Source organism: Canis aureus, chromosome 6 (genome assembly GCF_053574225.1).
Source record: "Canis aureus isolate CA01 chromosome 6, VMU_Caureus_v.1.0, whole genome shotgun sequence".
NCBI lineage: Eukaryota > Metazoa > Chordata > Mammalia > Carnivora > Canidae > Canis > Canis aureus.
This window is the reverse complement of record NC_135616.1, coordinates 65,021,812-65,152,186: the sequence shown is the minus strand read 5'-3', so window position 1 is coordinate 65,152,186 and position 130,375 is coordinate 65,021,812. Positions and strand designations below refer to the sequence as shown.

At 46.4% G+C, this 130,375-nt stretch overlaps 5 protein-coding genes across 25 annotated transcripts; 2 read left to right on the top strand and 3 right to left on the bottom strand.

Moving 5' to 3' along the window:
- Positions 1–1,502: 1,502 nt before the first annotated feature.
- LOC144316568 (interleukin-1 receptor-like 2) lies at positions 1,503–5,005 on the top strand. The gene is given in 3 exon segments (XM_077902572.1): positions 1,503–1,511; positions 3,250–4,154; positions 4,156–5,005. Coding segments are annotated over 3 exon segments (1,179 nt in total). The 3' UTR covers positions 4,421–5,005.
- Positions 5,006–10,730: 5,725 nt separating this feature from the next.
- RNASEL (ribonuclease L) lies at positions 10,731–34,617 on the bottom strand. 6 transcript variants are annotated; one of them, XR_013382124.1, is made up of 8 exons: positions 34,466–34,617; positions 29,786–31,458; positions 21,661–21,746; positions 20,268–20,473; positions 19,073–19,205; positions 16,259–16,392; positions 15,953–16,110; positions 15,433–15,573 (listed from the first exon to the last, which is right to left on the bottom strand). XR_013382124.1 is itself a non-coding variant. In XM_077902043.1 (7 exons), the coding sequence occupies exons 2-7, from the start codon at positions 31,260–31,262 to the stop codon at positions 11,492–11,494; spliced, it is 2,040 nt and encodes a 679-aa protein (XP_077758169.1). In that variant the 5' UTR covers positions 31,263–31,458; positions 34,466–34,617; the 3' UTR covers positions 10,731–11,491. The 6 variants fall into 6 exon arrangements, 5 of the variants coding, with proteins under 5 accessions (XP_077758169.1, XP_077758165.1, XP_077758167.1 ...); XM_077902043.1 differs by lacking the exons at positions 15,433–15,573; positions 15,953–16,110 and adding an exon at positions 10,731–11,495; XM_077902039.1 differs by lacking the exon at positions 15,953–16,110 and having other exon boundaries at positions 12,934–15,573.
- Positions 34,618–42,186: 7,569 nt separating this feature from the next.
- RGS16 (regulator of G protein signaling 16) lies at positions 42,187–48,143 on the bottom strand. 2 transcript variants are annotated; one of them, XM_077902019.1, is made up of 5 exons: positions 47,974–48,143; positions 46,976–47,086; positions 45,941–46,002; positions 45,489–45,655; positions 42,187–44,116 (listed from the first exon to the last, which is right to left on the bottom strand). In XM_077902019.1, the coding sequence occupies exons 1-5, from the start codon at positions 48,015–48,017 to the stop codon at positions 43,895–43,897; spliced, it is 606 nt and encodes a 201-aa protein (XP_077758145.1). In that variant the 5' UTR covers positions 48,018–48,143; the 3' UTR covers positions 42,187–43,894. The 2 variants fall into 2 exon arrangements, with proteins under 2 accessions (XP_077758145.1, XP_077758144.1); XM_077902018.1 differs by having other exon boundaries at positions 45,941–46,005; positions 47,974–48,142.
- Positions 48,144–48,304: 161 nt separating this feature from the next.
- Positions 48,305–76,056, top strand: LOC144316276 (uncharacterized). 9 transcript variants are annotated; one of them, XM_077902013.1, is made up of 8 exons: positions 48,305–48,442; positions 55,615–55,817; positions 56,675–56,797; positions 59,982–60,154; positions 65,696–65,755; positions 67,299–67,395; positions 68,163–68,268; positions 74,199–76,056. In XM_077902013.1, the coding sequence occupies exons 4-7, from the start codon at positions 60,058–60,060 to the stop codon at positions 68,221–68,223; spliced, it is 315 nt and encodes a 104-aa protein (XP_077758139.1). In that variant the 5' UTR covers positions 48,305–48,442; positions 55,615–55,817; positions 56,675–56,797; positions 59,982–60,057; the 3' UTR covers positions 68,224–68,268; positions 74,199–76,056. The 9 variants fall into 9 exon arrangements, 6 of the variants coding, with proteins under 6 accessions (XP_077758139.1, XP_077758138.1, XP_077758137.1 ...); XM_077902012.1 differs by having other exon boundaries at positions 56,568–56,797; XM_077902015.1 differs by lacking the exon at positions 56,675–56,797 and adding an exon at positions 48,954–49,043 and having other exon boundaries at positions 48,319–48,442.
- Positions 76,057–86,144: 10,088 nt separating this feature from the next.
- Positions 86,145–126,578, bottom strand: RGS8 (regulator of G protein signaling 8). Of its 7 annotated transcripts, none has more exons than XM_077902008.1 (7): positions 126,539–126,578; positions 112,491–112,564; positions 110,396–110,524; positions 107,787–107,888; positions 106,871–106,935; positions 90,922–91,088; positions 86,145–89,287 (listed from the first exon to the last, which is right to left on the bottom strand). In XM_077902008.1, the coding sequence occupies exons 3-7, from the start codon at positions 110,419–110,421 to the stop codon at positions 89,105–89,107; spliced, it is 543 nt and encodes a 180-aa protein (XP_077758134.1). In that variant the 5' UTR covers positions 110,422–110,524; positions 112,491–112,564; positions 126,539–126,578; the 3' UTR covers positions 86,145–89,104. The 7 variants fall into 7 exon arrangements, with proteins under 7 accessions (XP_077758134.1, XP_077758132.1, XP_077758131.1 ...); XM_077902006.1 differs by lacking the exon at positions 126,539–126,578 and adding an exon at positions 113,696–113,759; XM_077902005.1 differs by lacking the exon at positions 126,539–126,578 and adding an exon at positions 112,905–113,107.
- Between the last annotated feature and the right edge of the window lie 3,797 nt (positions 126,579–130,375).

Here is a 130,375-nt window from a genome sequence, read left to right as displayed (position 1 = left end):
ATCAAGATACAATCTATTTTTCACATTGCTAGAAAAAACCAACCTAAAATTTGTATGGAAGCACAAAAGACCACAAACAGCCAAAGCAATCTTGGAAAGTAGAACAAAGCTAGAAGTATCACAACCCAGATTTCAAGACATACTACAAAGCTATAGTAATCAAAACAGTGTGGTACTTGCATAAAAATCAAAACATAGATCAATGGAGGGGGCCTGGGTGGCTCAGTCAGTTCTGGGTCTGACTTCAGCTTAGGTCATGATCTCAGGGTCCTGGGATGGAGCCCTGCATTGGGTTTCCCACTCAGCAGGGAGTCTGCTTGTCCCTCTGCCCCTACGCCACTTGTGCTTGCTCTCTCTCTCTTTCTCTCTCAAATAAATAAAAGTTAAAAAAAATAAATCAGTGTAATAGTACAGCCTGGAATAAATACACACTTACATGGCTAATTAATCAACGACAAAGGAGGCAAGACTATACAATTAGGAAAAAAAAAAGAGAGTCTCTTCAATAAATGCTGTTAGGAAAACTGAATAGTTACAAATTTTTTTCAAGTTTACATGACCTGGGAAAATATTTGATATTAAGGCTAATTTAATGTCGTTGACTTAATTAAAATAAACATATCTTTAGATTTATCAGTATTAAATATGAAACTTTTATTCTTGAGATTACTAGCCAAGTATGTTACCTCTTATAAGATTTGTCAACAACAACAACAACAAAATAATAGCTTGGGGGCGCCTGGGTGGCTCAGCGGTTTGGTGCCTGCCTTTGGCCCAGAGCATGATCCTGGAGTCCCAGGATCAGGTCCCGCATCGGGCTCCCTGCATGGAGCCTGCTTCTCCCTCTGCCTGTGTCTCTGCCTCTCTCTCTCCCTCTCTCTCTCTCTCTCTCTCTCTCTGTGTGTGTCTCTCATGAATAAATGAATAAAATCTTTAAAAAAAAAATAATAGCTTGGAATAATGGCTGACATTGTCTGATGTCTCATAAAATTTTCGTGGGTAATTGAAACATAATTATTGAGAGCAAATGATTTAGACATAACTAAAACAAGAGTTGATGGATACATTTTTTTCAACTATTATATTTTATGGAATATGTACTCAAAAACAGTTTCCCCAAATTTTTTTGGTAACCTGAAACAAAGTTTTGTTAAATAAAGTGCTGAGTTAAATTCATTAAATATCTAGAGTATTTCCACATAAGATAAACTACTAAACATTAATTACTAAACATGGGTTCATCTAATTTTAGCTTCTGTTACAAATAAATTTGGGTCTATTAGTAAACATGTTTTGTGCTTTTTGAAAGATTGTACTATGAAGAAGCATGTGTTTCTAGAAATTGTAAAATATATTTACATATTTATAAATCTAAAGAATACTGGTGTAACAGTTCTCAATTGTTTACTACTTAGTTTTACTGAGGTAAGGCTTCTCATGGTTAAAAATTCCAAATTATGTATGTAATTAAAGCTACTAAAATTAATAAGGGAGACATCTCCATGTACCAGGTAAGTAGGATGTGTTTTCAGTAACAGAAGGTATAAGAAATGAAGATGCATTTTTGGTTAAGGGTAAAGACTGTAACTTTGTCCTAGGGTGAGGTTTGCCACTAAAAATAAGTAAATAAATAAATAGATAGATAGCAAAATCAGAAAGTAAAAAAGAAAGTTGTAAAAAGTTTGTAGAAAATAAATCTTTAAAAAGAAAATTTAATATGTGATCAAACTGGTTTTCTTGTAAAGACAGCAACAACAGAATCTATAAAGATTGTAGTACATGTAGATATAATCCATTCTGTTTCTAGAAAAAAAAAATGACCCCTCACTGCCAGACTTTTACCAGCCTAATAAAACAGCAACAGTGTGCTCCTGAATTAGAGAAATTAAGGTGCATAAACAATGGCTATAAATTAAATGAACAGTCAGGACTATGCAAAGAGAGTCACTTGGTTCTTCCCAGCTCCCTAACAAATCCCACTGTTTGGTGTTTATACTCCTTCACCTGTTTAAGCTCACCTAAGATGTCTCAAATTATAAATATACATTAGTAGGAAAACTTCTATAAAATTGCAAAAACATTCTATAAACAATGTCTGACTGGTCAGATCCACTTAGGGCATATGTACTTTTTTTTATTTTTAAGATTTTATTTATGGGGGATCCCTGAGTGGCTCAGTGGTTGAGCACCTGCCTTTGGCCCAGGGCGTGATCCTGGAGTCCCGGGATCGAGTCCCACATCAGGCTCCCTGCACAGAGCCTGCTTCTCCCTCAGCCTGTGTCTCTGCCTCTCTCTCTCTCTCTCATAAATAAATACATAAAATCTTCAAAAATATTTTTATTTATGTATTTGAGAGAATGTGTGTGTGTGTGTGTGTGTGTGTGTGTGTGTGTACATGAAGCAGGCAGAGGAGTACAAGGAGAAGCAGACTCCTTGCTAAGCAGGAAGCCCAACATAGGACTTCATCCCAGGACTGCGGGATCATGACCTGAGCTGAAGTCAGACGCATAACCCACTGAGCCACCCAGGCACCCCAAGGGTATATAATCTCCAGAAACTGAGGCACCAACTTCACTGGGCAAATCATACAAGCCTTAACAAAAACCTTAGAAACTTCTTAGAATTGTCCCATGCTAGTAGAACCAGCTACTTAAATCTCTAATGTCTTATGTTCAAGCCCATCATCCACAGATTAAAGAAACCTTCCCAGGTTCCAATTCAGTGGATCCTGTTGGCCACTGAATTGGCCACCAGTTTAGAGCCTGGTGATTAGATATTTTATAAACTTCAACAGAGAAAAATAGCTCTTCAGCCCTATTGGAAGGGACCTTGCCAAGTACTCCTGACCACTGACACTGCTACAAAACTAGGAAGTATTAAGCCTTGGGTATCACATGCCAAATAAAGACTTCACTTGCCACTTGGTCCCATACAGACACTAGAGACCTCTAAATTAATGAGGAAGAGAAGTAGCTGATATTTAGGTAGACTGTTTCTACCCAAGACAGCCAATCAAAATGTCATACTTTAGCTAAACATTAAAGCCCTTCCCGGGGACTGCGGGGCGCCCCGGGCCAGCCCGGGAGACCTTGGGGAAGGGGCGGGGGGGGGGGGGGGGGGGGGGGGGGCGAATTCCCTCTCCGGGCGAAGGTGCGCAGCTCGGCCCACCTGCCGGGCCCGCGGCGCTCCCGCTCCCCCCCTCTTCTCCCTCCGGCCTCCGCCAGGTAGGCTGAAGCTGGCTTCTTGCAGGACTGTAAAGAGATTAAAGGACGGTTTATTCGCTGGGGAATAAAGCTTTCGGGGAGCAGTGTTTCAGCAGAAGATGGAGGGAACTATGCATGCCAAGCCCGACTGACACACACAGGGAAACACTACACTGTTTTAAACAGCATCACTGTGCGTATCACAGAAACAAATGGATATGCAGAAAGAATTCCTAAAATCATTTATCCGAAAAACAATTCAATTGAAGTACAACTTGGCTCCGCCCTTACTGTGGACTGCAACATCACAGACACAAGGGATAACGCAAATCTCCCATGCTGGAGAGTCAATAACACCTTAGTGGATGATTACTACAATGAATCCAAACGGATCAGAGAAGGATCTGAATCCCACATTCCTTTTCAGAAACATATTTTTTACACAGTGAACATAACCTTCTTGGAAGTGAAAATGGAGGATTATGGCCACCCTTTCATCTGTCATGCTGGAGTGTCAGCAGCATACTTTATCTTAAAACTCCCAGCTCCAGATGTTCGAGCCTACTTGATAGGAGGGCTTCTCGCCTTGGTAGGTGCAGCGGTGTCTGTCACGTACATCTACAACATTTTTAAGATTGACATTGTACTCTGGTATCGGAGTGCCTGCCATTCTCCTGGGACCAAAGAAGATGGCAAGCTGTATGATGCCTATGTCTTATACCCCAAGCCTCAAGGAGAAATCCAGAGCCATGATGTGGACACGCTGGTGTTGAAGATCCTGCCCGAGGTGCTGGAGAGGCAGTGTGGATATAAGCTATTCATATTTGGCAGGGATGAGTTTCCTGGACAAGCTGTGGCCAATGTCATCGATGAAAATATCAAGTTGTGCAGGAGACTGATCATCATCTTAGTTCCCGAATCCCTGAGCTTTGACTTGTTAAAGAACATGTCAAGAACAAATTGCAGTCTACAACGCACTCGTCCAGGATGGGATGAAAGTCATTCTGATTGAACTGGAGAAAGTCAAGGACTACACAGCCATGCCGGAGTCAATTCAGTACATCAAGCAGAAGCACGGGGCCATCCAGTGGAGTGGGGACATCACCCAACAGTCACAGTGTGCAAAGACCAAGTTCTGGAAAAAAGTGAGGTATCACATGCCACCCAAGAGGCTTCCACCATCTTCTTCTGCCCAGCTGCTGAAGCACACGTCCTGACACCTCATGGCTGGCTAGTGGGGGGCCGGTGTGGGGTTGGTTACCCATGATGGTGTTGGCAGCATGGAGTGGCTCACGGTTGGACAAGGATGCATTGCATTTGGGCCGACGACTTGAAGCTTGCCATTGTGTACTTGTTGCAACAGGGCCTCTGTCTGTTGCTCGTTTTAATCGGAGCTCCTTTAGGGGACGATGTCACCTTTCCAAGAGGCCCTCATTCACTTATGGGGTCTGAGGAACCCTCCCTGAACACAAAGTAGATATAGCATGTGAGCCCCTGGGGGATGGGACAGGGAGGATTATAGAGTGGCAGTTGAGATGTCAAGAAGTTTGGTGCACAGTGTGACACCCATGGGGCCAGATAGGGAAGCCAAGGGATGGCAGGAGGCAATGTGTGGTCCTAGGGAGGGTTGGCAGGGAGAACAGCACTTTTATCATGACCACAATCTTAGTACACTGATACTGGAAGTCACTTAGAGGTCATACAAGTGTGGCCCCACTGGGATTGCCCATTAACTACCTTCCCATTGGGCCCCCTTGAAAGACTTTATCTGTCAAATCAAAATAAGTAACATTTCACTTGTTTTTCCAGCTGGCCTATGAACGCCAGGATTCTGAGCAACATGTAAGAGACACAGTTAGCACCTGGACATGATGCAGTTCTAGGCCATGTGAAACAAATTAATCTTTCAGCATCCCCTCATCACAAGTCAATTTATGACTTAGCAAACAAGGCCCAAGGATTTTTGATGCTAAAAATTAGCTGTAAACTCATTATGACTTTCAAAGACTCTGACCTGAGGAGCTTAGATAAGAGTCCAAGTCTCTTGTTCTGTGGTTGATGATATCAAGCCCTAACAAGTGGCCTGCTGTGGTAAAAAAAAAAAAAAAGCCCTTCCCCTTCTTTTTGTTTCCTTTACTCTGGCACTGGCCTGAAAAGATAACACCCTCATCTTTAACTCCCAGGCCCATACAATGGGGGGGAGGGGGGGGGGCAACCTCTGGAATTTAATAAAACCTATTATTTCAAGTAGAAGAAAAGCAAAATAAGACATCTCTGGGGTTGACTCCCCTGAATTTACATTATTGAGTTAAAAAGGCCTAGCAGGAGACTTTCACAGGACTCATTCCTTTTGGCAAGTTCCTACCTCCCTGGTTAGGGATAAATGTAAATGAGGCTATAATCAAAGACTTTTCCTTAATTCTTGAAACTATTGCAGAAACTACAAATAAATAAAGCAACAACCGCTCAACAAAGATCTTTAGATTGGCCAAAGTTGTTCCTGGTAATAGGCCAGCTCTGGATTACCTTCCAACTGAGCAAGCAGGTGTCTGTGCTGTGGCCAGCACCACCTACTATGCCTGCGTGAACACTTCTGGGGAAGTGAAAACTCAGGGACATCAGATCACGAAACAAGCCACTTGGCTTCGAGGGGTGACTCCTTCCATGAGGGTTTTACTGGGACTTGTTTAATTTTGATTGGTTTGGGTACCATGACTCCAAAATGTGCTCCAAACATTGGGAGTTATCATGGTTACAAAAATCATAATAACCCTTCAAAAGCTTTAAATGGGTTTTTAGAGCCACTCACCACGAAGCAAATGATCAACCTTACACTGGAATGTCAAAAAAGGCACAAGGAAGATGGCCAAATTAAAGAAAGTAAACCTCAAGTCATACTTGTATGTATCAGAGTTTAAGAAAAAAAGTCATGCATACCATGCAAAGGAACAACAGAAACCTCAAGAACTGCAGAGCTGAGGCTGAGAGTGGCACTAATGCCTGAAATTTCTATCATATCTCTCAGTTAAGCTGGTTCTGATCAAATGGAGGGAATTATTAAAAAGAAAACCATAGGCTCTAAATGACATCACTTATGTTAAGGCACTAGATCAGTAAACCAAGATTTAGGACTGAACCTAATTGCAGTTTCAATCCCCCAGAAATGTCAACATGGGATTTCCTGGTCAACACCAGGAAACTTACTGATAAACCCCTTCTACTCCCCTCTAGGAAAGCAACCTTGCCTAAACAATACATTCCTTGCTAATAAATCTCTCTCTCTCTCTTTTAAATGCTTTCTCTCTGCCTTTAAAATCTTTTCTCGTCTTATGCGCAGTGGAGCTTCCCTCTGCTTGCTAGATGGGATGCTGCCCAATTCATAAATCATTTAATAAAGCCAATGAGAGCTTCAAATTTACCCAAAAAAGTTTGACAGTGGCAAGGCAATCCAGTTTCCTCCAGCCTTGCCTTCTGTGGGTTTGTGCACAGTTGTGTGGGTTAGAGCTTTGAATATGCAGATGATTTATACCCCCAACAGCCATCTCCTGTGATCAGGCTGCTTCAGACACCTTCCCTGTTAACAAGTCCCTACTCACCCTAAATGCCAATACAAGCATTCACAGAATGCGCTTCATCAACCAACTTTGGGCAGCCAAAGGATTGCAGGCTTCGGCATCTCTGGCTGGTCCTCAACCACCTGCATATCCTCCAGGGTGGAGGGTGCACAACCCCTGAAAACCTTTCTGAGGCTTTAGCTTTAAACTAGAAAGAGTCAGCCCCCCTCCCCCCCCGCCCCTTGGACTGGCTGCTTGATGGGGCCCCAGGCTTACCAAAAATCAAGATGCTCAGGTGTTTCAGAGAAGGATACCCTTTGAAAACTCTCAGATGTTTCAGTGAAGGACAGGGCACCTGGCCCCCTTTGGGCAAGGCTGTGCAGATGATTCCAGCTTTACTTTCAGGGGAAATAAGTGACTTTGTATACATTAGGGCTTAAAATTAGGTAGATGCCATGGACCCCCAAAGACCCATTCATGAGACATGAATCCTCCAATATTGCCCAGTGGCATGTCCCTGGCTTCCTTGACATGTGCATCCCTCGCATGAAGAGTATGCACCCTGTCACCCAGACTTGTTTGGCCAGGGTCCTCCTGGCCTATGGAGTTCAGGGCAATGTCAATCACTAGAATAGCCTCCAGTGTAAAGAGAGCCCAAACCCCAAAATCATCTTTTTTTTTTTTTTTTTTTTAAAGATTTTATTTCTTCATGAGAGACACAAAGAGGCAGAGACATAGGCAGAGGGAGAAGCAGGCTCACTGCAGGAAGCCCCAGGCAGGACTCCATCCCAGGACCCCAGGATCACGACCTGAGTCAAAAGCAGATGCTCAACCACCAAGCCACCCAGGTGTCCCCAAAAAATCATTCTTAAGTGGCAGCTTTAAACTGGTCATAGTCCAAGCGTGGGACTGACTGGCTTTCTGCTGGTTACCTAGACTTCAGCAGAAATTAAGGCCCCAGGTGTCCCTTACTGGACCTTACCCTGAGCAAGGTGGTCCAGATTCCTCTAGCTCTACCTTCAGAATGACTATGCAGTAACAGCTTGGAATTAGGTAGATGCCTTGTAAGCTTAAGCGTCCACTCCTGTGACCCAGCCACTCCTGACACTTTGCCATCTCCCAGGTTTCTGGCTTCCCTGACCTGGGAGGCCCTGCCACACACGTATGCAGCTCACAAACCAGCCTGAGGCAGACCTGGCCATCCGAGCCTGTGAAACTCTGGATAGGCCCCAATCACCTGTACAGCCTCTGGTATGGAGGCTTCCAAAAATCAATCTGAGCCAACAGCTGCCAATGGGTGATAGTTCCCATGGGAACTTGTAACCAATGGGATCCTGGGCCTCTCGAGGAACCAGGACTCTCAAGTGTCTCCAAATGGAGGATACCCCTTCCCTGCCTGCCTGGCTCCTCACTGTCAAGGTAGCTGAAACCCCCCCTAGCTCTGCCTTAAGGATGACTATTAACCAATGGGTAGGTAGCCCCTATGCATTAGACCAATGTCTTGTAACCCTAATAGCCCCCCTACTGTGACCCAGCCTCACCCAACACTGCCCTCTCCATATGCCTGGCTAGCCTGACCTGCACAGTCCACACACTGGCAGCCAGACCTGGGCTGCAGGAGCACTCTAGGCCTGTGTGCATGTTGGCCAGCACTCAACCACCTAAATGGCCTCAGGGTGGAGAGAGCCCACCACCCAAAATCCTTCTGAGGTAGCAGGTTGAAACTGGCAACAGTCAGTCCCCATTTGGACTCTAGGCCCGATGGAGTCCTGGGTTCTCCAGCAAGCAAGTCTCCCAGATGTCTGTTACTGAAGAATATACCAGATAGCCTCCCCAGCCCATAATGGCAAAGCAGTCCAGGTCCTCCCGCTCTGCCTTCAGCGGGGATATGCCCATTTGTGCAGGTTAAGGCTTAAGATTAGGCAGATGCCTGGTACTTCCAATAACCTGCCCTTCTCAGCCAGCCTCTCCTGGTACTTGCCGCCTTCCATGTCTCCAGCTTCTGTGAGCAACACATGTCACACCTGTGTAGGATGTGTCCCATTAGCCATCCTCAGGAAGTAGAGGCCCTCCAGGCCTGTGGAGCTAGGGCCCATCTCCTACCACCTGCAGATCATCAGGGAGGGAGGGAGCCCACACCCATCACTCTGAGGTGACAGCTAAAATGGGCAACAGTCAATGCCCATGTGGACTTACTGTGTGCTGGGCGCCCAGGATTCTGCAGCAATCAGGGCTCCCAAGAGTCTCTTATTTAGGATTCCCCGCCAGCCCACATGATCCAGCCCTGGCAAGGCAGTCCACATGACTCCAGCTTGGCCTTGGAATATGCAACACCTGGATAGGTTAAACTTGTAACCAGGCAGTTGTTTGTTTTTTTTTTTTTTAATTTTTTTATTTATTTATGATAGTCACAGAGAGAGAGAGAGAGAGAGGCAGAGACATAGGCAGAGGGAGAAGCAGGCTCCATGCACCGGAAGCCCGATGTGGGATTCGATCCCGGGTCTCCAGGATCGCGCCCTGGGCCAAAGGCAGGCGCCAAACCGCTGCGCCACCCAGGGATCCCCAGGCAGTTGCTTTGTAACCCCAAGAGCCTACTCCAGGGACCCAGCCTCTCCAGAGGCTTGCCCTCTTTAGCAACTTGGCTACCCTGACCTGCCCCGCCCACACATGCGCAGTAAACACCCAGAAGCCAGCCTCAGGCCAACCTGGAACTCCAGCCCAGAGGTAACCACCTCATAGCCTCAAGCAGAGAGGGACCCAACATTCTGAAAATTGCTCTGAGGTGGCAGCTGCAAATGGGTGACAGACCCAGTGTGGGCTTGCTGTCTGATGGGGCCCGGGGCTTTCTAGGAACCGGGACACTCTCAGGTACCTCCAAGAGTAGGATGCCTTTTCTTGCCTGGTTGGTTCCTCCATCACAAGGCAGTTGAGAAGCCTCCGGCTGTGCCATCAGAGTGAATATTCCACATTGTTAGATAGGCCTTGAGATTAGGCCCACGTTTTGGATCTCCAACAGCTCTGTGCTATGACTGAGCCTCTCCTGACACTTGCCCTGTTCAGGTCCCTAGCAAGGCTCACCTGTGCCTCCCACACATGTGCAGTACACATTTCATCAACTCCCCTCGGGCAGCTGGGACCCTCGAGGCCTTTGGAACTACAGCTCATCCCTAAACAGCTGCATCGCCTTAAGGGTAGAGGAAGCCCCCCTCCCTCCTGTCTCCACCAAACTGCTCAGAGTGGCCACTGAAATGGGCAACCATCAGGCCCCACGTGAACTGGCTACCTGATGGGGTCCCAGCTTCTGCTGCTATCAATTCTCCCAGGTGTCTCCTATTAGAGGATACCCCAGCTAGCCCACCGAATCAGGCAGTCAGGCGTCCTCCAGCTCTGCCTTCAGGGGACTATTTACATCAGGTATGTTAAGGCTTACAATTAGGCAGCTGTCCTGTACCCCCAAGAGGCCCCTCCTGTGACTGTGCCTCTCAGACATTGCCCTGATCCAGGTGTCTCACTGTTCCCTATCCGCATGGCTCATGCATATGCGGTCCTGTTGTCAGCTAGTTTGGGCTTACAGGGGGCACTCCAGGCCTGCGAAGCTCCAGACTGACCCCAAGCACTTGATTGACCTCAGAGTAGAGAGAGCCCTTCCCATGAAAATCTTTCTAAGGTGCCAACTTTTAACTGGTGAATTAGTATCCCCCCTCCCATTTGTTTGGACTGCCTACCTGTGGGGTCTCAGGCTTCTCCAGCCATCAGGGCTCTCTGGTGTCTCCTACTCACAGGTGCCCCAGCAACCCAACCCTGCCCACCTTGGCGAGGAAGTCCAGACCCCTCCAACTCTACGTTTCAGGGGAAATATGCACATTTGTATAGGTTAAGGCTTGGAATTAGGCAGATGCCAGGTATTTCCTGATATGATTTTCCTGATTTCCTTCATGATGCAGAAGTTGGTTGGTGTTTTTTTAATGTGAATAAATAGGTTTGATAATTTCAGATCGTGATTAGTGCTATAATGTCTTCAAAAATAATGACCGTTGTGAACAACAGTTTTGGAGAAGGAAGGCCCGTCAAAGGACAGCAACTGAGGCCTAGTGGATGAGAAGGAGCTACCATGCCAAGGTCCGCAGGATAAAACTCCTGGCAGAGGGGGATCACAAAAGCCACAGCCTTTGAGGAGGCAATGGTGTCAGCATTCTTGAGGAACAGAGATAAAGCCAGGTTGGGAGGAGGCAAGACAGGAGAGTGAAAGCAATGAGCACAGAGTTCAGGGCCCTGTATGTGATGGTGACAGTTTGGGCTTTATCCTTACTGCAATAAAAAGTAATTGGAGGATTTTAGATAGGGAAGCAACCTAATCTGGTTTTTTCTTTTTCTTTTTTTTTTTTTCTTTTTTCCAAGATCATTTTGTGGGAGAAGGATTATAAGGGGACAAGTATGGCAGCCCAATAGTCCATTGTGAGGCTTGTGCTTCAGTCTAAATGAAAAATCATGGTGGTTTGACCCAGGCAGTGGACCCAAAAAGTTGTGAGATTTGGGATTTATTCTGGGGGAAGAAACAACTAGACTTAATCGATTCGATATTTGGGGGGTGGGGTGGAAAAAATAATCAAACATGACTAATAATATGGGGGCAATGAGGTGAATAATGGTAACATCCATAGATGGAATCTGAATTTTCAAACATGGATATCATCTGCTGATTTATGATGATGTTAGTCATGGTATTTGAAGAGATCACCTAAGGAGAAAGGAAAAAAGTGAATTGTTTGAGGGTTAAGTCAGGGACACTCGATATTTAGAGGATGAGCAGCAAAGGAGCTGGCAAAGGACACTGTGGAAGAGCAACCAGTGGGGAGAAAAAGCAAGTGAGTGTGGTGCTAAGGATGGGTGACAAAGCAGAAGAGTAGCCAGCTGTTAGGCTGATGAAAACAGAGAAGCACCTTTGGATTTGGTGCTATGAAGGTCGTGGGTAACTCTGACCACCTAGGCTTCACTGGGAGAAACAGAGGAAAGCCCCAATAACTCCTACTCACAATGATCACCCAACCTGGCCAAATTCACCATCTTTGGCACTCCAGCAAGACCACACCCTATGCACTCATAGACCTGGGTTTGCATCCTAGATCTTCCACTTACCATTTAGGTGAACTTAGGCAACTTATCAATCCTTTCTGCACATTAGTTGCCTCTTCTATAAAATAGGAATAATTACATCTTATAGAATTGTCCTGAGTGTTTCTGGATGTCATGTATAAAAAGCATTAGATTCCTTTTTTAAAAAAAAAAAAAAAAAAAGATTTTATTTATTCATGAGAGAGACACAGAGAAAGAGAGAGAAAGAGAGAGAGAGAGGCACCGGCACAGGCAGAGGGAGAAGCAGGCTCTATGCAGGGACCCCAACATGGGACTCAATCCCCGGTCTCCAGGATCACACCCTGGGCCGAAGGTGGCGCTAAACTGCTGAGCCACCCAGGCTGCCTGTATAAAAGCATTAGGCACTGGGAACCAGTAGGTGTTGAAGAAGTGATGATTGCTACTTTTACAATTTTCTCTCCTATGTTGCTTATCCAATACATTCTAGGTGGGCAATCTCCCCTCTTCTCTATGTAACTGGCACTTCTGCTTGACAAGCCCAGGCACAGACTCACTTTGCCTAACATAATACCTAACACGAGCTACAAACTCGATCAAATGTTTGTGATAATGATGACTGTATGAGAAATATTTGCAGTGTCCACAGAAACCTTCAGAGAATCAAAGCAGAGGGTAAAATGATCAGTTCTTCTTTCCTCTCTACAAAGACACCCAGACTGCCTATTGTTCCAGAATTACTAGAGGGTGAAAATAGGCTTCTTTTCCCATTACTAAAGAGCAAGATGCCCTTTCTTAAAACTTACCCAGGAATTATTGAGATTTATTTATTTATTTATTTATTAAAAGATTTATTTATTCATGAAAGACAGAGAGAGAGAAAGAGAGAGACATAGGTAGAGGGAGGAGCAGGCTCCATGCAGGGAGCCTGATGTGGGACTCGATCCCAGGACTCCAGGATCATGCCCTGAGCCGAAAGCAGACACTCAACCGCTGAGCCACCCAGGCATCCCTGAGTATTTCCTATTGTAGTTATCAGTCCTCTTTATAGTGAAAATATCATTTACAGAAAATCAGACTTAATATAATGATTCCAAATTTTATTGAATATGCTTTACAAATGGGCATTTTGATTGACATATCCAGGTGATTACTACAAATCAGAAAACCAAAATTTAATTTTAAAATCTAAAGCAATATTCCTGCTCCTAAAACCTTATAGAACAGCCTTAAGTTTCTTTCTTCCAGTACTTTGTTTTTTGTTTTTGTTTTAAACAAAGAGAAAATGATCCATGCAATCATGGGTGAGAGTGGAAGATAACAGTGTCAATTTTGTTTAGTGTAACTTCCAACACTTCTTGACTTCAATTCATTTAGTGACACCTAGTTCAGACTACCATCTCTTTAGAAAGAACCTAAGATACTGCTTTTTTCCCCCAGATCTGCCCATTACAAAGTTCCACCTTGACCACCATAATGAGGATAAGTGGAAAATACATCAGACTTAATGCCAGAAAATATGTGCAAATCAAGACAGTGATACTGCCTAGCTATGTATTAGAGTAAATCAACATGTCTCTATCCTCATCTGTAAAATAAGGATAACAACACTTACCTTACATGATTGTTTTGAAAACTAAGAGAAAATATGTAGATGTAACTTATAGATTATAAAGCACCATTATAATGTATGGTAGTATTATTATTCATGTATGAAGATGGTTCATTCATTTTTCCGTGAATATTTATATGGCTGATATTTTGCTAGGCCGACATTTGCTATATAGATATATATCATTATATATATATGTAGATACAGATATGTATATATAAATAGATAGGCCCTTAAGATCTTACATTCCAGTGGAGAAGAAGCATGCTAAGTTGGAGAGAGGCATGCTCTGATGTGACTATGGTGCTAGGGAGCCAGAGAGAGAGCACTCGGACTGGCTCTCTCTGGAGCCAGTGGAGAGTGAGGGCATTTGGGGGGACTTCCTGGGGAGATGACACTGGAATTGTCTCACTACAAATTCAAAAGCAAGAAAACAAATCCAAGTTACTCCTCTGTGAGGGGGTCCACGTAATCCATGGTCGTGGGCCCCAAGTCAGCTCAGAAGTGTCCCAATCACTTAAGGCAGAGCTTCTCAGCCTTGGTACCACTGATATTTTAGGCTAGATAATTCTATGTTTGGGGGGGGCTATCCCATGCATCATAGAATGTTTGGCATCATCCCTGACCTCCATCTACCAGATGCCAATAATACCCCCTTATCTCCAGATTTGAAACCAAAAACATCCCCAGACCAAATGGCCCCTAACAGGCAAAACTGTCTCCAGCTGAGAACTACTGCCATAATGTCATGGAAAACCAGTATAGATTCTAGAAGGAATGGAATTCATACAATTAGTGCCTAGGCTCATTCTAGGTGCTCCACAAATACTGAATGAATGAATAAGTGGAGTCAATGAATGAATGAACTTCCCAGAGTCCTTTTGACATATTCCTTTCGGGATCCATCCAGAAGTCCCCTAGGCTAGTAACTAAGTTCTAGCTTAATAACAATAGCACGACATCCATTTATACAGTGCTCTGTGCAAGTTGTATGATCTTGAGCAAGTAGTTCAAACTCTCTGAGTCTCAAGTCTATCAATTCTAAATGAATATTTATCAGCAAATATTTATTGAACATCATCATGTGGCAGACATTTTGCTAGGTAGTGCCCAAGTCACTAGGTGCCCAAACCAGAGATAATAATAACACCACACACATTTATACAGTGCTCTGTAAAAGTTGTATGATCTTAAGCAAGTAAGTCAAATTCTCTGAGTCTCAGGTCTGTCAGTTCTTTCTCTCTCTCTCTCTCTCTCTCTTTTTAAAGAATTTATTTTTGGGATGCCTGGGTGGCTCAGTGGTTGAGCATCTGCCTTTGGCTCAGGGCATGATCCCATGGTCCCAGGATCGAGACCCACATCGGGCTCCCTACACAGAGCCTGCTTTTCCCTCTGTCTCTGCCTCTGTGTCTCTCATGAATAAATAAAATCTTTAAAAAAAAAATGAAGATTTTATTTTTAAGTAATCTCCACACCCAACATGGGGCTCAAACTCACAACCCCGAAACTAAAAGTCCTATGCTCCACCAGCTGAGCCAGCCAGGCACTTCAGGCACATGAGATCTGCCAGTTCTTAAATGGAGATAATAAATCCTAGCTTGCAAGGTCATTGGGAGAATTAAATAAGATAATCCATGTAAAACATACAAGAACTAGAGGCCTAGGCATCCTTTGGTGCACCTGACAAGAGGTGTCTTAGCAGGATGCCCCTTACCCCAGCTCCTGCCACTAAGTTCTACCTGTAAGAACTTAGTGGCAGGGGTAGTTTGGGCATATGCTTTTTTTTGCTATCAACATGTGGGGAATACTGGGTACTGTGTCAGGACCTGACACATCTGCTCTCTAACTCATCCTTGCAAGCAACCAGATTAGTTAATAGGCCCAGAGACTTGTGAATTGCTCAAGATCACACAGCTAAAAAGTCTCCCTGAAATCTAAAGCCTCAGCCACCACTCAGGGCTGACCTCCATTACATCAATCCTTGTTTGGATTGTGAATTTTGGGGAAATGCTTTCTGTATTCCGTGTTCTGTAGTTTCTTATAGACATAGATGACCAGATCAGGAAATTTCATCTGCAAATACCGGGAAGGTTCTCCAATTATCAACCTCATCCTGAAATGAAACACAAACATATTGGCATGGTTGCCCCCCAGATTATCTTCCCCTTTTATAGCATCTGGGCCCAGAGATCTCTTTGTTCCCTCAATTTCTAGAGCAGAGCAAGTAAGGACTTTGGAATCTGAGAGAACAAGATTCATCTCCTAACCACTCTTCAACTAATTGGCAGCTTAATGTTTGTGAACCCCAGTTTCATCATCCATAACATAGAAATGAAACAGTTCCACAATCTCTTATCTACAGTTCCAAAATCCAAAAGAACCCTCAAAACTGCAAGTTTTTTTTTTTTTGTTTGTTTTTGTGAGTTTACAGCTAACATTTTGGGCAGCTAAAGCTGATTTTACCAACACGGCTCTACTTTTTAGACACTTACAGCACTACCTTCACCTTATCCAGCTGTCCAGTCCCCTGCATTTCTTCCCACAAGGGAGTCACTACCCTCCTGTTCAAGAGGCCTTGGCACAAGTGAGAAAGAAAGATGAGAACCTGCCAGGCACGTCCATCACTCATTGTAAGATCCTTGTGTGGGTCCTTTTCCAAACAGAAGGAAGGAATTACTTTTCATTTCATCAAAATACATTTTCTTCTAACGAATAGCAGATAAAAATTTAAAATGGGATTTTTTTTTTTAATCATCCTCATTTCACCTCTTACTTACAGGAACAGAAATAATACTTACTTCTTATTTTTATCTTCATTAATATGTTCTCCCAAATTCCGGATGAACTTTAACAGATCACTCGGAGTATCCTCATAGAAATTCCTTTTTTTTTCATAAAACTTATTCATTACAGTCATAACATACTTGTCAATCTAAAAAACAAAGCATAATGCAAAACTGTGGTAGCAACACAAAATAAATCCTCACAAGATGCTAATACAAAGAGGCAAAATACAAATTTGAATACATCACCCAACTACCACTAATTAATAAAGCAAGTTAATAGAAAGAAGCAAATAGAAGTAAATACTATACACCAAAATGCTAACTGTAGTTGTGTCTGAATGTGGGATTATAAGTAACTTTACATCCAGTATCTATTTTCCAAGTGAACTGTTTTCATGAGAAATTCAAAATATTGAAACACAGTTTAGAAATTCTTTGGTTACTATACTAGGAAATTTGCTGCTCATACTACACAATATTTTTATCCTTGTGGCCAGGCACCTCAGGCCTGGACAGGGCCACCTGTCCAAGTTGGTAATTGATGGCATTTCCCCCTTGAAAGAGGATCATTCAGACTAACATCAGACCTGACAGCCATTGCCAAAGTGAGCGTGGTTGTTTTTGTTTGGATTGGTTTTGAATTTTATTTCCAAAGGTTTCATGTCTCTCCTTGCCTCCTTGCCTTGTCCCAGAGCCACTTCCCTCAAGTCAATGCCTTTCTCTTTGTGCTTGCACCTTTGCAGATGGCTGTCATATTTAGAAAGCATTTGGAGTAAGAGAACAACAAGCAACAACCATGAGGCCAGAGGTTCCCTCAGAAAGAGAACCAGTGACCAGACCATCCTAGTGAAGACCTGCTCAGACCGACTAAGCGTGCCACACGCAAAGCATTTGGCAAAAGGGCTGAGCAATGTCTATGTGGTGGGAGGGAGTAGCCTGTGAAGAGGAGGCAGGAGTCCACACTGGGAAACTTGGCTCCTCTGTGCTGCTGCCACTAAGCTGAATATATGACCATGGAAATGGGCAAGTCATGAAAATCAACAGAAAATCCAAGTCTCGGGGCACCTGGGTAGCTCAATGGTTGAGCGTCTGCCTTTGTCTCAGGTCGTGATCCTGGGGTCCTGGGATCAAGTCCCGCATCGGGCTCCCCGTGGGGAACCTGCTTCTCCCTCTGCCTTTGTCTCTGCCTCTCTCTGTGTCTCTCATGAATAAATAAATAAAATCTTATTAAGAAAATCCCAGTCTCGAATGGGACTAAAAAAGATAAGACGAAGTCAGTCAAAATTCAGTAGAAGTCAGTGAAGTTTAGGGGAAAGAACTGACAAACTGAGAAACAAAGAATGGGTTTTCCTTCACAGCTCCGCCAACCTCTGCCTCTCTAGTCCTGGCTATTTCAGGTCACACCCCTCAATCTCAACATGCTCGGCAATTAAATGAGCTGGTGGCCTTGGTGGCATCATAGCTTCATGCAGTGAGTGGCTTTAGTACACGGCTTCCACAGCCAGACTGCAGCCCAGCTGCAGATTCTGTTGCTGGCTCTGTACCGTTGGAAAAAAATGATTTGTCTACGCCTCCGTGTGTCCCTCTGTGAAATGGAGGTAATTAGTTCAGGGGTTGCTATAAGGATTAACTGTGGAAACTGCCATCAAGTCCGAGAACTCTAACTGCCCTATAGTCAGCACTACGGAACTGTCAGCTGTTATTGTCATCTGCTCTGGTTTCAGACTTCTCTGTTTCCGCAAGTTTAAGTTTTAGCCAAAGTTTTATAGACGTGTATTTAGCAGAGTCATGGCACAGCTACTCCGTGTCAGGAATTCAGTAGCGGACAAGACAACAGTCTCTGCCTTCATGGAATCTACAGGGTAGCAGGAAAGATGGACACCAAGGCAGCAAGTATGAGTGTGATGTATCATCTAGAAGCAAACGAGGGAAGGAAAGCAAAATGAGACCCAGAAACAAAGAGGTGTGGGAGAAGCAGTCCTAGATTGGGCATAGGATAGGGAAGCTGTTGGTCTCAGTTAAAGACCTGAGGATTATGGATTCTTCTGGAGTGCTCTGCACAGTCTCTGGGCTGCTCAGCATGCATCTCACACAGTCAATGTTTCTGTGGGGCTCTTGGCCCCCACAATGGGCCATGCCGTACTCCTCTTCACATGCCCACAGCCTGGCATGGGTCTAGCAGGTAACCAGTATTTGACAGATGTCTGCTAAGTAATAATGATGAAAGTTCTGGGGGGTGTCTGGGGGGCACAGTTGGTTAGGCATCCAACTCTTGGTTTCAGCTCATGACCTCAGACTTGTGAGACAGAGCCCTGCCTCAGGCTCCTCACTCAGCGCAGAGCCTGCTGAAGTTTCTCTTTCTGTCTCTGTCTCCCGCTCTCCTACCTTCTCTCTCTCTAAAAATAAATAAATAAATCTTTAAAAACAATGCAATTTCCTATAGCACTGACTACTAGATCGAGATGATGACCAATTTTTTCTGTTTTACTCTATTTAGTTCAAGTTAGATGGACAATTTCCTAAAGAGGAGGAATTTGGAAGATGTTTTCTTTTCTTCATGGGATGTTTTCTCAGGCAGAATGCAGGTGTACGTGTGGCTGTCCAGAGCTGGGCTAGACTCAGCCATCAGGGGCAGCCAATCCCTCCCCGGACCGAGAAGCCTCACCGTGAGCAGCTCCTTGGGTTAAACTCTCATGTAATCAGCTACTTTGGTCACAATAGTAATGGGATTATTGGCCAGGCCTCTCTTAGAACCAACGTGGAGGGAAAGAACCCTAAGAAAGGAAAACGCTCCTGGGCTGGGACGAGCATAGGAACTGTTCATACCTTAGAAGTCCACTGGGCAAAAGTTCTGGAACATTCCGAATTTTCAAGTTGCAGTAGTTGGACAATCCTGCTATTACGCAATCGCTGTTTAATGTCGGATTCATTTCCAACATCCCTAAGGGTCCTATAGCGGCTAAGGATGACAGAATTATCATGGTCATTCCATTCTGCCCTCTTCAGAGAGAAAAACAATGTTACATTTTGTTTTTTTTTTTATAAAAGTCATAAAACCGTATCTCTAAAAATTCTGTGTGAGGGAGGAGGCAGAGGCATCTTTCTCTCTCTCTGCTCTTCAGAAAACAAAACCAGAATCCAGAGAGGTTAAGTCACTGCCCCAAAGAGACACAGCCAGGAAATGTCACACTGAGAGGAGAGCCTGGGTCAGTTGGTTCTCAGCCTGACCCCTTCCCACACCACCTTTCCACTATGGTTAATTTTTCGTGTTAACTTATTTGGCCACAAGGGGTCCCGATTAAATATTATTCTAGGTGCATCTGTAAAGTGTTTCCAGATGAGATTAGCATTTGAATTGGTGAACTCAGTAAGGTAGATCACCTTCCCCAATGTGAATGATGGGCCTCATCCAATCCACCGAGGGCCTGTTTAGGGCAAAAGATGGACTTCAGCCCTTCTTGTCTGATTGCTTCACTAGGCCATCAATCTTCTCTTGCCCCCAGCTCTCAGGCCTTCAGACCCTAAATGGAATCCACATCATCAGTGTCCCTGGCTTTTAGGTCTTTGGATTTGGACTAAATTTCACTACAGACTTTCCTGGGTCTCCAGCTTGCAGAGGCAGATCATGAGAATTTTCAGCGTTAATATTGCATGAGCCATTTCCTTTAAAAAAAATTAAATATGTAGGGTTACCTGGGTGGCTCAGTTGGTTAAGCATCTGACTCTCGATTTTAGCTCTGGTCATGATCTCAGGGTCCTGAGACTGAGCCCCCATGTCAAGCTCTGTGCTCAATGCAGCATCTGCTTAAGATCCTCTCTCTCTCTCTCTCTCTGCCCCATCCTATGCACATGTACACAATCTCTCTCTTGCTCTCAATTGATAAATAAAATCTTTTAAATATATATATATGTGTATATATATATATGCTTATGTTTATCATTTGTATACATATATATCATGACTAATATACTCATTGCCTCCCTTCTGGAGGCCTGGAATATGCCATCAAGTTTTACTTACTTCTCCCAACTCCAAAAGAAGGGATGACCCAGCAGGCCACTTAGGTGCTCCAGCACATTGTCTCCAGGGTTAAACAGATGATAAATGAGGTCCCGAGTTTCCTCATCTGGAGAAAGCTGAATCATTTTTTCATGACTTTGTGTCTTCAGTGTCACAAAAGGGACCTCTCCCTTCTTCACCACATATAGAACCAGAAGTCCAAGGGCCTGCAGGAAAGCCACAAATCAAGCCAAAGGTATTTCTGAATTATTGCTCTGTATGGAGGATGCAGTGTAGGTTATAATCAAATGGAAAGTGGAAGAAATTTCAAGGGGTCCACGGGCTCGTTAGGGAGAGAAGACATAGGTTCTCCTTGGAGAATCCTTCAAGACAGTATATAGTTTATACATAAACCCATAGTTTAGGTCATTAAGGAACAAAAGATAATCCTGGGACAGAGTTGACAGGGCAGACTGCTTAGAGGAAGAGGAATTAGAGCTAGACCTTAAAGTATAGATAGAATGTCGATAAACAGAGGAGAGGAAAAATACTTTAAACAAAGGAAATGCCAGGACTCTAGCTGGAACTGGGACTTTGGGTCAGGACTATGTCAGGCAGCAGATAAAGGAGCTAGTCCAGGTCCAGGCCATGGCAGGGAAGAAAGGCCAAGAAGCAGGCCAGCATCTGAACTTCCCTACTGCAGGCAAGAAACCAGTCAAGGAAGGAGCTCAAATCTAGAGCCTTTTAGCAGCAAAGGCCGGATGTACATAGAGACCTCTTGCCCCAGGGGTTGAAAGATCTGCACCCTGGAGAACCCCCCAGGACAAAGCTGCCCTGGCAAGGTCAGAGTCAATCTGGAAGCTTTGGTCTGCAGGGGTCAGGCTCTGTTTCTGCTGTCTCCTCCCAGGAGAAACAAGCAATTTCTGGCTCTTAGCCTTTGTGGCCAAGATTGGTCTTTTTGGGGATCAATCCCATCCCTCCTATGTGTTCCAGAGGGCCTTAATATCTGTTCCTCCTGGAGTTTAGCACACAAGTCTGAAGGGAATGGAATGGAAAAAGAAATCCCATTTGCTTTATCTTCAGGCAGGAAATACCTCCTGCAGGAATTCTGGAGGTAATTTGGACATACCTCCTGGAGGTAATTTTAGAAGGGATGTGCCATGCTCAATTTACTACCTAGCTGAAGGAGGAAGAGAGAGACCCAAAGAGACACAGACAGAAGCCACAGCAACCCAGAGAAATGCCATTGTCTGCAAGGGAGTAAAGGCAGTGAGCACTGGGATAATTAATGCCTTGAAAGTTAGTTAGAACAGTTAAAATAAAAATAACACTTAATTGGCATAGGAAATAAGAGAATGAATAAAACAAATAAGGAAGCAGAAAGATGGAAAAGTAAACTAATGGTAGAAATTACCTCTAGATCTTTCCTGATTTCTTGTGTCTCTCCAGTCCACTTGATGCTTTTATCAAAATCTGCCAGGCAAACAGCATTCTTGGAATCTAAGGGATAGTTTGTAGAGATGCAGTGAAAAATCCTCTTTTCATATTGTAGTTACATAGGTACCACAATGCAATATTATCTCTGAAGAAGGCAGTAATAAAGCTTATATCTGCATGGCTGTTTACTCCTCAAGACAGTGACGTGCACTGTGTCATTGGACCTATTCAGTGTCTGCCAAGGGCAAGATTTAAATTTCGCCAACAAGTGGCTCCTGCTTCTGGCTTGAAGGAGTATAAAAAAGAAAACCGGGTAATTCCAGGCAGGATGATGGTCAGGCCAACTGTATGATTCTCAAACCCCTTTTGTTCTGAACTTAAATATCAAAGATGAGTGGAAGCCCACAGCCTAACAAAGATGAACCCATGAAATCATTCAACAGGGGTCTAGTGAGGAGAAAAAATGACCATGAAGGCAGAAAACACCACACAGATCCTATGGAATCCTAAGTCTCTGAGCAAGGAAATAGCTACAGAGTGAATACTTATACAGAGAAATGTAAAAATTAATTGCAATTTTAAAAATGCTAACCTAAAGTACAGAACACTCTGGAAGTGCAGAACAAGAGCCACAGGGCTGTGTGTGGGAAAGAAGTCCTCCTTAAGGCAGGACACTTGGAGAAGATTGGTAGAATTTGTACGGAGGAATGGAGCAGAGGAAGAGAGAATCCCAGACAGGAATTCCCAACAGGAACGGAGAAAACTCTACTCTGCCAGAAAGGAGGTCCCAGGGCCTGGAGATGAGGGAAGGGAAAGCCTGCAGTGAGGCTGAAGGGGCAGATGGGGAGCAGACCGTAAACCAGGAACTGTTCTCAGCTATTCCAACTAATAGATCCCCTTCCCTGTGGCCACCACTTTGAGTCCCCTGCTACTTAAATTTGCAAGTGCCTCATGGAACACTTCACACCTCTTCTAACACTTGATTTTTTTAACAAGCCCCAGTTGGTTCTTTTTCTTCTTCTTCTTCTTCTTTTTTTTTTTTTTTTTTGGTTTCAATAGACATTGTTCAAGTGCTATAAAAATGTTAAACTCTTACTCTTAGCTTCTGTACTTACAAAATCACAGACTATTAACAGTTGATGGGCAGAGTTAGGATACAATCAGCCCACTTCACCCAGGTGTCAATGAATCAGGAACCTCTTCATCCTCATTCCCACCAGAGTGATATCATCCAAGGTGATATTTTTTTTATTAAAAAGTTCACTAAATAAATAGATAACTAAACTTTCATTTAAAAAAATTTTAAAAACACATATTTAGGGTACTTAGACAATTAATTTTTTGCTTATTCTATGCTTCTTATAAGTCACTTACAAGTATTTTCTCAGGTTCTCTGTCCCCTTCCTTATGCATATCCTCTAGCAGTTCTTTCATATCGTGGCTGTTGGTAGAAACTCTTCCAGGAGCCTTACATGTTTAGAAAATGTATTTCAACAAATGGTGAATGCAAAAGAATGAAAATGGACCGCTTTCTTACACAAAAATAAACTCAAAATGGATTAAAGACCAAAATGTGAGACCTGAAACCATTAAACCTTTAGAAAAAAGCAGGCAGTAATTTCTTTGACATTGGCTGTAGGAGCATTTTTTTTTTTTAGATATGTCTCCTCAGGTAAGAAAACAAAAGCAAAATTAAACTATTGGGACTACACCAAAATAAAAAGCGTCTGCACAGCAAAGGTAACCATCAGCAAAACAACAAGACGCACTACTGAATGGGTGAAGATATTTGCAAATGACACATCTGATAACGGGTTCATATCGAAAATGTAAAAAGGGCATATGCAACTCAACACCAAAAAAGCCAAATAATTCAATTAGAAATGTGCAGAGATCCCGAATAGACATTTTTCCAAAGAAGACCTACAACTGGCCAACATGAAAAGATTCTCAGCATCAGTCATCATCAGGGAAATACAAATCAAAACCATGATGAGATATCACCTGTCAAAATGATTAGAATCAGAAAGACCTGAAATAACAAGTGTTGGCAAAAATGTGGAAAGAAAGGAACCCTCGTGCACTATGAGTGGGAATGTAAATTGGTGCAGCCACTGTGGAAAACAGTATAGAAGTTCCCCTAAAAATTAAAAATAGAAATAGAATTACTGGATCATATGGTAAACAAAAACACTAATTTAAAAAGTCATATGCATACTTTTGTTTACTGCAGCATTATTTACAATAACCAAGATATGGAAGCAGCCGAGGTAAAGAAGATATACATATACACACAATGGAATATTACTGGCCATCAAAAATGAACTCTTGCCATTTGTGACAATATTGATGGTCCTAGAGAGTATAATAATACTAAGTGAATATAATAATGCTAAGTGAAATAAGTCAGAGAAAGCCAAACACCAAATGATTTAACTCATGTGTGGAATTTAAGCAACAAAACAAATGAACAAATAAAGATAAAAGGGGACAATAGAAAAGCAGACTCTTAAAATACAGGAACAAATGGGCAGTTTCCAGGGGAGGTGGGTGGGACAATGGGTGAAATAATGGGGATTAAAGTACACTTTTGTGATGAGCACTAAGTAAGGTACAGAACTGTTGAATCATTATACTGTACACCTGAAACTAATATATGTTAATAACATTTTAATCAAAATTATGTATTTATTTTGAATCATGTGTGAACAGTAATAATTTGTTCCCTTAGTTCTGGATGCTATAACAAATTGCAATAGATGGGTGGCTTACACAACAGAAATTTATTTCTCACAGCTCTGAACATTGGAAATCTGAGCTCAGGCTGTCCACAGGATTGGGTTCATGGTGAGGGCCCTCATATTGGTTTATAGACAGCCATCTTCTTTGCTATATCCTCATACGGTAGAAAGATAGCCATCTAGCTCTCCTTATAAGGGCACAAATCCATCCAAAGCAATTTTGAGTAAGAACAAAGCTGGAGGCATCATACTTCCTGATTTTAAACTATTTTACAAAGACCTATTAATCAAAATAGTATAGTACTAGTATAAAACCAGACACATAGATGAATGAAACAGAATCAAGAGCCCAAAAATAAATCCACACATATGCAGTCAACCAATACTTGATAAAGAAGCCAAGAAGGCTCAACAGGGAAAAGATAATCTCTTCAAAAAATGAGGTTGGAAAAACTGGATAGTTACATGCAAAAGAATGAAAGTAGAAGACTATCTTATGCCACTCACAAAAACCAATTTGAAATGGATTAAAGACTTCAATGTAAAACCTGAAACCATAAAACCCCTAGAAGAAAATATAGGGAAAAAGCACCTTGATATTGGTCTTGGCAATATTTTAGATCTGACACTAAAAGCAGAAGCAACAAAAGCAAAATTGAACAAGTGGAACTACATCAAACTAAAAGCTTCTGCATAGCAAAAAAAAAAAAAAAAAAACATCAACAAAATGAAAAGGCACTGTATAGAATGGAAAAAATATTTACAAATCATGTATCTGATATGGAATAAATATATATATGAAACTCATTCAACTCAATAGCAAAAATCAAATACTCTGACTAAAAAATGGGCAAACGACCCGAATAGATTTTTTCCAGAGTCAACAGGTGCATAAAAATGTGCTCAATACCAGTAATTATCAGGGAAATGCAAATCAAAACTCCAATGCAATATTATCTCACATATCTGTTAGAATAATTATCAAAAAGACAGATGATAACAAGAGATGATGAGGAGGTAGAGAAAAGGGAACCCTTGTGTATTGTGGGTAGTAAATTGGTGCAGCCACGGTGGAAAACAGCATGAAGGTTTCTCAAAGATTAAGAACAGATAAAGCAGAAAAGCATATCTGAAGGAAATGAAATCATTATCTTGAAGAGATATCTGCACTGCCGGGTTCACTGCAACATTATTTATATTAGCCAAGACATGGAAGCACACTGTGTCCACTGACAGATGGATGTGTAAATAAAAGGTGGTATACATTTACTGAATATTGTGCAGCCATTAAAAAAGAAGGAAATCCTGCCATTTATGACAACATGGATAAACCCTGAAGGTATTATGCTAAGTTTAGTAGTAGTTTAGTAGTAGTCAGACAGAGAAAGACAGATGCTATATGATCTCCCTTATATGTGGAATCTAAAAAAAACTAAACTCATAGAAGCAGTGAATAGATTAGTGGTTGCCAGTGGTAGGGGTGGGGGAAACGGCTAAAGGGAGTCAAAGGGTACAAACTTCCAGTTATAAGATGATTAAGTCCTGGGGATGTTGTGTACAGCATGGTGACTATAGTTAACAATACTGTATTGTATACTTGAGGTTGCTGAGAGAGTAGATCTTAAAAGTTCTTACCACTCGCACACACAGTGGTAACTATATGTGGTAATGTGTTAGCTAACTGTATTGTGGAAATCATCTTGCGACATATGTGTATATTATATTATCACATGGTATGCCTTAAACTCACGCAATGTTATGTGTCAATTTTATCTTAATAAAGCTGGAAAAAATTAAAAATATGTTTTTGATAATGAAAAAAAGGCACTGATGTCATTCATGAGGGCTCCACACTCATGATGTGATCACCTTCCGAAGGCTTTACCTCCAAATGCCATCATATTGAGATCAGGGTTTCAACATATGGGGAGTACTACTATTCAGCTGTTCGATAAGTTCTCTCTTATCAGCTCCTTCTTTTTGTATTTGGGTTGCTGATGAGAGAAGTCTCGTAACCACTCTGATTCTGGTTTTTACATGGTAATTTGTTTTCTCTTGGGAGCTTCTGAAGTTTTCCTTCCCTTTTTTCCCTTGATATTCTGATATTCTTTTAAGATGTGACTCAATGGTATTTCTCCCTTACTTATCCTCAGCTCTTGGTGAGTCTTTTCAATAAGAGAACTATATCTATCTATAATTCTGGGACATTCTCAACTATTTTTTTTCAAATTCATTCTCTTCTTCTCCCTGGAATGCCTATTAGAACTTCTGGATCTAATTCTTGACTTCTAGACCATTTTCCCTATCCATCTTTATGCTTTTCTATTATTTCCTAGAGGAATTTCTCAGGTAAATCTCCTAGCTCACTAATTCAATCTTCAATCTAGTCTTGAGTTTTAAACTTTTAAACAATTATATTTTAAATTTCCAAATTCTCTATTTGTTTTTTTTTCGCAAAGCTTATCTTTGCTTCTTGGATGAAATAACCTATCTTTGTTCTCTGTTTTTTGTTTTTTTTTAATTATACTTACTTTAAGTATTGTGGTTACTTAGTATGGCAAACCAAGTAAATGCCCACGTCTTAATCCCTGGAATCTGCAAATATTACTTTATATAGTCACACACACACACACACACACAAGGACTTTGCAGATGTGATTAAGAATCTTGAAACAGGGGTGCCTAGGTGGCTCCGTCAGTCAAGTATCTGACTCTTGATTTAGGCTGAGGTCATAATCTCAGGGTCGTGAGACAGAGCCCTGTGTCAGGTTCTGTGGTGAGTGGGAAGCCTGCTTAAGATTATCTCTCACTTCACTCTACCTCTCCCTGCTCATGCTCTCTTTCGAAAGAAAAAGAAAGAAAGAAAGAAAGAAAGAAAGAAAGAAAGAAAGAAAGAAAGAAAGAAAGAAAGAAAGAAAGAAAGAAGAGAAAGAAAAAAAGAAAAGAAAGAAAAAAAGAAAAGAAAAGAAAAGAGAAAAGAAAAGAGAAAAGAAAAGAAAAGAAAAGAAAAGAAAAGAAAAGAAAAGAAAAGAAAAGAAAAGAAAAGAAAAGAAAAGAAAAGAAGAAAAGAATCTTGAAATAGGAGAGACTATCCTGGGTTAGCAGGGTGAGTCCTAAATGCAATCACACATATCCATATGCAGGGGAGGCAAAGGGAGATCTGACAACAGGAGAGAAGGAAATATGACTACAGAGGCAGAGATTGGAGTGATGTCAAAAGCCAAGGAATACTAGCTGCCCCAGAAGCGGGAAGAGCCAAAGAACAGTCTTGCCCCACAGCCTACAGAGGGAATTTAGCCTTGCAGACATGTGATGTGGGGCCAGGGGAACTGATGTTCATACTTCTTGCCTCCAGAACTGTGGGAGAATAAATTTCTATTGTTTTAAGCCACCAAGTATTGTGATTATTTGTTTCAACAACCATAGGAAACACACTCAGTTAGCTTTGTTTCTTTGGGTGTAAGTTCTATTTCATGAATCTTTTTCATGGTATCAGCACTTTATAAATACCGTAAGTGATTTTTGAATGTAAGCCTTACTTTGCAGTTGAGAATCCCTGATACCCTTTGAGTTGCTTCTGTTAATGCCATCCAACACAAGGGAGAGATGGAGGCAGTTGTCACAACTTCTGCTTTGCATTTTATTCAGTGAAACTTGGTGATAAGCAAGATATGACACTTAGGAAGGTGCTTTGGCAGAAATCTTGTGGATTTAACTGCTCTTTGTTTCTCTTGAGATCATCAACCACCCAGTATCTCAAGTAGTAGCCCGGTATGACAACAGACAGACCTGTCTGTGGGAAATGCACAGGGTGTGATCTTCCTAGTTTCTACTGATGAAGCAATCTGCCTGTTAGCTGGTCTTTTGTCCTCTCCTGCTTCTGGCTTCCATTACTCCTGAGTGGTACTTCTTTGCACTATTCCCACTTTTATGAGCTATATTTAGCTATGGCATCCTGCTTTTGTCCTGGGCTCCTGTGTCCTTTAATCCTATCCTACTGTGTTCAGTCTCTTTATGATTCCTCAAAGATTTTGTCCTGTAAAACTTTTGTTGTTTTAATCTCAGCTATGAATTCATTTAACAATCTTTCCCCATCATTTTAGGGATTTAATACATGGAACAGTCTGTAGTATGTGTTAGGTTCACCACCTTGAGGCAGAAATATAGTCAACTTTCTATTGTTCAAGCTTAAGAATAGAAGAGGTGGTTCCAGAAATTCCCAAGAAATGGTGGTAATCGGTAATTTTTCTTTAGAACATGATATATGACTCTTTTGCATCAAAATCAGAAGTTAGAACTGGAAAGAACTCTGCCCTTGGCTGCCTCTAGATGACTCTGCCTTCACTTTGTAGAGCTGCACATATTTCTGGCCTTTATCAGTCTCCCCAACAAAGTTGCTTAAAACCAGGAAGCACCTGTCCTCAAACTAAAAGCCACATTCCAGTAGTATTCTCATGTATACCTACTTCTTTCCAAGTCTTGTCCAGGACCTTACACTGTTCTCTGCCTTTTAATTCCTCTTTTTGTCTTATTCTCTTACACCTACCTTAAATCTCAGCGCACGTCTGTAGATTGGGTGTCTGTTTCTGCTTAGCCCTCTAGACAAGTACCTGACCTTTGCTGAGCACCTACAACATACAGGTAACCCTGTCTAACACGCTGCATTTAGACCTCATAACAACCTTAGGAAGGAGGTATTATCCATCTTAAATGAGGAAACGAAGGCTCACAGACCTAAGTGACTTGTTTGAGGCTGCGAAGCTACAAAGTTGGCAGGACTAGGCTGCAAGCCTCCCTACAAGTGGCTAAAGTCAAGACTCTTTCTACTGCACCACATTGCTTCCTGGGACTTTACACTCAGCTCTGCTTCTTTCCTTTAATGCTGTTTTCATTTATTTTGTTTTTGGTGTAGGCCAGTGGGTGCTGGCTTGTTCTGTCTACTTGGAGTCTATTTCACTGGCATGCCCAATTTTGACCTTGGTTTTGCCATTAAGTTTCACAGTGACTACCATCTTGCCTGAAGGAACACACCTTCAGGATTCTCTGACTCGCAGGCTACCTTAGGAATTCAAATATCGGGGCTGACTCCATCCAAAGACATACCTTCATACTTGTACTTGCCAAAGGAAATATGAGGTTAGTTCGGTATTCCATTGGCATTTGTGACCTCCATGTGGGGTAAGGATTATACCTGGATTATACCTGGTAGCAGGAGAGATAGCACTAGAATTATGAATCTGTTGCATTCATCCTCAAACTGAATAATCCACATTTACTCTACTCCTTTCCTATCGGTAATGAAAATCCTTTCCTTTTGTAAATAAAGACCCTGCAATATCTAAGAGAAAACTGGGGACTCACCTAGTAAGATGTTTCGTGGCTGCAGATCCTGGTGAGTGTATCCACATCGCACATGTAGTTCTTCAACAGCCTTAAATACAGATGAGAGGACGTTTCGGGCAAAGCTGTCTTCTTCATTTTCCACCACCTCCCTTCTGTGGTTGGCCAAGTACTCTTCCAGTGTCTGCTCACAGAGGGCAAGGCACACATACAGACAGTCCCTGTAGCTCTCACTCCCATAGAATGTCACCAAGTCACTGTTTGTTCGGCTACTCTGCAGACAGGAGACTTCCTGTTGTCCATGTGCGCTGCCTTCATAGAATCGTTTCACAGCTACTTCTTGCCCTTCATAGAACCCCAGATAGACGCCCCCTTCGGATGTGTCAGCAATTTTATATTCATCATCAATAAAGATCTTGAGTCTGCCAATCATAGGGCGGTATATTCTACGGAGATGTTCCAAGGCCTCCCCCCAGCGGGCACTCTGAGGCTTCCAGTCTTCAGCAGGACGGCACCAATCTTCTCTGGCCCCATAAGAGAGAAGCAGCCTTGCAAGGGAGTTGTCATAATTGCGCCTTGCTATCATAACCAGCTCCCCACAGTCCATGTTGGCTCCTTTGTTGCATAACAGTTTAACAATTTCCTCTTGTCTGTACTGGACAGCCAACAAAAGAGCCGTGTTGCCCTCACTGTCTGTGTCATCAACCTCTATATGTTCTTGTTCCAGAAGCATCTGCACCAAACCCAAGTGTTTCTTTTCCACTGCCAGGATCAGGGGTGTCTTCCCTTTCTCTCCCCTCACATTGACATCAGCCCCATGGTCCAGCAGAAGGCGAATGATGCCCTCCATGTTTCTACCATCAGAGCTCCTAAACACATGAATCAAAGCATTTCTGCCCATATTGTCACAGACGTTGACATCTGCTCCCATCTCATCAAGGAGGATCTTCACGACCTCTACATGTCCATGTTCGGCAGCATCCATTAGAGCTGTGGCCCCTCCTTTTTTAAGCCTCTTTTGATCCTCCTTTGTCCTTCGACTCAAATTCACATTCGCCCCATTCTCATACAGGAATCTTAAGGCTTCAACCCGATCTTTCACAGCGGCTTCCATGAAAGCTGTGAAGCCATTAGCATCACACTCATTGACATCTGCTCCTTTAGAAAGGAAAAGCTTGAGCAGCTTCACATTTCCCACAATCCCAGCGATGATGAAGGGAGTAGCCTCATTCTTCTTCTTCAGAAAAGGGTCAGCACCATAACGAAGCAGAAGATCCACGATGTCCTCCTGACAATTTTGTACCGCATTATGCAAAGGTGACCAGCCCCATTCGTTTTCCTGGAAGTTGACATCAGCCCCTTCTTCAAGCAACTGCTGAATCAGCTTAATGTCTTCTTTTTTAATAGCTTGGATCAACTGATTGCCATCCACTGATGTCCTCCTATTGCTGGAGGGTGTAGGTCCCTCCTGAAGGTTGTTATGGCTCTTGGTCTCCATGAAGGTAATTATCACTGGCTACAACTCTGTGCCTTTTCTTTGAGAATATGAAAATTTATCTCCTTGGGACTTGATCAAAGAGAGTTGGAGCTTTTGAACTATAAGGGTAAACAAGGATTATCTGGCTATGGACCAGCAATACAAGGAAGGAAATACTCTTGGGAGTCTTCTGACATTCCACCTGGAGTTGAGAGCGCTATTTTGTAATTTTATAACAGTGAGAAAGCATCTGAATTAGAAAAATTAATTTTACTAGTAACTTTTTCAAAATATATCTACTTATTTATATAGAACTTTTACTATAGAATATTATAAACATATATAAATTAAAAACAAGAAAATTATTACCCTCTAGTCCCACCACCCAGAAACAGGTATTGTTAATATTTTTGTATATTTCTTTTTAAAATGTTTTGTATTTATTTAGAGAGAGAGAAAGTACAAGCAGGTGGAGGGGCAGAGGGAGAGGAAATCTCAAGCTGACTCTGCACTGTGCATGGAGCCCACCACAGGGCTTGAGCTCATGACCCTGAGATCATGACCCAAACCAAAAACAAGAGTCAGATTCCGAACCAACTGAACCACCCAGGTGCCCCTATTTTAGTATATTTCTATGAGTTTTTAAAAAATAGTTAAAATTATGCTATGTAAAGGATACTGTATAAATATCCTGCCTTCTTTCATTAAATGCAATAGTATAAATAATTTCCTATGTTATCACAAAGTCTTTTAAAACACTTTTAATGGCTATGCAATATGCCACCAGTCAGTTGTTTCGTTTCCCTATTACTGAATAGTTTTTAAAAACAATTTTTAAACAAGATTTTTAAAATTAGAATTTTCAAACAACTCTAAATAATGTTGCAGTAAATTCAGCTTTCTAAAGCTTATTTTGTTATTTTAAATCTTATAATAGATTTCTTATGATAGACTCCCAAGAATTGAATGACTGGTCAAAGTGTAACAGCATGCCAACAGGTCTTAAATGTTAATTTGCTTGAAGCTTATCTACTCTTTGCTTGCTGACCTAAGTCTCTTGATCTGTAGCAGAACTTGCTTACTTTCCTTGAGATATCCTTGAGATTTCCTTGAGACCACTGGCCTTGAGGAGGGAAGGACCAGATTTTCTCAGAAGGCCTGACTACAATCAGATACAGCTGCCACATAATCCAACATGCCTGTTGAGGGTCATATTGACATAAGACAACTATCTGGGACCCTGCTGCTCCTGCAAACAGCCATGCCTTTCCCTGTTAAAACCCTCTCTCTGGATGGGGAAGATGCTCTTTGAGATGTTAGTTTGCCATCTTCCCAGGTTGCCAGCTTCCTGTATAAAGCAACCTTTCCTTTCCCACCACCACCTGCCTCTCGAATACGGAGTTTTGAGGAGCCAACCACCAAACCTGAGTTTGGAACTGGTTCTCTGTCCAGTAACAAAAGGATATAATTGTTTTAAAAATTCTCCACCTATTAATAAATTTCTTCCGATGTCATATAAACACACTTTTACTAGAAACAGACGGTCTCTCAAAAAAAAAAAAAAAAAAGTGTTCTGTGTCAATTTGCATTTCTTACACCATGGGAAAGTTGATCCCTCCCAGGGCATTCCAGGCTCTGTGCGTGCCTTCATTACGCATATGCGCTTCTATTCAAAGTAGTATAAGAACAGTGGAAAGAGCTGAGCCTCCAATCTCACAAGATTTTAAGTTTGAAATCTTGGTCATTTAACCTCAGGCTGTTAACTTCCTAATTGTGTCACATGATGCTATTCTCAAGTTTCTGTTCACCTCAAAGGGGGGGCAACAATAAACGCAGTCATGCATGCAGAGTATGGCAAATACTAGGCATTCAATAAATGAGAGACTTAGTAATATCCCCTCCTGAAAAAATTCAGCAATTCCCTCTCCCCATCCATGTGCATACACACACACACTCTACACAAACGGGGAGGGGGGGTCCCGGCGGTGTTTAGTCCAACGGCGTCCCCCCCAGATGCGAGCAACAGAGCCGCAATTCAGGCATCGCGGGGCACCAAACCGTCACTGGCCTCCGTACCCCCGCACCTGCGTGCGACAGAACCGGGAAGCACCGTCTGCCCGCGCCCGGCCGCCCGCCGCCTCCCAGGCCCCGCCCTCCGAGAGCCCGGGTCGGGGGGCGGGGGGCTGCAGTCGGAGAAGTTCCCGCTGCAACAGGCGGGATGGGCCGGCGGCCCTCGGTCGAGGAGCAGAGACAGGAGGCAGGTCGAAGACGCCGCCGGGGGACACGCCCGAGCGAAGGCACAGCGCAGCGACAGCCGCCCACGGACAAGCCCGTTTTCAGTTTCGTTTCCTCCCGGGGAGCAGCCGCACCCGCCAAAGCCACAGGGCTGGGACCCGCGCCGCGCCGACTGGCAGTTCGCGGGTCGCCCAGCCCCCGCGCCCCGCCGCGCCGCCCCTCCGACGGCCCCGCAGCCCGCAGCCCCCCGCAGCCCGCAGAGCCCGGAGCCCCCCGCAGCCCCCCCGGAGCCCCCGTTCCGCCCGCAGAGCCCGGAGCCCCCAGCTCCCCCTGCAGCCCCCCGACCCCTCTCCTTCTGCAGAGCCCGGAGCCCCCCAGAGACCCCGTCCGCCCGCAGCCCCCAGCCCCCCCGCAGCCCCCGGAGCCCCCCCCTGCAGCCCCCCCACCGCCTGCAGAGCCCGGAGCCCCCAGCTCCCCCTGCAGCCCCCCGGAGCCCTCTCCTGCTGCAGAGCCCGGAGCCCCCCAGAGACCCCGTCCGCCCGCAGCCCCCAGCCCCCCCGGAGCCCCCCCTGCAGCCCCCCCACCGCCTGCAGAGCCCGCAGCCCCCCCCAGCCCCCCGGAGCCCTCTCCTGCTGCAGAGCCCGGAGCCCCCCAGAGACCCCGTCCGCCCGCAGCCCCCAGCCCCCCCGAGCCCCCCCCCTGCAGCCCCCCCACCGCCTTCAGAGCCCGCAGCCCCCAGCCCCCCCCCAGCCCCCCGGAGCCCTCTCCTGCTGCAGAGCCCGGAGCCCCCCAGAGACCCCGTCCGCCCGCAGCCCCCAGCCCCCCCGGAGCCCCCCCTGCAGCCCCCCCACCGCCTTCAGAGCCCGGAGCCCCCAGCCCCCCCGCAGCCCCCCGGGCCCCCTCCTTCTGCAGAGCCCGGAGCCCCCCGGAGCCCGCAGGGGGAGCGATTTCTCAAGCTCTCCCAGCTCTCCCCTTCGTGCCCCTCTCACCTTCTTCACTCAGACGCTCTCCCTTTGGGAGCATTCAGCCGCCCAACACTGCCGCCAGCCCGAAAGCACTTCCTCTCGGAGGTCGCCGAGGCCGCGGGGAGGAGCGGGGAGGAGCGGGGGAGCGAGCGGGGAGGAGCCGGGAGCACGGCCGCGGGGCGGAGCTGACGGCGCCGTTAACCCTCGGGAGGACGGATAGGCCTCAGCTCTGGCCGCAGGGGCCGATCGCATGGCCAAGACCCAGCTGGTCGCCGTTTGGCCCCTTAGGCTTCCAGATCACAGCTTCCAGCGTCATCTCGACCACGTCATTCCAAATCCCCTGCCGCCTCCTTTTTAAAAAATCTTTGATTTAGGGATCCCTGGGTGGCTCAGTGGTTTAGCGCCCGCCTTTGGCCCGGGGCGGTCCTGGGGTCCCGGAATCGAGTCCCGCGTCAGGGTCCCTGCATGGAGCCTGCTTCTCCCTCTGCCTATATCTCTGCCTCTCTCTATCATGAATAAATAAATAAATAAATCTTTAAAAAAATATATTTTTTTTTATTTAAATTCAATTTGCTAACATAGTGTAACACCCAGTGCTCCTGCCTTCTTGAGGCAAATGAGTGCTTAATCAGTATTCATGGAACATCACCTGCGGTGTGCGGGGCGCCCTGCCCATTGCTCTGTAAGTGACAGGACCCCAGTAAAGCCCTAACAATCCTGATGATGATGAAACTGAAGCTCCCAGAAACTACACCAACCCAGAGCCCAAGCTCCCTCACTCACCAAACCGTCTCAACTCTCTGTCCTGGAGGCTCAGAGGCCTCCTCAGAAAGGCCCCGGGCTCACAGTGAGGGACTCTGTCCCACAGCCAGCACTGTGGCTGTTTAGGGGAGTGGCAGTTCTGGGGAATGGCAGCAGGTGGGGCGGATGGTTTGGCTATGCTGAGTTTCATATGTTTTTTGTTTTTTGGTTTTTTTGTCATATGGTTTTTTTAAGACTCCTTCCTGCTCTAGAAGTTCTGTTCTTGCCATTCTAGCACTGCGATGCCTACTGTATCGCAATGTACTGAATGCTACAATGGGAAATATTCCTGTCCTCAAGGAATATCCAGTTGTGGAGGCCAAGAAAATTAGGGCCATTCAAGTTTAACATTGGCACAAGTACAGCCATTGTAGCTTCGGCAGCCATCTCAGGCCACTGTGACCAGGCCACTGTGACCAGGTACTGAACTCTACCTTACCCCGGCTACAGGCAAAATTAAAAGCACGCCCTTATCGGAATAAGGAAGCAAGAGCTTGTGAGACCTCTTTACTGGAGATTCTCACACCCACACCCTTACTGAAAAACCCCACCTTACCCCTAGACCAGCCCATTAAAACCCAGCTGTAACCCACCTCAGGGTCCAAGTCCCTGCTCCGTTATGTCAGGTGTACTTGGACCCAAGCTCAAGCTTGTTAATAAACCCTCATGTACTTGCATCGGTGTCAGCTCCTTGGTGGTTTTCTCAGATTTGCAATCTTGGGCACAAAACAGTCTTGCTGGGGAGACAAATTCCTGACCATCTTGAACCAGAAAAATCAAGGAGGGGTGGTCCAAGAGACATGTAGGGTGTGACAACTGTCCTGGTAGGAGGAGACTTCACACTGCCTACAGGGCCCCCGGGCATGAGGCTGAGTCCAGAGCTCCAGACTCTGGAGAAGGAGTCACCACCAAGAGCAGAGGCAAGCAGGCACAGAATTTGGGTGGGGGGACGGGGGGCGGGGGCGGGGGGCAGACACCAAGTTGGAAAACATGCAGAGGAACCTAGGCCAAGGCTAAATATAAGGATGTCCCTCTCTGTCCCTTTGGTTTCCCCTTTTCACACATGTTAGATATTGGGACACAGTGTCCTCACTGTTCCCTTCTTTCGACCAGAAAGATCCCTAAAGCCACAAGGATTAGCTCTAAGAGTGAGAATAAGCTGCATTTTACGGATGAGACGCTCTTCTTCGATCTTGTCAAGACAACGGGGTCAAATTGAATCAGATATATTACTGATGTTCTCACAGCTTCATCACAAATTTGCTAATTAAATCCAGATTTTCCTGCTCTCCTTTGATTGTAGTAAACATTAATCTTACCTATTCTGTGACCTGTTAAGAATAAAATAAAGAGATGAGAAAGTAGAGATGTGGCTAAAACAGGAAATTAAAATTTGCAACAAAAACAAGAATGTGCTGGACCCAAGTGATCATAAAGCAGAGTTCCAAAAGAATAAACAAAGGAGCAGCAAGAAGGGTAGACCAGGCATAACAGTTGGCATAGCTAGAAACTCTAGCACTTGCACTTGAATCAAAGCTGTTGCCAGGGCATTCTGTGCTCATGGGCAGGAGCGGGAAATGGCAAGACTCTGACTAGCAAATGTCAAGGCATTAAGTCTCCAGAATGCTTCAGAGCAAGGACTCTGGAACCAGACTGCCTAGATTCAAATCCATACTCTCCCACCACGATAGAATAATTACAAAAAATAGCCACATTTTTTTCAACCCTCCTGATACTTATGCCCTTTGCAATTTAACTTCATATCTAATCTCATTATTACTCCCCTCTTTGGATCTGGGCTGCCCTGGTGACTTGGTTGGCCCAGTCGAATGTGACAAAAGTAATAGTACACCAGTTCCAAACCTAAGCATGTTTTCACTCTCTCAAGACCCAGCCACCATGTGAAGAAGCCTGGATTAGCCTGCTGGGCAATAAGAGAGACACATGGCCCAGATACCACCATTGCCCAAGGCAACAACCAGCCAATCCTTAGATATATGACTAAGTCCATCCTAGACCAGCCAATTCTCACCAACCCTCCAGTGAATCACGGACACAAGAACAGGCCAGTTGAGATTGGCTGAGCCTGGCCCAGATAAACTGAAGTATCTAGCTGACCAACAGACTCATGAACAATAATAAATGCTTATTATTTCAAGACACGGAGTTTTGGAATGATTTAGCATGTAGCAATACCTAACTAATATAGCCACTGGCTAATTCTTTGAATTTGGGCAATTTACTTAAACCTTCCAGACCTTGGTTTCTACATCTGCAATATGGTGATATTAAGTAATAATACACATTACCTCAAGGGAACATTGTGAGGATTACAGACATGAATATATGTGAAGCACTTGGAATAGTGCCTATCACATATCAGTAGCTACAATTTGTGGATTATTATCTGCGGAGCACTATGCTGAATATTTTCCATAAAATTTCTCATTGTGTCGTCACAAAAGCTCTATGAAACCAGTACTATTGTTGTTTACAGGTAAAACAGGGAAAAGTGAGGCTCTGAGAAATCCAGTAATGTGCTGAAGATCACTTGGCTAACAAGTAGCAGAAGTGGGACTGAATTCAGAGCCTGCTGTGTAAAGCTGGATCTACGTTGTCTGTGAAACTGCCTCTTTGAACTGGCAAGATGCAATAAGTTAGGACAGTAATACTCTCCAGCAAAGAATTCTCCCTTAAGTGGGGGCCTATTGCAAATAAAGGACTAATCAACACTTTGTTGCTTTTCTTGAAGTTTAAACCAAATCCTTGTCTAGATTGGTGACCAAAGCTTGGGAATCACCCACACTGTAAGTCAAGAGGTATCTTTTCTAGATGGAGATTCAAACTCCATTATCTAGCAGCTAACAGCATTACATCCCTCACCCTTGGGATCTCTCTTCTGTTATTTAAATTTCAAATCTTTCTTTTCTTCCCTAAAGCGATTTGAAGAACTGGACCAATTTAAAAGTTTCAGTGAAAGGGAATTACCTTGAGATCAGCCCTTAATATGCCCTGAACACCTTTCTCTCTTTACCTAACAGTTTTTAAAGTTCATTTAGCCCTATTGACTTAAGAAATATTGTTTTAAATCCTGTACCCACTTGTTGTCTTAACAGTCATGCTAATTATTCTCATTTAGAGTAAACGTTCACATATTTACTAAAATGCGTTAGTAAACAAAACTATAAATTATATCCCTTGGATATCATTCCAAAGGAAGGAGTCAAAGGAAAAGGGCAGAAGTCAAGCAACAACCAAGGAAAAAGTCTGCATTGCCTGATATGGCCACAGGGAGGCAGCAGAGGGTGAAGGACCAGCCGGTGGGGAGAGGGGGTTTCCACAGTCCCTTGGAAGCAACAGCACTGATTTGGAAGGAGCATTAGCTGACCCGGATTTAAGGGAGTTGATGAATGGTTCAACCTTCGATTCCCTCACTCGAAATTCTGTAATGCTCTGCACATCAGATGATATACAACATGAAACAGCTCTACTATTCTTGAAAGAAATGTAGACTTAGAATCTGGTCCTTCCATTTTATTCAAAATGGCAATAAATGATTTCTGGCTGATACCTACTGTGTACAAGGCACTATGCTAAGTACTGGGAATCGATAATAATAGTAACTAATATGTATGGGACAATAACACTTGCCAAACATTTCATTCAATATCCCCTATGAGAGGTGCACTCTTAATATCTTGATTGTACTGGTAAGGGAACTACCATAATAACTTCCTAAGGTCATACAGCGAATGAGCCAGGATTCCAATCCTAAAATTCTGACCCAAAGGCCAGGGCTGTGAACTGCTTTGCTGCAATCTGTTCTGCCCATCTTATCACGGTAAATAATATGGTTTGTGACTTTGAAGAGACCAGTCGAGGGGAAGGAAATAGCGTGAAGTGCGCTGTGCAGTATGGACCACAAAGTAAAAAGAGTGTGTCCTAGAATCACAGAAGTGGGAGAGATTAACTCTGTGCAGTAGACATCTGGGAAGGTTTCACTGAGGAGGTGATTATTTTTGCTGAATTGAGAGGAAGGCAGTCTCCTCCTTATCCACCCCCACCCCGAGTTTAAAAAAAGGAAAAAGGAGGAAGAGGAAGCCAGCATTCCAAGCAGAGAGAACAGCATGTGTGCAAAGGCCATCTAGGCAGGAGATAGGTCAGAGAGGGACTTGGGTCAGCTCACAGTGAGCCTCAGATGCCATGGTCAGATCTGGACCTTCTCTTATGGTCAGAGGGGAACCCTGAAGGAGGTTTAATGCAGCCAGGACGTGCTCAGATCTGGCCTTTATGGATGATGACAGGTGGTGTGGGAAATGAATGGGAGAAGCTGGGGGAAGGAGTGGACCAGTTGGAAAGTGGTCTTTATAGCTCAGACTGGAGAGGACAAAATGCTCCTCTAAAGAAGTCTCCGTGAACCTGGAGAGGAGATGCTGGAATCAACCCATTTGCAAAATTGGATAAGATGACATGTGCAAGAGATGAGCCCAAACATGGATGGCCAGCACTTCTGTGTTATCAGGTTAGAGGAATGGGAGGCAGTGCCTGTCTGTGAGGGATGATGATGACCTTGGTTTCGAATGTGTTATTTATGAAGAGCTTGTGGGACATCTAGGGAAGGTTTGGTAGGAAGCTGAACGTTGTAATTTAAGCTTTTCTCCAGCTGGGTTTAAATCTAATCATTAACTCAAGAGCCATTTGCTGAATGCTTATATGGGAGGCCCTGCGGGGAGAAAGAGACCCGCCTAGTACCAGGAGCTTGCCAGCAGGTGCAAAAAGGCAAAGATCAGGGATCTAAGTACTCCAGTTCGGGTGAGTATCAACAGCAGTGCTCCAGGAAGGAGAAGCATCCATAATCAGACCCAAAGCCTCAGGGAAGTCTCCCCAGAAAGATCCTTGAGTTGGCCTTTGGAAGTTGCCTCCCTAGCTGATTAAGGAGATGGAGGGTAGCAATGATGAGAGAAGGGGACACAGCAGGAAGATGGTCCAGGATGAGAAAGTAAGGAAACTTGAAACAGTAACAGCAAATCTAGGAACTGGGACAGATTTGTTTTCAAGGGACTTGGAAGGGAGTAGGGAGAGAGGCCGGGGAGGCCAGCCACAGCCTACTTAGGAAATGCTTTGCCTGCTGAGCCAAAGTCTAAAGATATTGGAGACACTGGCTAGAAGTGTGATTGATCTTCAGGAAATCACTTAAACTCTTAGCCAGTCATTGTAGCGTGAAAGTATTTTGAACGGACACCTGGGACACGTAAAGGTCAACAAAGAGCTGCTCTTCTCTCTTAGATGGACCTACCATCTTCAGCCACACCATGGAAGCGAAGACCACTTTTTATGTGAGAGGGAGCATTAGGGAGATGAGGACAAGCCTTGAGGATGGTCTCACTGGACTGTGGGGCCTGCCCGCACACACTCCCGCCGCTGAACGTCCGTCATCCCCATTCATTTCTCTCACTTGCTGATTACACCTGCCTTTTCCTACTCGCTGCCCACGTTTGCTTCCAAATACGCACATTGTGCCCTTGTCCAACCATATTTAAAATCCTCACCCACTATTGAATAAATGAGGTTATCTTCGGTTGAAAGTACAGCTACTGCTTTTGGTTTTCTGCCAGACAAACGGGATACACTCAAATGCATGTAAAAAGGCAAAAAAAGATGGAAGGAAAGAAAGGAAAAGAGGACAGTGTGGATACCTCTTGGCCTCCCTGAGTGCCACATTAATCATCTCCTCACTCCAGTCTTTTACACACTGGACACCCCCTGATTGTAGAGCTGCTCTCTTCTGCCAGCTCCCTGGGGCAGGGTCCTTGCCCCACGAGCCTCAGTTCCCCGTATCACAGGCTAACATAGAGCTGGTAAAAGGACTCCATGAGATCAGGGCCTACCACAGCCTCTGATCTAACCTTCTTCCTCAGGCCCCTCAATTCTGAATCCCTCCTGGAGTTGCCCACAGAGTCATTGGTCTCTTACACCTGGGCTTAGAGTGCGAATCCACCAGGTTTCCTCCCTGGCATCCCTGGAGTCTGGTCACTTACTCAGACTAACACCAGGGAAGAAATAAAAGCCAATAGAAGGTCCAGATCTGTGGACAAACAGATAATTCAAGAAAAGTGCTGGAGAAGATGGCAGTAGGAGGACCCTGAGCTCACCCCGTCCCACATTTTCAATAGATATCATCCACATCCAAGTCAATGCACCAGAGAGTACGGATAATTCACTAGAGAAGAAACTTTTAAATAGTGGTAACTGGGGAGAGGGAGCGGGGGGCAGGGAAGGAAGAGGATTAGGATAAGAAAGAATAGGCTATTGGCAAAGGAAGAGCAGTTATGATCATTGCAAACCTACCCCCAGATTCCTTCAAGCCCAGCTCAACCCTCTTGCTCCCTCAGCCCATGGAATGGAGCAGCCTCATGTACAGACTGGCTTCCCGTAGCTCATCCCAGAGACTTCTACGAAATTATTTGAAAAAATACTCTTGAGTTCATACGAAATTCTAATGCAACTTAAAAATGGGCAAAAGTGAACATGCCCCCAAAGCCACCATCTAACTGACCACCTGAGGCAACTCAGCCAAGGGGGCCTCCCCTTGTGCTGTCAGAGGCCAAGTGGGGAACAGTTCGCTGTGGGAGAAGGACATGGGCTCTCAGATCCAGGCTGACTGGGTCCATTTGACACAACACAACAGCCAGACACAAGTGGAGGCCATCATCAGCTAAAGGAAGTTGCCAGTGTTGGTGGCCACCCTCAGCACCTATCCCCTTCTCGTCAATTCTACCCAGGCACCAGGCAAACATAGGCCTTTCACTTGTACCTCTGACTGTGACACGAGAGCTCTCCCATGTGTGGGGAGGGATCTCCTCCGGAGGCCAGCTCCCCCACAAGGCTCTCCATGGCCTTTCCTCTTCCCTCTCCCTGACCACACGGCCCTTGCAGACAGGATCTCATATTTGCGTTTCATTTTTATTTTACAAGAATATATAACATGCTGAAACAGGGAAACAAGGATTGAGTACATCATTCCTATCGAGGAAACCAGCTCCATTGTCAATAATAAATAAATATTTAAACAGTGAGGGGTCCCTGACAGGTGCTAAGAGGTTCCCAGCACGTTCAGAGGTAGAGTCTGGTGGAGAGGGAGACAGTCAGGCTGCCAGCTCCTACTGAGATTCTCCAGCAGAGGCAAACTGAAATTACGATAATAAATAACAGCAACAACACAACAGTAATAAAAATAATATGCCATGACAATTGTCACAAAACCAACAACACATTATAAATAATTTTCTCCCAGAGGACCTCATAGTGCGGAGAGAACAGTGTTGCTTTTCCTGGGGTATGAGGGGGCCGCCTGGTTCATTCACCTCCCCGGCGTGGGCTCCTGCAGAAGTCCCACACAAAATGTGCATTGGTGTTGCCCTGAGGTGACAAGCAGGTTCGGATTCCCGTCATCATCATCATCATCATCATCATCATCATCATCATCATCTTGGGGCTCTTCCAAGCAACCTCTGTCCCCAGCTGCACCCCCAGGGTCCTAAGGTCTTCCAAGGGTCATCAAAATCCCTGGCTCGATGTCCCCCAGAGACACCAGTAAGTGCACCTCACATCCACAGGAAAGAAATGGAAGGCTCCCCTTCCCCTCTGGGCATCTCTTTTTCCCCTCTTCTCACGCCCACCAAAAAGACTGGCTTGATTTCAATGGAACATTTGGGAACTGCCAAGAGATTTATGACCCTTTTCTCGCTCACTCCACACTGCAGAGCACAGGCGCTGGACTAGCTACTCACTGAGGGGCCCCACACCTTCCTCCTCATGGGCTCTATGTTCAAGGGCAGCCCGGAGCCGAGAGGGCACGGCCCAGCAACAGGCCCTCACGGGCCCTGCTCACAGGTGGACCTCGCTGCAAGCACAGGGTCAGGGACCCCCTGCAAAGGTCACCAAGAGCACCAGGATGAATTTCACAGGAGCAAGATGGCCCCATTTCCAGGCTCTCTACTGATGCAGAAAGGGGCTCAAATGGCCAGTTTTTGAGGTATTTAAAAAAAAAAAATCTCATTTTGGGCAAGCGTCAAATTGGTTCTCTGGCCTTGAGAAGACTGTGAGGCTAGACACAGGAATGTGGAGAAGTGCAAGCGAAGGGAGCCTCGGGCGCCCCGAGGTGGGTGAGGAGGACAGAGCAGGAAGGCACCACATCCGCAGCTGCCTTCTGGGTCCTAGGACGGCCGGGAGCTAGGAATACAGGAGGCGGCCCGAGTCAGCTCCTCACCAGCCCCAAGAGCCCATCTTGTTGCCCTGCTTGGGCTCGTTTTCAAGTTCCCTTTTCCATGCTTCCCAAACCACCCCAAATACATCCTGCCCCGGGGAGAATGACAAGAGCCAGCGATGGCTCCTGCACCACTTTTCCTTGCCCCGGACAACCCTCAGCTTCAGCCTCTATCCACTGGGATGCCCACTGGAAGTGGGGGTGGGAGGGCCCCTCTCCTGCATGGAATCCAGTCCCACAGTATCTGGAGGAGAAGGTGCTTCCCAACCAGGCTGCCGGATGGGCTTTTTTCCATCACTGTCCTCTCGGGCTCACTCGGTAGAATCTGCCTCAGGGATGGGTGACTCCACCTCTCTTCCCGGCCGGCTCCCTCACTGCCAGGAGGCTCAAGTGTGTAAGGGCTCCGCTGGGCTGCAGCCGGACTGGGAAGCAGAGGCGGCCGACGCTTGGGCAGCCAGGTCACGGTAGGCAGGTGACTTCAGGAAGCGCGGGTAGGAGTCCTTCTCCATCAAGGTGCGGATCTTCCCCTGAGCCACGTCAAAGCACGTGGCCGTGGCAGCCTGCAGGTTCTTCTCGGTCAGCTCCCTGGTCTCGTGGTCTATGTTCACCTGTGGGAATGAAGGCCAGCACATGGTGGGTCAGGGGTGGGCAAGGCACAGGGTCCAGAAGGCCAAGGGGGGCCTGACCAGCAGGTGCAGCAGGGGAAAGAATAGCCGATTCTGAACCAGGAAGCTGCGGTCTCCTGAGCTGACCATTAACTAACTGGCTTTTCAGCTCTGGGCCTGTCTGAAGATCCAGTGTCGGCCCTCCAATCTCTCAAAGTTATCAAGGAGATATTAAGAACGTATACAAATCTAACACCTTTTTGTCCCCGCCTCTGGACCTCCCTGGTGCAGTTCCCCATCGCCTCTCTCCTAAGGCCAATGCCAGAGCCTGCTAACTGGTCTCTCTCTCCTCGGCCCTCAGGCCTGCGGTCTGTCCTCCAGCCAGCGGCCAGGGTGAGCCCTTTTAAGCCCTCAAGTCAGCTTGCCAGCAGCAGTGTTGTCCTCCGATATCACTCAGAGGAAAAGCCAAAGCGCATGCTGGACCCACATCTGGCCACCTGCCTGACCTCATCTCCTACCCTTCCTTCCTCCCTCTCCGTGCTCCACAGGAGCCCACTGCCTGGTGGCTTTTGCACTTGCCACTTCCTGTGTTGGAATGTTCTTCTCTCCTTTCTCTTATGCATCTGTTCATTTGTCACCCTGTGGGACAGCCTGCCCCTACTCCGGTGCTCCCTTTCAAAACCTGCTTTCTTTGGATCAGAACATGTACCATCACCTGACGTGTTTATTCATTTAATCGGTTATTGTCATCTTCCCTCCTTGGGGAAGAGACCTTTTGTCCCTGCTACGTCCCCAATGACTGTAACAGTTTCTTGCATGTAATTGGTGCTCAGTAAGTCTTTGTGGAAGAACGTGGAAAAAATCAAAATGCAATACAACGCATGGTACAAAAGCAAGACATCGCTATTCTCTCTCCACAAGGTGGCCTCACTCGCCTTACCGAATGCTGGTGTCAGGCAGCAGAGACCTGACTGAAGGCACAAAAATTCAGGGCCCTGCAGACCAGCCAGCCTGAGGCAGGTCACCCAGGGGACTGAGGCAGGTCACACAAGGTCCCCAGGTTGACTGGTCTCCCCACTCATGTGTTTTGAGCCTCTAAAAAGGCCTTAGTTGGCAAAAGTGGGTATGGACAGAAGCCAAAACACCCGCCCAACCATCTAACCCCATCAGTGAGTCTGAGGGGAATAGCACCCAGGAGAGGCAGAGAGCCTGCTTTCCTAGTCTCTGGCCACACAAGCCCATTCACCCCTGTGCCAAATAAGATCACTCTCTCAGCTCAACCCTGCCCCGGCTGGATACCTCCCCATCCCCAATCCTCAGCGGGGAAAGGGCAGGCAGGGTCTAGAGGACCCACAGAACATGCTGCGGCTCTGACCTCTTTAGGGGCTTCACTGCGGATGAATTCCTCAAAGATCTTGTGAGCCCGGGAAGCCAGCTTGGCAGCAGATCGGAGCTTCTTAAACTCTTCACAGGCCAGCCAGAACTCCAAGTTTTCCTCACTGAACTCTGTCTTCAGGAAAGCGTGGAAGGCAGCCACTCCATCTGGGGTTGAGGGGAGAGAGGGAGAAACAGGTCAGATAGCAGGACAGTGGGGAATAAAAGAAGAAAGACAGCAATTGTAGTTAATGGTTCTATTTTTAGGATGTAATTTTCTTGAACAAGGACCTGCCTTTGTATTCTGAACAGAGGCTGGCACACTAGGGGATCATTATTATTATTACTACGACTATTATTTTGCCCACGCTTTTCAGAATCCCTCAGGCTGGCTCCAAAGCACATGGGTACACATGTGCCATCCGCAGACAGACACAACGGGGTCCTACTCACTTTTACTGCTCAGTAGCGAGTCAAAGGACTCTTTCCACCCCAGCACATCTTCTGAGAAGTTTCTGCTAAAAAAATATATATATATAATAAATAAACAAATAGCCAAGATTTTAATTTAAAAAACCCAACATACTAATGCATAGCATAAATCCTAGAACTCTGATGGGAGTTGTATGTTCACACAGAGATTTGCTCAGTGATTATTGGAGCCAACTTCTCGAACCCTTAGTTGAGGCCGCAGGTATTTTTCTGGAGGACAATTCAGTAATGAGAAACCAAAGCCAGGGACCTTCCGGCCCTCAGTAAATAACTCTCAGACTGTCTCTTCACTGTCAAAAATCATTTCTATTCCTCTGACTCTGAGCTTTGTTTTCTACACTTCACCCAGGAAGTAAGGGCTTTATGGAATAGAGGCTAAGCCTAGCCATAACCCCAGAGCCTAGAGCAGCACCTGGCACCACTGATGTTAATTATGAAAGGGCTTGGGGATCCCTGGGTGGCGCAGCGGTTTAGCGTCTGCCTTTGGCCCAGGGCGCTATCCTGGAGACCCGGGATCGAATCCCACGTCGGGCTCCCGGTGCATGGAGCCTGCTTCTCCCTCTGCCTATGTCTCTGCCTCTCTCTCTCTCTATGTGACTATCATACAAAAAAAAAAAAAAAAAAAAAAGAAAGAAAGGGCTTATAGCCAAAGTGCATGCTAATGGAAGCAGAATCACTGACCGAAAAGCCTCAAGTGTTCTTAGACCCCGTCCTAGACCTGGTTGCATGGACAATGACGTCTCCAGGTGGGAGAGTCTGGTAACTGGACATTCCCACCTTGGGTACACACAGCTGTTGGTGGCCTCAGAACCCTGGAGCCACCTACCCAGTCACCCATAGCAGACCAGCAGGAAGCTTCACCAAAATCTCCAGGAAGGGGTCACCAGGGCCCATGCTTGCATGTCCTAGTTTCTCCTTGTATTTTCTCTCTTGTGGCTGTTTTCCTAAATCTGGCTCCCTCCCCCCTAGGGCCCTAGGCTGGCTTGCAAGACTTACCCATCTTTGCTGTGTTTGCTGCTCCACTCAAACTTGCCAACATTCCCAGTATCTGAGCCCAGCTCTGATTTGTGAAGAAAGATCCCCAGTCGTGTCTTGAACTCTTTGGCTCTGGAAGACAAAGCAGGAACATATAGGGATCCTACATTTGCTCAGCCAGGGCAAAAAGGTTTATGGGATCCCGAGGAGTTTGGGGCTGGTGCCACCCTAATTCCAGCCTCAAGGGTTCCTGGGAAACTTCGGCTGTTCCCAGGGCTTAAACTTTGCTTGTCTGTTAACAGTGAAAGTCATGTTTCAGCTGTTCTTCAGCAGGACTTACACTTTCTGAGTTCAGGGCACAGCACACTCGGGTCCCCCCCCACCCCATCTAAGCACACTGATCTATCTTTGTGATCAACAGGTTGATCAGCAGAAGGCCGGTGGGCACCCTCTAGACTTGTCCTGAATATTTCTCAAACTGTGTGGAAATTGATTCCTGCTTCCACCTTCTTCCCTTTTCCTTCCCAGCCATCAGCTTCAGCAAGGACTAGAGGTGGTTGAGTAGCTCCCTGGGGAGTGGGCACATCCCTCACGGGTGGACCCCCCAAAAACCCCTCCCTGCCTTCTCGGGGCCCCGCGAGGGGCATGCTCCCAGGTCTGGGCTGTAGACTGAAAACCAAGCGCTTAAGAAACTAGAAAAGGGAACTCTGCCCGCCGATGCCAATGTGCCCCTCCTGCAGCCGGTCTTCAGCAGGTCACCTGAGGACTGCCACTTGTCAGAGGATGGGGAATGGCAGTCCACGGTGATTCCGCTGCTTCCCGCTGCTTCTCCTTCTCGCTTCTCTTGGCCCGTCGCTCCTCTAAGACTCTAGGGGAAGCCTCTGAGAATGTGGAACCTCTGCTTCTCTACTCAAGTCGCTCGAGTCCCCCCGGGGCCCGTCCGCCCCGCTCCCGAGGGACTGGCGGGACCTGGCCTTCCTGCGGGCGGCCGGCAAGCTCCGGGGACGAGCTCCTCTTACCTCTCCAGGCAGGTGGTGGGGAAGGCGGCCAGGGTCCGGCACATGGCTGCGGGTTCGGGGCAGCACGTCGTGGAGAGGACGGTGACGGGCTCCAGCGGTCACCACCAACCACCGCGGACGCCGGGCGGCAGGAGCGCAGGGGCGCAGGGGCGCAGGGGCGGGGGCGGCGGCGGCGGCGGCGGGGCGCGGCGGGCTCTAGCCTGGCGGGGCTGCACTCGTCGACGCGCGCCTACCGCGGCTTTTATTCCCTCGGAGGAGCGGGGCGGGGCCGGGCGCCGCCGACCAATCGGAGGGCGGTGGGGGCGGGGCCGGGGCTCGAGGGGCGGGGCGTCCGCAGGGGCCCGCGGCGCGGCGCACGCGGCTGCGGCTCCCCGGGGCTGAGCGGGCTGCGGAGCGAGGAGCGGCGGGAAGTCACACGGCCCGAGAAGCGCCCACTCGGCTCAGTCGGAAAAAAACCCGGAGGCCTCCGGTAAAAGCCGAAAGCCGACTCCGCGGTAGCCGGCGGATCTGCGGGGCGGGGGGGGGAGCGCGTTGGGGATGCGCACAGCGTGGATCTCGCGCCGCCTGCGCCTGCCTGAACCTGCTGCGTCTTGACCCACCGCGGCCAGGGCTGCAAGCCCCGCAAGACGACGCCACGATGACCCTGATAACCCCCGTTTGCTGTGCTCCTCCCCGAGCGGTCGGTCAAGGGGGCCAAGTCAGCCCTTTACCGCAGCTCCTCATCTCATCACCTGTTTCACAGATAAACTGAGTCAGAAAGTTAAAGGGACTTGCGCAAGATCAGAGGGTTGGAACTGGCAGACAAACGGCCGGGGGGGGGGGGGGGGGGGGGAGGAGCGCTCTTTATGGAGCATCGGTGTGCCAGGCGTTTTTACTGAGTTAGGACCAGCGAGGTGAAAGAATTTGCTCGGCGTTTCACGATTAGTGTTATGCCAGCATTCAAATACGAATTTACCACGCTTTTTCCACTGCCCTCCCAGCCAAAATTAGAATCCCGGCACCTCTGTAAGCTGATGAATGATCCTGGGTTCAAGCAGCAGCTAGTTCAGTGTCTTATCTCTGAAGTCCAGGTAATAAATGCCCTCCCTCTCTCCCAGCCTTCCCATAAAGGCCTCACAGCAGCCCTCCCCTCCCACCGTGGCTCCTCCGTTCCCCTTGGGATTGCTATTTAATGAGGCTGCGTGTGAGGTTTGCAGTGTGGAATCCAGAGCTGGATTTCCAGGTTTCACATCATGGCTTCACCACGTACTGATGGGGGAGACCTTAGGGCAGCTTCTTAACTTTTCTGTGCCTCACTTTCCTTATCTCTAAGATGAAAATAGGATGCACCTATTTCTTAAAGATGTGAAGACTGCGTAAGTTCTTAGTCTGAGTTCCCCCAGGAGGCAGGAAACAGTACCCTTGAGGTAGCCTTGCTGGGGAGAGTTCTCAGACCAGAAAGGGAGTGGGGGAAACAGGGTTGGGCAGAGGGAGACATTAGGTGTCCTGTTTGCTGCAACTAGACAGCACAGTTGGCCCCAGGGGCTGCCCTCATTGAAGCAAGGGGGCAGGCGTTTGTACCCCACAATGAGCACTCACTGGATGTGGTTGCCCCAAGAACATGACTTAAATTTAAGCAAGGCAAGCTGTTAAGGCCAAAGGGGCTGTGCTGGCAGCCTACAGCAGGCAACAGGCTGAGGATGAGGGCATAGGTCCCAAACAGGGGTTGGTGGTGGTGTGTCAACAAGGTGCTGAGGTCAGTGCTGAACACATAGTTAGCACTCAATAAATGTTAGCTCTTGGGTTTATTGACTGGGGAAATGGAATTGCTAGACAATAAGGAAACGCAGTATGGTTTTTGGGTCTTTTGGAATTGAGGTTTTCAGTTCATGAGGGCCATCTAAGAGGTGCCATTCTTCAGCAAGGCCTAGAAATAAAGGGTCAGGGAGGGGAGGAAGAGAGACAAGAGGAGAAAAGGTCCCTACCTGAGGAGCTGGGTGAGACAGCCCAGAAAAGCTGGTCAGGGAAGGAAAAGTTAAAACCACAAAGCCGGGAGGGACACCTGGGTGGCTCAGTGGTTGAACATCTGCCTCCAGCTCAGGTCGTGATCCTGGGGTCCTGGGATCCGTTCCCATGTCAGGCTCCCTGCATGGAGCCTGCTTCTCCCTCTGCCTGTGTCTCTGCCTCTCTGTGTGTGTGTGTGTGTGTGTGTGTGTCTATCATGAATAAATAAATAAAATCTTTTTAAAAATTAAAAATAAATAAAACTACAAAGGGGGAGAGAACAGGAAGTCCTGCAGATAGCAGTTGAGCAAAAGAGGCCCAAATCAGAACAAGGGCGGGGGGGGGGGGTCATCTGTCAAAGCAGATCCTCCTGTTAAGCCAGGGCCTACAGAAGATGACCCAGTTAGTCAAAACATAATGCACTTTGAAGAGTGTAGTCAAATCCTTCCCCACTCTCCCTGGGGGTTAGTAGACAGAGGCAGGTGTGGAGCAGCTCACACATTGGCAGCACCGTCTTCAGATGCCAGCTGCCCACCTTCACCTCCATCACGGGCTCTTCCTTTCTCACAAGTGCAAAGCTGAGTTTTAGTGGGCACAGGGAGAGGGGTAAGGGTTCTGATGTGCAGCCAGGCAATGGAAGGATGCCTTTTGAACATCTGTGTTTCTCAGCCCAATCCTCCATCCAGCCAAGGAAGCAGCCCACCCCGCACCCCCATCAGCAGCAGGACGTTCTGCTGGAGGAGTTGGTCAGTTGAGGTGAGGCCTGATGTTTCACCCGTGCTGCTCAGGCTCCAGTACGAGATTGTATTATGCAGCTGCCAGGTGGGGATGTGGGTGGTATCTGCGACAGTTTTTCTTCAGGCGACGAAAACAAGTTTATGGATGGATTGAATGCCAGGTCTTGCCCTCAGTAGCACCATGTTGGAATCAGCCCAGATGTAGCCACATAACAACAATAATGGTGATTATGCACAGAATCTCCCTAAACCTTCCTGTTCTGTCTACATGCCTGTGAATAGGCCAGAGGAGGCTTTTAATTTCCATTTTGCAGACAGCAAAACAACCAGTGCCTAAGGTGCCCTCACTTAAGTGCCCTGGATCTGGAAGCAGCTGAAACATGGCCAGCTCTCCAGATTCCTGAGCTGGCGCTTTCTCCTACTTGACAAAGAAAGCAAAAGAGGCAAGAGAGACAAAGCGGTGCGTGCAGTCTGGCAAATCCAATCCAAGAGCACAAAGGCCAGGGCTCAAGAGGAAGAGCCTTTCTGAGTTCAACCTGCCTCCCGGTTGCCATGGTTACCTCTTCAGTTTCCAGGCAGAAACTTTTTGAAGTTCACAATGTATCCCAAATTCTCTTCCCAGCAGGTAGGCTGGTTCATGTCTGCAATTTCAGTAATGACTCGACAGTTGCTGTAAATCCAGCAAATTGAGCCCACCTGTGCACTGGCTTTGACATGAACCTGACCTCTTTTTTTTTTTTTTTGCCCAGCACTGGCCACACAGCTGTGCTGTCTTTCATGGAGGGTGTGGGGACAGGGTTCCGCAGCCTGGGTCATCTGGGATCGGGATTAAATACCCCAGGCTGTCCCAGCCCAGGGTCTTCCACTTGCCTCTTCTCCTCTGCCTCCCCACACTCCCCCCGCCCCAGCACCATGCTCCCTCCCCAGCAGAAGTCCACAGAGGACCTTTACCTGCTGGAAGTGGTCAGGGGAAATGGATTCCCTTTCTTGACTTCTGATTTGGCACAAACCATCTCCACAGGGGTCTGGATGTTCCCAATTCAATCATGGATCTACCAAAAAATATTAAGAATTTATTGTGTTCCCTCACTGGTGGGGAAATCGCACAGCTTTTAGACTTTTCGCTGAGTTTAATGACCTTCTTCTTCTTTTCTCCCTGAGGAAATGGAACTAGCATAGCAGGGAAGAAGAGGTGAAAGGAAGTTATGGACAGTCCTTGCTAGAGAAGTCCAGGAAGGGGAGAGTTCAGGGAGGGTCTGCAGTATTGAAAGAGGAGTGAGTGGGGTTTGACCAGGATGGAACACAGCCAGAACCCTCCGAACATGTAGGAAGGAGCAGGCTCCAAGTGGGAGGAAAGAGCTAAGAAAGCTGGTTGTAGTTTGGCAGTGCGGAAAGATTTAGGAATCCCCTGTATACAGCAGAGGCTCTCAAGCATGTAGGATGCACAACTGGATGTCAACTGTTTGGTAGAAGCATAAAAACAGCAGAAGCAGCACACATCGTGAGGCGGCTGAGTCAGGAGAGAGAGAGAGCCTCTGAAGATGTGAAAGAGGGACCATCGTCCTGGAGGGTCATGGCCAAAACTACAGGGGGGTGCGCCCTCCTCTCGTGGGCAGCTGGAGGGGGGGGAGTTGAAGGAGCTCAGCCTGGATACAGCAAACAATTGTTTTTCCCCAGCCATCCTTCAGAACAGTGGGGACAGCTCACTTGGATGGCTGTTTTATTCTTCTCCCAGTCTCTTCCTTCTTCCTCTTCCTTGTCTGGAAGGAGCTCTGGGGGAACGGAAATTTGGGAGGCCTGCTTTTCTTTCCCCCAATGAGCCCAATGGACCCCTAGCATCCAAGGCAGGGCAGTCTCAGCCCCTTGGGGAGGGGGCTGAAACGTGTCAGTGGTACTCACGGCTTGTAGGAGCATGTCTAGACTCCTCTGCGTGGAATAGAAGGCTCTGACCACCTGATCTCACATCCTCCATCTCACACCCTAACACCCAGCCAAACTCAGCAGTTGGCAAGTTCCCCCAGTTCCACACTGCCTTACACCTACAAAACCCCGAGTGTGAGGTTCTCTTGGCCTAAAGTCCCCTCTCCTCTCTGTACCGCTCATTTTCTTTTTTCTTTCTCTCTCTCTCTCTCTCTTTTTCTTTTTTTTTATTTTTATTTTTTTTTGGTACTGCTCATTTTCAAAGAAATTACCTTCATGCTCCTTCCAGCCAGCCCCCACCTACCCCACCATCAGAGGCAACCTCTATTCTTACTTCTAGAACCAAAGGACCAGCATCGACTCTTCTTGACTTTTTAACTTAATTTTACTGCCTAATTTTGATTTGCAGTCTGTCTCATCACGAGCTCCCAGAGGGTGGAGACCATTGCCTTGGTCTCCAGCCCCTAGCGCCATGTCCAGTTCAGCGTGTGTTCCAAATAAATGTTGGCTAGATGGATAGCTTGTTGCAACACAAATTGCAACAGCTAGCATTTATTGTACACCTACTATGTGCCAGGCCCAGGCTCTGTTCTGTGTGTTTTTCCCTGAATTATCTTTCAGCTCTCATGAGCGCCCCGTAAGATGATTACTGTCTTGTCCTCATTCTACACTTGAAGCAGAGATTGGTTAAGTAACTGGCCTCGGGTCGCACAGCTACTTAGTGATCCAGCTGGGTTTTGATCTCAGATGGCCCACCTCCAGAAGCTGTGTTCCCGGCACACATCCTTCTCCAGAAGGCAGAATTTGCTCACCAGGAGAAGAAGAAAGCATAAGTTTGGGAAATCATGACAGGATGCTATAACTCCTTGAGCTGTCTTCTGTAACTTCCTCTTATATTTCCTCTCCCTCTCACCATACATTCATTTCTCACCATGCACATCTTCCGCTCTCTATCTTTGCCCTTAGCATCTGTCGTCACTGGCTCTGGGCTTTTCTGCGTCTTCAGTCCCTCATCTATGCAGTTCCCAAGTACAGCTGCAGAGAATCCCTTTTTCTGCTGAAGTCCTTCCATTAATAGCTGGGCTCTGACTTCTCTTGGCAAGGAAACTCAGAGTGCCGTTGCTTTGCCCTGCCACCCCCACCAGCTGTGCTTCCCATCCCTCTTTGCTCATGTGGGAGCCTGGTTCCCACCTGGAGGGAGCCCTAGGGCAGCTTCCAAGGGAGGCAGATCTTCAGCTCCCAAGGTCTTGGGGATATGTTGGGCCCCGGGGACCTTGGCTCGTCTTCAGCCTCCTGGGAGCCTGCCTGCTGATAGATGGAGCGTTCAGTGTTTATGCTTTGATGATTCTTAAAGGCTGGCTGTGGCCCTTCATAGGCCCTTTGCTGGGTGTTTCGTGATCTGACCCACACACAGAGGCTTGCCCTCCTGGCTGCGAGGGTCTGTCCCACCCCACACCCTAACCCACCATCCGCCTGCCTCAGACCCCCGAATCCTCCCCGCAGCATGACTGTCCCCAGCCCGTCTGCAAACTCGTCCCTTGCTACCTCCGCTCTCACATACGAATGCTCCTGCCATTGTTTTGATGCCTTCCCTAAAGTATCAACTAAATTGATGGCAATAAGCGAGCCCCATCTCATCCTAAGCCTGCAAAATAGGAGAAGTACTCAAGAATCCTGGGTTTCTAAATGACTTCCTCTTTCTCACCCTTCCTCCTCATCTCTGTTCACTTTTGTCACGAATGTCATATTTCTGAAAGGATTTCACTTCCACTCACTGAGCATAGGAACAAGTTTATCAAAATGTGAATTCTTCTCATTTAATAATTTGTCATCCTAAGGCACTACTTAGGATGAAAGATCAGGGGAGAACAAGGGACGTTGAGGATTTGCACACTACCGAAAAGTGATCTTTGCAATTCCAACGCCCTGCTCCTTCCCAGGCTGAGGAGTTTTGGATTCCAGAACTGGAAAGTCGGGTGGGTGCTGCGTGCTGGACTGTGCCTCTCTCCGGGTGGGAAACAAGCACGGGTGGTGGTGGTGGGGAGAACCTAAGCGCCACCACCCCCTAGTTGTGGGGTAGAGGGTCTGCCCAGCTCACTCTGCTGTATTCCTCAACCAGGGCAACCACCTGCATTGACATGAATAAAGAGAAGGCTCTCTGGGAAGACACTGAAAACAGCCTAACTATTGCTCCAAGGGGGACAGGGGGACAGAATAGGTGAAAAGGAAGCATTGTTTTATTCTTGCACACATGCGTGTGTGTGTGTGTGAGAGAGAGACAGAGAGAGAGAGAAAGAGAGAGCTTGAGTGTCTATGGGTGTGGGGGGGAGGGGCAGGGGACTGAAAGACCCCCACAGAGAGAAACCTCTGCTGCATCAATTTCAGCCCCAGCCCACCACCCTCATTTCTCAGGGATCCTCGCCACCTCAGATCATCCCTGATTCCACAGACACATGATGTGCTCTCCTTGGTGGGGAAGCCGCCTTTGAGATCTGGGTGCTCACTTGAGCAGATCTAAAATGGCCTCAGGGAGGCCTGGTCCCCCGAATCTTGGTGCCTAGCCCAGTGTCCAGCACCGCACAGGAACTCATTAGTGGTGAATGAGGAATGAAGGAAATGCATCCCACTAAGATGCGGTGAATGTCTTCAGAGTCACTGTCAACCCAGCTTCCCAGGATCTTGGGGGTCACAGACATTCTTGGCCGAACTTCAACCAGACAGCTTTCTGGAAATGGGTCACAGACAGGCTGCATTACGCAGTGAAACATGACTATGCACCTCTCAATCGCGCCTCTGCTGTGGCTCATGGAGTCCACCAGTGCAGACAAACTGACACAAAGTCAGGGAAGGGTCTGGCGGGTGTGAATGGCTCCAGAGCCCAGCTTCAGTTGGAAACAGGGCACCAAACACACATGGAATCTGTCCACCTCGTCATACTTCTCTGAAGTTCTGGAGCAAGGAAAACCCCAGCCCACCTGGTCCCCTTTTCCCTCTCTCCTAGGTATTCCAGAGAGGCATGTGCTGAGAAGAAGCTGTGGGTTGGGTGGAGCAAGAACAGACTCCAGCTGGTTGCCTGCCACGTGGCCCTGCTCTAAACCCTGTCTAGAAGGAAGGGTAACTCCCATTTGTAGGCCTCGCCTCGATGTAACATGGAGCTCACTGCCTTATTGACGCTACCACAGAAGGGGAACCAGACAACCATGGGTAAGTAATCTAACCAAAGTGACATACCCACTAAATGGAGGTGCGAGGATTGGTACCCAGTTCAGTCTAGCAGGTCCCAACCCAGGGCTACTCTCTGCCTGTCCTTTTGCTTCGGAGCAGCTCTCCCACTGGACGCTGATGCTACCTCAGGCCATGTCTCCGCACTGCCCTAGTTAGAGATTTCTAGGTGCTTACGTAAGCCACAGATGAGATGTGAGGGCTGTGGAACAGCAAACCCAACATGTGAACATCACACGCACGTGCAGAGATGTTAGGTCGGAGCTGCAGGAGGGCTCTTGCCATCTCCTGGGAGTTAGGGACCTGCCCTCCATGCAGCCCTCTCCCCCTCCCTAGAGTCACCTTCCATGAACCCCCATGTAAGTGGAGAGAGTAGGGGTGAGGGCGTGAAAGGTCACTGCAGGGAAACAGAGGAAGAGCAGTTTTGTAGGAAACAGGGGAAGCTCAAGAAGCAGCAACAGTAGCTGTGAGTGCCGGACAAGTTGTAAGGAAACGTGCCTCTCGCAATGTGCCTCCGACACCTGAGCAGAGGGAGAAACGTGGTTTGATGCGTGAGCAGTCAGAGGCTGGAGCTGGCGGAGTTGGGCTGGGAGGGAAGTGGGGAGGGCAATGGGAACAGGTGGTCCTTTCACAAGCTCCCAGGCCATCAGCCCCTGACACAGCAGCTGTCCTAGAAACAGGCCCAGGTGGACAGAGGGAAGAGCACAGTGGGGGGTGCATGGTGTTTTGCAGAGAAAGAAATGAGCTCTCCTCCCTAATGGGCCCCACACATCTGAGCACGGGGAGACACGCGGCGAGCTGTGTGACTGAGCCCCACTGAGCCCCTCCTTCTCCACCAGCCGTCTGGCTTTGCTGCTCCAAGTGTGGCCCCAGGGGAACCTGCTGGCTCCAATCCCCAGGCTTGCTGACACGCACCCCCTCCCCCCGGCTGCAGTAATAACGGTGATAATCGCTAGCATCAAGTAAGCATTTTCTGTGCTCTGCATTTATGGGGATTCTAGTCTTCATCTTCTTCAATCCTCACACTCACCTCTGGAGGAGGTACTCTCCTGTTGTTTTACAGATGGGGAAACTGAGGCATCGAGAGGTTCACTGAGGAAGGAACAGAAGGCAGAGCCATGACTTGGTACAGGGTCATCTGACTCCAGCACCCATGTTTTAGCCTCTCACTCCACACACTGCCCCCACCTCCTCCAGAGTTGTAGGAAGCTCTTTCCTGCCCCGGGTTTCAAAACGCTCATTTCTCCAGCTCCAAGAGGATCCGAGAGATGAAGTTTTATCTTCTCTTATAGCTCAATCTGGTCTTCACTTTTTGGGAAGGGCAGAGGAAGCACAGGTAAAGAGCTTTCGGCTTCCAAGACTCAGTTTATAGAGGGCCAGCCCTGGGACCCCCAGCAGCACTTGACCCTGGGGCCATGCTGTTCATCTAGAACATCCATGTCCACTCTAGAAATGGTTCTTCACTTACCCAGCAACCACCAAGTCCTTGCCTGGAGTTTGGAATTTCACACAAATGAGCTCGTGTAACACTCACTGTGAACCTACCAGGGGAGCTGGCCACACTCTGGCTCATGTCCCAACTCAGTGGCTGCTCCTCCCATCTTGTCTGTCCATCCAATATAGGGGCTGCCCAAGGCTGTGGCCTTGACCTGCCTCTCTTTTTGTATGATAGCTTCTTCCAGAGTAGGTTATTACTTTAACCACATCTGTATACTCATGACCCCCAAACCTATCTCTCTGGCCTCCGCTAGTGTTCAAGGTATGCGGGCACCTCATTTGTCCAAAATGAATTCGGTATTATGTACACACCACCACATTTGACTAGATTAATGATGTTAATTAATGGCAGTAAAGCATCTATTCAGTTGCCTTTAAAAGAAATCTCACTCGCCATCAATGATCCCTCTCTTCCATCCCTCCTAACTCCAGTCAGCCTCCAAATCCTCTCTACATTGGTCTGATGTCTGGAATCTTCTCCCTTCACCTTCAAAACCTTTGTCCCCAACCTCTTGTATGCTAACCAGTCTTCTCCATCCCACCCATTCCACCTACTCTGGTGCCAGATAAAAATATATCAGAGTGTGGCATCTCTCTCTTTAAAAGCCTGCAGTGTCTCCCACCTTCCCCAGGGTCACACTGAAACTCCTTATCAGGACATTTCAGTTCCTCTACAGAAGGTTCCAATCAGTTGCTCTCACCTCCTCTTCCAGCGGCAACACAACCCCTTCAGCTCTGGTCACCCTCAGCCTTTCCACCAAATACTCCATGTTGCTCATCCACTTGCTTTCATTGTCATTGAAACCTGGAATGACATTCCTCTTTCGTCTGATAAACTCCTATTTATCTGACAAGACCCAACGCAAAATTCACCTCCTTGAATGTCCTTATTCTTAGCAGATGCATGCTGAAATGTTTAGAAATGGGCGTCAGGACACCTCTCACTTACTGTCAAGTGGTTCAGCTATACGCCTACATAAATGTCTAAGTATCTGTGAGTCTGCGTCCACTGATCTGTATATCGAAAGAAAAAGACAACATGGCAAACTGTGGTTGAATCTGGATGGTGGTTGTAATCATCTTTCAATTCTTCCATATGCCTGAAAATTTTCACAATTATAAGTTGGAGGGGGGAAAATGACCTTATCTCTGATAGTTTCCTTGTTGCCTCTGACAAAATGAATCACCTCTTTCTCTCTATTCTCATGACACTCCGTGTTTGCAACAATACAGCACTTTACTACGTGTTACTGTCATTTTGTGTTTAGCAGCCTTCTCTTCCATAGATTGTGAACCTGCAAAACCACAGTAACTGCACACAGTAGGCATTCAATAACTGTTTGTTTGCATGAATGAATGTCCTCTCCTGTAAGGCCCAACTGGAGGAGCAAGAAGCCATAAGAACAGCCCCCTAGTGCTTCGTTCTCCATCACATGGACACTCATGAGATAGGAAAGGAACCTTGATATGGAGGGAAGACAATGAATGGCTACTTACTGGATGACAGAATGTAATTTAAAACACAGGAGATCTAGACTCTGTGACTGGTTCTATGACTAACTAGCTGTGTGACCATTGGCAACCACCAACTTCTCTGTGACTCGGTTTCCTCACTTGTAAGCAGGGAGTAATAATGTCTGTCTTACCTATCAAATGGGAGGAAAGTGTGTGAATGAGCTCTGAGAAGTCTAAGATACATGCAAAGAATGCAGTGCTGTCCTGATTTTTGTTACTAGAATGAGCAAGAATTTGTCCTGATCTTGACCGGTGAAGAATTCTGAATCACTGAGTTTTGGGGCAGGAGAGATGCTTTGCTTCCATAAAGAATGGGAATTTCCACCCAGCTAGAAGTAATGAGAGGCTGTGACTTGGGCCTCATTTTCCCCACCCCGCTTTCCCTTTCCTTTGACCAAGTGATGATTGCTGGGAAACAGACACAACTGGGGATCTTAAAATAGAGCAGCAAATGTCTGAACTCTCTGCCCCAGGCTCGGTTGCACCGAGTCAACTTACACAGCACACACACACAAACTATTGGCTCACGTGGCACCCACCCCTCTGAGCCGGAAGACTGAGGCTGTGGAAAAAGTTAACACATTGATTCCAGAAAAAAGTGGTCACTCAGGAATGCGGCCCCAGCTCCGCCCGGATGAGATGCCTTGCCCTGATGCTCCTGTGTCCTCCAAGGCCGGGGGCTCCCCCAAGGCCCAGCTCTTCCTGGAAGCAGTGGCGGTCCCACCAGCCGCAGCAGGCTGGGGAAAGACAACGAGAGGCCTCTGGGGGAGGTTTCATGACTCACTGGTTTCAGAAAGGCTTGACTTCCCAGGCTGTGATGCTTAAGCTGGGGACGCTTATGTAACAAAGCATGGGCAGCATAAAGTGCTCTGTAAATGGAGACACGTGGAAGGCTGGACCCTTGCTTCTGTGAGACCCAGCAGGCCCCAAATACTAATCTGGTAAACTTTTAGCCTGATCTTAGAGAAAGAGTCCTTCCAGAGTGTGAAGGTTGAGGGGATGAGACAGGACTCATAAAATCCTGAAAAGCAACTGTTACTCGAAATTCTCTTAGGTTCCATTCATTCATAAACAATTGGTGCCAGGCTACTCATCACATATATGCGTTCATTTCATTTTCACTACTGTATACAGGACCCATCATCACCCTCGTTTTACTGATGGGGAAGCTGAGAGACAGAGAGATCCAAAATGCCACAATGGCAGCACCATGATTCAAACCCAGTCAGTCTGGTGCCAGTATCTGTGGGTATCACCGCTACGCTACGCCAAGCAGCTGCTGGGAACCTGGCAGTCGAGGGGATGTGGTGAGGATGGGGAAGAGGTCCCTCGGGTTGTTGACTTTCAGGGAAGGGAAACAAATAATGAACAAATATCAAATTGGTAAAAATAATTGCCAATAGTGATTAACACAATAAAGGAAATAGAAAAAGAGGGAACTACTTTAAGTAAGGCAGTTTGGAAAGGTATACTAGTCAAGTTCCTGTTGCTAAGGACAGAAATGAACTTTCTCTGACTTAAAGAGAAAAAAATTTTTGAAGGGAGTTTGGGGTACTCTGCAGAATTTTCAGGCAGACTCAGAACACAGATAAGAACAAAGGGAGGCTCAGCAGCCAAAAATCCCTCCACAAAACCACTCTGATGAACACCCAACAGGTACAGCCTGCTCCACAACCACAGCTGGAACTCCCCAGACACCACTGCTGGCTTTGCTGCCCTGGAAGCCGGATGCTGCCGCCACCACTAACCCCAAAGTGGATTCGCCACTACCCCCATTTCTTTGCATCACCAGCACCTGATTCAAAGTCCCAGATGGGTGGACCTAATTGGCACCATGCTGCTTCTGATGCAAAGTTCCAAGCTGTGCTGGCCAGGCATGGACAGCTTCTGGCACTGGTCCCAGTGCTGCTGAATATGCAGACCTGCACTTAAGGCACCGTGGGGGGATGCAAGAGGGGGTGCTGACTATCCATCCACTCTTTATTGAAGTCCTCTCCCAACCCAGTTTGGCTGAGGCAGGCTTTCTCTTTCCCCCCAATGGGATTTCAGCCTCTCTTCCAATAAAAATGATAGCTACTAATTTTGAGTGCCTATTAAATGCAAATCTTTCACAGACATCATCTCTAAGGCTTACTACCTCTCTGCAAGGTAGTTAATTACCCTCTCCATTTTCAGATGCAGAATCTAAGGCTTAGAGAAGTTAGAAATCTCGTTCAGGAAATGGCTGAGCCCATATTTGAATGCAGGTCTGTTATGCTTTCAGGAGCACACACTACCTTCTAAGGGGATTAAAATTCAGGCAAATTTTTAGCACAGAAGTGATCCCCTGCTTCTGAATCCAAGATATCATAGGTGGGGGGAGGAAACAGTAAACTCCATCTGGATTTAGGACCAGATGCTCTCTAGCCCTTTACCTGCCAGTCACCTGTGGCTCTCTTGATACTCCAGGGCTACAGCTGTCCCAGCCTTTTAGGAAGCCAGGCTCTATAAGGCCATATGGCAGAGATCTCTGGTGTCTTCATCGTCAAGACAGACCCCTCCACCCCACTGAGCCTTACCCCGCCAAGCCTCCATAAAGCCCCTTTGGAGGTCTACACTTCTGGGCTTACACTGCCATAGGCAAGGCTCACTTTCATAAAAATGCATATGGCCCCAGAACTGTATGTGAGTTGCATTTTTGTGAATCAATTCTATATACTATTGGCTTACACTCACCATCACTTCAGAAATCATTGTTAATCTCCAGCTGCTCTTCACTGCTCATTGACAACCAGGTACTTCAGCTTAAAATATCATCCCCCTCTGCCTTCTCTACTTTTCTGTGAAAAGATCCATAAACCAATATTTAAGTGAACCAGGGAAGCTTACCATTAACGCACTTCCAAGAATAATCATCTTAAAGTGAAAAAATTGCTCCTCGATAAGAAAGATCATCCCCTAAGACATTCGTATTATGAATTGGATTTTTTTCTTGGTTTTACTGCATCAGCTTCCATGTATATACTTAATGGTCTAGTAATAAGCCAGTACTGTTAAATGGGTAATTTGCTCAAAGACAATGAAGAAAGAGAGAGACAATGAGAATAAGTATGGATTTCTGGGGCTTTTTCTTACAGGTTAGTCGTGGGTCACACAGCCAGTCATTCAGGACTCAGTTTCTCTCTTTGACACGCAGAGCATAGAAGCTTTTGCATATTTCATGAGGTTATCATGAGATTTTAACGAGGCTATCTGGTTAAGGTCCTTTGAGATAAGCACAAATTATTATTAGAATGCAATCAGTATGCATCTATTAAGAGAGCAGCATCTCACCTATGTGCGTGATGAAGAGGTTACTGCCACTGCTAGCTAAGTGCACCCCACCCCTGGCCAGGTTTCTATTTTCCCAGAGTGCTGGTGCCTGAATCATTCCTAGTGAGGAGGGTTGGCACTGCATCATTCACACTTTTCCCCAAGGCCCGCACAACAAGACAAGCAAAATGGCTGTAAGGTTGAAGACTTAGTCTCTGGCTGCTGCTGGAAATCTGCTCAGTAGTATTTCCCCTGGCAACAGACAGCTACCGTGTAAGGTGTGAATCAAACATGTAAACCTCTGGAGATTTGTCTTTCAGTTCTTTGAGACACAACTTAGCAGAGTTGCTGAAAATATGGTGACACATTGCCTCAGCATGAGGACTCTCAGGGAGATGGAGGAGAGGAGGGAGGACTGCTCCTCACTAGTGCTCAAGGGGGAGTGCAGTCCCTACTGCCATTTTTCCCCTGTGCCTCCATGTCGTGACACCATTTCTGTTCTCCACCCTGAGTTTCTGAAACTATCAGAATATAAGAAGCAGAGCAGGCCCCCAGCTGCCCTAGACACCTGGGACTGTGATTACATCTCTAGAGGCACTGGGGCTCTACCTAGAGACTCCTGGGCACAAATCAGGCTGGAAATCAGCTTGGTTCCCCCATCTGTCCCCTGATTTCATGAGTTAGGAACCTAATCCATGTGTGTATACATGTGTACGTGTGTGCATACATATGTCATTCCTAAGCTAAAGGACTAAAATTCTCTCCAGAAATGTCAATGGTTTCAGCTGTATTCATTTGCCTTTCCCATTGGAGAGCTGGCAATCTGCTGATGATATGCAAGCAGGAAGACACATTCTGCAGCCTCTTCCAATGATGGATGTAGGCAGACCCGCAATGTAGAAGCTGGGGGCAGCCAGGGAGCCAACAGAAGCCTATCCAGAACACTTACACTTGAGGCCTAGGAATTTATGTCATTATTATTTGGTACACTTGGTATTAATTTATATGCAAATGTACACGTCAGCTATGAATCCCAGTCCATAAATTATTTTATTTCCTATAGCTTAACTTAATTTTTTCGATTTGAGCATTCAATCCACAGACTGCTTGACAAGCAAAAAATAAAATAAGAATCAGATCTATCCAAGGTACCTTTCTGCAAAATGGTGTTACGAGGTTTCTATATAGCACCAAGGCATCAAGTAGTGGGAATGAGTGGCCCTCTGATCTTTGATCCTGTGTCCACTCAGGTTTCTGTTCAGACAGTTACAATCCCTATCGGTGATCAGGTCCAGCAGCTCCCTGCTGCTGTGTTACTTCTCTTGCTGAACAGGAACCTTTTACATTATTGTCTTATAGACCCTTTGCCCTCCCAGTCCTTCCTTTCTAGCATCTTTATGCTCCTTGGAGACAACACTGCAAAACAGATCACAGGCCTCCTCTGCTTTGATAACCAAGACATTGTTTACTCCTTCCTGTTCCAGCCCAAAGGGAATCTCTTTTGAATGGTAGACAAAACTGCTCCCTAAAGGAGGCTTACAGATGCTGATATTTGGGGCTCCCCGTGGAGAAAAAAACCCAGTTGTTCTAAAAGCCCTGCTCATGCACACAGAGCTTCCAATGACATTCTTAGTGCTTTGCTCTTAAATATGAGTGAACAACCAAGGATTGCCAGACATTAGAGCAAAATCTCAAACATAAAACAGACTAAAACAAATGGTAAAAAGGAACCTGGGAGAAATAGAAACAATAGGGTAACAGAATAAAAAGTAAACAACTAAAAACAAAGTCCATGATTAATATCCTTAGAGAACATTTGTGAAACAAAAACAGGGTTGTTTTTTGGGGGTTTTTTTGTTTTGTTTTGTTTTTTGTAAAAAAAAATAATAATAACCAGAGAAAAAGTACAAGCTCTTGGAAAGTAAAAATATAATAGCAAAAAAAAAAAAAAAAAAGAAATTAGAAGATAGAGCATAGGAATGCAGAGGTAGGGGCTGCAGAGAAAAGATGGGGAAAGAAATTATCAAAGAAATAATATAAGCAAATGTTCCCCAAGTGACACATAAATCTCCAAATTGACAAAGCCTACCAAGTGTTGATAATGAATGTAAAAAGTCCCACATCACTGTAAATTCAAAACCCTGAAACAAAAAGGAGATCCTAAAAGTTGAGAGAACACAGTAGGGAAAACTGGGGAACAGACTAAAAATGATGAATAGAGGGACCCCTGGGTAGCTCAGCAGTTGAGCTTCTGCCTTCAGCTCAGGGTGTGATCCTGGTCTGAGGATCTGGTCCCACGTCAGGCTCCCCTCGGGGAGCCTGCTTCTCCCTCTGCCTATGTCTCTTCCTATCTCTGTGTCTCTCATGAATAAATAAATGTTTTTAAAAATCTAAAAAAATAAAGATAAAAATGATGGATAAGAATCAGGATGACATCAGTCTTCTCAGGCACAACATTGAAAATGGAACACAACAGTAACGCCTCCAAAATTCTAAGTGAAAACCATTTTCAGCCTGGAATTCTATACCACCCAAATCAAGAGTAGGCAGAGAATTAGATTCTCAGTCAGGAAAGTCCCCCCCCCCCCCCAAAAAAAATTATCTCCAGTGTACTCTTTCTTAGAAAGCTACTATGGGAAAATAGGTTCCATCAAAATAAAAACAGAGGATGAGATGGGAGGCAAGAATTAGGAGACAAGAGAGAGGTGAAAGGAATTCTCAGGGAGTCAGCAAAGTAAAGAGTTACACCAGTTATACATCAGAAAGATCAACCAATCTCTAACCAAGGAGTCAGAGGACTCCAGGAGAACCATTTGGGTGGAGTTGAAGGGATATCTAACAGGTCTGACAGTGTAGAAATGTTACTGAGAAGTGTTTCACAGAGCTGTGGGAGCATATAAAAGAACACAGTCAAGTTTTGATAGAAAACTAAACAAATGAAATTAAAGGCAATTATTAACTCCAGGAAAAACAAAAAAAAAGTGCAAGAATGGATATGTAATTAAAATACATTATTGGTTTAATAGTAAACAATATTTATACAATCATGATAACAAAAGCATTGTTAACCAGAAATAAGAGAGGACAAGAAGAAGAGAAGAGGGAATGTACATGAGTTTAGAATCCTCATTACCATAATAGGAAGTCTATAACTAATGTCTAAAATTGATAAGCAAGCAGCACACTCTGTGAATCAGAAATGTGGGGGAAAGACCAGATAAATAACTTGAAGTTGAAAGTGATTTTTCTCTTTGGAAAAGAAAGTGGGGCAGAAGGAAAGAAATAAGAAATAGCTAATTTCTTTTTTATTACATATGTAACTTAAAATTAGTTACCCAGAAATACTTTTATTTAAAATAAAAATATATTAAGTAAATATTAAAAATGAACCCCACTGGTCATGTATGTGAAATAGACACAAGCAGATCAGTAGAAAAAAGAATTACAGGTGCTACCCATGCACAGGTAAGGTGTGGACATAAAAGAGAAAATAGCTCATTCCACCTAAGGAAGGAGGGCAAATTAATTCCTGACTTCTACGCTTTCATCTTATCCAGGGACACTGCTGCCTGTGTGCATATACAGATGTGGCCACTTGAAAAAACCTGAGAAGCAAGGTAGGAACTCACCAAACATTCCTGGAAAGGTGGTAGGGTCTCCAGGTGAGGACTCCAAACTTGAGCATCACACTGCCTGGGCTTGAATCCTGGCTCTACCACCTACTAACTGCGTCATTTAGGACAAGCTACTTATCCTCTTTGGTCTCCTCAAATGTTTTTGCCTCATAAGGTTATTTCAGGGATTAAATTACTTAATGTGTAAAGGGCTCAGAACAATTATTGGTACATCTCAGTATTCTCTCAGCAGCTACCAGGTGAATCTCCTGAGTGCAGGCACTGAATAAGCAGTGTGTATGTGTGTGTGTGTGTGTGTGTGTGTGTGTGTGTGTGTGTGTGTGTTGGGGGAATGTTGATTATTACAAAAAGCTCTAAGCCCATCCCTGCCTTGTACACATTTAAGGAGGGGGTAGGGGTTGGGGAAGAGAGAACACCAATAAATAAGCATATTACCAGCAATAGTGACCAGTAGCTGGATGCAGAATGGGGGGACCAGTTTCCTAGAGACAGGGGCCATTGATATGTGCTCCATCGAGGGGGTATAAGAGACACTTTTTAGATGGTAGCTTCAGGACTCCTTTCCCTAGAAATTTCTCCTCTACCTCTTGCCTCCACACAGTAGCAGCAGAAGCTTGCTTTGTCCTGCCTCCTTACCTCCTTGACCCAGGAAACACATCCAAAACAAGCTGAGTCAGTCAGGCTCTTACCTGGGAAGTCTGGACCCAAGACCGACGATTAGAATGTTTTCCCTCTTCATTTCTTTGTGTTAAGACTCAGTTGTAAACATGAAAGATATTGGCCATTTTTTTTTTTTTTTTTTTTTGCCATGGGAACTGGGAAACAGTAAAACAGTCCGCAAGCAGAGAAAAGGGTGTGGCAGATACACAGAGAAAATCAAGGCAGGAAGAGAATCAGGGCTTCTGGGTTCCCCAGGTTTTGCAGACTGTTTCTGATCCCAACCAGGCTACATCCCTGTCTAGATTCCATGGGATGTCTGAGGACTCTGGCCAAACTCCCCTTTTATTCATGCTGGTTTGAGTTGAATTTATGTTGCAAACCAAAATTTCTTTAGCAATTTCCCACTCCTTGCTCCCGTATAGGCAGGGAAAAAAAAAAAAAAAAAGATATGACTATATTCCTTAGTCTGGTGAGACATTTGGTAAGTCTAAACCTGGAAAAACCCAAAGGAGTCCCGGGTTGCATTGAGATGGACTCTGGCTCTGGGCCCAAGCCAAAGCAGCTCTGCTTCCTGAGATGGATGTGGACCATGGAATGGGCTGAAAGACTGGACAGGACTCTGGGCTGCGGGAGAAGTCAAGGCTATCTGGCTGAGTGAGGTTCATTCAAGCTTGAGCTGGGAGGATCGACAGGGGGAGGCAAAGAGGACCAGTAAGCACAGCAACAGGAAGGTTAAAAAGAGTGTCAGTAGCTATGAAGGCAAAGGTGAAATTAGAGGAGGAGGTGACAAAGCAAGATTCAGGTGCAGGCCAACAAGTGGTAGTCTTGCCTCCCACTAACTATTTCCTCTTCTGCCCATTGTTAGCTAGGCAGCAAAATTTGAGTGAAAGACCAGCTTTTCAAGGACTCTGCGATGAAGATGAATCACAGAATTACGGAGTGTTTCCATTGTGCTCCATTTGGTAGGTATGGCTGAGGAGTCCACTGACCAGCAGTTAGAAGCACCGCTCAAAGCCACAGTTCAAATACTCCAGAGAGCCCAAGATCAGAGATCACGCCTGGTCTCGGATCAAACCTGAGAAGGTTTCCTGAAAGAAGTGGACCTGGAAAGACGGATAGAATTTAGACATTGAAAGACCAAGCTTTGCAATATCCAGTAGCCAGAGAGGATTCCTCTTTGTAGCGCCATCTCCTGCAGTCCTAACACAGCAGATGCTCAAAAACTATATACTTAATTGAGTTGATTCCAGGAAAAAGGAATAGCATAATAATAAAGGCGAGAGTTTGGGTTATGTGTATTGAGGCCACACGTAGTAGTCCTGTGGCACAAAGGCACAAATATGAGGCACAAAATGGATCCATGGAAGACATATTGAAGAGGCAAGTTGAGGCCAAAGCTGTCACTTAAGAATGGCTGATCAGTCCTTGAACTCCCCGAGGACAAGGACCAGGACATTTATTTTAGTCTGCCCCATCCCAGGCTCAAAGTCTATGCAGAACAGATGCACAGAAATTAGTCCACTTAGTTTAGGACCTAGTGCACAGAAATTATTTTTGCACACAACTTTTAGGATGAAACCAAATGACATGGTGAATGCTCTGGCATGTAGACCTGTGTCTGAATGCCACTTGGCTGTTGGGGGTATACTTTTTTCTAATTCCTTGTGTTTTCATGTGAAGGGACTGCCCTAAAGTTACACCTGTCACTTCTCTCCCCAACTTTACTCAGTCCCACCCATGGAAGTAGCAACTCACTGATCTGTTTGGAAAAAGGAACTGGGCATTCCTAAGATGGCTTGTCTCCAGGAAGCCTGCGATCCCTACATTATGCCAAGGTTAGTGGGGCTCTGGGGGAAGCTTGCAATCTCAGAGTCCGGTTCGGCTCTGGAGAGCCTATTAGCAGACCCATTTGGCAGCACCTCTCAGCCAAGTCTTCCAAACCAGCTGTTATCAGTAATAAAGTTGACATGTTCATCCTTGTGCGCCTGACTCCCGAGTCGGAAAGAGTTCAGGACTCAGGAAGTGAGCAGGGGAAAAGGACTATTAGTTATCGACTCCCTGAAACACCACCTATTACTGGCCTGAAAATTTCTTGCCAGTGAGATGGATGTGATGGCAATGGCCATCACATAGGGTTCAGCGAAAATTCTAAAAGATAACACGTTAGATGTGTCTTAGTTTGGGCTGCTGTTAACAAAAATATCACAGAGCAGGAGGCTTAAACAACAAACATTTCTCTCAATTCTGGAGACTGGGAAGCCCGTGATCATGGTGTGGCTACTCTGCTGAGAGCTAGCCTCCTGGCTTATAGAGGGCCACCTTCTCATGGCGTCCTCACATGGTGGAGTGAATACTCTGGTCTCTTCCTCTTCTCATAAGGACATTAATGCCATTGTGGGGGCTTCACCCTCCTGACTTCATCTTTACCTATCATCTCCCAAAGCCCCCACCTTCTAACACCATCCCATTGTGGGTTAGAGTTTCAACCAATGATTTGGGGGAGGGGACAAAATAAGCAGTCCATAACGTCCTCAGTAAGTGTTTGCTCTCTCCTTTGACATCCTCTTCTTTATTTTTTTTAATAATAAATTTATTTTTATTGGTGTTCAATTTGACAACATACAGAATAACACCCAGTGCTCATCCCGTCAAGTGCCCCCCTCAGTGCCCATCACCCAGTCACCCACACCCCCTGCCCTCCTTCCCTTCCACCACCCCTAGTTCGTTTCCCAGAGTTAGGAGTCTTTATGTTCTGTCTCCCTTTCTGCTATTTCCTCTTCTTTAAGCACATCCCTACGGAGGCAAAATCTATATTATTCTGTATGTCTAGCATATTTTTTAATGTTCTGTAGAGGTTTGAAAAGTGGAAATAATAAACACAGGGCCTCTCCGCAACTGATTCATTTCTGCTCATATTTTTCCAAACAGCTTTATTGTGGGATAATCAACACACAATAAAGTGTACATATTTCAAGTATAAAATCTGATGTTTTGACATATGTAAACGCCAGTGAAATCATCACAGTCAAAACAGTGAGCAATTGGGGCGCCTGGGTGGCTCAGTCAGTTAAGCATTTGACTTTGGCTCAGCTCATGATCTCGGGGGCCTGGGATGGAGCCCCGCCCCATGCTCAGCACAGAGTCTGCTTGTCCTTCTACCTTTCTACCCCTCCCTTGTGCTCTCTCTCTCTCTCAAAAAATCAGTGAACAATCTATTGCTCCCCCCAAATTCCTTCAAGTCCCTTTGTGATCTCTGCTTCCCACTTTGCCCTGCTCCCTGTCCCTAGGCAGCCACTGATCTGTCTTCTGTCTCTAAGACTTAGCTTACATTTTCTAGGGTTGCCTATAAAGGGAATCACAGCATATTTTCCTTTTTGTGTGTCCACACTATTTTTGAAGAGAGGTAGCAGTTATCATTGAAGAGTGGAGGAATACTGATCCTGGAATCGAGGTACCAGCGCTCTTGTCTGAGTAGATAGTAACAGGTTATGTGTCCTTGGACAAGTCATGTAATCCTTCTGTGCCTCTGTTTTCCTTATCATAAGAGAGGGAATAATAGTATTTGCACTACCTCACAGATCCATTTATGGTAGAAATATTGCATAAGGGAGGCACCTGGGTGGCTCAATCGATTGGGTGTCTGCCTTCAGCTCAGGTCATGATCCAGGACTCCCAGGATCGAGCCCCATGTTGGGCTCCTTGCTCAGAGGGGAGTCTGCTTCTCCCTCTCTCCCTTCCTCATTCTCTCTTCTCCTCTCTCTCTCTCAGAAAAATAAAATCTTTTTTAAAAAAGAGACAGAAGAAATACCTCATGAGGTATAATACTAGAAGATGTATAATGTACTGCATGTGCATAACAAGATGATATATGGCTATATGAACCCGAGGAGTTTATTTCACTGCCTAAAATTTCCTCTTTCCCTTCCTCTCTTCAAGCAAATAACTGACTCTGTACTTCTTTTGTGGGGGAAGTATTGTACGGAGTAGGAAAACAGAAGTAGCCTACAGATCCTCCTGGCTTTAGATTTCTCTGACTCTAAGCCTTGAGAAGGGTACAGGTTTTCAGGAAAGAGAAAGGAGAGGGCTTTGTGAGCTCGTAATGATGGTGTCTTAGGGAAGTAGTGGGGAGGGTGTAACGAACACTTCTCAACAGGTTCTCGAATAGTCCTTCTGCTATAGCACCTCCTTCTCCCTCCTGATTTCTCTGGTACCTGAGCCTTTCTGGGATTCTGCAGGGAAATGAACTTGCCTTCTGTCAGTCCACAACCCTGTCCCCTCACCCTTACCCCTTTGGGGTCAGGTTTGACCTCCATCCCTTCTGGTAAGTCATTTGTCATTTCTCTATCTGCTGTCTCCTTGCATTATTGTGGGTTACAGATGTTATCTAGTTTCACTGAGCTAAATTTTATTTTGCTATTTCTTACTCTCCTAGTTGTTTTTGAGTTGTTCCTCAGAGAGGAAGGGTACAGAAAGTTCTTTACCCTGCCTTCTTGAAATTGGAAACTAGTGATTTCTTTGCCTAACAGTTTTTTATGGAGATATAATCTACACACAGCAAAATACACAGGCCTTAACTGTTTTAGGTCAAGGGGTTTTGACAAACATATCACCCATGTAACATATATCACTAGTAAGATCTAGAACATTCTCACCACCCCAGATAGTTTCCTCGTATCTCTTCCCAGTTTCCTGCTACATTCCCACCCCACTCCCTCCCCAACCAGGCACTTACTTCTCTTTTTCCTATTGTGATTGTTTTTTTCCTATCATAGATTAGTTTGCCTGTTGTAGAATTTCACACAAATGGAATCATACAGAATGCAGTGTTTTGTATCTGGCTGCTTTTTTGAGTTATATTGATCATAGTGCATTCCTTTTAATTGCTGAGTAGTGTTTTCTATGACATGATAGACCATGATTTGCTTATCCATCGTCCTGTTTATCTGGGTTGCTTCAGGTTTTTGCCTGTTGTGAATACAGCTGTTATGAAGGTCTGTGTACCTGTCTTTTTTGTGGACCTATGTTTTGAGACCCATGAGTGGAGTAGCTGGGCCATAGGGTAGATGCATATTTAGCTTTAAAGAAACTGTCAAACCGCTTTCCAAAGTGCTTTATATCAGTATTCATACCAGCACTGTGTAAGAATTCCAGTTATTCCACATCCTTGCCAACCCTTGTGATCAGGATTTTCATTTTACATATTCTAGTGGGTGCGCAATGGATCCTCACTGTTAGTTTTGGCATAACTTTTCCAAATGTTTCCTAGTCCCTAGAAGAGCCTCTTAGAGCTCTAGACAAGGGTCCCTTAGCCCTCTTTTGGGTTGCCATTTGTGTTTCACAAGTGCACCTGTTCCTGGACAAGAGAGAATCATTATGATGTGATGTTAATAGTAATGTGGGTTTCTGTCTTTACAGAGGGTGGTAACTGCAGCCCATTGAGAGATCGCTTCTTAGCAAAGGGAAATATTAATATGTCATTTGCAAACTTAGAAAAGAGGCTCAGAGACCACAAGTGAAAGATTACATAACCATTGACATCTATAAAAAAAAATCTAGCTGTAACTTCATGGGTTCAGTGCTATGGATAAAAATAATTTAGAGGGAGAGAAAGGATATAAGAAAAAAGTTTTATAACTAAAATACAAAGAAGCACTTGGGAATCCATCCAACTGTTAAGGACACAAAGCTGTCTCAAAGGCTGGCACCGCTATTTACAAAGTAAGCTGTTGGTAAACTGTTTGATTTGCATTTTCCTAATGAGTGATGGTGTCGACCAGTTTTTTAATTTGGTTTATTGGCCACTAATATACATCCTTCTGTCAAGTGTCTATGTGAGTCTTTGACCAATTTTTTAAATTGTTCTTTGTTTTTCATTGAGTTGTAGCAGCTCTTTACATACTCTGGCTACAAGTTAATTGTTTAACATATATATTGTAAATATCTTCTCCCAGTCTGACTCCCCTGTTTATTTTAACAATGTCATTTGAGGAACTGAAGTTTAAAAATTTTTTTGAAGTTTTAAATTTTTATATAATCTCATTTATCACTCTTCCCTTTGATGCTTAGTGCTTTTTGTGTCCTAAGAAACTTTTATCTATCTCCATGCCAGAAAACTATCCTCCTGCTTTCTTCTAGAAGCCTTATGGAAATTATTGCTTTTTGAACTGGTCTCTGAGAAACCCTAGAAAGGTCTGGAGGGGAAATGGTGAGGTCTAGCCCCTCTGACCCCAACATTCTACCTCTTTTGGTTCCTCCTTCCTCTCCACCTCAATCAAAGCAGGTTTCCCGCTTCATTTTAGGTACCAGAGTTTTAGTTTAAATTTCATGTAACCAAAAGATTTCCAGTTTTTATTTTTTGGGGTTTTTTTTGTTGTTGTTGTTTTTTTTTTTTTTTTTTTTTTTTGGCCACTCTCCTGGACTGTAAATTCCTTGAATATAGGAACTATGCATTCTTTTACTCTCCATTATGTCCTCAACTATGCACAGTGCCTAGGCACCTTGTGAACACTTATTACAAATGTTTAATTGAAATAAACCTAACAAATTTGAAATGGGAAGAGAGGCTCTATTCCATTTAGCCAAATCTTACATAATATGTACTCCCGGGCTTCAAATCTGGGCCAGGCTCCTATGAGGGGAGAAAGGCTCCCAGTGGGAATGAGATCAGAGGCCTCTGCCTGCAGCGGGCTCCATAGGAAGTAGTAAGAAAAGCATCGCCTTACACTTATGTAACCTTTTACTATTTATAAAACACCTTCATATATCTTACCTCCAAAAAAAAAAAAAAAAGCCCCTGAATGTAAAAAGACCTTTCCCTACTCATAAAGACAAGCAAATACCCCAGAGTTTCAAATATATTTGGGAGTGGGGAAGCTGGCCACAGTTTTAAGCCGGACAGAAGTCTGAGTGATAAGGATACCTTAAGGGCTCTTTTTAAGTGATGCTGAGCTTTTTATATCCTGAGGTATTTATATCCTGAGCTTTTGGGGCTTACCCACTTCCCCAAAATTCCCACTGATGTTTAAAATCTCCCCAAGCTTTATCCCTTCAGGTGAAGGCCTTTCTCCCAGTCAAAAGCTAGTCGTCCTCCAGTTTCCACAGGATGAGGCAACTGGTAGTGTGATGTTGGTAATGGCAATGGGGGAACGTATTTCCGGTGGGGACGCTGGGGGCTTCCAGGGTCTCCCTTCTGGGTGTCATAACTGTATTCTGGTCAAAATTTGCAGACACCACCCCCGCCTCTAGACAAGCAAGTGTGACCTAAAATACAGGATGCCCTCACTTCCTGTCTGTGGCAGCCATCTCCACCCCAAGGTCTGGTTTCTGCCCCCACATTTTCACTATTGATCTCGGGGTAACCCCATCTGACCTAAGAAACTGTCCCAAGTCTGTTTCACACCTAGAAAATGACTATTTGGAGACATTCTGATGGTTAGATACTGTGAAGATTTTTCTTCAGGATATAAAAAGCTCAGCACCATGCCTAGCCCATCATGAATGTTCAGTATATCTGTTTTGAAAATACGCACAGAGTTCACCCCCAGGCTTCCGGTCTGTCTCATAGACCTAGACCTAATCATGTTGCTGGGCTGGGCTAAGTCACTTGTTTTAAGGGAAAAGGAGGTAACTTTCTCAGGTCAGGCCTACTGATTTTTAAAAGACCTATGGGTTGTGAAATCACCCGCACCTCCAAACCATCTGCCCAACTTCCATCACCATTAGGGTTCTCCAAGATTGCTTTCCAGTGACTTCTTTTCCTTTCCAGGACTGCTGTGGTTGTCTCCTTCCCTGGTTCTGACACAAGAGCTGAGCAAAAAGGGGTATGTACATGCGATTGCCATCTTCTCCAGGCATCCTGTTCCAATGGATACAAGACTCAGGATGCAGGGATAAAAATCAGGCGACTGCTTCCAATCCCACAACAAATGTCACCCATCTCTTCCAACAAAAAACTTAACTCAAAATGACACTTGCTTGTCAAATCTGAATTAGGCATTTTCACTCTAACTGGAGTGAGTATATCAATCCCCTGGGGGAAAACTGGAGCTCTGGAGAGGATTCAGATTCAGCAAACAGTTTTTGCTTGTCTGCTGTGTCTCAGGTAGGCACTGTATTGTGTGTGTGTGTGTGTGTGTGTGTGTGTGTGTGTTTAATTTCTATTCCCACTTGCATAGTACAGATGAGGAAAGCAGGGCTCAGTGAAGCTGAGGGACTTGCCCCCTCAACAGCCAGCTAGTGGAAAGGTCAGGTTTCTAACCTAGGTTTTACAGCCCCAGGTCCAGGTCCACTGTTCCTTGCATTTAGACTATAGATGCCACTCCAGGCGCAAGCCCAGGCCACCTCTTCCCAGGATATTACAGACCACATCGGGTTTTCTCCTCTCTGAACACCAGCAGTGTGGCCACATGTTCACTTCACCTGCAGAAGCTACCAGGCTCGGGAGTTGTGTCTTGTTCTTTCCACCCACTGATAGGATGCTGGGCATGTAGGAAAGCAACCGTTTACTGGGAGCACTGAACAGTCTCAAAGCCTTCTCATACATACTGTCCCCATAGCTCTGTAACACGAGATAGATGAGCTTTTTTTGCCCTGGTGGGGGAGAGGAGAGTAGTGGGAGGGAGGGAGGAAGCCGAAGGAAATTAATGAGTGACTTAGGATTCATCCCTAAAGGACCAAAGCATGGAGGAGCCTGATTTATGAGAGTTAGACAAGGTTGATGGTTGGCTGGGAAAATTGAGAGATTAACTTTATGTCTTGAGTACCTACTGGATGCCAGACAGTCCATTAGTAGGTTGTTATGAACATTATCTCACTTAATGCAATCCTGTAATCTCTGCAATTATATTTTTAATGGACTTCAGTGCACAAAACTGAACTAATCTTTTTAATACTTTATTCATACTATTCTATTGGTCCATGCTTGGGTCTTAATTATTTTTCTCAGTCATTTATTTTAGTGATGCGATGAATACCTTGGAACCTACATCTAACCCAAGAACTAGAACACTAATGGTAATTCACCTCTATTCAGGTGCTCCTTCCCTACGCTGTTGCAAATGAAAATAATGTACCAGCCCTCTCCTGTAGTTAATTTTCATAAGAGGATATTAAGAATTCCTGGCTTAGACTGTCCTGTCTATAAACCCTCAGCAAAATAAATAAGTTTATCTGCTTGATTAAGAAAACTCCTTCCCTACCTCCCCTTACAACAGGCCAATACATATGGAAACTTTAAAATATATTGTTCATTTTGATTATATTTAAATCTTAATAAAAGGACTTGCTTTTTTAGCTTAACATTATTTTGCTAAGATTCATCCATATTGTTGCTACAGTATCACCGTAGGCCATCCATTTCCACAGCTATGTGAATTCCATTGTGTGAATGTACCACAATTTATCCACTCTTCTTTTGAGAGCCTTTTGTGTGGTATCCAGTCTTTTGCTATTGCTACTAAGTGCTACTGTTGCTACCTAGTGCTACTAAGAACACACCTGGGCACTTCAGTTTGGTGTCCATGCATAAAAATGTTTCTGAGGTTCATATGTCTAGGAGTGGAAATGCTGGGCCCATTTTATAGATACGGAAGCTGAGGCTCAGAGAGGTTAAGGAAACTGTTCAAGCTCACGCAGCTAATAAATAACCAGGTCCAGGATTTGAATCCAGGACTACCATGAAGAACAGAGGTGAGGAAGTACTCGGAGAGAGGGGACGTAGGGGACAATCCGAATAACAAGGAAACTTTATATTTTATAACCTTGAGACTAGAACTTATAATTACTGAATGTTTTCAGTATTTTGCATTCCTGCCTCAAGGCTCTGGCCCATGCCCGGCTTAGGAACCTCCAGCCAGCCCTGGTTCTGGATGAAGTGACATGGCCCTTTAATCCCCAGGGCGGACTGCTTAGTTACAGAAGTGGCAAAGCTTTCTGTGTTGCAGAAGCACCATTCCAGGGTCACCTCCTCTCTCCTACCGCATGAGGTGCTCCCAGACTCTGCCCATGCCCAGCACCACGCTCCCCCAGGGCGCACACACCACGCCGGAGCCTCCCCTGTTGATGGGCAGCCTCAACCCTCGCTGCTCTGGCCCCGCCTGCCCCCTCCACCCCAGGCACACACACTACCGAGTGAGGCCACCCACAGAGCCATTTAATCATCCTGAGTGCAAGGCCACACCACAGGCTCAGGCAAGGGGAAGGGAAAACAGGACTGCAGCTGTGCTGTGATGTCAGTGATGGGGCAGATGGGCATTCAAATAAAAATGAGAATTACCAGGCAAATATGCCCTTGGCAGAGCAGCTGTTCACTGGCCTCAGGCTTACAAGATTCCCAGATCTGTGTATATTTAAGCAATGGCAGGCCTATAAAACCCCTCCCCAGAGGGCCCCCAGGCGGAGATCCTGTTCCTCTGGACAGAAGCCTTGCTCTTGCCCAAAGCCACAGACCTGCCCTCACCCACGCCTTCACCTTCTCATGGAATTTGCAATCAATCTTAAGGGAGATTGGAATTGGAAAAGCTGATACTGAAGCCCTATAGATCGAGGGTCAGGGATATCACTGCCCAGGAAGGACAGCCCCGTGTTACGCTGGATCATCAGGGAACTGCCAGGCAGCCAGTGTGCATCATGTAAGAGTCCCGGGCAGCAGAGGTGGCTTTCCAAGAAGTTTCAGACTTGACTCTTGCCCTTGGTGAGCTTATACTCTGGGTTAAAAGAGGAAGAAAATGAAGGACAGATGAAAAGTTAAATAAATAGCTTAGCTCTCCTGTAGAAGAAGTGATCTAGGGATCCCTGGGTGGCGCAGCGGTTTGGCGCCTGCCTTTGGCCCAGGGCGCGATCCTGGAGACCCGAGATCGAATCCCACGTCGGGCTCCCGGTGCATGGAGCCTGCTTCTCCCTCTGCCTGTGTCTCTGCCTCTCTCTCTCTGTGTGTGTGACTATCATAAATAAATAAATAAAAATTAAAAAAAAAAAAAAAAGAAGTGATCTAGAGAGGTCTTTTCTTCAGGAAGGCAAAGCAGAGACCCAGAAAGTGGTGGAAGGCCATGGCTAAGCACTGGGTCTGGTAGGACACATCCAGTCTGCAATCCCTCCCACCATTCCCCTGGACGAATGGCAATAACCCCTCCGAGCCTCAGGTACCTTTCTACAAAATGGGACAATAGTTCTGCTCCCTGGGGCTGTGGTGAGGATGGAGCAGTAAGATGTTTGTAAGTTCCAGTTATAAAATAAATACGTCCTGGGGATGTCCCGTACGGCAAGGTGACTATAATTAACAACACTGTGCTGTATTTTTGAAAGTTGCTGAGAGAGGGGATCTTAAAAGTTCTCACCACAAGAAGAGAAACTTGTAACTACGTGAGATGGTGCCTGTTCACTAGACTTACCGTGGTGACCGTTTCTGCAATATATACACATAGCAAATCAGGATGGTGTACACCTGAGACCAATAGAATGTTCTACGTCAATAATATCTCAATTAAAAGAACCGAAGCGAAAACAAGGTTAGCCCTGCCTCGTGATGATAAGGGGAAGAAAGTGTTTGTAAAACCTGGGCTTATAGTAGGCGCTTCATGAATAAGTAGCAGTGATCCCTACGCAAAGAAATGCATGCCCCCAGTCAAATTCTCTGCTCCAGCTCCATGATTATCGGATGTACCATATACTTCCTCACCTCGTCTGTTTCTTTCCTCTCTTTCTTGACTGGTTGTGGATGTGAACATGTAGCAGTTTTTTCTACAGCTTTAAAGAATATCTCCCAGCTCCCCTCTCCCCACCAACCAACTCCCGCCCCTCCCAGCACAGACCCCCTCCACCACCTAAGGTGGGGCTGGACCCGCCCTAGGGTAAGCAGGACCGGTCCTTGTGGAAGGGCAAGGGCAGTAGGCCAAAGCCCCGGGATCTCTCCACCGCAGCCTGGCATGGCTGGCTCCTGCCTCGCCTGCTGCTAGCCTGTCTGGCTCCAGGACAGATGCTTTCCCAGGGACAGGGAAGTGGAAGCAGGGGCAGGTGCTGCTAAAACACAAAGGCTGGCAGACGGGCCAGCTGCCAGAGTGCGGAGGGGACCCTGAGTGTGGGACCACAGGTGGGGCGGGGTGGGGCACATGACAAGCATCTGGACCACTGCACCCTGCCCACGGCTCACCTCCCAAAGCGAATGGCCCAGGCAGGCTGTGCTGAAGGCACCCTTTATTCTAGAGGCCAGGCTCCGGCACTGCTCCTCAAAAGAGGGCTTACCCCAGGCTGGTGAGCAGGTGGCCAACAGCTGCTCCCTCAACAGAGCAAGACTGTCTCCGTGGCTACAAAGCAGGCCCAGATGCCACCCCTCTGCGTGAGAATGTCTCCTCCGGCTGAGACAAGCCCCTCCGCAGAGCTGCCTGAAAAGGGCCATTTGCCTTTAGGAGGGGCTGGCTCCCCCAGCTCCCCTGGCTGCCCACAGGCACCATCGCCCCTCTTCTCTTGCAAGACCCCTTTCTCTTAGCAACTGGCTGCCCCGAGCCAGGAAAGCAAACCAATATATTCTCCAGGCTAATTGCTGTCTATTCATCTCCCCCAGGACCCCCTTTCTCCCCTCAATGCAGGGAGAGAAACTTTGCCCTACTCAGCATGCTGCCATCTGGGGGATTCTGTGATTTGAATATGGTTATGATACAGAAGGTTCTAGAAGTTCCCTTCCTAGCTCCTCACCCCTTCCTTGCCATTTCCCGGGAGACGCTGCCAACCTGGGTCCTGTGGAGTTGTGGATTCAAATCACCCTTGCTATTGGTTACAAGTGATCTGAGAAAGCGCTTCCTGGAAAACCTTGACCATGGCATTTTTAAAGCACAGGATTAAAATAATTTCCCTTAACACCCCCAGCAAACACACACACACACACAGCCATTCCGTATTCGAGGTGGGCTCCACGCAGTCTACTCCAGAGCCACCTACGCCCTCCGCATCTTGAGCGAGAACATCCACCAGCTTATGTTTCCCGTGTTTCTCCAAAAGCGACAAGCGACAAGTCAAAAGTCAAAGTCTGGCTCCAGCATAAACTAGAACAGGGCATGCTGAAAGTGCCCCATCAGTTGATTTGGTTTTGCAAGACACAGGATTTTGTTTTTAAACTCTGTCAATTCAAAGTTCAGTTAATTTGTTTGCATATTGTGTGTCTCATTGGAAAGTCTGCATGATGAGTGAGAGTGATCCCTGTTATATTTAGGTCACAGGGCACGTAAGGAGAGGTCCCAATATCCTGACTGGAGCAGAGTACCGTGCTGAATGATAAAAGGCACCTTGTTTTGTTTCTAAGTGACAGAGGTCCTGTTTTTCAAACACAGCTTACATTTGACCTACCGTGATACTTTCTACTGCCAACAGCCCCGTGACAGGTTCTGGGATGTCTGCAAACCGGAGTCTGGATCTCCAATAGTTGTGACTATGATTTTGGGGACACCTACACATACCAGCTCCTGCCCAGGTGCTTTGCCCATCTCATCTCCAATCCTCATAGCTGCCCTGCCTGGAAGTGTGGATACTCTTACCCCCTTTGGCTAATAGGAAAATAGAGGCTAGGAGAGGCTAAATTCATCCCCAGGGTCCCACACCCAGAATAAGCAACAGCTTCAGGACTCATTCTCAGGCACCTGAATCCCCATGTTCTTTCCTGCTGCGTGTTTAAGAAGAGAGCCCCTGCCCCTCTGGGTGCCAGCCAGACGGGCCTTAGTGCCTGAGGAGAGGGGGCTATGTCTCTCTCCGTGGGAAGGGCATGCCTGGAGCCTGGACCCCATGGATGTGCTCAACCCCCAGCAGATGCGGGAGACAGAGACCCAGCGTGTCCAGGGTTGTGAGTGGGGCCATGACTCAGTCTCCCCAGAAAGTGCCCTGCGAGATGGCAGCGGACAGATCGTCCTGATGGGGAGTGAGTGCAAAGAACAGGACAGAAACAAACTGGTGCAACTGCACCTGGATGCACCGCTCAGGAACAGCTCGGGCAGATAATTGGCTAATCCCATTTCCAGCTGGCTTTGCAGTGCATCTCTCAGCGACCATCATTTTCCAGCCCAGGCCTTCAGCTTCTCCAGGAACCCACATTTTTGAGTGAGCAAAAGGTAAAGAACTGACCCCCCTTTCCACCCGTCCCCTCCCCTCTGCCTCAGCCTGCTGTTGGCACGTACTTGCATCCTTCCCACTGCAGGGGCAGCTCCGCTCCCACACCTTCTCCCCTTGCCTGCACCCATGCACCCCGCTTACCCTGCATTCCCTTGTAGTCCACAGCAAAGCAGAGGTTAAGAGCACCAGTTCTGGATTCACAGAGCCGGGGTTCTAAATCTAATTATGCCACCTACAGGTTGCATGACCTTGGCTATGGAGGTTCAGCTCTCCCTGCTTCAGTTTATCTTTATATGGGGATAATAAACCAAAACCGCATCTACCTGTTATGGGCTGAACTGTCTCCCCCCACCCCACCCCCACTCCCACCATTCGTATGTTGACACCCTAAGCCCCAGTACTTCAGAATGTGACTGGATTTGGAGACAGGCCTTCAGGGAGGTGATTTAATTAAAATGAGGTTGCTGGGGCAGCCCTAATCCAACCTGACAGGTGTTTTTACAAGAAGGGGAAGAGACCCAAGGGGCAAGGTCGCTGGGGAAAGGCCATGTGAGGACACAGCAAGAAGATGGCCTTCTACAAGCCAAGGAGAGAGACATCAGGAGAAGTTAATCTCACCTCGCACCTTGATCTCAGACTGCAGAACTGCGAGGGAACGTCTGTTGTTTACGCTGCTTGATCTGTGGTATTTTGTGATGGGAGGCCTAGCCAATCAATACCCTACCTCATAGCATCGCTGTGGGGTTTCAACTAGATGGAGATGGAGCATCTACATTGCCTTGCAAAGTTCCTGGCTCCTAAGGAGGGTGTCCTATTAGTACAGCCACTTCTGAACGTGAAGCCACTCACTTTCTGTAGCACTCATCTGGTAAGCCTTGTGCCAGTGTTATGAAGGGTTAAGTTCCTGTGAGAGCTAAGTCGGTTCCTTGAGGTCCCGGGTGGGGGGAGTAGATTTCTGGCCTCCGCCTCCAGCCTACCCAAGTGCCTAATCTATAAGGCCTGCTCCAATACACTTGTAAGATATAATATTCTTTCAATCAGTATCTAGGGACTAGAGTAGGGAACAAAGCAGACGGTCTCCAGGAAGTTTATGGTTTAGCGGGGAAGGAGGAGACACTGATCATGTAACATCCTTCGCTTTGAGTGGTGTCCTTCTGCTTCAACCAAGAAGCAAATGAACTCTGAATGGAGGTGCCAGCTTGAGTCCCGGTGATCCAGTGAGAGAGAAGACCGCCGCTAGCACCCTCTGTGTGCCTACACTGTCCCCGGCACTGTGCTAAGCATAAGCAGCCTTCCATGTTAACTTACATTGTCTTCACAACAGCCCCAGGTGGTTGACTCTGTGGTTATTTTGGTTTTACAGATGAGAAGACTGAGGCACAGAGAAGTAACTGTCCTAGGCTCACACAACTTGTAAGAGCTAACAGCCGAGATTCAAACTCGGACAGTCTAGCATCAGAGCCCAAGTGATCAGCAAGAGAGTGCAGATGGAAACCCCCGTCAAAGACAGTTCTCTCAGGCTTGTGGGTTTGTCTCCATGACTGAGCGCGCAGCCACTGTGATGTGGGGTGGGGACTTGGTCTCCCCTCTGTGCTGTAGAATCAGTCATGGACAGGGGAGACAGTACCCATGACAGGTCCCCACACTTTCCCTCTAGTCTTCAGAATGGCTTTGTCCCATACCTCCTGGACAGGGGACAAGAACAGGCTTCAACTAAGAAATGCATCCACAGGAGGGAGTTATATCAATGACTTCTCTTTTGTTTTCCTCTGGCCACTTTGTTGATGTAGACAATAGGACCAGAAGGGATTTTGCTTGTTTTTCCCACATTCACTGCGTGTTAATGAGATGCTCAGCACAGTGTTAAGTGTTTTCCTCTGAAAGAGGCTCTGTCAAAGACTAGGAGACAGATCTCGGATCCAAAGGGTTCCAGACCAAGCAAACACTGCAGGGAGGGAGTAAAAACCAGCGAGGGGCATTCAAAACCTGTCCCACAGAGAAAAAGGCCAGGGGCTAGAGAGAATTTGTGAAAGTGTTTGGAGAGAGCTTTTAGCATATGGCGAGTCCAGCCCCGCCACCCACGGGGCTAAGTGCCTGCCTGCCTCTCCCTTCTCCCCTAGGGAGAGTGGGTACAGCGGGTCCCTTGGAGAGCCTGACATGTACCCCTGAGGCGTGGAAACCTGACCCCATCCTGAAAAATCAAAAACATGAGCTATGGGTTGGCAGCAGGGCACCTGCTGCCTTGTAATTCTGGGGGCAAGTAAGACCCAAATGCTTCCAACCGGCCAGCTGCGAACCTCTGAGAGAGAGAGAGACTGGTATGGGGTTATCTGAGGACCCCTCCTAAAGGGTGTCCTGGAGGGACAAACAGACTGCAGCAGAGAGAAGTTAGGGCCCTTCCCCGGACAGAGCAAGCCATGAGTCAGAGTAGGAAAGTATCCAACCTTTTGGGGTCAGCTGGAGGTAAGAGGGGAGGACTCCTCAGAGACAAAGGGTCTCCAGGGAACTCAAGAAGGACCCAGCAGAGTTCTCCCAGGCCCCGAGAGCTGGAGGCCTATCCCCGAAGGTATGCAAGGCAGGTAGGACACCCTTGTCCCTCCTTCTCCTCCTTCTCTGCTTTGCTCAGTCCTGGAGGGGTCAGAAGTGGCAACAGAGGTGAGGTGTAGAAGGGGGGAAAGAGAGGAACCAATCACAGCCCCCCCACCAGTAGCATCCTCCTGTCTGCATCAGTCAGCTGCTACCACTCACCACTACGGGCCTTAGTCCACCAAACGGGAATTTGGAAGTGATCATTTGCGTTACAAAAGGCTTTTCAAAATGAGTGGGAAATATCAGAAAGGGAGACGAACACGAAAGACTCCTAACTCTGGGAAACGAACAACAAACTAGGGGTGGTGGAAGGGGAGGTGGGCGGGGGTGGGTGGGGGCGACTGGGTGGTGGGCACTTGACGGGATGAGCACTGGGTGTTATTCTGTATGTTGACAAATTGAACACCAATAAAAAAATAAATGTATTATTTTTTTTAAAAAAGGCTTTTCATTTAACCCAAAGCTTTCACCTTTGAAGAAATGTCAACTTTCCTTCTGGGGCCTTCTGGGGCAGTTGGGTGGCTCAGTAGTTTAGCATCTGCCTTTGGCCCAGGTCATGATCCTGGGGTCCTGGGATCCAGTCTCCCATCGGGCTCCCATGGGGAGCCTGCTTCTCCCTCTGCCTATGTCTCTGTCTCTCTGTGTCTCTCAGGAATAAATAAATAAAATATTAAAAAAAAAAAGATCTTCTCCAGCACATTTTAATTATTTGGCTTATTAATATGTTATATATCTCTATGTCATCCTCGTACCCAACAAATGAGCTTCGACAAGCAGACACTACCCCTTATTCTCCTTCAGTCCTCTCCCCGGGGCCGGATCACCAGAACACACTTTTCCAGGACACACGGCTTGTACCAAGTGCGGTGCAGCCACAGCAAGAGCAGCCCACTCCATGTTCAGATTGCTCCAGCTGAACAAATACATAAACCATCCCTCAGCCTTTTCTCTCCCTGCATTTCGAGCAGTAGGTGGTGCTAATAAAAACACCACCTCCTATTTGGAGAGCACTTCACAGTTGCAGAGCCCCCCTCCTAACCCAAAGGCACCCCGCCCCGCCCCCACCCGCACTATCCCAGGCCTTCCCACCCCGAGGCCCCCCACGTGGCTGCCTCCCCACGGATGACCGCCAGCCGCGAGCCGCCCCTGCCTGGCGAGGCCCCCCCCCGTGCGCCCCACCCCGGCGGTGGGGGGGGACCACGTGTCCTGGAAGCATCTCCTCGTGAAGTCAGCGGGCCAGAAACGTGGGCAGAGAGCGCGGGGCAGCGTGTTCAGGTTCTGTTTATTATGTTCTCACAGCCTTGTTTATAGTAAAGGTGAATGACATTATTCCACTTTGCACAGTAATGAAACGACGCGGCGAGATCCAACAGCCAAGCGGGTTATTGCGCGGATGAGCGGCTGCGCCTCTGCGGCCCGGCCACCTGGCCCCGCGCACAGGGAGCGCGGCCTCACCGCCCCGGGCGGCCCCCCACCCCACCCCAACCCCCCCAACCCCCCACCCCCCGCAGTCTCCCATCTGGGGCCCCGCACCCTGTGGGGACCTGGGAGGCCGCGGGCGCAGGAAGACGTTTCCACTCTTGGCTTCTCCCTCCACGATCGCGCCAAGAGGCACAGGTTCTCAAAGGCAGGGGTGACCTCGCGGCCTCTGTTGCTTCCAACCCGGAGGGACGCGAATTGAAAGAGGGCGGCTGAAGGGCAGCGTCGGGCGGAGAATGGAAGTCCTCCGCTTTGCTGGGAAGTAGGCACAGACGGGGTCCGGAGAGCTCCGGGCACGCGCGTCCATGCGGCCCGTGGCCTCGGACGCGCCACTTTGCACCTGTCCCTACTGCTCCAGGAGAAGCAGAGCCCAGGGAGCCGCCTCCCTTCCCCCGCAGGTGCCCTCCCCTGCCGCCTTCCTCGCTCCTACCCTCCCGCAGCTCTCAACACCGTGACAGTCCAGGGCCTGGGGGACTGGGAAGCCCCGGTTGTGCCAAGGAAAAGCAGCCAGGCCCTCCCTGCCCCCGAGCCTGGGCCTGCAGCGGGGACAGGACACCATCGCCCAGCTTTGGTTTGTTCAGAGCAGCAAGTTCTGGGGGGAGCACCAGAGGAGGAAACCAGCCTGGAACCTTCAGCTGCCCATCCAGCCGGAGACCAAAGAGGGGATCCTGAGGGCTCTGGAGCGAGAAGGGGTGACCCCACTGTGACCCCACTGTGGCCTTGGAGAAGCCCTCAAGAGCGTGATATTCCCAGGATGGGACCAGCTCCGCTGAGAAATTTGGACGTTGTTGCGCTGCCTCTGTCACCACTAGGGCACCCCCTCCGCCCCCTACCTGAGTTCCAGCCACCAGGTCACAAGGCCTTGGCCACAGAGGCACAACCCAATGCAAATGGCCAAACACAGAGCGCGCGTGACAATGAGCAAACGAGGGAGAGGCCCAGGAGGCCAGCCTGGAGGAAGCACTGGGATGAGACTGGGATGCGTGACCAAACCCCTTCTTCGGCAGATACCCTTCAGCGCTCCCCGCCGCCGGCGCACCCGCGACTGCTGCGTGCAGCTGGGCCACAGACGTTTTTATCTCACAGGAGCACATCAGACGGAGACAACACAGAGACGCAGCCGCCCAGAGTCGGACTCGGGGCTGGCAGGTTCCTGCTGGCATCTGGGGGTGCGCCAGCCGATCGGGCCCCTCCTCACTCCTCAGGCCCCCGCTGCCTTACCTCCTCCGCAGGGGAGTCACCTGGATGCCTTGGGTCCCAGCCACCAGCTGTTCTGGGGTGGGACATGTGGACCTTTAGGTTTGAAAACTCCCCAGGTGATTCCAATGAGCACCCAATGGTGGGAGCCACTATCTTAGACCATCTTTTTCTCAAAGCCTGGTCCATGGGAACTTGTTAAAAATGCAGTTTTCTGGGTTCCACCCAGGTCCTTTTGGATCAGCATCTGTGGGTGTGCCGCGTGGGAAGTAGCACTTGTAACAGGCTTTCCGGGTGAGCCCCGGGCATGCTCAGAGGACCCTTCCTCACCCCAGAGACACCGTGGGGCTCTGAATGGTTGTCATTGATTATGTTTTATTTGGTTTGCCGAAGGCAACAGGTAATCTCACGCCAGCCAGAAACAGGTTGGACACTCAAGTGGGGCCGAAAGGCCGCTTGCGGGGTGGAGAGCAGTCCTAAAAATCACAGCTCTGCCTGGCCTACCGCCCTGGCTTGCCCTGGGTCTTCAAAGCAAGCCTCGAGCCCGGAAGGCTGTCCACAGCAGGAGCCCGGCATGAGGACCAAAGGAAGACCAGACGTGGAAGAAGTGGCACCTGCAGATGCCCACCTGGTGAGGCGGACGAGGGCCCATGGAAGAGGGAATAGGAGAAAGGGTAGGACCGGGAGACATGGAAGATTGGGGATGAGGTATGCTTTGATATTGCTCTAGATGTTGTAAACATTTCTCTTTGTTTCATCACAGACCAAAATCTGGGTTGGCATGACCTAAGTGCCTGAACGTAGGCATCAGAGCAGAGAGCTCTGTGCCTTCTGTGGGAAGCAGGACAGGAAGGGTGTGAGGACAGCTCTACCCCATGGGAAGACCATCTCTGTGGTGTATTGGACTCACTCTCACAATGGTCACACACACACACACACACACACACACACACGCACACACACTCCACGGGAGTACCATAAATATAGCTATCACGTTCCTCTACACAGACACACGCCCACATACCCTCACGGAGCGGCAAAATTCAGGATACCCAAGCTCGGTCCTTCACGCCTCCCCATCGTGGGAGGAAGTCACCTGGCGCCATGACACCACCATCTGCGGCCTTCATTCCACCAACGGTTGGCAAGAACTCTGGGCCTCGGGTGAGGCCACTGCCCAACACTCTGGTTCAGACTTCTCCTGGGGATAGTGAAAGTGGTAAAAAGGCCCCTCTTAAACATTTCATGTTTCCATAACTGTTCCAATTTACATGCACCTCATATTTGACAGTAGAGTTGGCAGCAGATGCACATTTCATATGTAAACAATGTTTAAAATACCCTGTTCGAGAATTTGATCATTAAATTAATTCTGGCAGCTTTAGCTAAGAATGGTTTTTACCAGTGGGGACAGGGGAATACTATCCGATCTAACTGGGAACACCCATTTGAGGCTTCAGGGTTCTTGAACATGAGACTTCACAGGACGCTTCAGTGTGAGGGTTAGGAGGCATGTGTTCTCTCTCTCCTTGATGGTTCAGACAGACTCACCAACCATCATCTACAGATAATAATGTGTCTGGCAGGGCAACAGACCCTGACACCAGTGGGACTCAGGAGCCTTCTTGGCCTTGTCTAGCTGCAGCCAAGGAAGGAAGTGATTCACAAAGTTACTGGACAGGAATGCAAACGCTCGAATCCCGTGCATCTAGAGGCCCATCACCCCACGAGGGGAGAATGCTTCAGCCCACTTGTCAGTCACCTGAACCCCAGAGCTTATGCCTAATCATAGTTCTTTCCTTTAGTCAAGCCGAAAGTTTTGGAGACCTGCAATGAATCCAAATCCATTGGCTGTGAATTATCCCAATTGTACCTCCATCACATTCTCTATGATCTGGTCCACCTGGATATCAGCCTCTTCCAGACTCCTCTTCCACTTTCTGGTCTCTCTGCTGAGGATGCGTATCCCTGGCACTGCAAACTTGTGCCAAATTCCACTCTTTCTCATAAAGCAGCTAGAGTGCTTTATGCTCATCCTCCAAGGAAGAGTTTCCTGATACATTTCCAAAAGCAGCCTCAGGGCATCATGAAAGCATTTTAGGAAGATTCTCCATAGCCAGATGTTAACAGGGATCTTAGCCTCACCTCCTGTTTCATGTTCAATCCCCAAAGGTCAGAGATCAAGAAGGAAGTTGCTCAAGAGCCAAGGTGGCCTTCATGAAGGAGACCTTTCTAAGAAAGCATGCTCCCAGGAAGCAAGCTGAAGAGTTACACAGCCTAAGTTCCCATTCTCCCCCATCATAATTACATGACCTGCATGGAAGGGGGGACAGGGAGAGACAAGGAAAGTATTAGGCACCATGAGAGCTGTCCATGCTATGGGAATTCACCTCCCTTTGCCAAGCTGTCTGTCATTCTAAGAGATGAGTGATGTGTGATGCCACAGGGAGGTGAGGGCAGAGAATACAGTAAGCAACAGAAAGAGTATATATAGTGCTCCATTGCACAAAAGTCTACTGGTGCTATGTTCCCTGGTCATTTGACTCCTGCAATACTTCTTGGTAGAATCAAGGAAGATTTGCAAGCTGTATCTTTCTTAAAAGCAGCTCCACATCAGAAGTCGTGAAAGACATCTCCCAAGACCCTCCCTGGAATTGCAAGGGTAAAAAGTCTTGTGAATCTCCTAGACTAAGATGGGCAGAGACCACAGCTTTTCATACTGGCCCAATGGAAATGAAAGGAATAGCCAAATTCATGGAGTTTGCCCCTTCTCCCAGAGGCCACCTGTCAATGACAGTGCTAGAAACCTGGGATTCCCCAGAGACCTCTCTTCTACATTGTGAGGCCCCAGCACCCAGGACTGGCCATTACACTGTGACAGCAAATCACAAGCATGAGCCAGAGTTTTCTGGCTCTTCCTCACAGGGGTAAAGGACAAGTTAGAGTCAGGAATCTTAACTGAAGAGGGTGTGGAAGTGGTGGAAGTTGCATTTGCATTATTTACACATTAGCCCAGCACAGCGAATCTGCCTTCTCAGCAGAGATGACCCAAGGCATTATGGAGGGCAAGTTGCTGACCCAGAAGAAGGGTAACAGCAGCAAGGTGCTACCACTAACCAGAACACAAACATGAGTAAATGGAATAGAGTCCAAGCTCTGGTGACTGGAATGGCCCTTCATCCATTTCTCATCCCCAGGCTCCCAACCTAAGTGCCATTGCTTTTTGAACACCTATGACATTTCACATTAGAATATGGTCTTGGCAGCAGAGGGAGGGGGAAAAGCCAGTGATCTCCAAGAGTCCCCATCTGAGGTCTAACTGAGCCTCCTCTGGCTTTGGGACAGCAAATCTAAGTACATTTTGGACCTCAGGAACCTGGGATAAGAGTCTTTCTCCATGAGGCTGTGTACTTTTCCCTGGGCTTGGTCAAAGCAAGTCAGGGATGGCTCTTGCATGTTCTTCCTGGTGGCTTCTCGGGTCTGGAAGTCTATGTTTACCTGGAGACACAAACAGAGAGCATGGTCACTGGCCCTCAAGGGCCCAGGTGCCTGGCAACTGCTCCTTGCTATATAATAATTATTAATGACAGTATCTTATATATGTAAGCTTATCCATGCTTTTCAAACTATTTGCCTGGAGGTCATCCCTTTTGACCCCAGCAAGAATCCTGTGAGGTCCAAAGACTAGATATTCTTCATCCCAATTTATAGTTAAGGACACTGAAGAAAGGAGCTAATAAAAAGCTGGTCTAAAGTAGTATGGAAAGTTAGTAACAGAGCCAAGGCAAAACCCCAAATCACTTAACTACCAAGCCAGGGGTCTTCACCGTGTCAGGCAAAGGGTGAAACTGAAGCTAAGTATTAGTGTGGATTCCCCAAAGTAAGCCTGCCTTCTTGTTCTTTCTTAACTACCAAGGAAACAAATGCCCTGGGAAGAGAGGCTATGGTTATAATGGACACCTCTGTTCCAAGCAGCATTATAATGAGCCTACAGCATCCTGGCCACTGACCAAAGGCCTCCTACATTTCAAGTCAAAGGATAATTGAAGAGTTCTAAGTATATAATGCATCAAAACTCATAGCAAATATTTTTCTTCTATAAAACCCTCCCAAGTAAAATTCTGCTTTATAACTCAGCACAGCCATACATAGAAATTCCTTTTATTATTATGTTATCATAAGATAATATAAATGACTGTAATTAGTCATTAATAAGCAGTGACAGATGTTGAATAGGTTAAATAGCTTTATCCCTAAAACTCAAGTGTAGTCTTTTTTTTTTAATTTTTATTTATTTATGATAGTCACACAGAGAGAGAGAGAGAGAGGCAGAGACATAGGCAGAGGGAGAAGCAGGCTCCATGCACCGGGAGCCCGACGTGGGATTCGATCCCGGGTCTCCAGGATCGCGCCCTGGGCCAAAGGCAGGCGCTAAACCGCTGTGCCACCCAGGGGTTCCCAAGAATAGTCTTAAAAGGTAGATGATAAACACTTTTACACTGTGGAAATGTGATTCAGAGAGACTAGGTAACTTAGCCAAGATCACACAGCTAGTAATTGTAGAGCTGAGACTGGAAAAAGATTCCAAAGTGGATGCTCATCCCATTAAGCCATGCTGCCTTCCACTAGGAAAACTAACACGGATTCAATGGCATCCATCCTTGCAGAATCGCTATAGAAACACAGGTCCTAGGGGATCCCTGGGTGGCTCAGCGGTTTCGCGCCTGCCTTTGGCCCAGGGTGTGGTCCTGGAGTCCCGGGATCGAGTCCCGCGTCAGGCTCCTGGCACGGAGCCTGCTTCTCCCTCTGCCTGTCTGTCTCTCTCTCTCTGTCTATCATAAAGTAAAAATAAATCTTTAAAAAAATAAATAAATAAAAAAGAAATAGAAACACAGGTCCTGCAGGCACGTTTGATGGATAGCTAAAACATTCCTAATAGAGCTACTTTTTTAGAAGCCCTGGTCTCTGCCCCTTAAAAGTGATCCTTTTGTTCATTAAGAGCCATCGGAGAGGTAAGGCTCAATTTAGAAGACAGTACCCATCAAGACTGGCTCAAACCCCCACAAGGAGAGCCGTGTGAGACAGGAGCCATGGATAGAGGTCTTGCAAGACTCTCGCCACCACCAACACACCTCCCTCGGAGCCTGCACGTCCACAAACTCCTCAAAGATCCTATGGGCCTTGGAGACCAGCTTTGCAGTTGACCTGGTCTTCTTGAACTCCTCACAGGCCAGCCAGAATTCCAGGTTCTCCTCGCTGAACTCTGTCTTCAAGAAGGCGCGGAACGCAGCCACTCCATCTGTGGATGTGAGGGGAGGGGGAAAGGAAGAGAGAGAGGAAGAGGCTTAAGCTCCTGAACTGTAGAAGCAAGAGAGAAAGGTAGTGGTAATGTGAGAGCAGCCCTGATTGTCCAACCCTCACTACTCCACATCCTCTTGAAGACTCTCTTAAACACACAGGTGCCCTCGGAGACAAGCTCTGCTTCTTGCTCAAGGATCGCAGTGATATGATATGAGGGAGAAATGTGTAGGAAGCCATAGTAATAATGAGTATGAGAAGCCCTGGTCACTCTTCATCAGCCTTCAGTGGTCACTGCCTGTCCTCTAATGCAGAATCAGCTGTCCCCGGAGTCCACTGGTAAACCTGTTTCTAATTAGGCCAAAATAATATTTGTAATGCATTCTCTACCCTAATCCAAGTTAACCACCCTGAAAAAACAATTTGTTACAAAACAAACTACAAGAGGGTATGAATGCATCAGGGCAAATCCTTCACTACTACTAGAAGGATGTCTGAAAGTAAACACTGAAATTCAGTCACTAAAGCCATTCTAATACCTTCATAGGGTTCCCAGGCTCTTCTAAAAAAAAAAAAAAAAAAAAAAACTTCTGATGCCCTGTGTTTTAATGGTTTATCCCATGGATATTTTATTTTAAAAAATCTTGCTTAGGTGGGTGAGCCTGGGTGAGCCTGGGTGGCTCAGGAGTTTGGTGCCGCCTTCGGCCCAGGGCGTGATCCTGGGGACCTGGGATCGAGTCCCGCGTCAGGCTATCTGCATGGAGCCTGCTTCTCCCTCTGCCAGTGTCTCTGCCTCTCTTTCTCTCTGTGTCTCGAATGAATGAATGAATGAATGAATGAATAAATAACCTTTCATTTAAAAAAGATCTTGCTTATAAAAATATGTTTTAATTAAGATTAATTATAATTTTTCTCCCAAATGATTTAATGAGAAACAGACCTTTTAATTTTTTTAAAATCCACATTATGCACGTTGCCAGAGTTTCCGATCAGAATAAGATGAGCAGGGTTACCACGTAGATTTAGAAAACAATATCTACTGATAGCCTATACATTCATTAATGTGTTTTATTAAATATATTTTATAAATTATCTTAACCCTCAACACATTCTCCTTTAGTCCTCAGAGCTATAGCTTTCTACAAACTGTCCTCAAAGGATGGGCAGACACAGCCTAGGATGAAGTGACTGCATTGGCTAAAAACAACTCTAGCTATAACTTTTTCTTCCTTTTCTAAAATTTGTTAAAAGGACAATATATCAACGGTTCTTAATTCTGAGGGATGGGACCACCTGAGCATCTGAGGGCCACCAGTATGTACCCAGACAATGTGCTGCCCAGGATCATCCCATGGATTGGTGGTGCCCTGCTATTGACATATTTAAGGGTTTGTTTTTACTTTTGTGAAACATTTTCATTTCTCCTAATTAAAAAGTCATTGGGTAGTATCTTTGTCTTTCAAAATAGATGTTGTAATTCCCTCACTAGAACAATAGGCATAAAAAAAAAAAAAAAACACAAGACTTTTAGCTGCAAGATCCAGGAACTAGAGAGAAAAAAGGGTTTTGGTGGAATCTCAAAGTCAAACTTTAAATCAAAAAGAAATCTAAGTTTGGAGGCCTGAGTTTAAAGTGTTTAACAAAAGTAGGGTGGCCATGAAATTTATCACCCGAGCCAGTGTATTTTTGAGAGTGAAGGGAGACATACCTCTTAATTACACAGAGACAATGGGCATAAACCATGACCCCCCACAGACCAAAACCAGGACACATGGTCACTTTAAGACAAGATATATGGTCCTCTAAGATAAGGAGTACAGAGAAAGCAGAACATGATGTAAGGTGGTTTCCCGTCAGGCAGGATGGAAATAAAATTGCTCCTGCGACAGGGAAAGAAAAGGAGAATAACATAGTTTAGATGCATATGAGAGGTTGGCTCAGAACCCTACTCACCCTCATTTCCACACTGGGTTTAAAGCCCTGAGAGGAGGGAGTAGAAACCCAAGGTGAAATGAGAATCAAAGAGAGCATGAAACACTAACATAGAGATGGTTAGGCAGAAAGATGGCCAGAGAATCATTCATTCAATTTAATAATTTTTGTAAATTACTAATGTATAAAATGCTTACATCAGGAAACAGGTTATAAAAAAGACTGCTAACTCTGGGAAACGAACTAGGGGTGGTAGAAGGGGAGGAGGGCGGGGGGTGGGAGTGAATGGGTGACGGGCACTGGGGGTTATTTTGTATGTTAGTAAATTGAACACCAATAAAAAATAAATTAAAAAAATAAAAATAAAAAAATAAAATAAAAATAAATAAATAAATAAATAAATAAATAAATTTATTTCAAAGAGAAAAAAATAAAAATAAAAAAAAATAAAATCCCTGCTCATAAAATCCCTGGTGGGTATTCCTTTTTTTTTTTTTTTTTTTTTTTAGATTTTGTTTGTTTATTCACGAGAGACACAGAGAGAGAGAGGCAGAGACCTAGGCAGAGGGAGAAGCAGGCTCCCTGTGAAGAGCATGATGTGCTCTTATCTCCTCCAAGCTCTTATACAAGTAATCCAGAAGTTTCCACAGGCTCTGAGGAACTCAGATCTGAGAGCTAGCCTGCCTGCCAGGAGATTGCCATTGCTGCAGAAGGAGCCCCTGTAGCAGAAGCTACAGGCAGAAGTTGGATGGAATACCATTTGGAGCAGTGGAAGCCCCCAAGGAGACTCAGTGCCCATGAAGCTGGTCCAGCAAGGCGGTCTCTAAGCAGTGACCAGTGTACAGATGACAAGCTCTATGGATGATATTGGTGGACGCAGGGAGGACATGAGGACCACAGGCCAAAAGCCTTCTCCTGCTAGTGGGGAGTAGGAAGGAAATGGCAGGGAGAGAACCCTAAAACACTGTGCATTTATCTAAAAGAGTAAATTCAAGTAACTTGGAAGAGTGACTTGGAAGGGCCTCTTGTTTTTAAAATGGAAGAGCTGAAATACTTTCATGGCAAAGCTGAAGTTTGTTGTTTGTGTTAATTTTTGTGTTGCTTTCCATTGAGCAAAACAGGCACTGTGAGCAACTTTGAATCCAGCTACAGATAAAGGAAGAAAATTATCTTTCTGCCTTCCTTGATGGCATTGGTGAAGATCACCCTGCTAGAGAAACTGGCCCTGAGTGAGACAAAATACAGACAGTATCTCCCTTCATCAAAGTCTCAGCATTATTGGGACTTTCTGTGGGTTTAAAAAAGAAAGAGAGAGAGAGAACACGTGGAAGGTGCTCTCAGGAATGTTGCTGTACTTCTCCCAATCTTATAGAGAAAGAAGCTGATGTTTAGAGAACAGTCCTGACAGAGTTCACACAGGTGATACTATGTAGCGTCACAAATATAAAATACACGAATTCCCAATCCAACAAAGCGATAGTGCCACTTCCATTCATTCCTTCACTCATTCATACACCCATTATGGGACCCAGGCATTCTGCGAGGTGCTAAAAACAGGCACAACTAAGCCCCTCTGAACTTGCAGTAAAAGGGCCATTTGAGCCAAGAAAACATAATTTGGTAATTACGGTATATGTGACAAGTGATTTGATAGGTAAAGCATAGGTTGTGGTGAAAGTACCCAGGAGGGATGGGATACCCGAGCCAGACCTAAGAGCCAGACCTAAGACTCACAGGAGGAAGAAGCTTCTAAGCTGAGATGTGAAGTTGAGAAGCAGGAAGCTAAGTGAAAGAAGAGAGGGGAGGATGGAGAAGAGGATTGCAGGAAGGGGGAGCCACACAAGTAAAGGCCAATAATGAAGAATGTTTAAGTAATTAGATATTAGTCAGTAAGACTAGTGTTTAATAATAATAATAATAATAACAATGTAAACAATTATTGAGCCTACTTATAAGATACATCAAGAGGTCTGTGAAAGAACCAGAGAGATGGAAGGATAACACAGCACTGCCAAAGGCCAGGGGAGCGAAGGTTTCGAGGAGGAGGAAGTGGCCATATGTCCAGTGGTACCCACAGGTCAAGCTAGCTGCGGTCTGAGACATGGTGGTTGGATTCAGTGATGAGATTCAGCAACCATGGGCAGTTGTGGCTCTAGTGGTGTGATGGGCACCCTGGGCATTGTGGTGAATGTGGGGATGAATGGGAGGAGAGGAAGCAGAAACAGCTAATTTCGATGTCTCTTGCAAGAAGGGGAGAAGAGAGATCATGCAGCATAATTGGAAGGAAATAGGACAGGTCAGGAAAGAAGATTCTGGGGGTTTTTTGGTTGTTGTTGTTGTTTTTTTTTGTGTGTGTGTGAAACAGCCTTGAGTATTGTTTAAATGTTGATCTAATCAGAAAAGACTGGTTGAGTAGAAGGAGTTAAAATTTAAAAAAAGAAAGAGTTTAACTGATAAAATGTTGCTCCTAGGAAGGTACAGAAAATGGCCTGAGAAGAGCATTATGATGGGGAGAGGAAGAGAAAGGGCTGCATGTGGATACAGAAAACTTTCTAGTTTGGGTACAGGAAAATGAAGGAGTTCCTATCTGATTGTAGCTGGAAAAGGTGGTGGGATGTAGGGATGGTAGGGTTTTATTTTTATGTATTTATTTAGGATTTGGGGCAGGGAATTTTTATTTATTTACTATATGCCATACTTTTAGCTGGGGATTTTGCAAACACCAGCTCAATTTATTTTCACAACAATGCTGATCCATAGATAGTAGCACTCTAGTTTTCCAAATGAAGACATTAAGGCTTACTAACAGAAGTCGAATAAGTGTCCCAGTTACACAGCTGGCAAGAAGAGCCTAGTTTCCCTACCAGGTCCATATGACTCCAAAGCAAGATCTTTTCAGGTGTATTTGCAGGCAGAAGGAAAAGGGCAAGCGAAGAGAAAAATTAAAGAATCAAAAGAATATATCCGGTGGAAGCAAATCCTAAAGAAGGAGAGGGACCAGCAAGAAATAGGAGAAAGTAGAGAAAGTCAAAAGTAGAGAAAAAGAAGGTGGGCTGGATGAAGATAGAACTGGTCAGGGAAAGGACATCTTTGAGACGGATAAGGTGGAACAGCCTTGATCTTCATCAATTTGGAGTGAAGTCCCCGCGAAGGCAGTCTGCCTCCATGTGCTAGGCTTTGAGGATACAGCATGAGTAAATCAGATGAAGTCACCACCTCACAGCACTCAAAAGCTAGTCTCGTGTCACAGACATTGGACAATAATTTAAAATAATTAGTCGGATATGGTAAGTCCAGGGTGTGCTATAGGGGTTTGGAGCAGCTACTTTGGAAAAATGAACAGGAACATGGTAAGAAACAGGCACACACTTGTGAAGTCCTAGGTTCCAGTTCCTGGACACAGGTATGATGCCCCAGGAAGGGAGCAAGAACTTCTAGTTTGGGGATGCGCCCATCATTCAAAAAAAAGGACCAACAGTTCCAGGTTGGTAAATGAAGCTGGAACTGGAGAACAGCAAAGATTTAGGATCTGAAAGTTGGAACGTAGGAAAAGGGAAGAAGAAGGGTAAACAAGAGGTCAAGGGGAAAAAAGGTTGAAGTTAAGAAGCAATTTTGAAAATGACCACTGCAGGCACCGATTGAGTACTTACTTTGGGCCAGGTACCGCACTAAATGCTCTATGAACTTCCAGAATTTGCTCTACATAGCAAAGTTACAGCACGGGTCCTCATGATATTACCACTTTCTAGAGAGATAAAGGAAGCTTAGAGAAGTTAAATAACTTGCCCAGGGTCACTTACAGATCACAGTAAGTGGCATGGATGCCAAATTACAAAGCCAGCATTCTTCTGTGAGTCGGCAGTCCAGTCTCTGGCTCTGCATGACGGTGGGGCCTAAAGGATGCCCTATACCAGCAATGGCTGAAGGGTGGGGGGAAGGAGTGCCATCTCAGCCCAAGACAAGGGGGCCATGAGTAACTCCAGGGATGATGATGTTTCTAGGAATGATGACAACAAATGAGGTGGGGAGAACCCGGAAGAGTCACTGTGGAAGCTGGAGGAGTATCTTGGAGTAGAACAACCTGGAGACAAGGATGGCCATTGGCAACAGAATGCAACTGAATTACACTGGAAACAATTGAGACTGACTCAGGTGAGGATGGGGACCTGAAGTAAAATGTGTGGCAAATTCATACCCAGCTCACGATTGTCTGTCAGCTTCATTGAGGCAGCCTACAGAACCCTACTGGTCTGCCTGGGATGGGAGCACTGCTGTCCCAGTGGGGAGCATCTGTTTTGATCAGAGTCAGCCCCATAATTAGCTCTATGACCTTGGACCACACATTCAACTTCCCTGGATCTCAGCATGGTCAGCTGTAAAGTGAGGGGGATGGATCTGATTAACTCTCCCTGGGAACGTTAGTGCTCTGCTCTGCGCTCCCTCTGCCACTCATGCCTGTGTCAGATACAGCTCTCAGCCTCCTCCTCAGCGACACTGTCACCGCCACACACTGAGACTTACCCTGAGGCCAAGCTCTATATTGTCCAGTCTACGTATATCAACCCATTCAATTCTCACACCAACTCTATCATCAAGGCAAGAGTTTCTGGCAAGATAGGCTGGGTCTGAATCTGTGCGACCTCAGAAAAATGTCCTAACATCTTGAACCCTGCCTCATCTGCAAAATGGGAAGAATACTGGGATTTGCTGCTCCAGATTGTCATGAGGTCAGAATGAGGTGAGCCACGTGAAAGTGCTCTGTAGCTCACTAGGAGCAGTCTATAAATGTGAGCTCTCATGGAAGTTTGTTTCACAAATAGGGTAAGTGAGACTTGGCAAGTTTAAGTTCACTGTTTTGGGTCGCTCAGCCAGTAGGAGGTGGACTGTGGGTTCCCACACACATCTGTGTGACTTCAGAGCTCACTGCCTGTGTCTCCTCTTGAGATCCCCAGAGAGCCTCATGTTATCTCTCCCTCCAGTAGCGGGATGGACAATAATCCCAAATCAAGCAATCACACTGGAAGCACATCACTGGAAGGCAAACATGCTGTCCAGCTCACAGAGCTGGAGAGTCTCCCGCAGGAGGATGCGTGCCATCACCTTATCCGCGGTGACAACAGAGGCCACGAGGTGCTACCAACAACCTAAAATCTGCCTAAACTCTCCTCTCTCCCGCAGCACGGCCACCTCCCCAAGGCGTCACACAGAACAGACTGGTACATTCCCCAATGGTGGCCTGGGGACACTGTCACAAATCACGGTCGAGTGACCTCATGAAGATGTCGAGCCCTCTCAGGCAGCCTCAACACCGAATGCGGTCACCTGAATTTCCAGGGCTGGCTTCTGAGACAGCGGGAGAGGAACCAAAGTACTATGGCTCTTAGGGATCCCTGGGTGGCTCAGAGGTTGAGCATCTGCCTTCGGCCCAGGGCGTGATCCTAGAGTCCCGGGAATCAAGTCCCGCATCAGGCTCCCTGCATGGGGCCTGCTTCTCCCTCTGCCTGTGTCTCTGCCTCTCTCTGTGTGTCTCTCATGAATAAATAAATAAAATCTTAAAAAATATATGGCTCTTAAGATGTGTCAGGGATTTCAAAGGAAGAGCTTGAGGAGAGACGGGCACAGTGGAGAGAGGGCCTAGGCCGTCCGGGACGTGTGAAGCCGCAGCGCCTGGACAACAGCTTGCGGCAAAGACAAAGCTCACGAAGCCCTGCACAGAGCGTGCCTGGCCACAGCCCTCCTCCGCTCCCCCACCCCTCTCACCCCACTCTCTCCCCACCCTTCCATATCCCCAGGGCCACCTCTGAAAGGGGTGAGGGTCACCGTGCAAAGAAAACCTCCCCCCCCCACCCCGAGAACAACAGAAGTGAGGGGGGCGGGAAGGTCCTCCGGGGCTGCAGGAGCCCTGCACCTTCCCAGAGCAGGTGGCAGCAGCTGGCTCTGCATACAGACCCCCGGCCCAGATCCGGCCCACCTCTCCTGCTTAGGGACCCAGCAGAGGCCTTGTATGGGACCCGAACCAGAGGCATTTCTCCTCAGCTATATCCTTGCCTCCTCCTTCCGACCCCTCCTACCTCTTCCCTGCCAACCTGCAAACTTTCTGGCTGGTCCTCTCTCTGCCTCCTCAGCATCTTTCCCAGCCCTTACCCTCTTCCTCCGTCCTCTGTCCCCTTTGGCCCCTCCTTCCCTCTACCGTACCCCTTCTCTCCACTGGGACCTCCTCCTCCCCCTCTGCTTGTCCATAAAGTGGGGTTGGTTAAAACGAAGGCTCATGCACCCTTCCTGCCATCCCTCACTGTGACACAGCTGTGCCCCTCTGCCTGGGCCCCTGTGCCCCCCAGACCCGCCCCCTCCCAGATACTCGGAGAACTGGAGGCCTCCCCATCCGATCTTCACACATTCCAGGCAGCTGGCAGGAGTGACTTTTCTCTGATCCCTCAAGCCATCCTGCCTGGGATTCTGTCCGGAAGCTGCTCTATTCTGGCCTTGACACACACCAGCTGAATGCGACCTTGGGCACTGCCTCAGTTTCCCCCTCTGTGAAATGCAGATCCTAGCGGTACCTGCTCCATGGGGCCCTGGGGGTGAGGTGAGTTAACACAGCACTCGGTGAGCACTCCACTCATGTTAGTGACCGTCATGCCTGTACCTCAGTAGCTTGAAGAGTCACCATGCATAGTAAACATGCCTAATACCCCCAAATCATCCTGATAACTTAAAGGTCATAGGTGGTAAACAGTTCAAGGAAGATGAGAGAGAAACAGGAGGAGCTGCCTTTTTATTTTATTTTTAGCTTCATTTTTTTCATTTCACTTGGGTTTTCTTTGTATGACATTGAAGTCAAGGCTCTATGAACATTATACATTTTTTTTGAAATTAGTGTCTATCTAGTTGCAGAAAGGGAAAGGCTTGTGTCCAGAATTCCTGGAACACTCAGCAGAATTCTGGCATCCCCCCGGAGCATACACAGAATCTCCAAGAACATACCCGTGGCTACACGTGCTGCCTGCGGCCGGCACTCTCCCTCTTAGTTCTGTGATGCAGGGTGCTTACATAAGAGAAGAAACTGGGTCACTATGAATGAGCGGTGCAGCTGGTATAGCAGGAAGGGTGGCTTAGGTAACAGTTCAAAGTCCAGGAGCCCTGATTCAGCTGGCACGAGGGTGGGCTTGAGCCTAGCTCAGTTCCCAGGCTTAGAAAATTACAGGATCACATGAAAGATTTGGGGCAGGGGGCAACCTCTCTGTTTACCAAAGTGCTGTCCCAAAGACCAGAGTCCTCTTGCATCCCTGATTGATAGGAAAAAATAAACTGGTGAATGGGTTCCAAGGTCAGACAGAGGATAAGAAAGGAAAATATATTTATAATATCCAGGGCACATTTACTAATGATGAAGTCAAAAAATCTTTCATTCAGAACCAAGTTCACTACTTTGAAAATTGTGATGAGAACAGCATTAGGATCAAAGTCATTCTTTTGTGTCATCTATAAAATAACTGGGGCTTAGCAAGGTTTAGGTAAGGAGATTATTTAGAAAATAAACTATTTCCAACTACTGACATTTATTGGAAGCAACTGTCATGCTAATTATACTTCAGTCTTGTGATTAACATAATTTTCTTCAATGATCTTCACTTTGTTAGTGTACATATAGCAAGATGGTGTGTTATAATAATAGTAGGACTTGATAGTTGTTAGACTCGGAGCCAGAAGGGACATAAGAGACCCTATGATCAGGCCCTACATTGGACACAAGGGAATGGTGAAGCTCTAAGGTTGGGTGATTTCTTATTCTTAGGACATGGTATCAGCAGACTAAGGACAGCTGGGTCTTACAGCTCCTGTTCCAATATTCTTTTCTATTTTATCAAGCAGAAGCTGGGTTGAGTAACACCACCACCAACAACAAAAAATCGAGCTAGAGTCCGTATCTGCAACTAGTATAAGAAATTAGCAAGAAGTTTTCTATTGAAGGGGAGACAAAAGAGAAGAATCCCTAACAGGGTAAAGGCATTCGCAAATAACTCCTTTAATACAAGAGAATTAACATAAAAATCCAGGTACACCAGCCCATCACCTGAGAGATTCTGAAAAGTAAATGTCCAAGAATATTTGTCTAATTAGTTTGACATAGAAACATGGCAGGGAGTCCCAAAAAGGGAACATATCAGATTCGCCTGCAGGGCTTTTGAAAACTACATCCCCAGAGGGATTTTCTCACATACACTGAGGGGAAATTGGGAAGGGATGAGGGAGGGATGCCAAAAGCTCATCAGGCAAAGGGGGGGGAAGGTATTATGGAATTTGAATAAGCTCCCCTCTGCGACTCTAATACAATCTCTATCCAACCCTTGTGGTCAACCTTCAGCTGACTGTGGGAAGAAGCCGATGCCATCTCAGGCATCCGGGAAGCCTGGAATCCGTGTTTGCTCAGTGAATTTAATGTTGTGTAATAACAATAATAATCAAAATCGTTCTCCTTCGTGGAGCCCCTGTATGTCACATTATCACACTTAGCATTTCACAACCATAAATCACATTTAATTCTAAAGACAACTGTGCAAGGCAAGTCTTATCATTCCCCTTTTACAGATGAGGAAAGAAAGGTTCAGAGAGGTTATGTAATTTGCCAAAGGTCACACAGCTGATAAGCAACAGAATGGGTGTTGGAGGCCCATCCAGTTGCTTTTCATTCAAACGTTTTTTTGCAGCAGGCTTGGAATAGTTGCCTTTTCTATTCCAGGCACTCCTTCTAGACAAGTTAAATGCACCCACATTCCTGGGTGCAAGTAAAAAATATAGCAATGCAGACAGGTTGGCAAGGAGGAAGAGAAGCTCCTTTTTCGATCTGTGTCTACTTCACATATCTCTTTTTAAACCTCAGCCTCAATTTATCCAGAAAACACACTTGCCATATTTGTTTGTTTACTGTGAATACCATCCACCATACCTGCTACGTTGGTGGCATCTGTGATACACGGACAACATACCTCTGAAGGGATGTGTTGCCTCAGAACTTTGGGAGGCTGGAATCCAGTGTTCAGTGGGGTTCTTGGAAAGCACAAGCCACCTGCCTCACCAAGATGCTCCAGATTCATTGCTTTACTTCCTTATGCTTTAGAGCAGTGCTTCTCAAGCTTCTGTGGGCTTCAATATTACTGAAAGGCTTGAGCAAAACTTACTGCGCCCCACCCCTAGAGATGCTGACCCAGTAGGTCTGAGACAGAAGAACTCCAGAATTTTTGTCTCTTACAAGCTTCCAGCATCTGCTGGTGCTGCCTTCTTTGGATCACACTTTGAGTAACACTGTTCTAGAATTTTTTGGCTTGGAGAAGGCTGTGGGGAGGGCTATGCAATAAATAGAAACTGGATAGTTAAACTGTTCATTCTAAATCTAATGACCATTTGGATGAATAATTAAGGAATTTCATTAGCTTGTAACTTTCACGTTTTTGCTTGTTTTGGGTTTTTTGCTTGGCTACTGTGTGACCAGATCAAATCATTATATTTTTGTATATCTCAATCATTATCCCAAAGGGGCTAATTTAAAAAACTAAAAACTTCTTTCTTGGTCTCCTTTTTGCAGAGTTGGATACTAACTCTTTGAATACAAAAGAGCTCTCAATTGTACTATTCCACTAACCTGGCATTCCCTGGGTGGGCCTGGCAGGGACAGGTCGCCTTTGACCCTCTACACTCTGTGCAAACAATGAAACAAAGCCAAGGACCAAATGGATGCCCAGGATGATGTGGTCTGTCATCCAGGTGTAAGATCAGGCTGAAAAAATTCAGAGGAAGGGGAAGGAATCCTGTCTACACCTTCCCCTTAAAACTGGAATGAATCCAACTTTTATGTTAAAAAAAAAATCCCACAAAAGAAGGAGGAAGGAAGGAAGGAAAGAGGAAAATTCGGAGTTTGAACTGATTCGGAGTTCAGGACCGAATGTCCCACTAAAGACTTGACAAATAGCAAGCATATGCCTGAACCTCATGAGGAAATCAGAGCAGAAGACATACAATTTTGTGCCTGTTCTCCCACAACCCATCAGAAAAAAATCTCCAAGCTGCAAGCCTTCACTCTCCTGGGTACAAGCTACAGAGGCAGAAAGGCTTCTGGGTGTGTGCACACACACATGCACACACACAAACCCTTAGGGGCCATCTAGCTGCACAGCTTATAGATACCAAGTCTAACTGTACTTGGATAAACAGGAAAAAGATGCCAGATTAACTCCTTCCCTAGTTAATAAAGTCGTCAGCAATTTTCATTTTATTTTTCATTTTATTTTATTTTTTTTAAAAAAAAGCCCTCAGCAAGTGGCTGTCTCCCAGACCTCCCTAAGTGTTTCTTCAGCTTTATACTTGCAAGCAAATGTGATTGGAAATCAAACTGCTCCAAATATTTGCTGTCTAGATTTTTTTCCTTTCTAAAGTTTTTTGGTTTTTTTTTTTTTTTTTAAAGGTGCTTTCTTCTTTTCCTGAGGTTTGAACCTGAGAAGTGCTCCGTACACAGCAGGACCCTGCCAAGGACAGAAAGCTTCATAACACAGGTGCTTTAGCCCCTCATTTGGCTGCTTGCACCATTTCAACTTTGAAGCCTTTTTATGTAACCCTGCAGGCCGTGCTGACTCAAACCACCTGCCTGGGCATTTAGCTATGGCTCAGTCTCACCATCCTAGAGCAAGAGGATAGGATTGGATCCAGTTTCTGAGTCCTCCTATTCCAGATTCCTCATTGTATAAATGAAGAACCAGATTTTCCAAAAGATTGAGGGATTCCATCAAGGCTACCCAGCTGTTTAGAAGCAGAACCGGGTTAAAATTGTCTGAACGCAGGTCTGACAACCAGCTAATGTTCTAAACCTAATTGTGCAGAAGCATGTTCTCCAATTATGTGGAAACCATGCTCTAAATGAAAAGCAGACCTGCAGCTGCCAGGTCAGTGAGGACCTCTAATACTGACAAAATGGAATTTAAGAGGAACACCGAACGTCAAGATCCTATCTGAAATCTTGACACTCCCTAGTTTGTAGTCAGTACACTGTTTTATTTTCTTATGTTGTTTATATGCATGTCCATGTCTCCAAAGGCTGTATTCTCCACCAAGGAGGTACTGTCCTGTTCATCATTGTGTCCCTGCCCCCAACTAGCTGCTTAGCACAGACTTTGAACATAATGAACACTTAGTACACCTTTCTTTAAATAAATAAGTGCCCAAAACACTCAAGCAGAGCAGGAAGGTAAAGATGCTCTTATAAATTGAGAATGGCTGCTTCTCCTTCTGCCTATGTCTCTATGTGTGTGTCTCTCATGTGTGTGTCTCTGATGAATAAAATCTTAAATAAACAGAGAATGGGAACAAAAATAATTATCGGAATTATGTGAAACAGAAAACTCAGGGAGGGCAGTGGCCTAGGTATAGAAGACTACCAGGGGGTGGTTTCTAGACTAATGCACCTTTCTTTTCCTGGAGCTCATTCAGTGATTCTTTCTTTACTTTTTAGGACATTTTGCTATCTTAATTGAAAGCCCTGCACACCTCCGATCAACTGCTGTCCCTCCTAAGAGACCAGCATACATCCAATCCCTTTGGAAAAGCTTAATCAGCCCTAATTGAGTCACAACATTAACCCAAATTAATTAGACTTTAAGAAAGTTGTCAACACCCTTCAAGGTAACCTGGCTCCAACTCCCTCCTAGCCTTCACAGGGAGAGAGCGTCCAAGCTCTGAAACCTTGAAATTCTGCCAATGACCCACGAATACAGGCCTCTTTCTTCTCGAAGACATTCACTCCATTGGCTTTTTATTTCCGTACTAAACAGAAATCAAAACAGAACATCATACTCCAAAAAGGATCACAGAACTTCAAAGTTCCAAAAACCTATTTCTGCAGTGGTCTGACAAAGAAGCACTCTGGTTTCAGCTAGTAACCCTTTAGTGGGATCCCCATCTCAGAAATGTATTACTGCATCCCTGGAAACCGAGACCACCCCCAACAGAAGGAGAAGCAAGTCTTCAGGTCTAAAAGTCACTGAATCAAACAAACAAAATTGAACCTCTTATAACTCCAGGTCTTTGCAGCAATCCAAATATAAGATTCTATCCACTAATTTAACCACCATAAGCTCTGTCTATGGAATTTGGCTCAGCACTAATTGGTGGCAAAATTTGCGAACTTATTCTTAAGGCGCATTTATTTTGCATTTGATAAATAAAAGCACCATTTTAAAAAAAATCACCATATTCTTACAAAACACCATTAGTTAACTAGAGAACCCAAAGTGTGTCCTCTTATGAAGATCCCCTTATCCAGGTGACAGACAGGTAGCACACAAGTATTGCCATCACCATTTCAGAATGAGGAAACAGCCTCAGGGACTTGAACTAAGTGAGTCAGTCATGAAGCTGAAATAGAAACCAAACTTCAAGATGACCTTGAAGCAAATGCAGCCAGAAAAGAAGTTGTTAATAGTGACACTTGTTTAGCCTGACATAACCCCAGAAAACAAGTCAAACTAGCCTCATAAGAAACAAGCCTTACTGTCAAATCCTAACTATTATTGTACATATGCCATTACCTTGGCAAATTCACCACATAAGCTTGCTGTTTGTGACATAAGCCATATGTCACACATGCTGTATCTATGCTGCCTTGTTTTCCTTCCTAAGTATAATCCATAGAACACAAAAATGGCTATTTGTCTCACAAAACTAGGTGCTACAATATATGCTTATTCTTATATCTTGCATTTCATTTTAAAATCTATTCAAGAGTATTTGTTAACCAGTTTATTAGGATCAGGGGCATAGTCAGAGGGAGCTGTCCCCATCCAGCTGTAAGCAAAAATCACTTCTAAAGACATCTAAAGATTGGCGGATCCCATCAAGACTACTCAATTATCTAGTAGCTGAGCTGGGTCAAAATCAAGAACACAGGTGTGACTATCAGGCCAATGCCCTTACCCTCACTGTACAAAATCATGTTCCCCAATGAAATGGAAACAAGACTCCGAGCTAAAAGCTACCCTTCTGCTCCCAGATTGATCAGGATTTCTAATATTGACGGGAAGAATTCAAAAGGAGCACTACAAGTCTACATGAAACCTTTTCTCTTCAAAAGTCTCTTCTCTCTTCCTCTCCTGTGCTCTCCCACTCCCATGTATTTTACGCCACTAGGATCTCAAAGCCCGATGAATTTGAACTTGCTCATGACGAGAAAAAAGCAAGAGCTGAAAAGTTTGGCTGGTGTCAAAGTGCCCTTCCCACGCAGAAATATGCACGATAATTTCTGCAATTTTCAGGGGGAGGGGAAGGTATGAGAAATGAGGAAAGGGGAAAGTGAAAGAGGAGAGAGGGACAGAAGAAATGCATCCTAGTAAAACTCACACCCAGCCGGAAACTGAGGAGTGTGATACCCCAAAATAAAAAGCAACAAGAAAACCCAAAACTATGCCAACTCAAGTGACTAACAAAATGTATAGAACATTCATCTGACAGATGAGTAACCCAAGGCTCTCTGGGGACTTGGGGGGAGGTCATTTAATTTTATAAACAAGATCTAGGATGGACACGAGACTATTGTTCCCACCGAGCCCATCATTCTAACGCCCTAAACTAAATTATTTCTTATGAAAACATGAAGGCTTCTTGGGACCATACTTTTAACCCAGAACACAGAAAAGAAGGCCCTCTTCCCACTACATTTAAATGACATCTTGTTATCTATATAGTCCCCTATGCAGGAGGCTCTGTGAGTGCAGGGACTGTAGCTGTCTAGGGCACCCAGCACAGCACCTGCATCATGGTGGGCATTTGGTGCCTCTTTTGCTAAGAGGAAACCCAAATTCTACTTACACTTATGGGACAGAAGCACATCAAAGGAATCTGCCCACCTCGTGGCTTCTTCTGTGGATAGTCTCCTAGGAAAGAAGAAACATCTCTCTTGAATATTTCTGAAATGACCCCCTCTCCATCAGCAACCATGGAAATTTGCTATGGAGAAGAAATCGGAAAAATGGCGGGGGTGGGGGGGATGGCAGTGCAAATGAAAACCACCTGTAGGCCTGCAATTCTATCACTGTAAATGTGTACATTCTTAAGTAACTGATGGCAAACCTCAGTAAGGCAATTCAGCATATTTCGTTTGTTGGCTTTCAGTCTAAAACACCAAGCTAAATACATACAGGGTATGAAGATGTCAAGATAACCATGGAAAGAAACCGGCCTTAGCATGAGAAAAGGTGGGCTGAGCTCCCAACTCTATATTTTACTGTGACCTTAATCTCTTCACTTCTGCAATGGGGATCATGATGCCCATCCCCGAACCCTTGAGAGTTAGATGAGGGGCATCTATGATATCATTGAACACAGTACCTAAACGGTATAGGTACCGAGTCCAGATCACCTGAACCTAAACAGATTTTTAGAATATATTTGAATGTTTTTCTCCAAACTGAGAGCTCAGACTGACAACCAAGTAGAACCAAGAAGCCTCCTCCACCATAGCTTTATACAAGAGCGGTGGATAATACAGTTATCTTACAAGTAAGAAAAGGGTCCCTACTCTGAGTTAGGTCGCACATTTTGAAAAGGAAAATTCATACCCATGCACTCACGTTCAGGGATCTAAAAGGAACCACCAAGTGGCACGGATTTATTGTCACTGGACTCATCCGGTCAACAGCTCACTAGAGGAGAACAGGTCCTTCGGCCCAGTGGTGGACGCCCCATGGTGAGCACCCTGGGAAGGCCACAGGGCCAAACTACTCACTTTAGAGCACGGTTGGGCTTGTCGGGAAGAATAGCTGTGAAATCACTACAGGAGTCTGACTTGTGAGACAGGCATCCCAGGCGGGTCCTCATCCCTTTGTTCCTGCAACAAGCACAGGGGCAGACGGACGGGGACTGTCATGATCATAGCCGTCAGCTCCATAAAGGGGCCCCTGGAACTGCTGCTGCAGGAGCCTGTGCCGCCTCCCCTGACCCCCACATCCTTCCCCAGGTGGTCCCTAAAGATTTCATGAACAAGAGGAGACATGCCTAGACGATCAAGGGATATACTCACTCCCTAACTTGACTACTGGAATAGTAATAGGTACCCTACCCCTAGAGGCTTAACGCTTCTTTCAAAGCTAACATTCAAGTTGATAGTAAGTCAATGAAGGTCATTAGCTTGGAAGAATTTCTAAATTAGGATTCTCTGTAGGGAAAGGAAATACAGGGAAGACAAAATAACAATTCACATTTTGCTCTCCCACTAGGAGGGCAAAGTAGCAGCAGCAACAGCAGCAGCTCCTAATTACAAAGCCCCAGAAGTAGTACCCGTAAAGAGAGTGGAGGGTTGCTTGCATAATACAGGGGCGCATGCCACAGAACCTCCGAGCACAAATGAAGCTTTAAGGCAAATTAATTCTGACTCAGGTTCTCCTCCCCACTTATCCCCCAAACCTGGGGCTGTATATGCATGAACGGCTGTGGACCAGCAGAGAGCAACACCTGTAGGCGAAGGCACTAGCAGCTGGTACGGTTGAAGTTAAGAGCCAGGGCCCCTTGTATTTAAACACACTTGTATTTACCTGACGGAGTTCTCATATCCCTATTTATGTTTTGGCTTATCTCAATCAGCATGTTTAAAACTTTAACATGTATGTTTAAAGTTCTCTCTCTCTCTCTTTTTCAATTTTCCTAAGGACCAGATACTTAAATGTTATCTGTTAGGGAAGGTCCAATGAGAAATTACACTAACGTCTCTTTCGGACTTTCAACATTAGCCCCTTTTTAACCTTTAACGAGACATCCGCCAACTATGGCCCGGCAAGATGCCTGTTTGTGTAAATAAAGTTTTATGGGAACACAGCAACACCCATTTATTTACATATGTCTAAAGCTGCTTTCAAGCGCGAAGGCAGAGTTGGGTGGTTGCAACACAGACTGTATGGCCCATAAAACTCAAAATATTTACTCTCTGGCCCTTGGCAGAGTGAGTTTACTGACCCCTGACCTTTAACTATGGCAGCTCTTTGCACAAAGAGCAAAGGTAAGTGGGAAGGGTTTGGTGTAATCACATCAGGCCTGAAGAACTTATAAAAGGGCACTGCCACGTGCACACTGGTAACACTTTGCCACGGAAATAGTCCCGGAGATATTATTCTCCGTGTGGAAAGGAAGTCCTCCCAGCCTGGCTCTCCCTTCCCCTGTCTCATGCATCCTGGGCCTGGGTGGAGACGCTAGGGGCCATCCAATTCAATCTCTTCCTTTCACTCCAAATGAATTTTCATCCCTGACCTAGCTAATTGTTCACAGAAATCTTATCCAACAAACGTCTACTGGGATGGTATCACATTTGGCAAGGATGGACAACATTTGTATTCCACAGCCCATCTCTGAGAGCCTTTTAAAGCTGGAACATCCAAGTTCCCAGAAATATCCCCTCTCCTGCAGAAAACTAGGCCTGCACGTCCTGTGCTCCCACCTCTTATCTCAGCCAGGCGCATTATGAAGCCATCAATTTGGTGGCGTTTCAAAACATTGGCGATAGCCATTCTCTCTTCTGCGATGGTGAGCATCTTATGTCCACTCACTCTCAAAAATCACAGGGGGTTCTGACACCAGGCCGAGTGAGCAACTGATTAAGGGCCCTTGAGTCACCACTTTCCGTGAATTCAAGTAAAGGTCTTGCTCAGGCTGTACCAAGGCCACAACCCAACCTTCAGTGAGTCAGTTCCCTCCTTCGTGCCACAGGATCATCAATCACAGAATAGTCAGGTCGATGTCCCCAAAGAGCAATTAAGAAGACTTCAAAAAATGGCAAATCCACACAAGTCATCTAAGGAAGTTTCACAGGGGCCAGTGTAAAGGGTCTACTTGTTACCAAACCAACGGTGATTCTCCCCAAGAGTTTGCAAAAATCTTCCACAAAATATCCTTTGGGGCCCAACGGTTTTCATTTTCCATCTTGTCTAGCTGAGACCTGAATTACAACCTTGTTAGTTAGGTCTGAAATAATGGGAGCGGAAGTGCCAGTCACAGGTTAAGGTTACTTCAATGCAAGCAAGCAAGCAAGAAAACAAAATTTTAAAAAGTAAGCTTGCCCTCATCTTCCCTCCCTGTTCCAGTACCTCAAAGAGGTCCCTAAGTGGTTCAATACAAGCTCATGCACAGTCCCACCCCAGAAGTCCCATCAGTCAACAGGAGGGCTTGGCACTGAGGTGGGTTCTGCTGGCAAGAAGCGCCCCGGAAAGGAGGGCACAGTCCACACGGGTGGCCTGAGAGGGTGGACTCAGGCGGACCACCCAGGGGATTAGAAGGCTGGGGCAGGCTCACACAGCAGGGAGGAGGAAGAGGAAAGGCAAGAGCAGGAAGACAGGTTAGCATCATTACCTGCGTGGCATCAGTAAAGCGGCCATGCAGGCACGCGCTTACGGTTAACCCTCTGGCCGGTGTGCAGGGACGTCAGGGCGGGAGATAAGACTGCGGGGCACAGGGATTTACCCTTTCACGTCCTCTCACCTAAAATCAAAGAATCTGCTGTAAGAGGGGGGCCGCCCTCTCTTATCTGACTGTGCTACAAATCCTCTTGGATGGCTTTGCACTGATGGAACACCTACACACACACACACACACACACACACACACGCAGCCCATTCCCCACAAATCCCTGCTTGCCCTGAGGGAGGGTGACTGACCAAGGCTGAACAGGTACAGATCGCTGGGTGGCTTCACATCGCAGTCTGGCGGTCAAAGGCTCCCATTTCCCAACCAGTGGCCATCGATGGTGAAGTGGGGCACGTGCCTCAGGGGACAAAGGCATGGGCCTGGGCGAGCCAAAAATGACTGCTCTCTTTGTTTGATTCCAGTGGGGCCCAAGTGACCAGGCAGCCAGGGATGGGGGAGGGGGGGTCAGCACTTGCTCTAGAATTATTTGATTGGCTGCTCTTCTGATTCTCACCTCCCTCTAAGGGAACCCGTCCTGGGGGTGGGAATGCAAGGAGCCTTGGGAGGGGATGAGCAGGAAGAAGGGTGGAGTAACTCAAGGGAGACTTGTCAGGCCCCGTCACTGCACAGGCCTGCTCCTTTGCAGGATTACAGGCACAAGCTGGTGAGATGAATATGCAAGCCATGCTCTCTTGCCCATATGGAGGCCGCCCCACCTGCCCCAGCCCAGGGACTGGCCCATTCCTGACCTGAAGTAGGGAGGACAGTAGGAAAGGGGATATTGAGGTTGAGGGCTCGTGGACTGAACTCCTCTCTCTCCTGAGGGTACCATCCTCGGTGCTTCAAACCCTTTGTTCCCACAGAAATGATAGGAAGAAACATGGGAAGAGAGCAGCCTATCCGTAAAGGGCTCCCCGGGGGAACCCTGACACCAAACATAGAATCCATTTTAAAAGAAACCTAATTTAGGTAGATAAGGCCCCTACCCGGTCTACTCCGTTTAAATTGTTTTGATATTACACGGAACGTATCACAAATACTTTTTAAAATACCTTCTCTAATAATATCAAAATTGGTAAAATTAAAACATGGCTTTGTTAACACTGAAAAAAAAAATTGTTAAGAGTTTGTGTAAAAGCTCAACCTCCAGGAGACTGAGCTTAGATGACATCCCCCCCGACAGTAGGGACATCTCCTTAACCTTTGTTCTAATGGTGCATACACCTGCCTGGCCCAGACGTCAGGACATCAAAGCCCTTCACAGAGTGAAGCTTCTCTCTCTTCCAGCTGTAAGAAATCACTGTTTGGGGCACCTATGCCTCATTTTCCCTTGCTTATGGGCTCTCATCCTGGAGGAGGGGAAGCCTGTGCTAGGGGCCTTCGTTATACCGGGTGATGAACAGAACCAGGGAGGACTCCCCACAAACACAGCAGGCAAGGTCATTTGGGGCAGGCATTACCAGGCCTCCAGTCCCTGCCCTGTCGCTCTTCCCGCTCCCGCTGCTAGCTCCCACTGGCTTGCCAGGACCACTTCATGCCTGCCTCTCTCCCTTCCAAATCCAGCGCTGCCCACCGTGCCCACCCCCGCCCCCCCAGACCCTCCACCATCCCTTCACTTAGCCCAGCCTTGAATTCAATTAAATCGGAATCTGCAGGAGACTCTGGCCCCTGCTTCCTCATTCACCCAACCCCAGTGCCTCGGGGCTCTTAATTCCATCTGGTCCTTGACTTCTAGGGGATGGAGTTTGGGGTCACTGGAGCCCAGAAAGGCCCACGGAAATGTGCCCTGTTAGGCAGACATCCAGTTACAGGTGACTCTGGGGCAGACAGGATGGGACATATGGAAAGAGGGGACTCAAGGTAAAAACAAAGGTTAAAAGCAAAGAGCAATGCTTTTTAAAGAGGGGAAGAGAAACTAAGAGTCTCAGCGGGGAGAAAACAATCAATATGCATGGAGAGGCAGGTTAATTAAATATGGATAATGCAATCAGCCCACATGGGCATCTTGAAGAGGAGAGAGAAAAGCAAAAGCAATACTCACTGTCTTTGACCAGTCCTCATGGCCTGCAGGTCTTTGCCAACTGGATGGTCAGAGAGGCTGCAGGTTAAGGAGTTCTGGGGAAAGAGTAGATCTTTCTTTTAGCAGTCAAATCCTTGATGGGTGAAGAACATGTGTGCATGAATGCACAGGCACACTCGTGCGTGCACACACACATATACACACGCATGCAAGCACAACACACCTCCCTCCACTTGAGCCGGGCAGCGAGCAGCCCCGCTGAAAGCTCTTCTCTCTGCTTGTCACATCCAGTAAATACTGAAGCAGCCTACACCCAGCGGGCGGCGGCTCAGCTCCCGGGCACAGTCTGCACGCCCATCCTCATTGGCAGGATGCAGGAGGTGCCCCTGAGCAGAGCTCGCCTGGCACTCCTCCCGTACCTTCCTCTTCACTAACCTGCTTCCCTGCTCCTCTGGCTGCAGCTCAAGGAGAGGTCCCCACAGCCCAAAGCTGCCTCCCCCTCTGCACCCAGAGGCTGTGCAGGGGGCAGCGAAGCCGTAGGTATTAACTCTTTCCGGCCACCAATGAGCTGAAAATCTAGTGTCCAGGGGGCCCTCTTCTAATGAGCTCCGCTGCTGGCTGAAGGCTGGTTGCTGCTCAGGGAGCAGGGAGCATAAAGATCTTGCCCCAGACAGCTGCTGACAGCAGGAGCCAAGCCGAATCAAATCTCCTAATGAGCCAGGAGGAGGGGGGCTGTCTTGCTGGGTGTGATGTGATGTGATAAATGCAGAGAGCAAGAAAGCTACGGGGCAGGTCACACATCTAAATTCCACCCCCTTTCTCCCAATTTCTATTGTGCTCCACGACCAAGCCAAACCACACAGCCCTGAAATTACCCCCTCTGGCACATCTCAGCTGTCCCCCTTCCTCGACAGAGGCATTTCCCCCCGAGTCTGTCTCTCCTCCCACCCCCCCAGCACCAAACACACCACTCCTCACTTCTTAATGAGAAATTTCCACCTCCTCTGCCTCCTCAAAACATGTATATTTCCAACTCTGTGCTCCTGGTTTTTCCTCAGTGGAAATTCACCTCTCTCCCTCATCCATCACCTAGCAACTTCCCCCTGCTTGCATTTGTTACGGAGTGAGACTTTTCCCTTTGTTCTGTCCAATCTGCACATTATCCCCATTTTTCTGTCTTCTACCATTTTGTTTTTTTTTTTTTTTTCTCTTCCAAGCCCCCTTACCCACATATGGATCTTCACACTGCCTGTTTCGGTTCCAGAAGGAGGACTCTCTCTTCCTGCTTGCCCTAGTACAGTAGTTCTCTGAGTATGGTCCCTGGACCAGCGGCGTCAGCATCACCTGGGAATGTGTTCGAAATGCAAATTCTCAGGCCCCACCCCCAGACCTACAGATCAGAAACTCAGTGGAAGTAGCCCAGCCTCCCAGGTGAATCTGATGCCTGCTGAAGTTTGCAAAGCACTGCCCTGGGACAAAGCTCCCCTTCTCCCCATTCCACTCCAGTCTCAAAGGCCGAGTCTCCTGCTCCCACTCAGGAACTACCTCCAAATGCACCTAACTTTTGCCGCGAGCCCTTTTGGACACCCGGAAGGTGGCATTTGCTAGAGGCAGCAGAAATCTCTGTAGAAAGTGATGGCTTGATGCTAAAAATATTAGGTTGCATTTGTTTGACCTTTTATCATGTAGAAAGCATGTTCATGTGTTCTTATTCAACAACCCTATTCCATAGCCAGAGAGAATATTATTATCTCCGAGTTACAGATGAGAAAATTGAGGCTGGAAAAGGTAGCATGTCTTTTTCAAAGCGACATAACACGTAAGAAGCAACTCAGAGGGACCAGATTTGTTTTCTTAGAACTCTTACAGCAGAGCTCTTCCCACTGCGTCACACCGGGACCCAGAATTCCTGGCAGATCTATTGGTCGCATAACTCGTGTTTTCTCAGTGACATGAGTCTGCTGCAACCCCACGTTGCCTGATGAGAGGATGAAATAAAAACTCCTGATGCTGCCTCCACAGTGACTCATTGTCTCTCTTGAAAAATGTCCACGGTGTGCCTCTGTTAGGTAAAGGGAACTTCGCATTATGAAATGAGAGGCAAAAGAAATGTTTCCCATTCCTCGGAACCCCTGCCTTGACCGCCAATGCTAGCCAGGGTTTAGAATTGAAGCATAAAGAGAATCCTTTGCTTCTGGACATTTTCTTGATACACCGCACCGTAAGAAACAGGTACACAGGGTCGCCTGGATGGCTCAGTGGTTGAGCGTCCACCTTGGGCTCAGGGCATGAGCCCTGGGATAGAATCTCGCATCGGGCTCCCTGCAGGGAGCCTGCTTCTCTCTCTGCCTATGTCTCTAAATAAAAATCTTTAAAAAAAAAAGAAAGAAAGAAAGAAAGAAAGAAAGAAAGAAAGAAAGAAAGAAAAGAAAAGAAAAGAAAACAGGTGCACAAACTGTGAATAAAAGCCCATTGATAAGCACTTCCCTAATCCAACATAAGTTTATGCCGTAAGGTGGAGCCTTCGTGATTCCATGCACTTACAAGGCTGACATCTTCATCATCCCCATTTTATAGATGGAAAAACAGAGACAAGTCAGTTACAAGTGGCAGAGTCAGTGCCTGATACCAAGCTTCATGTTCCCAACCCTTGCCCTGCCCCTTGCCGTAACACAAAGGTGGTATCATCATGGGACTCCTCTTCTGGTGCTAAAATAGTGAGATAAAGCCCCCCTCGAAGTCTCATGCTGCCCCATCTGGCATCCAGGATTCAAAGGCACTGAGGAGATAGGACAGGGGGGCTGCAGATGGGCCCAAGTCTCCAGTGGGGGCTGACTAATGTTAACTAGGCATCAGAATCTTCAATTAGCCTTTGGAGAAATAATATAGTCATAGGAAGTCAATAAGCCCGCCCAAATGTTTAAGGAAAGATAGAATCATTAATAAAGTTTTAAGAAAGAGCAGGAATACGAAGAGCTGAGGGACAAGAGTGTGTGGACATGCATCTAGCAGGAGTAAAAAGAAAAATTTAAAACTAGTCTAACCTTTTTTTTAACCAAAACATTCCTAAACACCAAAACATAACCACACAGCACCCTAGTTTGAGAAGCACAGACCCAGTAGAAGCCCCCTCTCAGGGGAGGCCTCTAAGTTAATCTTCCTTCCTATAGAACCAGGTGCATAAAGAATTCCAGGCAGGGGCACCTGGGTGGTTCAGTGGTTGAGCGTCTGCCTTCGGCTCAGGTCGTGATCCCAGAGTCCTGGGATTGAGTTCCGAATCAGGCTCCCTGTCTCCCTCTACCTATGTTTCTGCCTCTCTCTTGTGTGTCTCTCATGAATAAATAAAATAAAAAGAATTTGGGGGTAGGGGGAGGAGTGAGATTAAGGGGAATCAAAAGGTTAAACATTCTGGCCTGGTCTCCTTTCCTGAAGGAGAGAAATAGGAAAAAGCAGGGAGGCTGGGGTGCCAGTAAGAAAGGCACTCACCTACTTGAACTCTGCGTCCCCAGGCTTACAGCCAGCCCCGGCCCAGGAATACAGAGCTCTGGATTCTTTTCTGGTTACTGCTCCTGAGTTGCTGGCTAAAGACTAGGCATAGGACATCTCTGCTGGTGACACATGGCTTTCCCCAGGAAAACAGGCATTACAAGCCCTGCTCTGGCTTCTCAGGCTGCCTTGCACCTCTCAGCTTTTCCCATTCTCTGTTTGCTCCTCTTAGGAAACCCAACCTTTCCAGGCATGGGCCAGTGTGTCTCTCTGGCATGGATGCTTTAGTCCTGCCTCTCATGAGCTCCACACTGGCTTTTCCAGAGGACAGCAGGACAATTCCATCCCTTTCAGATTCTGCAGACGCAACTGTGTCAGAAACAACCCCCTTCCCCTCCAAATCCTCCTTTCCTGCCAGGTTCCCTATGCATGCTCATGTACTCTGTGTCCTAGCCCCTCAGGGTACTAAATACAGGTATTTCTGGGTTTATTTTCTCTGTTGCCCTGTTGAACTGATTTTTAAAACTTCTCGTTATATTTCTGAAATATTTCTCAACTTTATCCCCTTCCATCCATTGACACTGCCATTCAGAGGCTATTGGGCACCCACCATAGTATATGCCTCTTCCAACGCCTCCTAAGTCATGGCCTCCCCCATTCCCCATAAACCTCCTGGCACGCTACACTACCACCAGTGTTACCCACCGAACATGTATCATAAATGGTCTGTAGAATAATTTTTGATGGGCTTCATTGTACCGATTTTTCCTGCCTGACATTCTAACAGTTTGGTCCCACTTATGTATCCAGTCTTATATCCCATTGTGCATACATGCTTGCACACACATGCCTAACCCCATCATTGCCCCCTCTGCCCAGAATGTTCCCCCCTCACCAAACCCTTCCCCGGATCTGCCTCTTAAGTCCTAGTTCCTTCTCTAAACCCAATCCCTCCAAGATAAAAATTCTCCTTTCCAACGCTTTTCAGAACGCCCTCAATCAGAAGGAATCCCTCCATCCCAACACCACCACATTGCTGTGTGACTCTCTGACAGCCCGCATGGTCTGTAGTTTATCCTTGTGATTTATGTTTTCTGATCCTCCCAGATGACCCCATGTTCCACAAAGACAGACTCTATGACTTACTCCCCTTGCTATCAATTCTCATTGCCTCGTATGAAGCAGATGTTTAATAAATGTCAGCTGCATTTGATTCTGAGCTCATAGAAAAAAAAATCTGAAAAATCACTGAGGATTTCTTATGGCGGAAACACTTGAGAGCTTTGCAGTCTCTGGGTCAAGACTGAAGTCGGCCTAATGCTAATGACTCTCAGGAGCAGCAGCATGGGTACCTAAGGCATTTGCAAACTATTGTTCCCAACAGCCCTGGTCAGGGCAGGGTGGAATTAATCAAGAGCAAAAGGAGCACCTGGCATTGTCACACAGGCTACAAAAATGTAATTAAATGGAAGATAAAGGGAATTAAAGTCTGCAATATAATATTTTTAAAAGCCATGTTAGTAGAGGTGGAGGTTTATTGCCAAATGCCCCCTGTGTGTTTATTTAATCAACATACCACCTAAGACAGTACCACATTAAAAGCTTTTAATAAAACAGTCATTTGGATATTAGATTTGAATTCTGGTCAGCACGCTAAAGCTCTTCCACAAATCTTTTAAAAGCAATTTCCACTTTGTAGCTTCCTAGTAACAGCAGAAACATGAATCAACATATGCTGCATTGATTTGGGGTTTCCATGGAGACTGGAAGGACACAGGGAAGGGAAGGACAGAAAGAGGCCACTCGGCCCAAAATTCTACTAAAAAAAAAAAAAATACGTCTCAATTTCATTCCTCTGAGTATTAGCAGCCTCATTTCCTGCTCATCAGTTCAAGCATCCGGATATTTAATTTGTAATAAGCCTGCTCAACTTCTCACAAGGAACAACAGCGGGGTTGTGGCAAGAAGTCAGCAAAGGTGTCGGCCCGTGAGGTTTGCAAAGAGAACTGAACAGGATCTGGAATGGGAAGAAAGGGCCTCTGGTCCTGACCCTGCTGATAACTAGTTCTGTGACACTAACTACCCTAACTAGCTATGTGATCATCAACTTTGAATTCCATTTTCCTCCTCTGTAAAACCCAAATTAACTGCTCTGTTTTTCAGAGTGGTTGGTTATAAGAAAGAAATGAAAAAGTCTGTGGGAAACGCCTTGCAAATTCTAGCCCACTGTATACCCTACCACAGACGGTCCCTGACTTACGACGGTTCTACCGATAATTGTTCCCCTTACGATTGTCTGACTTCACCATAGTGAGAAAGTGATACGCATTAAGTGGAAACCATGCTTTGAATTTTGCATTTTACTCTTTTTCCCAGGCTGGTGATATGTGGTGACATCAGGATGCTCTCTCTTGACACCGCTCAGTGGCAGCGAGCTCCCGGTCAGCCACGTCATCACGAGAGTCAACAACTGATACCCCTACAGCCTATCCTCCACCCGTACAACCATGCTGGTTTTCACTTTCAGTGCAAGTTTACTCAATAAATCACATGAGATATGCAATACTTTATTTTAAAATGGGCTTTTGTGTTAGATGGTTTTACCCAACGATAGCTACCGTAAGTGTTCTGAACATGTTTCAGGTAGCCTAGGCTAAGCTATGATGTTTAGTAGGTCAGGTGCATTCGATGCATTTTCAACTTATGACATTTTCACCTTTATGATGAGTTCATCGGGACAGACCCCCATCCTAAATCGAGGAAAATCTGTATTATACTTGGTGATGCTTTGAGCTTCCCCTTAAATGGAATTATACCAGCAAGCAAGTATATGCAAAAAAAATTTTTTTAAAGGATTGCTGATTTAGTGGGGAGTAGACTGACCCAGAAAAAAGAGGAGTGGGTTGGAGCGGCCTGAGTTGCAATCCCCACTCTGTAATTTTCCAGATCTGTAACTATGGGCACGTTCCTCTCCTTGAGTCATTTTTATCGCAGGTAAGATGAAGATCACAGTTCCAATGCCGCAGGCTTGTTAAAGGATTGTTATACGGATTAGCTGAGTGATTCGCGCAATGCTTGGCAAATGGCAAATGAGTGCTTAGTGTGAGCCACTAGTATTAGCTATCTCATCTGCTTCGTCATCTATAAAATGGGAATTAGAATTCCTACTCCTTGCCTACTTCACATAGAGGATTACTTGGATGACATCTGCTCAGCTATTTGATAAACTGCTTCGGAAAATGCACTAAATCAATACAATGTCCTTATTTAAAGATTCATGTTTACTACCTGCTAACGGAGGTGACACAGAAACGTTTGAAACATGTTTGTGAGGATTTTCAAGCATCTTGGTGCAGGGCGGGTGACGTGTGTCTCCGATATCTTTTTTATTTGCTTTTGTTCCTCTCAGGCCTTCATTTGTCTCCTTGCTGCTCCCTGCAGTCTTTTCATTTTTCTACCTCTTTTCTCTCTTTACTATCTTTCAACTTCTCCTTTTAAGTGTGTCTAGAAGGAATTTTAAAATTAAACCTCAGAGACTTTGGAGTCTAAACTGAAATTATTCCTTAGGCCTCCGAAAATTAAATGGTAAACCAACACGGGGCAAAATGACACAAAATCAGGAGATGTTATAGAACTATAGGAATTATAAGACTGTCCCTCCGACAGTGGTCACCAGTGTTAGATATATTTAAAGAAATACATCAACCAAGTGCAATATGTGGAATATATTTTGGAACTATGATTCAAATGTAAAACCATAAAAAATATCATGAGACAATATGGGGAAATATGAGCACTGATTAAGTACTAATATTAGTGTGATATTGATTTTTTTTCTTTTAAGATTTTATTTATTCATTCATGAGAGACACAGAAAGGCAGACACATAGGCAAGGGAGAAGCAGGTGCCCTGCAGGGAGCCTGATACAGGACTTGATCCCAGGACCCCGGGATCATGCCCTGAGCTGAAAGCAGACACTCAACCACTAAGCCACCCAGTTGCTCACCCAAGGTTATTTTTCTTCTTAATAAACTTATTAGTTAGAGAAACATTCTGAAATATTTCAAGATGAAATGGTATGCTACCTGGAAATTGCTTCAAAATCATCTAGGGTGGCCAAATATACAGATGTAGTGAAACACCAGGACACCTGCACGCCCCTGTTCATAGCAGCAATGTCCACCATAGCCAAACTGTGGAAGGAGCCACAATGTCCTTCGACAGATGAATGAATAAAGAAGATGTGGTGTATATATATATATATATATATATATATATATATATATATATATGGAATATTAGCCATCAGAAAGGCTGAATACCTACCATTTACTTCGATGTAGATGGAACTGGAGGGTATTATGCTGAGTAAAATATGTCAATTAGAGAAAGACAATTATCATATGGTCCCACTTATATGTGGAATATAAGAAATAGTGAAAGGGACAATAAGTGAAAGGAGGAAACTGAGTGGGGAAACATTAGAGAGGAAGACAAACCATGAGAGACTCCTAACTCTGGGAAACAAACAAAGGGTTGCAGGAGGGAAGGTGGGTGGAGGTTACGGTAACTCAGTGTTGGGCATTAAGGAGGGCACGTGATGTGATGAATACTGGGTATCATACTATATGTTGGCAAACTGAATTTAAACTAAAAAAAAAAGAAAGAAAGAAAACAAAATCATCTAGAGTGGAAAGCAGAAGGTAGTACCAGGTGTGTACTCATTGTTCTAGTCTCTTGGTTTGCGTATTTCTGAAATTGTGCATAAAAGTGTTATAAATATGTGACCACTGACAATATGTGCTTCAGTAAATTGAACCTATAAAGTGTAAACTATTAGTGCAAGGAAACTGAAATATCGAAAGAGGTGATTTGAATGAGAACTGATTTCCTGCATTGTAAGTTTTCTTCCCTATGAATAAACCCATTTTCAGAAAAGCCTTTTATTGGACTCCCAGGGAGCAGGTGCCAAAATTCATAGAGGTTTAGAATGGGTATATCACCTACAGAAATTAAATTTTAAAGACTTTGCCCACGGTCACATTTCTTAAGGCATGGCCAGAACTCCAACCCCGAGCTCCAGGGTGGAATCCTGCTACATCCTTTCTTCCCGCTGCTGAGCTGCCCACCTACGCATCCAGAATCTAGGGCGATACTTCAACCTCGGATGAGGATACAAATGATGATCTGTTCGCTCACCTCCCCAAAACTCCTCCATTCCTATTGTAACCACAGCCTTAAAGAGTAAACCTGGTTTTTACGAACTAGCTTCTCAGTGGGCAGCTGGTTTCTGTGATGGCAGCCAAAGGTCAGGAAGCCACGGTATAGGGAAAGAGGAGGCTCATGCGACAAGCACAATCCTTCACACACCCCCAGCCTGATCTCCTGCTTCACCAAGATAATCAAAGCCTCAGGTATGAAATATCTCAACCTCTTTCCCTGCCTCCTCCCCTGCAAGTCTTTTTTTTTTCCTGCAAGTCTATCCACATTTACACACAACCTTACTTGCAACCCACCACTCACAGATGTGTCTACTCAAGGTAAATCCTTCCTCCTGTGGCCTTGAGCCCCTCCTTCCCACCTGCCCTGCTTTATCAACCCTCTATCTTTATTCTGTCCTCTCTCATGTTATTCTATACTTACAAATAAAAATACTTTCATTAAAAAAAAATCCTCCCTTGGGAGTGTGGGGGGGTCCTCCTTATGTCAGCAAAACTACCTGAAAAAATTTCCTGTTTCCCTACTTCCTATCCCTTCCTCAGTTCTTTACAATTTGGCTCCCACCCCTACCACATCCCTGAAAGAGCAACCTCTATATTGTGAGGTTCAGTGGTCCAGTGGTCCTTGTCCTTATGGACCTCTTGGCCGTATTTGCCATGGTGACTGTTCATTCTGGCACCTCCACCGCCTTGACCTCTGTAGCCTTACCCTGTCCTCACTCGCCTTCCCTTTGGTCTCTTTCGCTGGCTCCTCCTCTGCCCACCCCATAATGTTGACATTCTCCTGCCTTCTAACCTTGGTTTTCTTCTCTCTTCTTAAATGCTCCTTGGGCAATCTCACACTTGCCCATAATCCCAACTACACTGAGTATACTGACCATTTCTGAATATTTTCATCTAATTCCAGTCCCTCTTCCAATTATATAGATTCTTATGGCCCATGGATTGTTGAACACACCCCTCAGGCATCCCACGGGCACAACAAATACAAATATACATCTAAACATTGAGCACATCACAGCCCCTCCTTCCTCCTTTTCCGGACCCATTTTATCCCCCTCCCTTACATCACCACACACACACACACACACACACACACACACTTCTTCCTCTGGAATTCCTGGTCTCAGGTTCTGACACCACCATCCACTGAGTAACTCAAGTCAGAAATAGGGAAATAATAATACAGGACCCCCTTTCTCTCATCTCCTATAGTAAGCCAATTACCAAGTCATACTGATTAAATCTTCTTCACAGTTTTCACATCTGTCCTCTCCTCTGCATCCTTACTAGCACTGCTCTGCCCCTGTCCTGCTTCACAGCCCCTGGTTCTTGACCTCTTTGGTCTCTGATCCAAACATACTTCTCTACATCAGAGTGGTGTGATTAGTTGCCTACAACTCTCATCTCCTAACCCCAGACTATTAAGTCCACCAAGGACAGGAAACTACTCATTCATCCATTCCTCCATTTATTCAACTAACATTTAGGTATCTCTTATGTGCCAAGCAATGTACCAGACATACGTAGTACATGACCTATGCATATTACAGAGGAGAAAGCTGTATTTTTCCTCTCTAAATCCCCAGCATCTGGCACAGTGCCTGGGATCAAGAAGATGCTCAATAATGTTTGTTGAACATAACTGAACCAGCCAGCAGACAGGTGGGTGAGACCAGGTTTAGAGCAGGATGCTGGCAGGGAGAGGCAGCTTAAAGTCATAGAAATGGCACAGGCTCCAGTATCTGGTGACAAGGGTTCAAGTTCCCACTCTGCCCATTCATGGCTGGGTCGTCTTGGCCGAAGACCTTGCTTTCTTATCTATGAAATCAGAATTACTAAGGCCATGCCAACCTCCTGTTTTATTTTAAGAATTCAGTGAGATATATAAGCCAACATGGATCGTACATTATTCAGTCTTATGAAGACATGAAGTCACATTGACAGTATCAGAGTCATAGAATGCAGAGGCCCAACACCAAATGGGGGTGGGGTGGAGGCTGCAGAGGAAGGGGTAGCAGGCCTGGGAGACAGAAGCAGCAGGACCTAGTTTCCAAAGCCCTGGGGCTGTGATAGAAGCATGAGGGACTGCCACAATTGAAGTGTGGCTCTCTCCTCCTATCTTGCAGTGCCAGGGCACTGGCTATCAATCTCTTCCCCCTCCTTAGGCAGTAACAAAAGCTTTACCACTTGCCATCAGGGTTTACAGCTGTGGGCAGAAAGCAGCTTCAACCTTCTCCCCTCCTCTGAATATAAAACAAGCTGTTTCTAATCCTCCAGCTTCAATGACTTCAGCAATGGCTTTTATGTCCTCCCAGCTCGCTTCTGGTCAGCCACTTAGAATCACACAAGAAGGAAACTCCAGAGTCATCAGAGCAGGGATGGGCTCCGGCTCCGGTACACCAATAGTGGTAGGAAACAGTGGAGTGGAGTAGCCTGGGCCACCTCCAGGGACAGCTCTGGGATTTGCGCCTACCAGCACAGAGCCCTCAGGGAAAGGAGGTGACTTGCTTTTGTGCCTGTGCCAGTGCACATCAATGTCTACACCCGGGGCAGGAGGAGGGGCCAGGGCTGTGTAGGTGCACTCTGATGCACGAAGTTACAGAGCAAATTCTGACACTTTTCCTTGAGAGACAAGGCCTGGTGGGAATCTACCTTAAGCCATTCAGCTTTTCTGCGGCCTTTTTCCTTCTAGGATCTGTTGTTGAAAAATTCAAAAGCCTTTTGTAAATTCCATACACAACACACTAATAAAGGTCCTGATGAGAAGGCTGAAGCTTCCTGGACAGCGAAAAATATCCTGATCCCTGAGGCAATATGGGAGGAAAGGAGCATTTCAGCATCCCTGGAGGTAGACGTATTTGGACAAAGAGGAAATAAAGAGGCACACAACAGAGAGCCTGGAATAGGACAGGCAGCACAAAAACTCTAAGCCATGAAGTCATCACACACAACAAAACTCACATTTCCATGGCACAATCACAACGTACAAACTGCTTTCACTTCTCTGGCTGAATATTTCAAGTTTCTTGGCCTCCATGACCCTTGGTTTGCTCTGGGAAGTTGAGAAGATGAAACAGCATAATACAGGGAAAGAGCCTAGCAAAGTTGTCCAGCATTGTGATAATTGGGAGCTACCCATTATTCCTTTTAGTTTATCTCACAAACACCTCTGGAGGTAAGCTGGGTGTTTGCTACTGTGCCCATTTTACAGACTATAAGAGCAAAGCTGTTCAGGATCCCTGAATGAAAGGCTCAGGGTAACTCCATTAATGACCCTAGGGACACTTGAACCCAAGACCACCAGGGTTTTCCCTACTCTACACACATTTCAGTTGCAGCTGTATATCCATCACTGAGATCCACATTTGGAGGTTGTTTTTTTTTTTTTTTATGGAAATATGATGGGTTTTGCTCAGCCATCCATTCACACTCTCACTCAATCACCTGGGAGTACCTGGCATTTGTGAAATGGCTACCGTTAGCTAAGGAACCATGATCTTCAAGTCAGAGTTAAGAAAGACATTGGCTTCAGTAGCAGATTTAATTCAACTGGACAACAATTATGAGAAAGGTTTCAGATTCTTTATGTGGTAGGCACTGGGTGAAATTAAAGGAAAAAAAAAAACTGAAGGAACTGGTCACCAGCGGTGGCTTACTGATGCCTGGCCACGGTGAGCTACAGGGCACTCTCTACAGACTCCAGTCCCTGCTCACCCCAGTCCTATCCACCTTCTCCAGAAAACCTACTCTAAGGACTGAGCAGAGAGCAAATGGTTAATAAAAACTAGTTTACCGGAGTGACTGAGTGCTCATGAGGTTATCATTCCCAAAATAGTAACAGCCATCAATAGCATAATAAATACCACATTGCATGTTTACAGCTTTGAGATTTCCCCAAACATTTATAGGATCTCACGATAACAGCTATCTCGCTGCCCCACTTTCCAGTACCCTCTCCATCTTCCAAGAAAACCCTGAAGTTTTTCAAATCTGTAGGAACAAATAATCTAAAAATAACCCAAGTTGTAGGATGCAGTAGGCTTCCCTTATTTCACCAGGTTAAAAGCATCCCAAGATCAGGACTTATAAGGACCCGAAAGCCAGAATTGCAGTATGTGTATGAAACAATGGATTAATGGTGAGCGGCTCTAACATAGAAAGAGAAAAGCCACTCTCCTCCCACACCTCCCAAAAATCACTACGGAGACAGCCCCAAGAAGGACCCAGCTAGCTGATGCCAGGGCCTCGTCACCTCCTGTACGTGGCAACTGTGCCCTCAACTCACTGCTTAGCAATTGGTGACCTGCCAAAAAAAATTGGTAGCTATGTGTGATGATGGATGTTAACTACGTTTATTGTGGTGATCACTTTGCAATACAAAATATACCAAATTATGTTATATGCCTGAAACCGATATGTTACGTGTCAATTATATCTCAGTTTAAAAAAAAAAAAACTTGCCCCAGCAAGTCTAGTTGTAAGACTAAGAAAATAATCTAGAATGTGAGCAAAATTTTAACTATGATTTTACTTCAGCATTGTCTATAGTAATCTAAAATTTTTTTAATTAAAAAAAATAAATCAGTGGTCTGCCAACAGATGTTAGTTAACTTGATGATGGGGAGCCTTTCACAATGTGTCTGTGTATCAGATCATCAAATTGTACACTTTAAACATACCACAATTTTATTTGCCAATTATACCCCATGGAGCTGGGGGTGGTGGTGAAAAAAAAAAAAAACACAGAAGAAAGGGGCAACCTCCAATGTATTTTAATCTCCCTCCAACTCATTGTGATTGTGAGTCCCTCTGCATCGGAATGTGTCACCAGCGTTAGTCACCAGCAACGCTGGAGACTTGCAGGCTGACAAAACAAAACAGATGCTGTGGGCAGCCAGACCGCTGTGCAGGCGACCCGCTTAAAACGGCAGCAGAAAATACGTGAATGGAAGGAAAAGAGACGGTGTCCTAGCCCAGATAGCAAACCTACAATATTTTCAGAGCCCCCCTCCAAGGGATGCGAGCAGAGAAACGGCATCTCTTGGGACCAGGAAACAGGTTTCCCAGGACCTGGGGAGTTAGGACTGAGAAGAAAGGAGAACCAAAAAAAAAAAAAAAAAAGAAGAAGAGCCTTCGCAGCTTAGCACCCACTAAGTGGCAAGAATGGGCACAGTCCTGCACTCTTGCTCCTGGCAAGGGCGACAGGTTGGCCCCCCTGTGCAGAGCTCTGCTAGAGAGTGAGCGAGCGAGGACGACAGGAGGACAGTGCCTTCTCTGGCCTAGGTGTCCTGCCCTTCTCACGAGGCTGGGGACTGGGGGCGGCCAGTCCAGGGACCCATCCAGGCCCTGCCCTCTCTTACCTGTCGGGCAGCGGGCAGCGCAGCCGGGAAGGTGTGGCGGGCCCCGGCCCCAGCGGGGCATGGCGCGGGGAGGCCCCGAGTGACAGAGCCGGCCACCTCCTGGCACTGGGGAGAAGGTGGGAGGCCCCGCCACCTCCCCGTCACCTCGGCGCCCCCAGCAGAGCAGCTGCAGCGCCGCTCGGCTCCCTCTGCGGCTCCGCTCGGGGACAGAGCTGGCGGCCCAGGAAGGGGAGGGGACGCGAGGGAGGGAGAGGGGCACTCCGACAGCTGATGCGCGCTGCCACGCAGAGCAGAGTCGGGGATGGCACAGCCTGTGTGGCTCCTGGGCTGACAGCTCGTCACGGAGGGGCCGGCTGCTTCGGGGAATTCAGGGGAGGCAGAGAGCAGGGCGGGTGGGGGGGGTGGTGAGGAGGGAGGAGATCCCCTGGCTGCATGGAGGGGAAGAAGGTGAAGTGGGGTCACTGGCATGGGGGGGGCGGGGAGGATGGCCCGCTATGGCTCAAAAACAGACCAGGTTGGAAGCACCACTTTATGAGGTGGTGTGGGGGAAAGAGGGAAGCACCATATTCCTGGCCTGCCTTCAAGGTGGTCTCTATCTCCTTCCATAACCAACCAGCAAGGCCACCCTACCCTGCCTTAGGAATTTGGGATGGCTAGACACTTTAGAGCAAGAGCAGCTCCAACCTTCTCAAATAGAAGGAAAAAAAAATTGGCATGAAAGAGTATAATGCCCGAAATGTTTGGTGTCACATGTCGCCCTACCCTGCAGGCAAGTCTGAGTGCCTCCTCTGCCATCTGCCCAACCTCTGACCAGTGGGTTGCAGTGGCAAGAACAAGGAGCCAGAGGGAGCCCCCCATGCCGGGTAGGGATAGACTGTGTCAGGTGATGGTTCTGTCTGTAAAGTTCCGTTTGGATGGTCAGGAGCAAAATCTGCTGGGCAGCTTGGGCCAGTGCCCGGGGAAGCTTCTGAGCCTGAGGGATAACCCACAGTATCTGACGCTAGAGTCTACTTGACCTGCCCACTGACACGTGGCAGGTTCACCGCACAGGCCCCAGAGTTGACAGTCATCAGCTCTATTTACAAGCACAGCAGAGAAAGAGGCTGATGGGGAAGAAAATAAACAAACAGTGGAGAAGACCAAAGAAAGCTGCAGCTGGGGAACACGCAACAAGCTCAGTTAATGAGGGGAAGAGAGATCTCAAATAAAGGCCTTCTCCGGAGGGAGGGGATGGGAGGCAGAGGGGGTGAAGAACCGGCGTGCTGAGAATTTCTAGGGAGCTGTCCATGCCTGGTGCAAGCTGGTGCTCTTCCTCAAGCCTGTCTCCAGAGTCCCAACAGGCGCCACCCCAGACGACCCGTCGGGGATGGAGGATGGTCAGCACACCGCCTCGCCTCTGCAGATGGTCCCAATCACCATCTCACTGCTGCACAAAACATCACACCAATTCAACAAAATCCGGTCAATTCAGCAAGCCATCTTTGGAGCCTACTGTGTGTTGGGAATTACAAGGGTGACGAGACAACCAAGTTATGTGTCATATGATCCAGAGGAGAGCGAGATTTAACTAAGTGACTCTAAGGCATGGATAAGCAAGCTGAAGACTCAGTGCCACCTCAATACCAGGGGTGAGGGAAGAGAGATAGCTAAATGAGACATCACACATGTCCTCCACATGTCTTCCCAGAGGAGGTCTCATCTGACCTGCACTTTGAAGGTGACCCATGGATTCTGACAAGCTTGGGGCCAGGGAGTGAGACTCAGGACAGAGGAACAGCCTGGGCAAAGGCACAGAGTCTAGAGGTGTCTGGTATGTTAGCAGAATCGTGAATATTCTTTCTAGGGAAGCTGGAGCAGAAAGTGAAGTGGGATAGGAGGCCACTTTGGAGGACGTGTTTTAAGAGGCACATTGTGACCAGACAGTAAAACACTTTGAATGAAAGAATGTTGGGCAAGTCATTTTCATGATCAGACCTGTGTTTTGAGAGGACGCTGAATGGTGAGGGATGGAAGAGAGGGAATCCAGCCAGTAAGTCCCCAGGCGAGAGGGAGAGCACCAACATAAAACAGGGCACCTGGGAGGAAGGAACAAAGTACAGAGACTTGGGATGGCTGGATCAGCAGGACTTGATCTCAGGTGAGGGATGAGGCAGAACAGGGGAGGATGGAGCCAGGGACCGGGTGTGGCTAAAGAACCCAAATGAGCAAGGAAACAGGTCCTTCCCTAGAGCCTCCAGGAAGGAACAGAGCCCTGTCAACACCTTGCTTTTATCCCAGTGAGACCTGTGTCAGACTTCCAGCCTACAGAACTGTTGAAATGTGATCATTTGTTACGGCAGCAGTAGAAAATACAGAGGAGCTGTCCTTGGTTGTAGTTAGGACATGTCCTGAATAATGCAGACATACAGAACCATTGACAAACCAAAATCAGAAATTAGTTAACCTTCTCGTTTCCGTGAAGTGTGAGGTCTAAATATCTCCCTTAGAGTGTGTCTTTCTCACACACGCGCACACATGCAAGCACACATGTGTGCACACATGCACACATACATGCATGCGTGAGAGCACACACACACCCCACAAGTGAATGTCTGAGCTCAGTCTTAAATGATTTGTTAGGCTCCCTCCCCTTCCCAGGCATATTCTACTTCCAGTAAAAGTGGCTGTATCTCTCTGATTAGCCATTGTTAAGGAAGGCTTTCTTCTTTGCTCTCCCATATAGTATCACCTGTCAAAGGAAACACACTTAGCGCTTAAGGTTTAAGAAAAGAAAAGTAGAGAGGGGGCCACGTCCTTTAGCAGAAGAGAGCCTCTGGCAATGAGAAAGCAGAGCCTGCCAACTTGAAAAAAGAAAGTAAACAAACACGGAAACAGAATCAAAAGAACCCAGGCCCAGGGTAGGAACAAAGAGACACCTGGGTGGCTCAGCAGTTGAGAATCTCCCTTCAGCCCAGGGCATGATCCTGGGGTCCTGGGATGGAGTCCCACATCGGGCTCCCTGCACGGAGTCTGCTTCTCCCTCTGCCTGTGTCTCTGCCTCTCTCTCCCTCTCTCTCTCTCTCTCTCTCTCTCTCGGTCTCTCATGAATACATAAATAAAATCTTAAAAAAAAAAAAAAGGAACAAAGAGAGCTGCTGAATCTCAATCTATGGATCAATTTATATATAGATCTGTATAGTTCAACCCTCCCTATACTTGGGTGCGTATGGGCACAGGCCTGCATGTGTTCATCTGTAAACACACACATGAGCATCACCCAGAGTCTGCAACTTGCACATATCTGAAGTTTATTTATAGAGAATAGAATTTATATCTCTCCAGGAATTCTGCTCTCAACCAGATCATTCTGTAGGAGGTTGGAATGATCCTACAACTATACTAACAGATATCCCATCTGCAACTTCAGGATTCATGCCCCCCTTGCTCCTCAGAACATCCTATACTTATCCGTGTCTGTGTGAGTGTGTGTATTTTTAATTATCTGGTTTCTTGTCTGTGTATTCCCACTAGACCCTAAGTTCCATGAAGCCAAAAAATATATCTTATGTCACTTTGGTTTTCTCACCTCATCCCAATGTGTTCAAAAAAAATCAAAGATGAAATGGAGTTTTCTTTCTTAACCAAGATTAAATTCCCGGGGTGTAGGCATAGATGCCTAAAATATTTACCAGTACTAGATCTCTGTGGACAAGTCATCCAACTTCTTTGGGTCTTCATTTCCTCTTCTATTGAATGACAGGGCTAAGCTAGGCTATCTATACATTTTCTTCCACTCCTATAATTCTACAAATCTGTACTATATCTCTCCTGCTCATATGAAATAAATCCTTGGAAGAC

Coding starts and splice junctions, on each gene's coding strand:
- RGS16 (XM_077902018.1), bottom strand. CDS start 48,017: ATGTGCCGGACCCTGGCCGCCTTCCCCACCACCTGCCTGGAGAG. Junction 45,656..45,940: donor CTCGCTACTGAGCAGTAAAA/GTGAGTAGGACC, acceptor CCTCAACCCCAG/ATGGAGTGGCTGCCTTCCAC. Junction 44,117..45,488: donor GCAGTGAAGCCCCTAAAGAG/GTCAGAGCCGCA, acceptor TCATTCCCACAG/GTGAACATAGACCACGAGAC.
- RNASEL (XM_077902039.1), bottom strand. CDS start 31,262: ATGGAGACCAAGAGCCATAACAACCTTCAGGAGGGACCTACACCCTCC. Junction 19,206..20,267: donor TTCTTTTGGAGTTGGGAGAA/GTAAGTAAAACT, acceptor TGTCATCCTTAG/CCGCTATAGGACCCTTAGGG. Junction 15,574..16,258: donor AATGAAGATAAAAATAAGAA/GTAAGTATTATT, acceptor GTTTCATTTCAG/GATGAGGTTGATAATTGGAG.
- LOC144316276 (XM_077902011.1), top strand. CDS start 60,058: ATGATTCAAACCCAGTCAGTCTGGTGCCAGTATCTGTGGGTATCACCG. Junction 60,155..65,695: donor CTGGCAGTCGAGGGGATGTG/GTGAGGATGGGG, acceptor CATCTTATCCAG/GGACACTGCTGCCTGTGTGC. Junction 67,396..68,162: donor TTTCCATTGTGCTCCATTTG/GTAGGTATGGCT, acceptor AACTTTACTCAG/TCCCACCCATGGAAGTAGCA.
- RGS8 (XM_077902003.1), bottom strand. Junction 91,089..106,870: donor TGTGCTTCTGTCCCATAAGT/GTAAGTAGAATT, acceptor TCACATCCACAG/ATGGAGTGGCTGCGTTCCGC. Junction 89,288..90,921: donor ACGTGCAGGCTCCGAGGGAG/GTGTGTTGGTGG, acceptor TTGTGTCTCCAG/GTAAACATAGACTTCCAGAC.